This window comes from Diadema antillarum, unplaced genomic scaffold, assembly GCF_040938485.1.
Source record: "Diadema antillarum isolate AM-2024a unplaced genomic scaffold, OU_Dant_1.0 scf00000134, whole genome shotgun sequence".
Lineage (NCBI taxonomy): Eukaryota > Metazoa > Echinodermata > Echinoidea > Diadematoida > Diadematidae > Diadema > Diadema antillarum.
In genome coordinates this window covers 84,062-212,717 of record NW_027271023.1, presented here as the reverse complement: position 1 = coordinate 212,717, position 128,656 = coordinate 84,062, and the positions used below count along the sequence as shown (strand labels likewise).

Genomic DNA, 128,656 nt, shown 5'->3' with positions numbered 1-128,656 from the left:
TGAAATGGTTCCTTAGAAATATGATAATACTTGTAGAGAACTTCCATCTCAATTGATATTAGGAATAGACTAATGTATATCAAAGTCTTCAACTTAATGTTACAATTTAAGCCTTAGCTGTGTTTGGAGATGTCTTGTGCATGTCAAGTCCATTCTATATCGCTGTTAAACAATAAAAAAAAATCCTATAAACCTTTAAATTGCCTTGTGTTTCATGAAATCTTGTTGGATATTCCTTATGGATGTTGAGTCTTGATGGCATGAATGAATTTTTGCTGCAAGGCAGAATGGCATGCCTGCAACTGTTCGCTCTTCAAGTATGTGTGAATATTACTGTATATGCTGAATATTTCGCGAAGTTTTCATTTTCACGAATTTCAAGACTCGGGTGCAATTCGCAAATTTAAAGACACGCGAAAATATTGACTCTGATCCCACCATGAATGTGACATGCAGGCATACATTTCTCCATTCAGTACAGTACTCCACAATCACGAATTTATCCACTCACAAAATCGTTGGCAAGTCCCGGATTCACGAAAATTTAGACTCTCTAAATATATAGCGTATACAGTAAAAGTGTGTAATATTTGGCGAGTGTGTGACAAATGTCAAAGTGGACATTTTAACAAGAAAGGGGGACAGCAGCCTAACATACCAAACTTCTTACGACCAGTAAAATTGTAACTACATGTACATGTACATGCTCAAAGGCAAATGTAAGACATTCTGATTGCACAATAAACCAAATGCTACTGGGATTGCTTTCAGGTTACACAGACAGTATTCTCACAGTTTAAAATGTCATTTGTCTCCTGTAATTGTACAGGAAGATCTCATTATAGCAAGCTCACTGGGGCCATCAATTCTATCTCATTTAAAACCAGTACCTTATTTAATTGCACTGAAAAAGAGACCAGTTAAATACTGTAATAGAAATTGGGACTGCCAAATTCACCTCGTTAAAAGTGATCATTGAAGTGAGCTTGTGTTTTTAACAGAGTTTCCCTGTACATGTATAGCTGCATCAGTTTTCCAGTCATTCAACTTTAATGATTAACAATAAAAAATCACCACAGTCTCATGAATGGCTTTTAATATATTGTGTGTCAATTTAATATTCATATTTCATAATACTTATCTTTGCCATATTTTGTGTACAATAGTGGAATGATGGATAGAATGAGATTTCACACAATTTACAATGAAAGCCAAGTCAAAGTGCATACTCTTCATTGTTCATGATGATATTGTTTGAAAGCCACTCCATATATGATTTCAGAAAAGTGAAACAAAGAGATACATTAAACACTATTACAGTGGACTCCCATTATAACGAAGTCCTTGGGACCGGCAGCTTTCTTTCATTATATACCGAAATTTTGTTATAACTGAACAAATTTTTTTTTTTTTAAAAACAGAGCGGAGAATTTTGCGGTCCGAATTTTTACTTCGTTGTATAAACCGGAATTTTGTTATAACCTTGTTCGTTATAATGGGAGTGCACTGTATGACATTTTATGTCAACTTCTTTCATATCTTGCCAATCTTAAACATCTATGAAATACATTCTATTTGGACATTGAACTATTAAGATATATTCTCCTATCTGTAAATACTGATTATTCTTCAATTTTGTTACATGAAATAAAAGATCACCAAGGAAGGAAACATTTCAAACAAAAAACACAAAACAGTAAACCTCCCATCAGTTGACATGCATGCACAGGACCAGAGACAATCTCTCAAATTACGCTAATGTTGACTAATGCTGAAATCAATGAGCTAACAAAGAGAAAAAAAAAATCTGGATGCTTTCATTGTGTCAACTTATGGGAGGTTCACTGATGTATAGTTGTAATAGCGTGAAGCATTGAATAAAAGAACAATATGTGTCGGGTATTGAAACGATGAATCAAACTTTTAAAAAGTTTTGTCACTTAGACGACATGGCAAACAAGAGACCCGCGGGTCTAGCGCTCACCTGAGTATCGCAAGTTCACCTTTCACGCAGTCACTAATCTAAATTATTCACAGCTCTACCAAAATTTGACCAGGCATTCTCAAGTAGAAGATGAAAATGTACAATAAGGGCCCAATTAAGATTCCTTAATTTGGGGGGATTGGGGCCCCCTGGGGCCCTCTGGGTGGGGCATGGTGCCCATTTTGATAAATTGAGATCCTGACCCCCTAGGGATGCTACCTGCCAAGTTTGACAAAAATCCATCATGAGGTTTTCAGGAAGAAGATGAAAATGTACAATTCAGGCCCCCATTTGGACCCTTCCAACCACCCCCCCCCCCCCCCCCCTACCCAAGAGGGGCACCCCTGGATCTCCTATGAACAAACTTAAAACTACAGTCATTAATGTACTCACTCATAGTATTATCTCAGCTCTATATATAACTTCTGATTCTAGAGAAGATTTATAAAGATTCCTTCATTTGGGGGATTTGGGACCCCTGGGGGCCCCCTGGGTGGGGCATGGTGCCCATTTTGACAAATTGAGATCCTAACCCCCTAGGGATGCTACCTGCCAAGTTTGGTGAAAATAGGTCATGGGGTTCTCAAGAAGAAGATAAAAATGTACAATTTAGGCCCCATTAGGACCCCTCCTCACCCCCTCCCCTGGGTCCCAAGGGGGGCACCCCTGATTCTGCCATGAACAAACTTGAAACTACAGTCATCAATGTACTAACTCATAGTATTAACTTAGCTCTATCACTTCTGGTTCTAGAGAAGAAGATTTTTGCAGATATTCCTTAATTTTGGGGGGTTTGGGCCCCCTGGGGGCCCCCTGGGTGGGGCATGGTGCCCATTTTCACAAATTGATTTCCTAACCCCCTAGGGATGCTACCTACCAAGTTTGGTGAAAATGGGTCATGGGGTTCTCAAGAAGACGATGAAAATGTACAATTTAGGCCCCATTAGAACCCTTCCCCACCCCCCTCCCCTGGGTCCCAAGGGGGGCACCCCTGATTCTGCCATGAACAAACTTGAAACTACAGTCATCAATGTACTAACTCATAGTATTAACTTAGCTCTATCACTTCTGGTTCTAGAGAAGAAGATTTTTACAGATTCCTTAATTTTGGGGGGTTTGGGCCCCCCTGGGGGCCCCCTGGGTGGGGCATGGTGCCCATTTTAACAAATTGAGTTCCTAACCCCCTAGGGATGCTACCTGCTAAGTTTGATGAAAATCGGTCTTGGGGTTTTCAAGAAGAAGATGAAAATGTAAAAAGTTTACGCACGACGGACGACGGACGACGGACGACGCACGACGGACGCCGGACGAAGGGCGATCGCAATAGCTCACTTGAGCCTTTGGCTCAGGTGAGCTAAAAAACCATAGTGATCTCATAAAATACTGAGATATTGTTACATTGAACCTAAATCAGCACAGAATTTCTGAAGCAGCTACCCTCACCAACCCTGTCCCCCATTACAAAAATCATGGATTATCAGATACGTACATTCTTCATACGCAGCGCTTGCACAACATACATCACATCTGTCAACTGAAGATTCCTGCAGGCAACCATACAGTTACACCAGCGGCAAGTAGTCAGTGAAGGCTGGTCTGTGACAAAAAGCAGTAAGGTTATGAGGTGCCATTTGTAATGCACACAGGGGCTCTCTACTGCATAAATTCATCGTTGATAATTACGTTCCTTTCGATTCGTTGTAACATTCCTTTTGAGGAATTTAGTTCCAAAGCAACATTCAATTCAGTTCAGCATTGCTACTTGCAAAATGTACTCTTTTCTTTTCCATGCCAACATCAACAAAACAAAGTTACAAAAAGAAAATGAGCATTAAACATTGCATGTTCCTTTCTCATTTGAAGTATTTTCCTGACCATATTCATATATTCGTAGATTTGGCAGAGCAACACAGATGCAAATAAAAACTATCATGGTTAATCAATGGCAGTGTAAATGCCTCCAATGTAAGTCTGAACATAAGAACTTGAGAGCGCAGCCACATGCTCAAGATTTTAAAGTTGTTAGCCTTTTCCAAGGGTACAAATTGCATATATCCCCATCAGACAAATGGTATAATAACCTGTAAATTCATATTACAGGAAATCATGTAATACAATACGTGTTTCTTCCTTTTATGCAGAAGAGTATTTGGGACTTTTGGATTGTGATGGTGGATTGTCACAAATTCTATAATTCTACTTGCATCATTCTCAGTTTTGTTGGGTTGCAGAAAGTTACAAAGAACACATCTTGCACAGTGACATAATCAAGTTACATTTATAGATCTTTCCAGGTTTATATCTCTAATTACATTCAGACGGTGATCCTTAACCTCAAGTATAAGTTCTATGGGGCGCCAAGTGTCGCATGGTCAATTTTGTATTAAATGAAATTGACGTGCTACACTTGGCGCCCCATAAAAATTATCCTGGAGATTAAGGATCACTGTCTGAATGTTACTACTGTAATTTATGTTGGCAATAACTGGGGGGCGCTGAAACTAGGGAGAAAAGATGATTCAACAGGTTATGCAATGAGCAGGTGCATTGCTATGTCAGTGCTTAAATGAATAAATCCACCATTGTTAGGCATACTGAAGCCACTCAGTTATGGCTGAAATAGACATTAACACAAAAGAAAAGCAACCAAACCAAACAAGTCTGTATCCAACAAACAAGACACTCGAGAAAAAAAAAGAAATGAGTAAGTGTCAGATTCTAATGTGAAGATATGCCATGAATCCTTCCAAACTGATCAACGAATTCATCAAGATGTCAGTTACACCATTATATCCCAACACCATGTACGCAGCATATCATGCTATTAAAATGTAACTTATAAAATAAGACATCTTTGAAATGGCTTCAAGGCTTCACATAGTAACAGCTGCTGCAGGTGTATTCTTCTACATTTTTGTCATATGTTCTGATACAGTCTATCATTCTTTTAAATAAACCCTTTGTGTGCTGTGAGTGTTGATTGACACAGAAAACCCCAATAGCTTCATACACACTGTCCAAAGTCCCTGGCATACGAAGGGTTAACCTCGTTGCCTACCAGGACTGCATGAGAGAACTACAACTGTATGTCTCACAAAAATGAATGAATGAATAAATAAATAAATAAATGAAAAATGGATCACCAATCAGCAGTTCTCTTTCATCCTCTGAAGTGCAAAGTTTCTACTCTTGTTTTCAGTTTGATTTTACGGAATATAGTAAAATAAAAACCAGCCAAATAAAATAGTAGACATCTCCATTGAAATGTGACATTGATGAAGAAAGTTATGGAATTTGAAAGTTTCACATAATGTTGTTGTTGCAACTGATGCTGTAGTTGTGTGCTTGTTTGCTTGTTTGTTGTTGTTTTACTGAACAGCGATATATCAGTTGCAACCACATGATGCAAATGTTCACTAGTTTGGAAACTGTGTTCCCTTCACCCCTGTTAGTCATCAATGCCTTGTTATCTCAACACGACAATAAATGCGATGCTCACTGAGTCTGCTTCCTGTGTGATTAAATTTCTTTCAAAAAGAAATTTTGCATAAATGTGTGCAGGTAAATGGAAAATGAAATCATTGATATTACATGTATCTCATCTCTGTATGCATATGTGGTTTGTGAATACACATGAAACTCAAGAATCCCTTCATTCTTTTTCATACTATGCCCAATTTTGATCATTTTCTGCAATTCTGTTTGCTTGATATTTTACAACATTCATTACAGTCACTGTAGACATGGAGTGAAATTGCACTCATAGTGTACATCCAAGAGCTTCTCATAGACCAAGTTTATACATGTACCTCTAAAATGAAGGTAAAGGTGCAGAGAAGTTCATGTGTCCAAACAATTAATAAGCAGACAGGTAACTTGGAATAAAAGTTTGTCACTAAATTAAAAACATACCAGATAATCATTTAGATGAATGAATATCAAGTTGTAAACAAAACAAACAAGGCAATCGCCAAATTGTGTCTCGCCCATTCGCGTACAAGGAATTAATATTTTTTATAACTCCCAGAAGTTAATTGACCTGCTTATGACCTTTGACCTTGTGGTGACCTTCAATACCCTAAGGGACATTTACCATCCAAGTTTGGTCACAAACGGACAAAGGGATCAAAAGTAATGAGCCATAATCGAAACGCGCCATAAAAACTTAACATTGGGTCCTAAAAATTTGTTGACCCCTTTCTGTGACCTTTGACCTTGTGATGACCTTTAACTCCCCAGGGGACATCTACCGTCCAAGTTTGGTCACAAACGGACATAGGGATCAAAAGTTATGAGCCACAATCAAAACGCGCCCTAAAAACATAACATTGGGCCCTAAAAGTTTGTTGACCCCTGTCTGTGACCTTTGACCTGTGACGACCTTCACCTCCCCAAGGGACATGTTCCATCCAAGTTTGGGCACAAACGGACAAAGGGATCAAAAGTTATGAGCCATAAACAAATTGCACCCTAAAAACTTAACATTGGGCCCTAAAAGTTCGTTGACCCCTGTCTGTAACCTTTGACCTTGTGGTTACCTTCAACTTCCCAAGAGACATCTACCATCACCCAAGTTTGATTGCCATTGTAGCAACATGTGCTGAGTTATGTGTGATAAGAGAGTCTTGCAAGTAAACTTTAACGTATGACCTCAAATGACCTTTGACCTTATCATGTGACCTCTTACGGCACCATAACATGAAGGTACCCCCAGTGTATCTATGACCCAAGTTAGGTTGTAATCCAAGCAACTTATGTGAAGTTATTTGTCAAAAGAGAGTCTTGCAGGTAAACTTTAACATAGAAAAGAGGGTCTTGCACATACCCTTTAATATATGACCTCAAATGACCTTTGACCTCATCACATGACCTCTGACAACACCATAACATGAAGATACCCCTAGTGCTTCTATCACCCAAGTGTGGCTGCCATTGCTGTAACAGTTGCCAAGTTATGCATCATAAGAGAGTCTTGCAGGTAAACTTTAACATTTGTGACGGACGACGGACGACGGACGGACGACGGACGGACGACGGACGACGGACGACGGACGGACGACGGACGGACAACGGACGGACGCCATTTGGATCCCTTAGTCTCGCCTTCACCTCCGGTGGGCGAGACAAAAATCCATCACAAATAAAATTCATAAATTGACAAATAAATAATGTACATATATGACTTGATGAATGACTATATAAACTAGTCAGCTCTATTTAGGAAGGTGGTAGATATATAAATCTCTCAAGGTCTTTAAAAAAAAAAACATTTCCAAGCCATTCACTTGAAGGTAAGGCAAATATCAAGAAGGGAATTTTTACGTCACAAAATATTATTCATCATGCATTGCTCAAAAGTCTCTTTCTTGTTGATAAAAAAATACTAGAACTAAACTGCCTGCCTAGGGAATTTTTATGTCACAAAATATCATTCATCATGCATTGCTCAAAAGTCTCTTTCTTGTTAATAAAAAAATACTAGAACTAAATTGCCTGCCTAAATACCTATACATGTCTATTCAAATACATTTTGCACAGGTGGAGTTTGAAACATAACAAAAAGAAAATGATATCACATGCATTAGTCATGAGTCAACAACCACAACTTACTGAAGCTACCTTGTATTCTCAGAGGAAACTTGCTACACATTTCTGAAATCAATAAGTAGTATGCTATCCATAAAACAAGGTGATATCTGCCAATTCTCCCAACTTTTTCATCTCCTTCTCTTTTTTTTTCCAATGCAATAAACAAAACATATATTATGCTAATGCAGTATCAAATCAATGTAAAACAGTGTAAAAAAAGACTGGTCACAGAAAATTGCACAGAGTGCTGGCCAATTCATTGTTCTGGAACAACTTCGATAAATCACTTTGCTGAGCCATCGGCAAAGAATCTAAATATCACGACTCCACTTGTTGTAGTAACAAGTGTCAACTGGTTCCTTCATTCTCACAACATTCCCGACATCCTTTGTACATCTATGTTGTTTATGACGATAATACTGATTCAGAAGAAAAATTGCAAGAAATTCACAACACATTCACACGTCCTGATGGAAGAACCAAGAATTGTGCAAGGTACTGAGCAAAGCCATCAAAATTAGCAAAATACATACATCTAGATATTAAACAATCACTTGCAAATTGATCTTATCATTTTCTGCACATGTACACAGAACACAATAATAGCATCAGGCACTGTAAAGCAAGGACATAATTACAATTTCGATAGACTGTGTACTTACAATGAGTCATGAATTCAATGCATTCTCCACAATAAATGACATTTATAGCATGTATACACAAAACGTTTTGCAAGGTCATGTCAGTAAAATTGTGCTACATTGCAACCATCAAAGGTCTCTTGTCACAACTATGAACTGTTTTCAGTTTGTCATTTTTTTTTATACCACCGTGTATATCGGATAAAACCATTCTCTCTCTCTCTCTCTCTCTCTCTCTCTCTCCCTCTCTCTCTCTCTCTCTGCAGATAAAGCTGTCATAGATCAACTAATTCAAATCCTGAATTCTTCTCACATTTGTCTAAAGGTGTCACTGGCAACGCAACAGAAATTATCTAAATTTCACTCCTACTTGCTACGCAATCTTTGCTCTATACTCAAAAGCATGTAGCCCTCTACAAACAATTGTACATTCAAAGATAAAAATTGAGACATACACACGATTGTAGTAATTGATGTCTCCTCAAAATATAAGACGAAAAATTGTCCACATACACAGGAAATTCACCTTTGTGTTCAATCAAGATACAAAACTGTGTTAATATTGCCTTTGGCTGAATGGACGTAAAATGCAAATGTAAATATATCAATACGTAGTACAGAAGACCTCAAAATTTGACAATAAAGTGGGTTGGGCAGCCTAGAAGCTCCACACTTCAAAACAATAGGTGGGTCTTCATCAGCTCAAGCTTGAAGCATAGCCTGCTATTTCTGATCCAAAGAATTAGCCCAATCAGAAAATAGCCCGCTAATTTTGCAATGAAGACCGAAATAGCGAGCTATTCTGATTGGAAAATAAGCCAAAGAAATCTTGGACTTATTTGCAGAATAGCCAGCTAATTTGCAAAATAGCGCGCTAATCTTAACGTGTCTTCATCAGCTCGAGCTTAAACATCGACACTGCATGCGTTGCGCACCACACAGGAACGTAGGCAGTCGGGTCTGAGTGTGTTCACGCCGCAGCATTGAGCTTATAAACCAGACCGTGCCTGCCTGAAGCTCAAGCTGGTGAAGACGCGATTGCACATTTCAGCTGATCCCCTATAAGCTCGCTATTCTTCAAGCTCGAGCTGATGAAGACTAACCTCATAATACAAAACAAAAACATGGTTTAACTCATTGAAGACTAGTTCCAAGACTACTTGGGCAAGTGTCTAAGGGAAATGCGTGTTACAGCAAAATCAGCTCGTCCTCAATGGGTTTAAACAATGGATTTCTGTGTTTGACACACGCTACCTCGAAGTGGCCACAAATTTTACATCAACATGTGAAATTGGTCCCAGGTTTCGATCAGCTTCTATCTCTTGCTTGAACTACGGAAAATGCCAATTCCCTGAAAACTATGGTACATGTGACTTTTCTGTCATTCGTAGAAAAACACTGCACAACCATAATGCCAATGGTAAGAATCGCCCCAACAAGATAACTTTGCTTGAGTCTGAAGTAAAGATAAGAGTATTGGGCCATTCCAATAAGCTCAGAGGGGGCAAAGCTCCTTTGAACACCTGATTGTATAGTGCATTAATGGTTTCTCATCAAAGGTTTTTACACTGGAGAGAAAAATCCATACTGGAGTTTTGAACCTACACATGCAGTTTGCAAAGTGTCTCTTACTCAGGTAACTGAACCAACAATTGCCACTTAGAATAAACAAAGAGAGATCAAGGCAGACCATTAGTAATTTTCATTCAGAAAGAATGGCCACCTGGTCACATGACTACTCCTCATCCAGTTATGTACAGTAAAGAACCATGTCCCTATTTCATAATTATGCACAATAGCAATCAACAGATAAGAACACCTCTTCCTGATGTAATAAATCATAGCGTGCTATCGCTGGCTCTAAAAAATCTCTTTCTTTGGAAAATCACTCTTGAAGAATGGAAACATTCCTTGAGCTTCACCTTGTTTTCTTTTAACAACCTGCTGCAAGTTCTTGTTTTATCAGTCACTCTATAACAGCATCCTATTGATCCAGGGCCCTGTTGCATAAAAGTTGTGATGGAGCATAAGTCAGAAAATCAAACATAAGTCTCTGAATACTCAATTCTGATTGGCTGATACCGGACTTATGTTTGATTTTCTGATTTATGTTTGATTGCATCATTTCATGCAACATGTCTAGGGTCCAGAATGCATACATTTGACCATGAATCACAATCCCAGAGAAGCCATCTCAGGTTGAAATTCCAGTAGAACTGAAAATGAATGCCTTTTGGGTCCCACAAGGGTGACTTGAGGTTTGGTAGATTTTGCAGAAGAGTCTCCCCTCTCCTATCCAAGTTTAAAGATACGAAGTACAAGTTCTGTATACAGAGAGGTATTTCATTTTTTCTTTTTTAAGCAGTTGCTGTAGACCCATGTGTTTTACATACCAGATTTTAGTTTCCTCCATTTTCTGCTGATGAGGCAGGTCAAAGTGTGCATAAAAATCCTACACAAACTTTTCAAACATTCAGCAGCAGCAGCAGCAGGACTGATTCCTGAGGTAATCATAGATACTATGTGATTAATGAATGCATCAAGTTACAGGTTATAACCTGAGAACATCTTCATAGCAGTTACTAGGAAAATTTGAATCCCCTCTCTATACCAGCCTGCAATAAAGATTTAAGTCTGTGTGCTTCAATGGACAGTGAACTTCAAAGCCCTTTTCCTTGTTAGTAACATTTAAAGGCATAATTTACCATTTGCAGTTGAAACAAAAATCCAGCATTAGTGCTTCAAAATAGTTCTAAAATGTGAGTAAGGGATAGAAACAACCACTGTAAAAATTTGAATCCGTATAATCTATGTAAGTGTCGTTAAATACACAAAATGTGAACAATAGTTATAATAAAATTGTTTCAAGACTAAACTGAGTACAGTTACGGTTTATTGAGAAAAACACTGATATCTCCTTATATTTTAGGCTTTATTGCGAAAATTTTATATGGTAGGCTGTTTTGTGATACAGCAGACCAACACATATGCATCAAATGTGATATCTTGAACATTTTTGAAATCATTGCTCCCAAAGGTAAACTGGACCTTTAATAGTAAGGTTGACTTCTAATGACATCCATTTTGTTGGGTTAGAAACATTCAATTTTGATAAAACATTCAATTTCCATGATTCATGATTTCAAAGCCATGAATTTCCAATTTCAAAATTTGCTGGTTGCTAACCACTCTTGTCAGTAGCTATTTTATTTTTGTGGGATGCATAGTTGTATTAAAAAAAAAAATCTTACAGACTGACCATCACGCCATCATACCCACAGGAAATGACAGGAGAATGGCAGTGAATATAATCATCGCAACCGCTCAAAAGTCCACATATGCAACAGATTTCAGAATTCTCAGATGCCCATAATCATTAGCACTCACAAGAGGAATGATGAATGATGAATCAGAATGATGCCACTCTACGTGTTGCAGCCTTCACTGACAGCAGTTCTACAATCTGTGCTGCCTTCATATTTCGCACAACTTTGTAGAATACTTGCCCTCTGACAAGAGCAAGCATCAACTTTAAACGCAAACAATCTTCCGTCCGACTTCCAGTCAAATGTCCTTCATGAAATTAATCTTCCCTTCCATTTCCTCTGTCGTCTTGAAAAGCTTACAATAGGGACTTTTCGATTGCGTTGACTGCAAAACGAAAGCACTGACTGCTTTCGTTGCCGAAAGCAGTCAGTGCATGAGGTGAGAAATGTTGACGTTCAGCCGACACAAGCTGTTGACTGTAATTTTCAGTTTCACTTGTACAACCATGCAAACAGGGTGACATCAGGTACAGTCAAACCTGTCTTCACAACCAACTGTCTAAAGCGGTCACCTGCCGTATATGACTATTAAAAACAATTCCCTCCAAAAGAAAAAGCATGTTCAATAACCTGTCTATAGCGGCCACCTGTCTATAATGGCCACTTTTTTCATCTCCCTTGGGTGGCCAGTATAGAAAGATTTGACTGTAATTTGTCAAAACAAGCCTGGTATTTTAAAAGTGGATGGTGACCTGCATTTGGGTCACCAGTGAAAAGCAGGGCTAGCGTGTGCGAAAATATGATGCTCACCACTGGACGCATGAGCAATGCTTGTACGACAAGATGGTCACTGCAGGTGGCGACCAGGTGGCCGCAGAAATCGAAAAGTCCATTATTTTCCAAAACGCACATGCCTTAAGATGAGGATAACAAACCCATGAGGTAGCAGGCCACAGATTATGACCACAAATATCATCTTTTCATTGGAGAATTTGATCTCTCTCTACCCAGAATTTGATGAATCAACCTCATCATGAAACCATGCCTTCCATAAATCTCTGATTTGCATTCTTCCTTTCTTTCAAAATCTTTAAATCAGTCACATATTTTGCACAACCGTCTCATGAACAGACAAATAAACAAATTAATAAATGGCAGAAAAGCCATACCCTCAGGAGCTGATATCAAAGCATTGTTGTCGTCTTGTGTGTGTGTGTGTCTGTCTGTTTTGTTTCATACTGACATACACATATATGTGTACATAGTAACAGACAGTTTGCAATCTCTGAAACGCAGACTAGCATTTGACATAAATAGACTGTTTACTAACACGTATAGATCTTCTGGATATAGCTCTGTGTGCATAGGTTGAAAAAACAACCAGAAAACTTGCCTGTGGCATTCCTTACATGCATAGTGGGTTCCATGCATTGAAATGCATCTTGTAGGAAAAAGAGAATCAAAAAGGCAGTTGACAAAGATCCTCACAGAAAATTTTTTGATGGTTTTGAACAATCACATTCATATATCAACAAACGTGTCTACCGGTGTTCAAATGGATTTTAAACAAGTCACACATCTGATATATATAGTATGCAAACATTCAAAGAGTGCCAAGTTTACTGACATACGTATAATCTGCTCTGACTGTGCTGAAGATATACCTTACTTGATATTACGTGTCTGCACTGAGGTTGCTCATAATGAGGTTTGTGCATATGACATCGCATGTGCACAAACAGCAATGAGGTACCACATTGTTTTTCTGAGCCAAAATCACCAATAATACATACTTTGAGAGGATCAAATGGCAAGAAAAGGCAAGAATATACAGATTGTGATACCATATCCCTTTCACAGTCTTCAGCCTGTATTAAGTGCCCATCTGAACTTCCCTGTAACCTTTGAAGCTATCTTAATGGCAGTTGATTGATTTGATAAAACAAATAAACAAACAGAAGCATAGATCTATAGTTTGCTTGACTGAAGACTATCTTATGATTTATACATGTAATATCTGAAATCAACATTTGTGTACTGTCCCTTGCATACATGGTGGCTATCATGAAAGTATATTGATAGATGTGTAAAAGTGGGGCTGCATTGTAGTATGAATATATGCCATTATACTTCACTCAAATTTGTCATACTTTCCCTTGACTCCAGCAAGATTCTTACCTCCCTCTATTATTCAACACTGCATAACATGTGGATTTAACATTGATAGCAGTGGCCCGGGGCCACAGGGCCACTAAAAATTAATGTTGGGTCAACAAACAGCCATAAAGCTTACCTGTTGGTGGGTTGAACGGGGAACTAAGATTCAAAACGGATTGTTCTGTTCCCTTTCATCTAGGGCCACCATATTTCTTTTCTGGGCCATCAAAATTTCAATCTAAAGATTTTGGTGGCCCAAACGGGCAACCAGAGACAAAAGAACAGTTAGTGCGGAACCCTGCATATTGCCAATGAAATGTGTCAAAAATAGTTTTTTCTTACATGCACTCTTCAACCAATAAAATCAGGGTGCACACAATTTCCTTGGTATGGCCACCACATCAGCAAAGGGTCCATGGAGGTCGCCCTATACCAGGCAGGAAGCTTCACCATACTTTGTGCACACATTAGAGAGAGGTACAATGTACGTAATATCACAACAAATCTCCATACATTCTCAAAATGTACAATCCATACTGCCGCTGACAAGAAGAGATTCCACAGAAATCCAAAGATTAAATACAAGTAATGCCATGGCTGCATTCAGCTACCATCAGGTCAGCTCCATCTGTCCGTCTGTCCTCCCGTCCACGGAAACGCCAATTGCCGTCGAATCAAATGCAACTATCATCAACTAAACATGGGTTCAGTGTGCCAATTCACAACAGATCATCTTTCTCTTTCTCTCGCCAAGTAAACACCCTTCAAACAGTCGATCGCTACCAGCACATAAGAGAGAATAAATATAGCCACACAACTTGTATGCAGGGATCAATTGTGAGTTTCATATTTAGAAACAAAAACCGATCACAAGATATAAGTGAATAAACCTGATCTAAAAGTATCAATTTTCTTGTTGCACCCTGGCATCTCAAAGTAAAAGCAAACGATCACAAAATCTTTTGAGACACATTTAGACTTTCAGACTTTAAAACTGTCTACCTAGTGTGTAGAGACATAACTATAATAAGTGATTATTTATCTAAGACAGAATACCACTGAATGCATATTTCACTTTAACTGCACTTACAAAGCATTGATAATTCAAACTGTAGCTTTTCATTCAAAACTTGGTTAAATACATGTTTGACAATTCTGATTGCAATACCACTTTCTGTTAGTACATCGAGTGCCGTGCACCCACTCAACACACTCTCTCTGCACAAAATCACGGTTTGGTAAACTTCATAGTCGTAGGAACGGGTGTGACGTGTCAGCAAGCAAGTTGCTACACTTCATCCTTTCCAGATGAGGCAGCAGCTTTTCATAGATCTCATGCAGTGGATGATCTACAATCGCTATCGACGGCCTGTCTCCGCCACACCACCTCCCGCCAGCATCCCCTGAAGCTGAAAAATGTCCACCAGACTCCTCACCAGTCCCTTCTGAACGTGTTGCGAATCCACCAGATGTACTCGCCGTGGTGCTACTAGCTCCCAGTGGTTCAGCCAGGCTGGCGGAGGAGCCTGCAGCTTCTATTCCATTGTCACTATCCCCTCCTTCAATCTTCACTGCTGCCCCAGATCCTGGTTTACTCTCCCCTGCACAAGCAGACGAAAACAAAAGCATTTTCATCTAACCTTTATCCAGTGCGCGTAAATGAAAAGGAAATTAACAAGATTTTGTCAGCAAGCATGCCTCTCACATACTGTATATGCCGTATAATTGTGAGGTTTTTATTTTCGCGAATCTCACAAGTCGGGTGCTCTTTGCTAATTTAAAAACATGCGAAATGTTAACTCCATCCGACATGAATGTTACAATGTACATGCACACATATATTTCTCCATTCAATGCTGTGCTCCATGATCGCGAATTTATCACTCTCAAAATTGTCGGGAAGTCCCGATTTGAAAAAAATTAAACTCGTTTAATAAATGAGGGCCTTTTTTTTTTTTGCTTGTCAGCTGAAGAAACCCGGAAGTGGCACCAGAAAGTTGTGTTGAGGGCCTTTTTTTTTGCTTGTTAGCTGATGAAACCCAGTAGCAGTAGTGGCACCAGAAATATAAACTGGGCCCCCCACTTTGGCGCCATCCGCGTATCACTTCATCACTTCCTGAATGGAAAACAATTCAATCTTACATGCAAAGCTTACCTTTGCTGCCGAATCATTTACATATGTGACCCTGCATCACAAAACCAAAAAAAAAGTCGCCAGACATGGATTTTTAGTTAAGAGCTGATTCTGAAAGAGCAGACTTTAAGCTTTAAAATGATGTATAACTCAATTCAAATGGACTCTCCTAACCTATCTAAATACTGGTATTGGAAAGAAAGCACACACTCCAGAAAAGTGTGAACTGAGAAAAGAGGCTCTGAAGTACAGGGTCTATTCAAGCGCTTAATCTTTACCAAACCATGGTAGCTGTGCGATGAATAGGACAAAAAACAGGATGTAAACCACTGGAGCAACAACAATGAAGGGATTATCAGATTAAGCTAAAATTGAGCGTGCTTTATTAACACATTCTGTCCCATGATTGATGCTAACTTTCAAAGCAGTAGGATCATCCTTTCTAAAGTCATTAGAGTTGAAAGTGTGTGCACAGGGTTTTTAACTCTTAACGTGCCATGGTCGCCGAACGGCGACCTTAGTCCTGACGTGCCATGGTCGCCGATCGGCGACTAAGAAGAGCGCAAAAAACATTGGTCATTTAAGTTCTTGTGGTACCAAAATGCGTTACAACAAGAAACTGCCACTTATATGTACTGGTAGCTGATTAGCATATCCATCGTTTCCACTGAAAATATGAGTATGCTTACATTGGAAAATTTTGAGTAAATGCGTGATTTTTCAGCTAGATGTATCTTTTTTGCGTCGGGAAAATCTGTAGAGAGCGCACCCTCTGCGAGATGTGTATAGATCAAATTTCTCATCGATAAACCACGCGTGTGTGTGCTACTTAATCTGCGTGTGTTGTCTATGCGTTTCCACTCGCATTGTTTTGCTTGGGCGCTCTCCCGCGGGAGCGGCTTTCATTTTGTCCCTCAAAGAGAGTCAAGCTTTCGTTCATCGGTCAAGTCTTTCATCCTTTTGTCTTGGACAGTGAACTTCACTAATCGTCCCCACGCTAGCATATACAAAAGAAGAGCACGCTTTTGTTCTTGTCTATGCACATGTACAGTGGACACAAACTCCTCGCGGACAAAGGCCTGCCGATTTCAATAGAGTACGCCCGGCCATAGTAGAGACAAAAGAAGGATTAGTAGGTGCTTCCTTCTCAAGTGGACAAAAGACACTCTTCCAGGACTCGACCCGGGATTTACTTGAGTTTCAAATACAGGATCTGGGACTAAAGGACACATATTTGGGAATGAATTACCAAGGCAGAAAATGAAATTGAAAAGACAATTTGAACTGCCAATATCTTTGGAATTATTCAACTCTTGAAGACAAATTTGTTATCATTTGAAAGAGGAAATGTAGCTCTAAAACTTTCTCACAGGGTCAAGGGAGCGTTCTATTGAAGAAAAAGCACGACTGACTCTTTCTTTCCATAATACACAAAAATTTATAATAATTTTTTAATGATATTGATTATTTCTGCAATATTTCAGGTTCAGATAGATATTACAGCAAAGTGACTACATGACACGAAAGAACAATAATTTCTTGATATTTGTTGTGAAGAACGCAATTCAAAACAGTCAATAGTTTCAAAGATATGGCAGTTTTAAATTACATTGTCAATCCAGTTCGCAAACTTTCTGGCGTTGGGTAAAAACGTCTGGCACGTTAGGGGTTTTGGGTCTGGCACATTAAGAGTTAAGGAATGAAAAGGGGACTCTATAAGACACACGTAATCGCACTATTCTACAAAAAAGTGCTCGAGAAAAAACTGCTGAAAACACAATTTTCTACTTGTTTTATGATCCGAAACTTTAGCATTATGTAGAAGAAGACTTGCTCTTTCAGAAAATATGAAAAACTCAAGATTGGCTAGGTTGACCCATTTCACCTATTTCCGGTCCTCACACAAAATCAGTGCGTGCGACTTTTTGTTGGTTTTGAGATGCATGGTCACATATATTATGTAAAAAAAAGAAAAAAGAAAATGGAAAGAATGATATAAACACGACTTTGTGATATATCAAAACATGATGGCCTTCAAACATTCAGTATGCAAACATCGTCCAGTCCATAATGCAAGCTCCCATCAGTGACAACAAGGGGTCGATCAACAATTAATACATATCCAAGCATTACATGGCCTGTACACATTCTTATAAGAACACTGCAATCATGCAAATAAACAGGTTCTAGGATTGCATAGTATTCGCATTAAGCTGAATACTGAAAATAAATTTTGAAAGCAAAGAAAAGGGAAGGCACTCAGGAACGCAAAGTGAAACCATATAAATAGAAAAGGGAAAGATCAATGATCAATACATTTCCAATCAAAATTAGATCTATATCCCTGGATGTGCACTTCAATCATTGTATGTACAAATGAAAATATTCTAGGCAAGTTGAAAACAAATAGTTTGCGATAAACTCACCTGTAGCGATAAGACCTTTAATAATGGGTGCTTTGGATATTGATGATGTACTGGGTTGCACATTAACATTTTCATTCCTAAGGCAGAAGCAATAAATTGTGACCCGCTGCAACAAAAGGATCCGAAAGTCGGGGGAGGACAATTTTCTGAAAATCACATAACATTATTCCCTTACTCTTCCACTTTAATGTCATATATATAACATGACTCATAAAAGTACTCGGTTGCAGAGATATCGATGATTTTATTAGCCCATGTCGAGTGGTTTAAGAAATCAGCGTTTCGAGAAAACCGCCTTCAAAGTTTTCTTTCCTATGCTATCATGATCAAGGGGAAGCAAGACAGTTTTCATCGTTTGACAATAGAAGGTACGCTCCTAGCAACCTCCGCGATGTTCATTCAAGCTTAGCGCCAGTGGTCTATGCATGACCAATCAGTAACCAGGATGCCACGCACTGACCAATGAGATCACTCCCTCGTTGCTAGGGACGGAGTCTAGCTGCACCGCTAAATCCAAATATTCTGACATATTTCTGTTTCGTTGAAAGTCGGAAAATCATGGGCGAGAAAAATGCTAGTTTCTTGCCTTTCCTTTGATCATTTAGCTTCAACATTTCGGCAGATGATAGAAGATACATTAGACTACAAAATTATGTCAAAAACAGAAATCCGAACGTTTTGACGGATTTTGATGATCTGACTTCAAACTCGATTTTCTCGGCTCACTCGTCGCGACTTTAGGATCCTTTTGTTGTAGCGGGTCACAATTGCTCTGCCAACTCCATGCACTACAATGATCAGAATAGTACTCAATCTTATACCTTTATTGCGGGGGGGGGGGGGGGGGGGGGGGGAGGGAAGGGAAGGAGGGCCAACTCCAATAAATCTTGCCAGTACCAAGATCATACCCCTTCTCTAGCATCCTCATTGAGCTCATTTGATTCTACCTTGATACACTCTGTAGCTTCACATACTGGGTATTTTTTTTACATTTACACAGGAATAAACTCTCATGATTGAGTTCATTCTCAAGCCCCAAAATGATTTGCTTGGTTTATTCTACTTTCTTTGCTTGGTGCTCACCTGATAACACCCTTCATGAAGCTGATGGTGAACTTGTTGACGATGCCCTCTGAGAACCCACGATTGAATCCTCCCTGGAGGGCAGCCTCCTGGCCAGCCTCAAGGCCTGCTCGGTAGCCATCCTGGGGGGTAAAAACACAATAAAAACCTTTTACTAGGCCTCCTTTGAAATAGCAATTTACTCGCAAATCTGTGTATTCCTTGTACACTCATTCCTTGACTTTTCTCTGTCTCCGTTTTCCCAAACCCACAACTCACAAGGAAGCATCTCTAACACTCACACTGTTCATGCATCCTGGCAGAGGCACTGTACTGCCCATGTTTATCACACGAGTCAAACTTTACTGCATGACACTACTGTCACTGAGTAATTTTCCGCCTTCATCCCTCCACTCTCCTCCACACAATGACTTCTTTAGGATCATAATTTACAGATAGAATCTACCTGATAATTTTTGTCACATGGTAGGCACAGGCCCTACTTCTACAGTGAGCTGTGAGTCAGAAATGTGATTCAATATTCAGGTTTGCTGTATATAATGTTGACATTTGTGCCTGCTTTTGAGCTTTGAATCACATGTCATAACAGACAGAATTAACAGAACTGCTAAATTTACTTATTTATAAGTTATGTAATTTACATACATGACATGATTAGAATCTACCTATATGCATGAGGCTACAATAGGTGAGCAAATCGTAAAAGAAACAAAAATATGTTGTACTCGTATCATTTATGACTCTATCATTATGACTCGTATGAGCAAAATTGATGAGTAAAGGCAAAGCGCGTTGCCCATGTCCATGTCTATGATTCGTTCTTGAAACACAACGTGAAAAACTATTTATGGGACTACAACATATTCATCTTGATTAGCTCCGCCCGGTATGGTTTTTCGCCATGCCATATGTGACAATTCTTATATCATTACGAAAGAATTACTGACCGTTCTCCGAGCTCGCTCAATTTTAGCCCAGTCCTCTGGAATGACATCGTCTCCGATTCCTTCATCAAATACATCGTCATCCATTGTTATTACGTCAAACGTTATGCGTGAAGTGAAGCCTAGATCGAGGGAACTCTCATCACAAAGTACGTAATCCAGCTCCAGATCCTCCTCTTCCGCTAATAGCGATTGTGGTAATAAAACAGCCCAATAACCTTGTACAACCCACGGTCCAATGCTGCTGACGATACCACTAGGCCTGCAGACGATGGCCAAAAAGTGGCTTAAAAAAGGCTCAACTGGCAACTATCGTATAACAAGCAAATTTTAACTTTTTTGAAAAATATACATCCTGACAATATCCCACATGAAATTTACCCAAAAAAATCTAATCGGAACGTGCTCAAATGACGTCATCAAAATGGCTTCTTAAGAACTGCAATTTTGCTAGAGTAATTGTCACTTCGACATCTCTAATAATAAAAATGGAATATTTTGGAAAGGAAGTGATTCTAGCTACAGTAATGCTATTTCTCATGTACCTCAGGTCATCAGCCATCAATTATGCTCATTTTCAGTTGAGCTGGTGAGTTGTACGCATACCAAGAGCGTTTCTATAGCAACCTTACACTGACGTAGTAGAAATAAACAAAAGTTTTCATAGCAATTTTCATAATTTTCATTTAATTTGTTGAAATATAATAAGAATGTCTAAATATATGTTATTTTCAATGTGTCTTGTTGGTTTCAGCGAAGTGCCAAACCAATTTTCGTCTTAATCATGTGTTAATATGGGGGAAATATAGTCATTGCCATGGTAACGCTTTCATGAAAAAACCTTAAATAATAAAATGTAATTCTTTCTACGCAAATAGTTATAAATTAAGCTTAATAACTTTCAAATAAGTAGGTGCCCAGTAAAAGTATCCAGTCACTAGATGACTCAACTCGTTGTAAGGCTAACCATGGTCATCAAATTATTTCCACGGCAACGAGAAAGAGCTTCGGAAACAGGTTTAGGCAATGGAATGAGAGTGCAATTTCAACATATCTGTCAAGTGTCATTTTGCTTGTGTATTCTATTTATTAAAATATATTAATATAATATATGGATGTCACACTTGAGGTAAAGAACTATGTGACAATCTGTTTTGATTATATTGCATTTCTTGGAAACAAACGTGCGCTTGCTATAAGACACGACAGCATGTACGTTTGAAACATATATATTCGCGTTATAAGATAATATGTGTTTTCTATATTGCTAAGAGGATAAAGGGCATTTTGGGGGCACACGGCACCGGGTCGCCCTTCAATAAGCACCCTCTCTATCATGTAGATCTTGTAAGGTAAATCTTCTATCATTTCGATGACTTTTCATTGATGTAAGAGTGTATTTGCTGCATTGCCGGACCTACTTTTAAAACCATTCACGTTAGAACAACTGTATTTGCGTTGATAATATCCGTATTGTGTAATAAAGGCCGTGAGCGTAGGTGTAAATTTAGACACCTCCCCAAAGATTACCTTTGAATGCTCACCTTTTTGACAATATAGTTATTGTAGAGCAATGCTTCCTCTAGTAATTGGTTGCATTTTTGGATACAAAAGTGCCTTTGCTATACGGCACGATGGAATTTCGAAAACATGTACGTTTGGAACATATATATATTTGCGTTATATGATATTATAATGTTTTCTATATTGCGGAGAGGGTGGAGTATTTTTGGCACATCCCGCAGGGTTGCCGTTTAATGCGCACCCTCTTCACCGTATAGATCTTGTATAGTTAAGTCTCTTCTATCATTTCCATTACTTCCCATCGATGAAAATTGTAGTTGCTGTATTGCCGGAACTACTTTTACAACCATTCACGCTAGAACAACGGTATTTGCGTTGCTAAATGTGTTCTGTAACAGGAGGGCGTAAGCTTAGTTGTGAATTTGGACATTTCCCAAGGAATTGATTTTGAATGTTCACCCTTTTGACAATAAAGTTATTGTAGAGCAATGTCTCCTCTATTAATAAGTTGTATTTCTTGGACACAAATGTGCCTTTGTTGTACGGCACGATGGCATTTTGAAGACATTCACGTTTGGAACATATATATATTCGCATTATATGATTTTATATGTCTTATATACTGCCATGAGGGTGGAATATTTTTTGGCACATACCACAGGGTTGCCATTTAATGTGCACCCTCCTCACTGCATAGATCTTGTAAAGTTAAACCTCTTCTATCATTTCCATGACTTTTCATTGTTAAAAAGTGTATTTGCTATATTGCCGGAAGTGCTTTTAAAACCATCCACGCTAGAACAACGGTGTTTGCGTTGCTAATACATGTATCTATATTTTGTCTTAAGGGGGGTTGAGCGTAGGTGTATCTTTGGAAATTCCAATGGGGTTGTCTTTTAATGTTCACCCTCTTGACGATATGGATATTGTAGAGCAATGTCTCCTCTATTAACTACAACGTATTTTTGAAAAAAAAAAAAGTGCCCTTGATTTACGGCACGATCGAAGTTTGAAAACATGTACGTTTGGAACATATATAGTGTATTCGCGTTAATAATATTCAATGTTTTCTATATTGCCATGAGGGTGGTGTACTTTGGGGGCACATCCCACAGGATTGGCATTTAATGTGCATCCTCCCACTAAATAGATATTTTGAAGCAATGCATTTCCTATCATTTCCACGACAGTCATTGATATATAAGTGTGTAGCTGTATTGCTGCAACTACTTCGAAAACCATGCACGAAAGAACGTCGGTATTTGCGTTCATAGTATCCGTGTGATGTAATTACGGGTCTTGAGCGGCGGTGTAATTTTGGACATTTCCCAAGGGATTGCTTTTGAATGTTCACCCTTTTGACAATGTAGTTAATGTAGAGCATTTTTTTTTTTGTAATTATATTGCATTTCTTACAAACAAAAGGGCAATTGCTGTACAACCGTAACGATTGGAACAATGTGAAGGCATGGAAAATTGAAACATATTTGTGCTATAATTATGCTAGTGCATGTTTCTTATAATGCCCTGGGGTTAGATGATTTTGAACACATCCCACTTGGTTGCCGTTGAATGTGCATCCCTTTGACTATTATGATGATTGTAAAGCAGTGTCTCTACCATTTAAAAATCATGAAAGGTAAAGGGTCTTTATTTACCACTCGGCAAAACGACTTTACATGCATGTACAAGTGAGTTTGCTTTGGCATATAATGCATGTTTGGTAATCTGTTTCGGGACCACGACGGTCAGGGTAGGGGTAATCTGAGCACTTCCAAAGGACTTGACATAATAGATATTGTAAAGCAACGTCTCTTATATCACCTTAATTGCATTTTACGAAAATTAAAAGCGTATGTGCTACACAGACGGAAGAGCTTTTCAGAGGTATGTAACCATGGAACATTTTTCTCGGTTGTATACTGCATGTTTTTCATCGCCTTTAGGATGCATGGAGTTACTTCGAGCACCTCTCCCAAGGTGGTCTCTGCAAGTGAACCCTATGGACTGCATAGATATTGTAGATCAATGTTGTTATTTTATCTCTACTCCGGCAATTTTTATAGAAAAAAAGTGTCTTGATATATGGCAGGAATCCAATTCAATCCAATTCAATTTAATTCTTATTTCATTTTCAACAAGAACAGATAGACATCACTTTCTTTGTAACAGAAAATGATGTGCGTAAAACTATGTCGAATGATTATAGCACTATACGATAATTTATACATAAACATAAAACTCAAGTGATAGTCATAAAACTCAAGGAACGACTTTTTTTGAGACATGCTCTTTTGGAACGACTGTAATTGCGTTGATAATTGCGTTACAAAGGGTCATGTATAGAGGTAATTAATGTAGGTACTTCCCATATAGTACGCTCCCTTCGAATGATAACCACTTTAACTATGTCATTGTAAGTCAAAATTGCAGAGCAATATATCGTCTGTTGACTCCATTGAATTTTATTAAATAAAAGTTTCTTTGCTAGAGGACCAGAAGGACTGTTTAAAGACATGTACCCATAGAATATAATTATGTATTTGCGTTGGTACATCATGTCTTAAACTGCCTTTGGGTGGGGTAATTTTGGGCACCCTCCACGTGGTTGTCTTCGTATGTGAACCATTTTTACCCTATAGATATTGTAGAACAAAATTCTTCTATAACTTCCACTGAATGTTAATGGAAATGAAACTAAAAGGACGTTACGCACAGAGTTTTTTCGCTTCAAACAGCTGTATTCATTATGTTTTGTACCGGGCCGTGAGGGCATAGGGATGAATTCGGGTACCTCCCTACGAGTCGCTTTGACTGTGCACCACTTTTTAAAGATAATTATACACATTGTAGGAAAATGTCTCTGTCAATGTCAATTCTACATATTTGCTAGACGGCCAAACGACTTAAAAATAAAATCTCGTACGCTTAAAATAACGGAAATCGCGTTGGTTGATGCATGTTGTGTAAATGGTCGTGGGGATAATATGATCGACTGGGGTGACTTTGGGCACTACCTACAGGGTTTCCTTTGACTGTGCCATCTTCAATATCTCAAAACCCTCAAGGATGCAAGAGATGAATCATCAAGATTCAAGCAAACCACCCTCCAAATAGAGTTCATTCATTACAAAATTAGACAAATTATAGATGTTGACACTTAATTTCATACTTTGATTCTACGTAATTAATGGATAAGCTATCATTATCTGTCTGATAACAAACTCGAATTTTATGATATTGATTATTCATGCTAGTTTACTAAGGCTGGAAAGTTTGTTTTTGATGAAGAGAAACTGAAATATCATATTTGAACATTCTTGATATGCTCATATCGGGCACTTTGATGCATTAGAATATTCCGTTGGCTCGGAACCCTTTGCATATCATGCAAAAGGCCCAGATTATATACGTGAAAATGTTTGCATCGCACTAACTCACATTGCAAACATAGGTTTCAACATTTTCGGTGTTCCAATCTGAAACCTAGAAGCATTGTTTTCATGGAAACATTGTATTTTTATCATTATGGGAGTTAATTTGCATACTATGCAAATGAGGCCCAGATTATGTACATGGAAATGTTTGCATCGCACTAACTGACATCGTAAACATAGATTTCAAAACTTTCGGTGTTCCAGTCTCAATCCTAGAAGCATTGTTTTCATGGAAACACTGTATTCTTATCATTTGGTCTGTGGGAGCTAATTTGCATATTATGCAAATGAGGCCCAGACTATGTACATGGTAAATGTTTGCATCGCACTAACTAAAATTGTAAACATAGGTTTCAACACTTTCGGTGTTCCAATCTAAAACCTAGAAGTATATTTTTCAGGGAAACACTGTATTTTTATCATAATGGGAGCTAATTTGCATATTATGTAAATTTAGCCACTTTGCCCCCCTGGATTTCTTGGGACTTTGAGTAAGGTATTTAGGAGCCCATAACAAGTAGCACTGCAGTGGAAATTCCAACTGCAATTAATTAATAGTGGGTGAAACCCTACTTTGACTGGACTAATGTGATCTATGACAAAATGTATATCCAGTTTCTGTTAACAATGCTTCATTTCTTTCAGAAGTACAGTATTTGTTGTAGTAGTCCATCGAGTATAATGAGCTTGCTTTGGTATCGTACAGAAGTCCATGCAAGAACCGTTTCAGCAAAATTGATTTCTGTGAGATCAGTGTCAATTAGTGTTTTCACTTTCACTTAGCAAGTCCTCGTGACTGAAACATACCAATCAGAAAAGTGAGATAGCGAGACTGAAACCAGTGAAGTGAAACTGAAACCAATGAGAAGTTTGTTGAAACACCCTACAGGACTGCAAGAAAGGAACAACCATGAACTAACCATTTTTATTGGGAGTGGGGGCTGAGGTAGAGGAGGGTCTCATCTTATGAGAAATTGACTTAATCTATGTTCTATGCCTAATTGGCATGAACTAAATGTCAGCTTGTCTTATGATTGTGCCAAATGCAAAACGAAAAATAACAAGAAATCCAGCTACTGAGATGGAATATACATAATACACCACTAGTAATGAAAATTGTGATGTCTGGACAGCTGTGTTATATACAGACAAGTTTGAGTGTAACCATGGTAGCTATGGTCTCTCACAGGTTAGGTCTCAACTCCAGTCAACTAAATTTAAATACTTATATAGATTTAGAATGGTGTTTATCGTTGAGAGGGTGTTGCATTTTTTGTTTGAGAAAAAAAATTGTTTTCAGCATAAAGTTGCCATAGAAATGACCTAATTTGGGCTCACATTTTTTGAAAAAGAGGTCACAAATGGGCCCAATTTTGCTTGAAGAAAGGCAGGAAATAAGAAATACATACACTGGCAATTTATCTCATGACTAATGTCAGTTGTATAATGAACACTTGAGATTTCCTAAAATTCCCATTCATTTTTCTGGTTTGGGGGTGGCCATATTGATGATGTCATTTGTGCATGTTCCGACGCAGAAATTCTGGGTAAATTTTATTGGTAAGTTTGTTGAGACATATACTTTCAAAAAATTACAAAATTTGTTTGTTATACGATAGTTGCCAGTTGACCCCCAAATTCAGCCTCAATCCGCTGGCCTACACTACACGATTGCACAGGTGTAGGCGTCAATCTGCAGGCAGATTATGGGTAGATATTTTTCGCCCAAACACCTAAAAAGAAGCAGGTGTGAAGTAAGATCCCACCAAAATAGTTTTTAGGAAAAGGGGTGGGGTGTCAGCCAATCACTTTCGACCCTACACCAACATTGCAGCAGGGAGGTATGGGAGGAGACTCTCCCCATGCACCTCCCTCCTTGATTGTGACAGTCAGAATCGCTGAACCTTGTTCTGTGTCAGAAATGATTAGGCCTATTTTCGTTTTCTTTCCCTAACTATGCTGTGACAGATCACCAGTCATAATGTACTAATGAGTTAAAGGGATGGTATAGTTTTGGTTGAGATGGGGGATTCAGATTTTGATTTTTTGCGAGATTATGATTAGAAACAACTTCTAAAATATTAAGGAGCATGCAATTTTAAGAAGAAATTAAAGTTTGTTTGATGACAATAGGTTTTGAAATGGCTGAGAAATCTTAATACAAAGTGAATGAATTAAAGTGGTCTTAATTAAATGTGGTTCCCTCCACAGGACCTCTTTGTTTTTTGATATCTCTGCCATTTCAAAACCAATTTTCATCAAATAAATTTTGAATTCTTCTTAGAATTGTATGCACTTTCATATTTCATGAGAGGCTTCATCGGTGGTCTCTCATTATCACACACACACACACACACACACACACACACACACACACACACACACACACAAACGGAAACGGGGGGGGGGGCATTTAATGTAGCGTTTTGTCCGACAAAGTTGTCGGACAGATTTGTTCTCAGCCAATCAGATGCAAGGCTTTCAGTGGCTTGTAACAGTTTGTCAGAAAAATATCCGACCAAAATGCTTCATGAAATGCTCGGAGGAAGCCCCATCTCAACCAAAACTATATACATCCCTTTGATACTGGGTGCTTACTCTGTATAATATTTGAGCAATCGCGGTTCTAAATTATTCTGTAAATCGCAATTAAAGTTTGGGCATTGCAGTGCCAATCATATTATGTTACACCCAGACGTTACTTGGGCAAGAGCAGCTGAACATTCTCGCATCTGAGAATTTGTTTGTTTGTTGTTGTTTACTTGCTAGTGTTCAACAATATGAGGCAGTGATTTTTACTGTTCTTTGTGAATGGCGCCCTCTTCGAGGTGATTTTGACGCTCCCGATTATAATTACTAATTATCTTTAGGACATATTAATACATGTAATGGGTCTAGGGCATTATTACCCCCATGACAATTATCCAAGACCCTGACCCTAATTCTAGCCCTGAACCTAATCCTAACCCAAACTCTAACCCTAAACCTAAACCTATAACCCTAATCTATACTCTGAACTTATCACAAACCAGTATTTAGCCGGGGGGGGGGGGGGGGGGGGGGGGGGGGTGCGGGGGGAGGGGTAATTGTTATCCGGGGGTAATTGCCCTGATAATATATGATTGATAATACCATGGTAACCAAGGGCACGGTAATCTCTTCCGGAAACTACTAACAACAAAAATCATCTGCCTTCCTTTCGAATATGAAGTGTAGTACCAATAGTTGTATAAAGTATGGTAGCAGGAGTAGCAGCAAGAGTATAATAGGCAGAGCAGTATTGACTAAAGCAGTTGATTGTTCTATTCCTGTATTTTCAACAAAGACAACAGTATAGTGAGCGCAGGTAGAGTCTATTTTCTTTATAATAGTAATAACAATGGAATGACGTGAAAGTACATACAGCAGTAGTAAGTCAACTATAATTATGATTTATCGTTTCCAATATTATTTCTAGTGTTTAGTCTTGTAAAGTTCTATGTAGTAGCTATTTTCATCATGATGATAAAATTGATGAAATAATAATAATTTTTGTATTTCAACTCATTCCACAGCAACAATCCCCATCCACCCCCATGCCAAACATATTTGCTTAACCGATATGCAGTGGACCGGTCACATGCATGTCTTCCAGGTTAAAGTGCATTATTTCGAATGTTCTTGAATCCGAAGATGAAACAAGGTTCGTTATGTTCCGTAGGATCGTTATTCTGAAACAATAAATTCCCTACACCTAGATGATCGTTAATCCGAACATTCGTCAACTGGACGTGGTGTTACTCCGAGGGTTCATTGGTCCAAAGGTTTCCAAAAATATATATATATATATATCGTTATTCCGAAGGCTTGTTAATCTAAGAGTGGGAAAAGGGGGTTATTCATGCCAAATGTTCTTAAATTCTAAAATGAAATAAGGTTCGTTGTTCCGTAAAGAAGATGAAGAAAAATGGAGAATATACATACTAAGATGACGAACCTTTGGAATGACGAACTGTGTTAACCGTCTTTCATACTTTAACAACACAAAAAGTTAAAACTCTACAGAACATGATTTGTGCAAGCGCGATCGCGTGTATGAGACCCCAATCAATTCGATGTATGAGTGTTGCATCGAACTCTCTGCAAACATCATTCGGTAATCACATGTCGAGTAGACGCACACTATAACACGAAAATAATTATGTGTATTGTTGGGTGTGTATGATAGCCAGATTAAGATTGATTAAAAGGATTATTATATATTTAACTGGTTGGAATTTCCATCAGAAGCTGATAGCTCTAGCTGCCACAGCGATTTTCACTATAAATCAAAAATTAATCAAATCAATTCAACAATCAACAACAAAGATCGGTAAAAGATACTGAGATCATAATAGGCTCATTCTTTCTGGTATATACAAGAATTCTGAGTGTGTACCAATTGCATACTGACGAAAATATACTGTGTACCTGTATACTGTATGTCCATACACCGTTTTTACAATGAAATTACTATAATTAGAATTTAGATTAAAAGACTTTTGGTTACAGATTTCAGTCCGAATTTGATAACTCTACCACAGTGATTTTCACCATCAATCATGACTTGTTATTAATCCAAAGAGATTTTTATCCTCAATGGGGAAAATCTCTTGTATTAATCAAATCAATTAATGCAATAACCAAACGCCACACAGAAGATCGGCAGAAAATATAGGTCATGATAATCCATCAATATACCTTGATTGTCTAGTATAAGAAGTCTATTGGACGTTATCAAGGGAGAGGAGTTATTGTTTAATACCCGATCGTTCCATCCAGCCTCATCTAATCACAATTCCCCCACTTGCATCTAATTTATTCACTCCAGAGATGATTGTTTCCCCTAAAGCTAATGGATATTTTCCACAGAGCCCCCCCCCCCTCTCTCTCTCTCCCTCTCTCTCTTTGTACATGTATTAACGTCACATTGATGTCGTTGCTAGGCAATGGATGCACTAGTATCGTGATAATCTCACGATTTTTTTGTTAACATGATTATAATGAGAATGCTAATGAGCTCTATCGGTGACTGTGCGTGCATCGGAGCGTAACTGAGGAGACTAGTAATCATTAGATATTCATGACGAATATTTTCTATATACGACTTTATATACTCAAATACTGATTTGTAACATTATCAATTGAACGAATGTCATTACAAGGAATTTCTCCTTCAAAATTCTATCAGTATAATCGATGGTCAGATTTGAATTGATCACTGATTATCCAATGATAGAATTATGCTCAAGAACAGCTGAACGGTGTAATAAAAAAATAAACAAAAAGATAATTATGTAGAATTATGTTTAAGAATAGCTGAATAGTAATAGTGTAATTGGAAAAAATCAATAAAAAGATAATTATGTAGAATTATGCTCAAGAACAGCTGAATATTGTAATTTGAAGAAAAAACATTATTAAAAAGTGGCAAAATGGCATCATTGTTGATGACACAAGATGAGAAAAATATTGATATGTCATCAATCAAATTATCACAATCACCGTCATCTCGTGCTTGCACGCTTCTCCTTTGAACGGACACGATTTCCTTCCTACATCTATAGACTCGGCCCGATGGGAACGAAAGGTTGTAATGACTAATAGTAGGGATGGTAAAAACAGAGATATAATCTTATATAATATTATATCTTTGGGCCAAAAAAAAAATCATGTAAAGGAAAAGCGGAAAACCCCAAATACAATTATAAGAACAAAAATTAACGAACAAACAAACAATATAAACAGTGCATTAGTAATGGTAAACCTGATGTGGAACTGATTGGAAAAAAAAAATTGCCCTACATTGTCAATAAGCTGCAATGAAAACCTCTCGACGGAAGAATTTCATGGATTTGAAAAACCTTCTATTATGTGGTTATAAAAGGATAAAGATTGTCGAAGTAGATCAGTTAAGTTGCGAGAAAAAATATTGACGAACTGTTTGTCCCTTATCAAGCCCATCACTTATTTTGGTAGCAGCTTGGAATGATGTTGGTACTGAAGCAGCTATTCTTTAGGGATGAGTAATAGAAATGTCATTTACTGACATGTGGGAAGTTCATTTAATACATGACCACTAACCGCTCGAGATCAGAGTACAAGCCATGCGTCAATTATCATCCACAAATCTATACGACTAAAGCAAAACACAGGATATGTAGGTAACATAATTATATAATGTAGGAGATTAGGCTCCCGTGTATATAGCAGGAGAGGTAGAAGTATATTATCTTATTTACTACGAACTCGGATTTTAACAATTTCAGTTAAGGCAACGTGCAGGTGGAGCGAAATTCGTCAGCCACTGGGAAAATAACTTTAAGAGGAAAAGTACAGAAAGACAATAATAATTTAGAATGAACGGAAGTTGAATGTATCGAGATCTGTGTGTAGTTTCTATCTTTATGGTATGCGTGTATTGTAGAATGATATTTCATTGTTATTTATTCATTCAGAAATACCACAAGACAGGGATTATAAAGAAAGAATCCAATGATTTCAACTGGTTAAAAAAAAAGTAGAGGACATGCAGATGGTTACGTGAAAACTGAAGGGAACATACAAAACAAAACCACCACCACCAAAAAAAAAAAAAAAAAAAAATCATACGGGGATCCCCCATAAGAAATTACTATTTAGTCACAGACGACAACACGAATCGACACGCAATCATTTATTTACTTGTATGTGTCATCTCTTAATGTAAATAAGTTCTATCTTGCCTGTATGTATAATGTATAGCTTACATTTTTACACTTGAATCTTTCAAGTTTCAAACGCTCCCGCTTTTGTCTAGAAGCGGTTGGAACCAGGAATATGTCCCCTGAAGAGACAATTCTTTTATTCGCGGAATCGATTTTCACTCGTACACTGCACTCATCGTTGACTGGGCGTTGGTAGCTTCCAACCGGCGCGGCCTTGATTCATTCTTTTCTTTTATTTTCACATCTTCATCGGTTAGTCACGGCAACTTCATTATGTGTGTGTGAAGGAACACCACTACCATGCAACGGTGATGCGAACGTTAGGGCACGGTACAATGAACATACGGGATTCACCCAACCTGCGCGTGCACGTTATTTTAAACGGTAAATGCGATCGTCAACAGAGATAAACCACTTCGTTCCCATTCATTCATCTTCTTAGATGTTTTAGCTCTCGTCATCTCATCATAAGGTAAATTTTGCGATCCTTCATCATTTGCCATTACTTTGATGTAATCGGATATGTTCTGCCTAGCTATTCGATATTTTAGTTGTCAGTTAGCGAGAAGGGATTGGTTGGGGAAGAAAATTAGCGAGCTTGGAGTGATACGGATACGGCTGCGGTGATGGGGGTAGAGGGATGGATGCTGGAGTGCACGGTCGCGGTACCGCCTACCTGGTCCGTGGGCTCTTGGGCGAGTGAACTTCAATGGTGTTGTCTGCTTGCTAACGGCATCTGTTGCACAATGTGAACGTGTGCACCTGTTGAACTCATCTCGTATTTATATGGGAATGAATAAGTAAATTTGTTGCTACCTTTCCACTCGAGGTGATATTTGAATTTTCGACCCTGACCTATGCTGTCAAATCATGCACACACATAGGCTACCATTTGAAACTATGATTAGGCCTATCATGATGAAAAATAAAATTTTAGCATCATTAAAATTTATTTCAATGATTAGTTTGTATTTTGTTTGGTGTGAATCAGGTTTTTTTTTTGTTTTTGAGAAATATAAGTTCGTGTGTTCTGTAATCTTGGATGCATGTTTCTGTAATTTAATGTAATTTGATTATTAAGATGATTTTAATTCACAGCTGTTTTGTGGCTCAGTTAAATGTACCTGACAGTGTTGTTTACTGTATACGCTATAATTTTCGCGTACATAAATTTTCGCGAATTGCCGCTGTCACACACTTTCGCGAGTGGTTAAATTCGCGATTGGGGGACCAGAGAAAATATGAAGTGGCAAAGAAAGTGTGAATTTTCAACTTACTAGCAAATAAGAATGATACTAGTTATACACTGCATGAAAAAACTTACCAAGCTCTGCGAACTAGTAAGTTAGAATTCAACATTTTTGAAGTGGTTAAGTCCATCGCGCTAGATTTCTGACGAGTGGTCCCCTTGCGATAATGGATTGGCTCTCTACAGTATTCGTAAGTAGACGTGGACGTGCGTAAACGTAAACAAGCTGAGCCAGTATGGTCTGTTCGGTAAGCCGTGACATGGTATACTAGTACTGAAATGTTCGTATCATCAAGGCAAGGGATTCATTTTGGAAGGTAATATTTTCGCGTGTTGTTAATTTCGCGAATAGCTCCCGACTCGCGAAATTCGCGAAAATAAAACCCACGCGAAATATATAGCGTATACAGTACTCTTCTTTTAATAGCTTTCTGCCACAACTAGATCTATGAGATGACTTGCACTCAATGGATAATAGTCTATATTGAATTCATTTTTTTTTTCAACTTGATGAGAGCAGATAGTTACTGTATAATTTGTTTAATTGGTTTGCATGGAGGATACTAAGGATCTATAGCTAATCATCGAGAAATGCGTTGACACAGATAATTTAATACCCAATACCTGCATGTAGGCTTGATTGATAAACTAATGAATATCAACAGGCCTATATTTGACCATGTGTAGGGATAAATACTTGCTCGCCCAGGGATAAACACTTGCTCGGCCAGATCAATTAAGAGAAGTACATTATTTGTTTGCATCAAGTATGTAGATCAGTGTGCTTTCTCTCATGGATGGTGTCAAATATGTGCTAACATAACTGTTTCTTTAATCTAATTTTACAGCCTGCAAATTTCAGCTGAAAAGTTTGTTGACGCCATGGATGAGTGCACTGCAAAAGACACCTGTCGAAGCGATAGTTAAAAACCCAAAGGAGCTTGTCATTTCTGTGATAGCTGCTACGTCCGGTCGCTATTTCTGTCTTGACTGCGATCTGATCCAAAAGCACTACAGACGAGAGAGGAGGATTTGGAGAACACATCGCCTGGAGTCTGGAGGGAAACGCTCTGCACAGCTCAGGCCAGCGGGCGGAACAGCCCAACTACGGAGTATCTGCTTTTGACATTACCAGGAAACGTTTCTTGCATGCTGAAGTGGGCCCATCAGGGGGGCAAGGGGAGCGAGACGGAGGACATGAATCGGATGTCATTTCAAGTATCGGGAAAGTGAGTATTCCAGACACAGATTTTTCTGTCATGCATTTGCCTTGCTGCCGTCATTCCAAAAGGCCGAATGAATTTTTGCTCACAGCCACAGTCATCTAAAGAGGAACTTGACATACATGTTTCCAAAATGTTTAAGCTGCAGTAACAGGGGTGCCACCAGCTTTTTTCAAAGGGGGGGGGGATGCATTTATATACTGGTTCCACTTCTGGTTTTCATCAGCTAACAAGCAAAAAAAAAAAATTGAAGGAAAAAAAAAAAGACCTCTTACCCGCGCGCATGCGAGTAAAACTTTTTTTGAAGGGTCTGAAGGGGGTTGCATTTGCACCAACATAGACCCCTTTATTCAAAATCATCATGTGCACAGAATTAATGTATTCATTTTTTTTTTATTATTCATGTCGTACTGTTTTACTTTGTTTTACCCTGATGGTGTTATTCTCATTATTTTCACTTGATTAGAAACTGAAGCCAGAAATTTTCTGTTTTCATGGCCCCTGAACTTCTTATTACCTTCAATCAACTCTTATCTGTGATGCAGAACCACAGAACTTTCCATTGATTTCTGTCTAGAAGAACATCTCAGGGTAAAAAATTGACAGCATCATACTTAACCTTTTCCTGAACAGTGACTCATGACTCTTTCTTGTCATTTTCAATTCCCATCCACCTGTTTATGTGACATGAGAGGAGAGCAGCGTTTACATTTGTGCACAAAGACACGCCCCTTTCCATTGATCAGTTGTTTGTTGTTGCTGGCCGTGAACTTAATATGGCAGAGTCACAAGAAGAGAACAGAAAAGAAGAAGAGATTATTAGAAAACCAGATCTTGAGAGTATAAGTACATTGAGGTATCAAAGGCATCATTTAAATGCACACAGTAATCTTGCATTTATGAAAATATTAAATGTTTTTGAGCAAAATTTTATTGTGCACACAGTAAAGATATTCTAGAAAGTCCAAGAGGAATAACAAAAGATTGGAAGGCAAAACTTTGGTCCAAAAAGATTTCATCTAAATTTGAGTGACACGTATAGGTTTCTTCTAAAAAATAATATTTTTCCCTGAGCACTCCAGGTAAATAGGAAGTTCTCAGATTATGTTTGTTTGGATATATTTCTGAAGTCTTTCATCACACTTTCAACATTGGCACTTTGAATTATTCAAAATACCGATTTCACACCACATATATTTTAAATTGTTTGTAAATGCCTTGGCACAGAGACTAGATGATGTACGTACAAGTGTGCATGACAGTAATTTCTTTACATCAGATGAATATGCTCAATATCACTCTATTTGACACAGGCAGAGAGAATTGAACAAGTAAACAAATCATTTGTATTCTATTGCGTTCTCCAGAGCACAATGATAAAAGTTAGTTTTTTTCAGAGAGACTGCATAGCACAGAGCTACTGGCCCATAAACACTTTATGTAGCTAACATGAATAATTGCGTTATGTACAGTACACTCTTTAATGATCTCTTTGCCTGAGGTAAACGGGCAAAGTCTGAAAATGTAATTTGCGAGGCTGTTTTTATTCTCTCTTTTTGTTTGATTCAAAGTTCATCTCATAGAGCGAGCCTGTACACAAGTCAATTGACACATGACCTTCTGCTCATTGTATGCTGGAGTTTTCATTTGTAGCAAAGTTTGGCTAATGTGTAGGCCATCTGTGTTCGCGAGGGCGTTACCTACGGGGAATTCCAAGACCTATTCTCCCTGCTGGGACCGCTGAGGTCTGATTTTCTATCACCTCATCTTCAGCTCTCATACACCTGTGTTTCAAACATTTGTGAGGCTCAGGGAATATTTTGTGGAGTTAGATATATTATGATTTATGTATTCTGGTTTGTATTTCATACAAGCAGTTTCAGTGATCTACTGAAAATGAATCAGAATAGACGATGCGAATTGAAGACTGCGAAAGAAAGTCCCTCATGTTACAACACTATATTTCTGCATTCATGAGCAAGTTCATGGAAAATGATACACTTGTATAGTCTAATTACCTACAGGGCCGTGAGTCCGTGACAGTTTTTCACCACAACATCAGAATAAGATTTAGATGAATATTTGATTAAATCACATGACCACATCACACATTCTCCATTGATATGTTGCTTGTTCAACTGCAACCTGAAAAGACCATCAACAATAGTGCTGGTCCTAGTTTGATAAAAGATATTTAAACCAATGAGTATTGCTGGAATCAGGACAATATCTGAAAATGTATCATTCCAAGATCATTGCTAATGACTGGACTTCATAGTTGATTTTATAATGTGAGAGTGTGTTTTCTTTTCTTCTTTTTTTCTTCCACAAGAAAAGGTTTGTGTGTCATTTTGTTTTAGATGATAAGATTTTTTTTTCTTTTACTTTACTTTTATACCTTCTTGACTCTGTAGTTTCTAAAATTCTCCTATATTTTCTTGCAATTTCGGTGAAATGGGCAAGCTCAGAGACACTGGAGCAGTACTTAAAGGACAAGTTCACCTTCATAAACATAAGGATTGAGAGAATGTAGTAATATTAGTAGAATACATCATTGAAAGTTTGAGGAAAATTGGACAATCCGTTCAAAAGTTATGAATTTTTGAAGTTTTTGTGCAGTAACCGCTGGATGAGAAGACTACTGCAGTGTGTGAATAACTTAGATGTCACATGCGTACAACAATATAAGGAAAATATAAAGAGAATTTCACAAAATTTCATCTTTTGAAAAGAGTACACATTCCCCCCCGACTCGTTACCGACAAATGTTATGGGTAATATTATTCCCCCTGCCTTTAGAAAGAGGCAAGTCAAGCGCTCTTTTATTATGTGAAAAAAGTGAAAATATGTTGAATTTTCTTTACATTTTCTTTATACTGTTGTACGCATATGACTCACAAGCTGTAGTAGTCTCCTCATCCAGCGGTTCCAACACAAAAACTTTAAAAATTCATAACTTTTGCATCGATTGTCCAATTTTCCTCAAACTTTCACTGATGTGTTCTACTAATATTGTTGCATTCTCTCAATCCTTATGTTTATGAAGGTGAACTTGTCCTTTAAGCATGCATGAGTAAAAGTCAACAGTAGGCCTGTTTGTTGGCATGTTACTGTAACAGGGAGACGCAAAGGTATTGATGTAAATTGTATCTAGCAAGATGGCACAATAATGAAAGCATGAACATTTGACAAAAATATGAAAACCCTCATCTGGAGCATCAGTTCTAACCAAGTTACACAATTCTAAGATCTCTGTGTATTACCTCCCTCAATGATAGTAAGCAGTGCTTTGGTCTATGATCAATTATTGGAAGTGTGCACTAGGCATGACTCTTTCCTCTTTATTCACAGAGCTGACAATGATACCATCAATAGATTTTCAGTGTCTATATTTAATGAGAGTATGCACACCAAGACTGTATGCTGTATTCTCAAGCAGTGTAGAGTTAAGTCCATTGTTACACAAGGTCACTCAAACGTACAATGCGTGTACTGTTTACATTAATTATCTCCTCTTTGTTGACTAAAGTGAACAAGTGACTGAGCTGCCTCAATGAGATGATAGTTAAATTCCCATGCTGATCAAGCAGGAAATTTTCTGCATTTTCACAGTTTCTTTTCAATTGTTTTTAATTCATTTTCCTTCTATCATTTTAAAGGGACTTGTTTGCCATTTGTTCTTGTTCTCGCTTCATTTTTAAAACGAAAAGGATGAGATATGTAATAATTTCTCAGAATACATTGTACTCTGAAAGATATTCTTTAATATTGTTCCCTGAAGTGACACCATGTCGCTGTAGTCAAATGCAACTTTTTGGGCTCATTTTTTTTTTGATCTTCATACATTATCATTGTTTCATCATCACTACCATCATTCTCATCATCATCATTATCATCAAATTGTTATCAATTCATCATTATCAGCATTATGATCACTATCACTATGATCATAAGCAGCATTATATCCTCATCAAAGAGAGACTCTCACAACAATACATGAATGTACTATGTTTGATATGCAGAGGAATTTGCATTCCATTACATGTTTGTGGTTTTCATCTGTACCTGATACTGTAAAACATGATATATTCGCAGCATGAATTTTTCGTGAATTGGAGCCGACGGCTTTTTTTGCAGCATGAAATTTTCACGAAATGCCACTAGCATTCAATGCATATAGTGTAGACAAGAATATTAGTGTGCATTTTAATTTCGCGAATCTTGGCGCTTGCGAAATTCGTGAAATTAAAATGCACAAGAACATTCCTCGTTTTACAGTATTCTGGAGTTGGTTATGTATCCAGAAGGATGCCACGCTTTATGTTCAATGTTATTTTTACTTAAAATGATGATAAACATCACTAGTCACTGACATCAACATCAATATCACACAGAAACAATGGTATGCTTATCTTGTACTCATATTTCAAGGGAACCATGACATATAAATGCTATGCATCCACAAATCATGTTCTCAGTGTTCTTCTAAACCAGAAGGGATAATTTACCAGTTTTTGTTGATTACTATGCTTTGTTTACTGCTTGGCATGCAAGCTAGAGTTCTTTATTTTGCCAATTAACTCAGATGTCTGGTAACAAGCTGACAATGAATGAAGCTTACCTAATCTCCCTAATCCCTATTATGACAACATGGTCTTCCTTTTGGACCGAAGCACAGTACAATGCTACACATGAGTGGGCTTGCTAATCTGCGAGTAATCTAAGTTTGAATGGATTATTGAGTTCCAAAGCTTGTAAAGTTAAGCAGGTTTTCCTAGGCACATGAAGAAGTTACAATGGGTATCCTAGGCTATGAGAAGATATCATGAAAATCCAGAGAGCTGAAGTTAAGAGTCAATATCAGTTGTCATTTATTTTTGTCTTGTTTATTCAAATTCCTACAAAATCAAGTAATTAAAGTGATGATTTCCCGACATAATTTTTAAATTTGTATACAGCTGCCTAAAATGAAGCTGTAGAGGTACAAAAAAGAGATGAAATTTCAACTGAATAAGCCAAACAAATATTGTGTGAAAGTCAAAACAACACCAAAAACAGGTGTTCAGTTCCAATAATTGTTACAATCTTCCCTTTGTGTATAGTTACCGCATTATTCTGGAACAGATGATCAAATCATAAAAGGCGTTTATTTCTGTTATGACTTCCCCTTTCATGTGATGCATTGTAAATATACAGCCCCAACATGAGTCATCTTCACTGTGTCTGTATTTCCACTCACTGAAAATAGAGCAAAGTTAGGTTGGTGCTCTAAATATTGGGCAAGTTATTTTATATGAATACTAGCAACCATCATGTTCCGGTAGATAATAGTATTAATGCAGCTATAGCTAAAGATAAAGGACAAAAAGGAAGAAAAAAAGACACTCAATCTTTATTTTAATGAAACAACTGTAGGAGCAGACTAGTATCAGAGCCATAGCAACCACCAGGTAACCGTCTCCAAGCACCACCACAGTACTATCAGGGGATTTTGGTGCCCTGATGCTCTATTTTGTCCAGAAGGCTGCAGGTGTCGAGAAGATCTGCATTTATGATTTTCAAAGTGTACATGATACAATGGAACAGCACACACACATGCATTAATAATATGTTGCGAGATATTTGCCATTATTTTTTTCGTAGTGCTACTGCATACACTGCATAGTGTTTGCCAGAGCAGTGTTAGGAGATATGAGCCTAGATATATTATACCATTGAAGTCCATGATCAGGAGTCACGTCTGTAGATTCCCACAACATTGCTGGCATTTAATTCATTTTTTTAATGCCTTGTTTAGGTTTCATTTTTGCCTAGGAGGACTCTCAGTATACACTCTTGTCGAAGATAGTGTTTAATAACACAATGCAAGAAATTCAATCGATTAAACATTTGAATAGGAATATAGATTACTGGAAATGCATGCCTTGAAATGTCGTAACTGTATAATATTTTTTTTTTTAATAGAGTGAGTAATCAATCATAATGGTTTCAGTTATTACCATAATTGCTCTATATGTGAATGCCTGGATGTCAGGGAATTAGTAATTGATGTACACTGATGGATTTCCTGTCTTGAGAGCCATTAATCTTGCATAATTATCGCAAGCTCATGTAAGGTTCAGTGTAGCGTGTTGCGACACAGTATTTTAGATGGAATAAACCTTCAATGAAGGGAACATACACTGTAGTAAAGCAGTTGACTGCCTACATGTAACTCTATAACCCTAGCATTACCAGTCACTGCAATACTGTGTGCATCGTTGATGGGAACTATCGGTTGCCGGGCCTGAGAGGCTTAAGTGGGATAGTGATTGGCAGGCAGGATGTTGCCATACTCTCAGACTTACAAACTCTTTAAGATGACTCTTTTTTTTTTATTCAATCCGATTCAATTCAGATCAAATTCTATTTCCAACATCACAAATTCTTTCAGATACAACAATAAACAACATATCAATGTAATGCAAAATATGAAACATAAAGTGGAAAAAAAACCCAGAATAATACATTGTATGAAAATGTTTGTTCAAAATCATTATGTTATTTGGAAAGAGAGGCCCACATAAAAGACAAATCTTGTAGAGAATGAATTAGAGTGACAAAAGAAAAAAAAAGGAGTGGAAGCAAGTATGCTTAAAATGTTCATCACGGCTATTGACAACTTTGATTTATCAGTGGATCACTTTGATTACTTCTTTTCAAAATCAAAGTTAATGAGATGACCCCTCCCCCCCCCAAAAAAAAAAGAAAGTGCCAAGTACACATTCATATGCCAAAAAGAGTATATGATTTTGTATGATTTTTCTATTGCATGCTTTGCAGTTTGTTTAGAACTGTTATGTTGCATATGATTATGATGTGAAAGTTTTTGTGATGCAGCTGTAGTGCTAAAAAAAAGAAGATAGTTTTTGAGGTTTGGATTATTGTATCACTCAAACTTGGTAGTGGTAATAGTCTTTCAATATAGTACGATCATGTCACCCCCCCCCCCCCCCCCCCCCCCCCATGTAATATTATGAGAGCCTCTTACAGAAATAGTTTTGATGTGAAAGGGTTTACAAGGATGTGTTATCCATTTTCATTGATATTTAGTTTCAATACATGTACATCTACATGTATCTAAAATGCTCTCAAGCAGATGTGCTGACCACAAAAGAAGGCATAAAAACTATAGCTAGGTTGATAAACAGAAGGATAAAACATATGTTCAGTGCCACTGTGTTGGAGAAATTATTATATTTCAAGTATGTACTCATCCATGTATCTTCAGAATGTTTCTCCTTGTATCAAGAATGGAAATACTCCTCAAAAACAGTCGTTGAATCACCAATGGTGTGTTCATACTTTCAGTTTCTGATTAAAACTTCCAATTGAACATTTCCTTCATATAACATTCAGAAAAAAAAAACTATAACAACTACACAAAGCAGTGTTTATCACTGTTCTTCATGTACACTTGTACATGGTGGTTAAGTGTTTTATTGTTGGTATCAGTTCTTCAGTATTCATAAAGAATATCTTGTACCTATTGAGAAAAGAGAACAGAAGGTGAAACCAAGATGCTTGCTTGTAGTGACCTGGATTGTAGTTTGGACAAAAAAACAAGTCACAATGGGGCGTACGTGCATAACAATGGCACAAAGTGGGCGGAGGGTCCTACCCAAACACAGGAGTCTCTTTGTAGAGACATGGACAGGTCCTTGTCTAGCGATAGAATTTACATCTCTTTGCCCAGACTCTATAGACCACATTGAGTCTTTCTCTCTCTCTTTCCTTTTTCTTCCTAGTAGACAAAAAAAAAAATCATGTAATACCAGTAGTAATTGACCACTTTTTAGCATCCTGACATACTTCATGCAGTACTACATGCCTTTATCATCTAAGTTGTTTTTGTCAGCATGAAAGTGTAGTCAAGGCTTGTCTGACTTAGCAACACTAACAACCTGTAGCTATCACTGAGTGCAACTTTTTAAAGATAATTTAAGGGGAGAGAAAGAGGGTAAAGTTCACCACCTCTGGACTAAAATCATTGACGCAAGAATGGAATCGAAAGTGTTGATGGGTGTTAACTCTTTGTGCCATATTCGCACGTCTGACTCGGTCAACGGCGCGCCAACTTCGCATATTCTGCTCAAACGCACAAAATGGCTCAAATCTTGGTCACCAGGCAAAAGTTACACCGATGAAAATATGTTTAGTGTACACTCATATTGCTTTGCAGTATTAGTAGACTGATATGGAGTGGCTATGATAGCTGTTCACAATACCTCACTAACTGTGCCAAAGGGCCACCGTAAAAGTGGACATTTTCGCGGTGGGGAAATTTTTGTGCATTTCTCGCGACCAGGAATCAGTGCAAAAATAAAAACAATCCGCAAATATTTGTGCGTGCATGCCATATGTTCCACTAATAAATAAATGTCTTGATTCCGTGAAATTAAAAGCAAACAAAATTTAATCTCACCCTGCCGAGCGCAAAAAATTACTTATGCGAAAATAGCCACTTTTACAGTATCCTGTGTTATAAATCGTTGTTTTTGGTTTGAAAATCAGCCTCAGTGTGTTGCAAATATTGTACCTTTCATCACAATCAGTTGTGGTAAATATTACTGCCATATAATAAACTTCAAACTCCAGCTCAAGCCATACCATATCTCAACACAGACAGAAATCGAACGAGTTTCTTCTACTTGGCCAGTTGCCATGTAAACCAGTGTACTCCACTGAGACCAATTAACCCCCACTATGATCAAGAGGAAGACATAATTCAAAGTCTATCTCCTGTGTGTGTTTGTGTGAGTATGTGAGCAGGGAGATGGGAACCTCCCTGATGTGGGAACCTCCCTGATGTGAGCATGTAACCATAAAACATGATGTACCAGAGATAAAGATCTCATGGTTTTTTATTATTATTATTATTTTTTTTTAGTGTGCTTTCTGTGTCTAGCATCCTTGAGCAAGAGTGAGAAAACCCAAACCTCTCGTTACTGTGGCTTTTTTGATGATATATCCATATATGTGGAATTCATAGAAATGCGCTCTTATAGTATTTGAGTAAATATTTGACTGGAGTGCAACAGGCTGGCATGAAGGCCTGTTTGGTAACATTCTTCCTGGAAAATTGGTGTGTGCGGAAAGTCCATGTATGGAGAGCAAACCTTTTTCATATGCACACTGTACGTGTACAGCAGAATTCTCTGTTGGCTTAAATTATTGCTCAGGAGTGGGGTAAATTGCATGTGATGTGTCAGGGCAAGATGTTGCCATGGATAAATAATACTCTTCTTCGTGCTGAAAAGAGAAAGTCGATGCGTCTTCAGCGAGGGAGGGAGCGATGCTATTCTGCCGCAATTGGATGACTCATCGCGCGAGGGGAAAAAATAATATTAGGGCCTCCAAAGTCAATGGCACTGGGAGGGGTGGTATTCATTTTATTATGGTTACAGCCTTCGGGGCTTTGTGTTAGCGGCAGACATCCTCTTGTGTCAATTGGTTCGCCATGGAACAGGTGGGCGTGGACAAAAGACTGAACAGGATATAATAAAAAGGCACACAGCTCTGATTTTATTTGATATAAGTGCTGGTCACTGTGCAGTGTGAGGCTGAAGTGTCATGCATAGTAAACAGCTGTAATACAATGTAAATGGAAGGGTGATTTATAACTATACAAGAAGACTAGGCATATATATACACATAAGTGTGTGTTTACGTGCATGTTATGTTTAGTAATTATACAAATACAAAGGGAGAGAGAAAGAGAGAGAGATATATATAGAGAGAAAGTCAGGTTGATGAATGAATATGATATCAAAATTAGAACAAGTTAGTATTAAAAACCATGTTGGAAGTCCTACATGTGTACAATTTGTATGTTACATGTCTTTGATTAAAAAATGGTATTACAGTTTCAATATACTCTAACATTTTTCAATTCTGAGTGGAATAATTAGGTGATAACCTTTACAGAATGAAGGTGTAGCCATGCCCATGGAATACATTGTTTTAAATCCAATTTTGCACATGTTTTTTTTTGTGTGTGTGTATGTGTGTATGTATGTTTTTGATATGTTCTTCTTGTGCTATACATATGTGTGATTTCAGTCAAAGTAATTTTTTTCTTTTTTCTTTGAAATATTTCCTCTTAGCCATCATAAAGCATGTAAATTTAAGACTTATCTTTTGAAATAACAATTACATGGATGTAAACAGTATTATGTTTATGAATTCAATCAATTTCATATATTGCATTGTATGCCTGGCAATCAAGCACCTACCAATGTACAATGCAAAAGATGCCATGATATGTGATATACATGTGAAGAATTTTCCTGTGGTTGACTTGTATATATACGTATGCATATCAGGTATACACAGTACATATTCTGGTAGGCCGTACATTCTTTAAACCACTTTGGAGTAACTTCCAAGAAAATTACAACTTTTTCCAGAACCATCAGGCATGTGTGGTATGGCAAATATCAAATGTATAAAGACCTGTCTGTCCCATTAAACCATGAAGTTGCACCCATATGCATTTTTTCCCCAGAACATGTAAACACATATACACGTAATAAACACACACCTACTTGTCCTACACACACACAGGCACACAATCTTACAAACACACGATATAAAACAGAAACAAACACACCACATTTTGTGTGTGTGTGTGTGTGTATACAAATCACTGCTTACCTAGCAAATCACAAACTGTCACTGTACCAGCCTTTTGGTAGGAAATGAAATAAAGATGTTTATGATCATGCTGACCTTATTTTTATTGCTTTTATCACTCTCATGAAACCCTGCAGACTCCAAATTCAGTAATCATGAAATCTGAGAGAAGAGGCAATATGACCTCTACCAGAGCTCATAGATAATATTTCTTTATCTTATTTAATTGCATTTTTTTATAAAGGCCACTTCCCACTCTACAAACACATTAGTTTCTCCAGAGAGTAAGTCATAATAAGCCCTTTGTACTTTGCACAATCAAGTGACATTACCAATTGTTGTATGAGTGTATTGGCATACTAATAGAGTGTAATACTATGAACACTAGAGGGCCTACTACCAGAAATTCCTGTTTCACCATGCAAGGCATGGGTGCCATTACAAAAAGGTCTAAAGCGTGAGCAGACGACAAGGCATCTGCATTTGGTGGAGATTTTTCATACAATCACTTATCATACCCTGCTGTACCTCGGTGGAAAAAGAAAATGCTGACCCTGGGCATCTGAGAATGTGCGGACCTACATTGTATTGTTGGAAGTTGCATAATGGGATTCAAAAAAAATAATGGGTTTGTCACATGCCATTCACACACATCCCTCAGGGCAAATGAATTATTGCGTGAGAGTTTTAAACAAAATGAACAAAGCAGGATAGATTATTTCATAACGATGTGTGTCACGAGAGATAATTGTTTTTGAGTGTCTGTAAGAATTAATGGTTTTCACATTGCATTGCTAAAATCGATTTCCAAAAACAGTTAATTGTGTGTGTGTGTGTGTGTGTGTGTGTGTGTTTACTGAAAAATGAAAGCCTGTGTGAATGCATCTGAAATATTTCATACAGGTTTCATAGTTTTAGACAGAAAGTGTAAGTGCAAGTGCACTTTCCCATCATTTGTGATATGTACCATACTGTTGTACATATAATTTATTCTTTCATGGTAATTGGTATTGACCATAAATATAATATGATAATTTCATGATTCTGCCCTCAATCAGCATTGCGAACCTGCCAATTGATACCCTGTCATGGAAACCGCTTGAAAACCACCAGCTGAAATTGGTAGCAGCTCCGCCGTGGGCGTGTTGCAGGGATCATGTTTGCTATATATTTGAATGATCATGTGACTAATAGAGTGTATTTGTACACAAAATGTGTACATGTACCTGACACAATCTATCAATTGTGGTATTGTGCCATGGTATCAAGCAGTATTAAGATCTCAATCTATTGATGCATGGATTTGGTATTCAAGCTGGACCACTTTACACAAATATTACTCCTAGACCAATTGAGACCAAGCACAGTAGTTCCATACTGTTGGGATAGTGGAAAAGCTTACCTCCGCCAAGGGAGGAGGTTATGTTTTCGTTACCGTTGGTTTGTTAGTTAGTTAGTTTGTCCGTGTGCAAAATAACTCAAAAAGTAGTGAACGGATTGGGATGAAACTTGCAGGAAAGGTTGGGAATGACACAAGTACCAAATGATTAACTTTTGGTAGTGATCCAAGAATTTTGGGGGAATTTATCAAGGATTTTTGATATTTTGGCAGGTAGGGTCAATGAACTTGGGAGTTCAGGCTGCGCGTATTTGAGGTTTGTCTGCGCGCATTTGAGGTTTGCCTGCGCGCACTAAAGTGCGTACTTAAGCTTCTGCTGGGGTGAGGCGCGCCGTGCAGCTGAGTGTTTATGACGTAACAAAGGCTTCTATATTGGGAAATCTGGCAACTTTCAGCACACAATGCTATAAGTACGTATGGGTGGAAATCACTGATATCTCTATGGAAGAACAAGATCAGTGGTGGAAATGAGCTGCATGCTTGGCGGAGGTCTGCGCTCTCAGAGTGCTTTTCTAGTTTGGTATGTGAAGCAGCCAGTGTAATCCTATTCATGCTCCGTCACACACATTTGCATTCACACTGCATTGTATACATCGTTTTGTACACTTTAGGTTGTAATTGACAGTCTGTGTATACATGATACAAGTGCTCTCTTTGTGTAGTGGGCTCACAGAGGGGCCTAATGTCGCGGTACAGCTGTACGAGCGAAAGGCGGTGTTAACTGTTAATGCAATATGCGGCCACTGGAATAGGAAGTATTAAAATTATATCAAACTGCTACTAACTGTTGTCAGTGGTCCTTTTTTGTTTGGCTTTGTTTTTGGTCTTACACTTGACACTATTGTGAGTCTATGCACATGGTTATAAATGTATGAAATTACCTGTCCCTCTGAGTTGAGAGCAGATTACTGCTCAAAATTAGTCATCTCAAGTTTGCTCGACTTAGAGAAAGAAGTGCATTTTGTTCCCTTTTGCTTCAAAACGGGTAAAAGTTGTTTGTGAAATAGGACTGATGCAAAGAAAGAGGGCAATGGTTGGTTTCAATTTCTTTGATAAAGTGGACACTTTTACAAGATCATACATTCTTCTATGTAATTTTAATCAGTTGAAGATGGTCTGAATTTGCTATCTGAGCACACTTTTCCCATAGACACCTGCCCGAGTATACTCGGACTTGTCCTCAACAGGTTAATGTGTGGCAACATGATTGTTTTTCATGTCGATGAGTTTGCCTCTTTCTCTGAAAGAAAAAAAAAGAAGAAGTTATAATCACAATGTTGGCCAACTGTAAATACATAACTGTGTCTACATTACTTGTCCTTGCCCAAATAGGATTTCCAATTGCCCTGATCTATTTCGTGTGGAAAGCCTTGCAGATAAGCACTGGTATAATATGTTTCACTTCTATCCAAAACCTCCTATTCTTAATGTTCTAATTCCCAATGCATTATGTCAGGCTTCAATGCTAAGTCTAAGTCCTGGTTCTGTATTCTTACCGTGATTGATGAATATCAATCTCACTATCCTGGTCGGTGAATTATGACAAAGTCCCTTTAATGGGTACAACAACTTTGAACAAGATTTGTCAACAACATATAAAATCATTTAGAGCGGAAGTCCTTAGATTACGCTGGATGGGTGCTGATTGACGCCCCTCTGCTGGAGAGAGAGCTACCAGTTAATTGAGCTGAAATCACCGTCTGTGTACTTTACCGTCACCCTCTACTGACCAGCGGAGTACAGGGAGGTATGTCAGATATGCCCGAACACACCGCAACAAACTTTGCATTCAACAGCAAAAAACCGATGTATTCCTATTGTTCCTCATCCCCTTGTCCTTTTTATCCCAGTGGAAGTGAATTACGGGGGCGCTTTGCTATGCAGCACCAATCAAGAAAAAAAAAAGGGAGAAGAGAAATAGAGGGCAAAAAAAGAATGACTGCTTATATGCACACCACGTCAAATCACTTAAAAGGCTTGAGCTTTTGTATTGATGTGGGGTGCGTTGAGCTACCTGAAAGCCCCACCTATAGCGAAGTGATGGTGGCAGTAGAACAGTAGAGTAAACTCTGCAGCATTTTTCTTTATACGAAGGCACTTTTCAAACTGACGTGAGAGCTGAGAGTATACACACATGTTTATTTTTTTTAGTCGCAAAAAGTGTCCATCCTGATGAGCATTTTCTACCAAAAAGTTGACTGTGAGAGGAACAATTGGACCAATTGGAATGCTTGGATATAACTTTGGAGAGTTACCCGTCTACTGCCCGGCTCAAAGATGTTTATAGGATGCTGCAGGTAAAGTGTGTTCTTCTTCGGGTTTCAGCACTCACTGGTAGTATGCCGTGAATGGACAAAAGAGTGTGCTCCCATTGTTGGGTGGGTCCCAAAGGGGGAGGGGGAGGGGGTACCAGAGAGGCTGATGGGTTAATGAGGCGGGCAGGAAATCAATGATATTCATTTTTTGTTTCGTAATGAGCAATTTCAGCGCACTTCAGTATATCTAAGTGACTGCGGGTATGATGTCAAAGAAGGTAAGCCTTCAAAATATTCAAAACAAATTTGTGGGTGCTGTTTAACATTGTCGTTTGATATGTTTTTGACATCTGTCACTCACAGCTATCATTCCCAGTGCTTCATTATTTGCATAGTAGAAGTTGTGGTGTTTTGCATTATGCATTGTCTTTGAAATCGTTTTATTGAAAGTATGTTGTATTTTTCTAATTATCTGTGACAGTAGCACATATTGGATCATCTAGGTGTTATTAGACAATGCACATAGGCCTACTTGGTGTGATTGTTTCTACTTTAATAGTGGATCGAAGGATGATAAATGTTATGTGACCTGCTGTCACTACTGTTTCCTTGGCATGTCGTGTGAATATGTTAAATATCCAGCATCAAATGCAACACAAGGGACTGAGTGCACTCTGGTCAGTAAGGCTTATATTTTATGCTCAATGTTTGGACAGTACTGGGTTGTTGGTCCTGAATAGATCACTGTGAGAGTTGCATTAATAGTAATGTATTAAGTCTTAGTCTTCAGTTCCACTGTTTCACCAACATTGCTCAAGACATTTTTAGACATTGGCTCATACTGAGTTCCAAAGCTTTTGATCATCTTTGGATCAATAGCTTTATAGTTGAGCAAACCAACAACTGTGAAACTCGTGAAACTTATATTTATGCATGTTCTACCTGACAGTGATTCTCTTGGGGATTTTAGGGTCAAAGTTCATGGGTCAAAGGCCAGGTTAGAATGCTAACATTTTACTATTTAATACTGAAATTTCACTTTCTCTCTCAATATCTTTGAAATTACTCAATGCATAGACTCATAAAAGGGTCAAAATCCAGTAAAAATCCTCAAATCCCCAATACCTGCTCTCTTTAAAAACAATAGGCTGTATAGCCATTCATCCAGTGATCCCTAGTTCAAGGAAAGTGAACATTCGACATATACTAGTAATAGTATGTGACAAGCATGTCAATTTAATATTTTGCCAAGTATATGAAACTGTCATCACACTGCATAGACCTATTGGGAGAACCATGTATTATGGCTGAGGCATACCAGTTGCCATGTGTCTTTTTGATACACATCATTGACCTGAAGATGTAGGAAATTAAGCAAAATGGTACCTTATACTAGCCATTACTAGTTGTTATTGTTAGCCTCAACGAGGTTCCACTGCATGTCATAACCATAGTCATGAAATACAGTGTTTGTATGCATACTGGCATTCACATACTTTGTGGGGGAAACCATACTGATGTTGGAAAATACTATATTTTAATTTTTATTTTTCAGGCAATAAAAATAGTATAACCATTGATGACAAAACATAGTGCTACCACTGGAACCAATGGGAAGAGACTCCAAGTTGTATTATCTCCAATGGGCATAGAATAAGAAATTGCCAAATTTCATTAATTTTCCTCGATATTATGGATATCACATGTCCATATGTGACTGCCAGGAGGCTGTAAAACTTTTACAGGAGGCTCTAAAAAAAAATCCCTACAATGTTACATTGTATACTTCTGGTTTCTGTAGTGGACTTTTTTTGTGTCATGGAATAGCAAGTGGTCAGTGCCTGTATCCATCCATTTATTAGCTGAGGTCAGTGGCAAAGGGACTACTACCCTACTGCACTGGTTACTCTTGGGACTCATTAACATTCTCTCAGTTGAGGGACACTTGATCCTGCAGTAGAGAGAAGATTAACTGATTATTTCTGTTGAGTGTCGTCTATCTAGCCTCAGTGCTTCCCTTGTCTACGGTACAAACACACACACACACACACACACACACACACACACACACACACACACACACACACACACACACACACACACACACACTCAAACAGTTTTATACCCCATTCATACTGGGAGATATCTCGCTTCAGGTCCGCTCCCAAAGAGAGCTAACTCTCAATATGAAAGGTCAAGAAAAATACAATAGCCCAAGCTGAAGTATAAACCTGCTCTCAGAGGTAGTTCAAGTCCGCTTGAGCCCTTGAGGCCCAAGTTAACATCAGTATTAAATAGTATCTTGATTATTAGCTAGTGCTAAAGTCATTGACTCCTGAACTGAAAGTATCATGTAGGCCCTATTCTGCTTGCGGGTTAAAAAATGGCAGTATAAAACTCGTATATCCCAAGCTAAATTATCTCGCATCAGGAGCAAGAGTCATGCACAGTATAAAAGGGGGTATTAGAGCCCTTTCAGATTGGCAAAAGAAATTGTTTTCAAACTTGTCTAGAAACATGAATCATAAATTAAATGCAAACATGAATCATGTTTCTCCAAGAATGCCTTTTTAAATTATGTTTGGTCTGTCACAGTTTGAGGTATCCTCCAATCATTTTTTTTTTGTTTTTTTTTTGTGCTACCAGTACTTCTAGATGGCCTGATTCAGACCAGTTTTGACATCTATCAAATTACCACTCAATTGAGGTGGTTAAACTTAACTTGTCCAGTAATCACTTTTTGCATGATGTTTGCGAATGTTGTATGAAAAAACTGTTATTTTTTCAAACATATATTTTTGTGAATGAGTAGGTCACAGACATTTTTGAGAGATGTTGTTTTCGTGATTTCACACTGAGACTACTGTATATACTAAGTGCACAATTAATGCCTGTCCATTCCTCCACTAAGTGCCTCAGGTGGCAATATTTTTGTGTGTTGCTAAATTTTCAGCCCAGCAAAAATTTACGAATTTCATGAAAATTAAACCCTTGTAAAATAAGGTTGAAGAGTAAGAGAGTAGTCTTGTGTGCAAACACATTAGAAGTTGTGTGTTTTATTTCGGCAAGCTGTGGAGGTTGTGATGCAGCTGTCGTATGTGGAATGTTTGCCAGTATGATAGCAGACGGTGAGAAGATTCATTTCAATGTTCACAAATGGATTTCAAATATGAGATATTAACGAGTATGTGCAAGCGTGAAACTCTCCTCTCCCCCCCCCCCTCATTTCTTCTCCTGACAGACACACACAGACACGCAAACACACACACACACACACAAACATACACACAAAGTGGCCAGCAAACCAAAGCTATCTAGTGTTGTGCATGGCCCTAGGCAAGTAAAAAAATCCTGTGTAAAGTGAGAAGCATTTGTAAATGCAAAGAGATTTTATCAGCTGGAAGTGGGTTGACATGATATAGATTTTGAATCTATTTTTTTCCCTTTTTTCATGGAGGCCAAAGGAAGCTGGGAAAGGCTAGATAGAAGCTTAAAAATCAACAGCATGATAATGGTATTCAGATTTTCTCCTCATATTACAATGTGATAATATCTTCTAGTATGCATGAAACAGTCAACAAACTTGATATTAAGGCAAACCATGCGTATACAATTGAAGAGTTTGTTCGCAAAAACCGATAAGTCCATTTTTGAAGATTTTGAAGTAAGGTCTCTGTCATAAAGTACAAAATAATACCTTTTAAATGATATATTGGTCACTACCTATAAAGGTACATCTTTGAAGTTATGGTCAAAAGAAGCAAAAATTTTCTTATTATTGTCTTTATTTTGCCTGACCTTTAATCACAAATATCTCCATTTGGCAAATATGGACTTATCGGTTTTTGCGAACAAAATCTTCAATTGTATTGCATTTGTTTTTGTCAGAAGTTTATTTGATCATTCAATCTTTTCTGTAATCTGTTGCTAGGACATCTGCATGATTTTGTGGGAAGTATGCAGTATGTCACTCTGAACAGTAGCCATGTGTTTTGAGAAACTGTACAATGTGACTCTTTGATAAACATCGTAGGCCTATACCCCTTTTATACCAGTTTATAACCTGTTCCGTAAGACATGAAACTCTCATTCATTTCTACTTCAGTGTGAATTTTCCATCTTCGTCCTGGACGGAAAAGGTGACGAAGGCTGATGACTTTCACAGGCATAAAGATACATGTATGACCAACCAAACATCAGCAAGCATGGATAGTGAAGAATAAGATTGCATATCAGTCCCATTCACACACAAAAGTTAATTCATTTATTTAATTTTGAATCGCAATACAGAAATCAGTTTTATTTGCCACCGTTCACACCCCCCCCCCCCCCCGAAAAAAAGATAATTTTGATAAAAGCATGGATCTGGAGTGGGACCCCAAGCACCATAATGTGAAGTATGGACTTCGCAAATTTGGACTCTTTTGATATATTTATGTTCCCGTTGCTAATAAACCTGTTTGCATCAAGTCAAGTGATGATATAATCCTGAGAAGTGGAGAAAAAAAATTCCAGACCAATAGCTCTCAGCTGATGCTGAGGTCAAAAGTTCACACACTTATAATTCATGCGTAAACTTCCTGAAAATTCTTACGGAAAGTCATCAACTGATAGAATCGGTCGGGACTCTCTTTTTTTTTCCTCCAGTTCGCGAGATTGCGCCATCACTTGACTTGACGTGTATAGGTTCAGCAGCTCCAATAGAGATACAGAAAAAGTCCAGAATCTAGACTACCTATTGCGCACTATTGTGCAGACCCAATGGGGCACGTTGCACCGTGACATTGATAAATGTGTTTGTATTTTGTGCATGTGTGTTATGTGCATGCACCATGTGAAGCAAAATCTCATGAGATTTTGAGAGAAAGAATGGTGTGGGTTGATATTTGCGTTACCACGCAGATTGCAATAGTTTATGACTTGTTCTGTTTCCACACTCAAGAGTTAATGGTTGCAAAAATAAATGTTTTGAAAACCTTCAATATCTGTTGTGTGTGAATTGGACTACCAGTAGACATTTTCAGGCTGGAGTCTCATGATAAACCACCAGTTTGTAAGATTATGGAGTTACTCATGGGATAACTGGGACAACATTTTTGCATTGTAAAGGTTGATTAGTGTTTCTCCCATTCTGTGTTTCAGTACGATTTGACTGGAAAGCCTTTCTAACATGTAGAAATCCAACAACCCACATAGACCTTTTTAGCATTTCCCAGTGGTACAGGCAACTCCCGTTAAAACGGAGTCCTCAAGAACTGCAGTTTTGCTTCATTATATATCAAAGGTTAATTACCGTTGAGCTATAGAATTACACAAAGATTATTACATAGACAATAATTTTTGGTGCTGGATTTTACTTTGTTGTAGCAAAAGTTTTCAACTGTATTTGTTGTAACAGGAGTGCACTGTACAGGGGTTGTAGAAGTCACCATGCCATAAAATGAAGCAACAGGGATGATAAGGAGACGTTTCTTGGAAGCTGATCAAAGTTCTTATGTCATCAGCAATGTATCTACGTGATTAGCGACAACACTCGTTATGCCAGTGATGGACATCTTTTATGGCTTGTCCTAGCCTGATATGCAAATATAGGTCTACATTAACATTTTGTCCCACTACAGGATCGGGCTATACGAATGTGAGGCCTTGACAAATGTTTGCTCATTTTTAGGTTGAATTCTGACCTAAATGAATTATTTCAGTCTTACTCGTGTGGATGGTTATCAGTCTGTTTTTAAAAGTTCTGTGATATGACATGGTTAAACTCACCCCAGAGAATATTATAAGTAATGGCATCATAAAAATAGTATAAATCAGGTGTTCAAGCAGGAATCTGTTTTCTGAGACAAATGCAGTCAAATATGCCTTTCTGCAAGCCACATGACAATTCATCAGTAAATGGAATGCTTACGGAAAGGTCATTTCATTTCTAAAGGTAGTAGGCACCTAATCCTCAATTGTAAAGCTTCATAGAGGTCACTCTTTGTTTGTTTGTTTGTTTGTTTGTTTGAGAATGAAAATAAAATCCTGACGCTGTACTTTTTTCCAAGCTCTTTGTTTAATAAAAGGAGATTAGAAACTGAGTAACAGCTATATATTCTGGTCTAAACTAATCTCAGAAGAAAGTATGGCAAAGTGACAGAGGGATATATTCCATCTGGTAATTTGCTGTGACAAACATTTTCGGAAACAATCACTTTTTAAACTTAGAGTATCATAGGTGTTTATTAAATAGAGAGATGACTTCAATTTCTCTCTGTTCAATCATTAAACTCCTCTTCCATTTCTCTCCCAAAGTAACATGTTTTGCACAACAGATATTTTGAAAGAGGTAGCACAGTGTTCAGAAGTATCTTGGTCAATTCCATGGAAAGGTTGCATTTTATGAAAATCAAACTATTGAGTATAGATGATTAATGAAGCTTAATTAGATGATCTGGTATTGTTTACTCAAAGCAGCCTTTCACAACGGATATTTTGATACCTCATTTGTGAACGTCGGTGAACGTGGAGTGGAGTTATGTCCGAAAAACCTTCATTTTTCATGAAAATTGCCAATTTTTGCAGAATTTATGTATCATTTCTGATACACTATTATGACCATAATACAGCTTGTGTAATTCTAAGATGGCTTATTTTCTGAATGTTCTTTGGTCATAGATTGGTTTTATGATGTTCTAGAACTTGTTCCGCCATCAGTAAATATTATTCTCTCAATCTCAAAATGTGGTAGTTGATAGCGTCCCATAAGTCACGTTTTTGTGTCCCATCAGTCACACTGGTTTTCCCTATCCTGCTACTGTACCAATGAGTAGATATTCATATCACTTGGCTCAGGGTAAGCACCAACCTTTTGCTACATTCAGGAAAGAAAATATCTTTCCAGAGACTCTGTGTGTAAGAATATTTCAGAACTTACTTTCCCATGTGAAAAACGGTGGTCCTCAAATGTCCCATAAGTCACGACAGCAATTTTTCGTTGCTGTACGTAAAGCAATGATACTTTTCAAACTAAGTATGGTGTTTTCATAAACTGTGATATGATGGATCTAACCATGAACTGAGAAAAATGCATTTGATGCAACTATTTTCTCAAAATACTGGTTTGAAATTGCCGACAATTGTCACTTTGTCCCATAAGTCACAATGGAATTGACCTCTTTCATTTTGTTTGTGCAAAGCTATGTTAGTGAGAGGAAATGAATGTTCCTGATTCTTGTACTCCCAAACAAGCAATCTTTTTACCGGCTTTTAAGGAGACTGTTGTGTGGGTGCAAGCTGGGAATTCACCAAAATTATCAAATGTGTAGGGGATGAAATTTAAAAGGTCAAGCACACTCTGTAACTGGCACAAAGTTGAAGATACAATTTATAATCATATTTCCCTTGTTATTTTTTTTATATACCTGAGTTGATGGCCTCTTTTTTTCTAACTATTCAGAAAGAAAAAAAAAATAACTAAAAAGGGGAAGGGGCATTTATTCCCTGGTAGCATTTCCTAGGTAATAGTATAGGCCTATCCAATATTTGCTTAGCAGTTAGCAATCCGATCTAGGGTAATGCTCGGCCAATACAGAAGTAAATAATGGTTTTAAAAAAAAAGATAAAAAGATCTGACCAGCTTGCAGTGACCACTATGTTTGTGATGCCACTGGCTAGCTGTCAGTCTCAACATGCTATCAGCCCAAAGAATCTATGCAATGTCACACTCACATGGACATGCACATGTTTTTATACAATGTTTGCTTTTCAGCCAAGTGTTTACATGTCAGCAGTGGTCAATTGACCCTCTGTCACTGTTGGACTTTATTGATTGCCAGATTATTCCCCTGTTCATTGAGAGAAGCATGCTGTAAAAACCTTTAATGGTTACATTTTATTGTAGCTCAGTCAAACATTAAATGTAAGCAAGCAGAATATTTTGATAATGCTGTAAAGGTAGGTAGGCCTACTCATGAAATTCCCTTTCTAATTATTCATGAACTTTAACTGTGATGAAGCAAATTTTAATCTCTAATTCAAAGACCTCTAATGACGTACTAAAGTGCTTGTCAAACTAGCGTACTCAAGCATTAATGTCCAGTTTTAATTACTCAGAATTAGCAAATGAACACTTGATTTACTTTATATGAACGACACTACAGTGTATGTTTTATCAATTTACTAACAGTAACATGCAGCCTCTTACTAAAAGATACTGTCACAAAATCACTCATTTGTTGTAGGCTGCTGAAAAATTTGGAACTTCTAAATGATTAGGAAGAAATAATCATATGTGAGTATTCAAAAATGAAAAGGAAGCAACAGTGGGAACACACTGAGATATTTGTAACTTTTGTTGACACAAGCGCTAGTAGGCTGGATACCTGTATTGTACTCATCCATGTCAAAGTCACATCAACCAAACAAACTTCATTATTAAAGAGCTCTTGTTGGATGGTCCCACTTCTTTGGAGGCAGAAAATATTGTCATTATGCTAGCTAAAAATGCATTCATTAACAAGTAATAATGGTGATGATGATAGGAAAAATCATTCACAACTTAAAACAGCAATTACAACAACAGATACATTTCAGTTGATTATATTTGCTGCTCTGCAGGACATAATCAAATGAAGTATGAATGGGATACATCACAAGGAAGTCGACATTGTTATTCAAAGAAATTGCCTGATTTGCCACAAAACAGCTTAGCCATGAACTCAGTCATGACAGGCTGGTAATGACTATCAGGGAAAAAATGCATTGCCATTAAGATATTTTGTGTCATATCATTAAAACTTGAACGTAGCTGGTATTTCTGTAAATTTTTCTCAAAGAACAAAGTTAGTCAACCGGAGGGTGCAATTGTATAATACCTCTAAAAAGTATAAACAAACAATGGTTGAACCTCACAAAGTTCATCATGCAGTGGTCCACATGGGTCGCAATATGAGACATTCGCAAATATGGCAATCACCGACTCTTTTTCAGTCATTTTTGATAACAAATTCTTCAAATTCCCCCAGATTGCTCATCTGTAAGGGAAGTTACACTTCCAACACAATAGTTTTTATCTTTAAAAAAAAAAAAAGATGCTATGAATTCCTCAAATAGGAAGATGCTATGAATTGCATAGAAATAAAAATGGTGAAAAAATATGCAGATGAATGTTGTGGAAAAATTCATCCACATGCCTTGAATGTACTCAGAAGCACTTTTCCCATTGTCAAGGGGTCTCTGTAAGGGGAAGGTGGAAGAAGGGGTTGGATTTGATCCAGGAAATGTTCTTAACATGACAAGGATAGCTACAACTTTTGCATATATATTTTGCTTACTGTGATGTACAATAAAGTGGAGCAGAGTGCATTGACATCAGGTACATTATCAGGGATTGACATTAGCAGTGGCCTGATATGGCCCAGGCCAGTAAATACAGGTGTCAGTCCACCAAATTTCCAAAAAGATCATCTGTTGAAGGCTCAATCAGGCAGCTATGATTCAAAAGGGACTGTTATGTTTCCTTTTATTTCAGGCAAATACGTTTCTTTTATCAGGCCATCAAAATTTCAGATTTTAAAGATTTTAGCACTGGGCCTTGATTCTTGTAAATGATTAGAAGATGATTGTGTTCATGACATAGTATTTTCTTTGATTTCACATTGGACAAGTTCCACACTACTGTACACCTATAGCATGTATTCCTCATTAATCATTGTTTTCACAATTTGAATATTTGTCATACAGTGTCTGTCATTGGCAGCTAATATTTAATGAGTGTAAATTAAAAGTGAATTCAATCAGAATGTGTAATATTGATATCATTAATGAAATGATTTTCACCCATCCATGACAGATGTTCAGTGTGAAACAATCTGTGGTATCCTGTGCTCATATTAAAAGCTTATAAATTTCTAATGCTGTGAACATGGAAATTTTCATGCTGGTAATATATTTGCTCTTGGCTGGATGAGATGAATTTTGCATGTTTCAAATTATGTGGACAGCTACAACAATTGAGCAAGTACTTCAAACAGTTCACCCCTGCCACTGTGGCTAAGGGTTTGGCAGTGCATGATGGTAGAAGAACAGTAAGTTCACTGGCGCCATAGGACTAGCAAACTTGAAGAAAAGTACAAGTTACTCCTGCAACATACCTACCTTCCCTAACAAAAAAGTCCTGTGGTACTCCCTGTGGTACTTGTCGGTACCACACAATGTACCACACACTTGTAATGTTACCACAGGAACTGTGTGGTACTGAACCACAGGCTTGTAGGGTACTCCCTGTAGTACTTGTCAGTACCACACAATGTACCACATAAATGAATGTTACCACAGGAACTGTGTGGTACTGTTTTACATGCTCATGTGGTACTCCCTGTGGTACTGGTTGGTACCACACAATGTACCACACAAATATATGTTAACACAGGAACTGTGTGGTACTCTGGGATGTACCACAGGGCAGTACCACAGGACATTACCACAGGAAAGTTCCACAGGACAGTACCACAAGACATTATACACACAAATTGTCCTGTGGTATTTTGGGATGTATACCACACAACAGTGCCACAGGACAGTACCACATGAATTGTCCTGTGGTATTGTGGGACGTACCACAGGAGAGTACAACAGGAAAGTACCACAGGATAGTACCACAGGACAGTACCACACGACTTGTTCTGTGGTATTTTAGGACGTACCACAGGACAGTACCACAGGGCAGTTCCACAGGACAGTACCACAGGAAAGTACCACAGGATAGTACCACAGGACAGTACCACAGGAATTGTCCTGTGGTATTTTGGGACGTACCACAGGACAGTACCACAGGATAGTACCACAGGACAGTACCTCACGACTTGCCCTGTGGTATTTTGGGACGTACCACAGGACAGTACCACAGGGCAGTACCACAGGACAGTACCACAGGACAGTACCACAGGAAAGTACCACAGGATAGTACCACAGGACAGTACCACACGACTTGTCCTGTGGTATTTTGGGACGTACCACAGGGCAGTACCACAGGACAGTACCACAGGATAGTACCACAGGACAGTACCACACGACTCGTCCTGTGGTATTTTGGGACGTACCACAGGACAGTACCACAGGGCAGTACCACAGGAAAGTACCACAGGGCAGTACCACACGACTTGTCCTGTGGTATTTTGGGACATACCACAGGACAGTACCACAGGAATTGTCCTGTGGTATTTTGGGACATACCACAGGACAGTACCACAGGACAGTACCACAGGATATTACCACAGGACAGTACCTCACGACTTGTCCTGTGGTATTTTGGGACGTACCACAGGACAGTACCACAGGGCAGTACCACAGGGCAATACCACAGGGCAGTACCACAGGAAAGTACCACAGGATAGTACCACAGGACAGTACCACACGACTTGTCCTGTGGTATTTTGGGACGTACCACACAATGTACCACAGGACAGTACCACAGGATAGTACCACAGGACAGTACCACACGACTTGTCCTGTGGTATTTTGGGACGTACCACAGGACAGTACCACAGGGCAGTACCACAGAGCAGTACCACAGGACAATACCACAGGAAAGTACCACAGAATAGTACCACAGGACAGTACCACATGACTTGTCCTGTGGTATTTTGGGACGTACCACAGGACAGTACCACACGAATTGTCCTGTGGAATTTTGGGACGTACCACAGGACAGTACAACAGGAATTCCTGTGGTAATTTTCGATGTATACCACAGGAGAGTACCACAGGAACTGTCCAAAATCCCACAGGAAAATCATAATATGGTGCTATTCCACACAGAAGTACCAAACAGCAAATTAAATTCGTAAGTACCACAGAAAAATGCTACAGGATATTCTTTTTTTTTTCTTAACATTTTATACCAGAGGACTATCACATCAGGAGAATATCAAACAGCAGTACCACACAGGAGTACCACACAGGAAAATTGTAAGGCAGAATCAACTGAAATTTATAACAAAAATACAAACAAAAAAGCACATATTAATATTCCTCAATTAATTGATAGATGAGTTATGCTATGAATTATAACAATTGATTTGCCATTACTTATCCTGTCCTATACTCCTACAGTATTACCTATTTAGTGAAAGTGCTGATGTAAAGCATGAGAAATTTCATAAGGACTTCTGTGGTACTCCTGTGGTACTCCAGACCTGTGGTACTCCTGTGGTACAAATTTTTACATAGCTCATGAATATTCATAAAAAGCGCTCTAGATTTTAGAAAATACATATATGACTTAAAAAGTCAAAGTATTAATGATGGAACTTACTTTGAACTTTATGAAAGATTGTCTAATTATGTTATGTTATTCCCAATATCATAGATATTGTTATGAAAGTGTAATTTCATATCTTGATAATAAAGTATAATCGAGTTAGTAACCATGCCTTAATGCTTTACGGATAGACGGCCATATATATATGTACTGAGAGGGTCGATGGCTACCAGCACCTAGGAATAGAATATGACTATATAGATCTATTATAGGACTAGATTGGCACTTGGCCATTAGACTCTCGTTTGAGGTTATATGTTAGGAGTAGGACAGGTTATTAAGTAGGGCCATGTTTATCCTAAAATCCATCACTCACCTATCAGAAATATTCCTTGAAATGTGGCTAAAAGGCTCCCAGATTTTTTTTTTTCGATCTATCCTGTGTGGTACTCTCCTGTGGTACCATGGAAATGCTGTGTGGTACTGTCCTGTGGTACTGTCCCAAAATACCACAGGACAGTTCCTGTGGTACTGTTCTGTGGTACTAGTCCTGTGGTACTGCCCTGTGGTACGTCCCAAAATACCACAGGAATTCCTGTGGTACTGCCCTGTGGTACGTCCCAAAATACCACAGGAATTCCTGTGGTACTGTCCTGTGGTACTGTTCTGTGGTACCGGTCCTGTGGTACTTTCCTGTGGTACTGCCCTGTGGTACGTCCCAAAATACCACAGGAATTCCTGTGGTACTGTCCTGTGGTATGTCCCAAAATACCACAGGACAATTCCTGTGGTACTGTCCTGTGGTACTGTCCTGTGGTACTTTCCTGTGGTACTGTCCTGTGGTACCGTCCTGTGGTAATTACCACAGGAGTACCACAGGACTTTTTCGTAAGGGGAAATCAAATATGAAACAATATAACATATATCAAGCAAAAAATTAATGAGTTTTGATTTTTATCCTAGCTTCACATTGTGCAAAATGCGTTAAAATGTCAAACCTGTGAAAAAGTTCCACTCTAAGAGTACAGTATATGGATCATGAAATACAGCGTAGCATCACCAAGTCATATTTTGTGGTGCTGAACTTATGCCTGAATGGTAATGCAATCTGCAGTTAGGGGGAGGGGTTCTTTGCCATCCAGTCCCTGGGTTTATTCAAATTGCAGATCAAACGGGCCTCGGATGCCGAATGTCAACATGTGTAAGACAACTTAAATCCTGGAGGGAAAAATAGTCATGGTATAAAGGATGACACCCTCTCATTTTGCACAGGGTTCTATGCCTGTAGTCACATTCACACACCTGAAGTTAATGTTTTTGAAAACCTATTTTTGCAAAATGATGCGAAAACCATTAATTCTTTTGTTTGGACACACAAAAAAAGCTTGGAATATGCATCGTTATGTGAAAATTGGTTAAATACTTTTTTGTTTTTCGAAGCTTTGATCACAATAGTTTTCACTGCGCACCCTGTGTGAAAGGCATGTGAAAAAAACAACTCTTTTTTTCTTTCTTTCTTTTTTTGAAATTCCACATAACTTTACAAAGTGTTCTCAGCAGGCATCAACAATTGTGTAGGTCAACATGACAGTTTGTAATAGCAATGATATAGTTTCAAGAAGGTTTCATAACACACGATTCAACTGACTGTTAAAGATTTCTCCCTGTAAAAAATGTAACCTTTATATGCATACTAGTATTACTACCTCTGGTATCATAACTAGCCAATTTGGTGTCCTCATTTTTTTTTTCTTTTCCAAGTAAAGAATGGCTAGGGTATGGCAACCTTATCACACCACACTACACATATTTACAGTTGTCAGTTTTTCAGGAGCGTTTCCCAAAGGTGATTTTGCCAACATACTGGTACTTCAAGTGTATTTATTGCTACTGTACCAGCAGTTTCACTACTTAACTCGTTGAAGACTAGTCCCGAGTATACTTGGACAGGTGTCTATGGGAAATGCGCGTTGTAGCAAAGTCTGCCTGTCCTCAATGGGTTTAAGTTGCTCATGGGTACAATTGGGTGCAAGACACCTGTCGTTTTGTGGTGTCAGTGCACAAATTGTTGTATATTGTTTGCCCACCCGATGATATTTCGTTTACTATGGAAACAAGTGTCGGCAACATTGCTTCCTGTACCTCAGCAAATCATCAGCAAATATCTTCCACAAGATGCTTTACAAAGTTGGGTACAGACTTGAGTAATTTTGCAGTGTTTTCTGAGGTTTATACTGTATGAAGAGTGTGATCACAAAACGGGTTAAAGGGTGTGTACAGTTCTGGTTGAGGTGAGGATTTATCATTTAGCATTTTGCAAGATATTCAGAAACCACGCTAAGAGATGTCAAAGAGCATGCAATTCTAAGGGGTATCAAAAGTTTATTTGATTAAAATCGGTTTTAAAATGGCTGAGATATCTGAAAACAAGGTGAAACAAAGAGATCCTAATAAAAGGCGTGGCCTGTCGCCTTTCATTATTATCACTATTTTGGATATCTCAGCCATTTGAAAACCAATTTTCATCAAATAAACATTGAATCCTTCTTAAAATGACATCTTCTTTATATTTCATAAGAGTTATCTCAATATCTCTCTTGGGAATATTCAAAACATGAATCCCCACCTCAACCAGTACTATAATACAGTCCCTAGAAAGTGCCACTTTTAAAGATTTTAAAGTAATTCCATCATCATATTGAGCAAAGTATTTCAACCTTTCCAATGATACCTCACTTGTTGCATGATGAGGAATGTTCTTGTGAAGTTATGGTTAATAATGTCCCATATCTTCTTATTGTTTTCTTTGTTTTAGCAGCTTTAATCACAAGTATGTCAAATTAACAAGAATGGAGTTAACTCATTTTGCGACTAAACTCTCAACTCTGTATTGCATTTGATATAAGGATTTTCACAGGCATATACAACTTTTGTATTTGTGTGTTTGTTTGTTCATTATCCTTTTCTATGGGGAAAGGGGTAGTTTGTTTCCTGTTGGGCCAGTGATAACTATTGACGACTTTGAACATGAGACAGGCACAAAAAATGCATGTTTGCGAAGTCAGTTTCCTTGTACAGCATGTCATTTTTGCAAGTCAATTATCATTATGAAATCATCAACAGCAGCAGTTCCTGTAAGCAGCCATTGTCATGCTCGCGGATCCATTATCTGCTCTCACGATCTAAAGGGGAGGTTCACATTGACGTCAAGCTCACTTGAAAAGAGTTGAAATATGCCAATAATTTATCGTGAATGGGAGTCTGTGGTGTGTGCTCAGCAGGCATGTTTGTTTCCCTTCCACCGGTGGAGAGGGAGGTATTAGGGGTGGTTGCCTACCCCCTTTTCATGCAAAATCACCTCTTCGGATTTACCAGGGAGGAGTGATGTTGGGTGTCATAAGCTCATAATGTAATCATGGTTTGTTAACATGATTGAGGGCTCAGATACCAGTTGAAGATGAGTCTTGAGAATACTTTGGCAGCTGTCTATGGAAAACATGTGTTGTAGCAAAATCAGTCCATCCTCAATGGGTATGAGAACACCATCATTGCCTTCTAACAAGGAGACATTCACTACTCACAGATAAAATGTTGAAATTTCTTGCATTATATATTAAACTCACTTATCACGCAATTATCGTGATCATTATTGTCATTGTCATTGTCATATATTGTTAGGCAAAGAAATCTGTAGTATATTTTGTTGCTAATATGATTGTGATTGTTATGATGATTGTTATCATCAATTCTGATATGTATATTATGTGATGATTAGCAGTAATAAGTATTCAAATTACGCAGATGTTACTTGTGCTTTCTCTTTTGTATGGGTTTTGCTTTCTCAAATATTGGGTACCCTTTTCTTGTGGAAGCATATATACTGTCACTTAAAGAATATTTCCTCTGTGTTATATCCCGTTTTAAAAGATGAAATACGATATGCCCTAATACTGTGTGTGTCCCGATAAACAGGTAATCACAAGTATTCCAAAGTGCATTGATCTTGAGTGTCATAATACTATAGATAGCCAGGTAATCGCATTCAGTGCTCTAGTCCAAAAGACATTAAGCTTTCATTTAAATAGTATCCCCTTGATAGTCGTTCACTGTATACATCCTTGTCTATCCAGCTTATTATGTAACAATTTGGAGAGTATCAGCTTGCAGAATAGTTATCCTCGCCAGTGAGTGAGACATTTTATAGAAGAAAAAAATAACAACCAGCTTCGATCATTAGACTGTTTGATTTCGCACTGTTTCTTTTTTTTTCTTTGCCTGTCAGTGTCAATGTCATTGACTTGGCTCTAAATGCATCAAGTTTGTTTTTTTTTTTAGTCCAGTTTTGTGTTTATTGAACTTCAGTCTTTTTCAATGGATTACCATTAACAACAATAGACTTTGCACCCTCTGAAAAGTTATATCTGATTTCTTCCCCACCCCTTTTGATTCTGTTTACTCTTCTTACTATAACTGCCTGAACTGCCAGACACAGCCCTCCGTTGGGTTCCAGATTTTTTTTCCCTCGTCTCTCTCTCTCTCTCCAATTACACTTACTCAGTCACGAAGTATTTAGTACCTCTTTTTTTTTCTTGTTCACGCTTGAACAATTTCTGAAGAGATCGCACATCAAGGCTACTAGAACAATAGGTAGTGAACAAGAGACCAGGAGATGTATACATACCTCGTTTTTATTGCATCGCCTCAGACTGTATGCCCGCAGTTTTTCCGTGCTTGCCCTGTTCCTCAGACCCTCACCGTGTTCTAAGGCCACCGCTGCTTTGGAATGCATGCCGACACATTGGGGTGTAGCTCCCAGGCTGGTAGCGGGTAGGGTACAGCTTTGGGCTGCGGTGGTGATACAATAATAGTAAATTCCAGCTCCGTTCTGGCCCCAAAGATGAAGTTGAGCAATTACGTGAGAGCATACGTCCTCGCATGCATGTGCTGAAGTTTGCCACTTTGCTTTCGTTCTACACAATACAAACTGAATAACCAAAGGATGCTGCTGAAGGACTTTGCAATGGAATATCTGTGAAAGACGTTGCGGAACTCTGCTCCAATTTGGATTTTCAAGCAAATTAGGTTTGGAAGTGACTAATATTCCACAACTGAATCTCGGATTGCTATAATACTGCCAGTTCCCACATTATCATGTGGTCCAGGTTAGTGTACTTATTGCATATAAATGAATATAGCCATACTATTTTCATTCTGATCATATAGCATTCACACAATATTGTCAGTAGCTTTACATCATTTTGAAATTCATTTTTTCAACTGACAATAGTGTTCCCTAATGTTCATGTGACAGTAGGAGCCACTGAAACACTTCAGTCAGCATTTCTGTATTGTTTCTTCAAATGTTGCTTAAAGGCTCCCAAGTGTAATATATTAAATGACTTGAAAATTTGAAAATACATTGTTGTAACTCTTGTATCATTTTCAAGTATTCTTTTGCAAAGTTACACAAATCCACTTTAGTTGAAATTGGTTGGCTTCTGTGTGTAGTATAAAGGAAATCCAATTGATTGTTCAAAGAGGAAATATACCATTTGAGTGTTTCATGGTTTGGGGTGTCTAGTTTGATATATGCAGCTTTAATACCAACTGTAGTGCTGTGAATACAGCTCTTTTAACCCATGAATACCTATCGGCTCTTACAATGCCAAGTCCTTATCATCAATGGAAGCAGTGCATTTCACGCTATAATCAAAAGTTGACTGATTGGTCATTATAGCACACCCATCATTTCGATGTGCACACGAACTAGGACAAACATTCACACCCACAATGCACACAATAGCAGATCTAGAGGGAGTTCATGAATTTTTGAGAATGTCAGATGCTAAAATTGTTATGATATGGCGGAATCATAATCCAACCACATTAAAGTATTATATCAGAAATGGGATACCTTTTGAAATGGGTTGGGATGGGGGTAGATGGTGGGATATAGCAACATATATTGCTGAAAGAGATATTAGCAGTGGAAAAGCTCAAATTCACCAAAATATAGATTCTTGGGCAACAGTATTATATCTTATATAGTGAGAAAAAGATGATCAGAGGACTTCAAAATGATGGGGAAATGTGTAGAGGATAGCATTGTGAAAGTAGGCCTATCTAAATTCATCATTCTGGAAAAAGGTAGATTTTTGTCTTTTTCTCAAAATAGCCTTAAATGAGCTTAGTTAATGGCTCTTGTGTCTACACAGCAAGAGGTCTATGTACTCATCCCAAGATTTATTGTCAATAAAAAGCTTTTGAACCAGAATAGTTTCTTAGTTTGACAAAGTTTTAAACTTTAGACTTTGATTTTGTACTGTAATCAGTCAGCAATTTACATTTTTGTTACCTTTTTAACAGCAGAGTATGATATAACATAAGTGGGACTAGGCAAAGTAACAACCCTTAATTTTCTCACCATCATGGGCTATTTTTTCTCCTTGTTTCAGTTATATTTTCCAAATATATATTTAAAAAATCACATACAAGTCATATTGAAAAAACAAAAATACTTGGTACAAACAAGGTAGTTGGTGTTCTCTGCTTCCTAATTGTTATATACATGTACATATCTGAAACAAAAAATTCTACAAGTTCTCCACATCATAGTGTTCAACATGAAACAACTAAGGGTGCGTTTATGCTTCCATTTTGGGGGCCAAAATGAGGCTTTTGAAACGTGATTAGTGCAAAACGCTGTTGCGTTCATGCTCATCTCGATAGAAAGGCTGATTCAAAATGGAGATCCAAAACGCACAAAAAGGTGCATTTACGATCGGCGTTTCTGACTAATCATGTTTGACGGGGAAGCATAAACGCAACAGCGTTTCTATACGCATTTAGAGTGACGTCATCTAAACGCCTTTCCGGTTCATGTAAAAAAGCGCGCGCCCCGCCAGCCAGCTACCCTGGCCTGTGCAATTTTCCCATGTACTGTGCATACACATGTCTTTCCCAGCTGCTCTCCCAGGCCAGGCCACCGATCACGACACAAAGTAACAGTCGTCACAAATGACTGATTTTCAATACAGTTTGTAACAAAAGCAGAAATAAACAGAATTAAGGTACGTTATGTGTGAGTTTTATTATAGAAAAAATATTCTTACTGCAGTATCACAACGTAGGAGATAAATGAAATTAATGATAGTTGATACGCGAGACTGTTAACTACACATTCCGATTTTGTCAACAATTTGTCGATGAAATAAATAGTCATATTTCCCATCATTGTCTACAGTTCATGTACGTGTGTATTAGTAACGCAATCGAAATTATATTAGACATGCCTAGGAACATGAACAATGCACACGCTCAGGCCAGAACTTCCAAAAAGCGCACGCCCCTATTGACCTGCCTCTGCTGAGGTCAGCGAAGCGATGGCGAACGCTCTTTCCAAGGCTCGAGGAAAGTGAGCATAAACAGTGCTCCCGTGAACGGCGTTTTGAATCAGCATTTTGAATCGGCTTTTCAAAACGCTGATTCTGCCTTCGCAAATTGAGCATAAACACACCTTAAATGTCAATGAATCATTTCCTATGCAGCTATTGTAGCTAGATAAGGTATACCGTGGGTTATTTGAAAAGGCAGTATCACCCTCCAATGACTTATTTCCCCAAAGATCATGACTTTGAGTGTTGCATATACATGTCATTTCCATCATGGCTAATAATGATAATAGTAATAATGATAATAATGATAATGATAACAATAATAATAATGATAATAATACTAATACTAATAATAATAATAATAATAATAATAAACAAATGTATAAATGAATAAACAGTTAAATAAATGAAAAGTAAGAACAACAGCAATTGAATAGGAAACAAACAGACAAAAACTAGTATTCACTTGAAAAAACAATCAAAACATATTTTGAAGGCAGAAGCAAATATGTTGACCAAGAATTGAGAAATTGAAATTGCCAAGCATTCTAAGCTGCATTTGGAGAAAAACTTATTGTATTTTTTCGCAAAGCATATCTTCTTATTTTTGAAGAGTAGAATGCATTAAACTTCATAAAAATATACACATTTGCTGCATTATATGTTCAGTTTAAGAAGTTTGAGGTCTATTTCATTTCTGTGTCTGTGCAAGTGTAGTTGTAGCATTTACACTGGAAGAACAGAATGATAAGACAGCACATTATAATATGGGTCTAACACTCAGTGATAGAATATGAAACTGTGATAGGAAAAGGAAGAAATATAGAATTTGAAAGTATGTACCGTATATAAGTTTCATATTGACTTTCCTTTTTTATCTGAATAGCACAGGTCTCTCAAATCATTTTGAGACTGAGAAAGCAAAATCACCTGTGTAGAAAGAAGTTGAAGGAAGAAGAAATAATGTACCTGGTACTAGAGTCTTATTCCTGGCGGCCTGATAATGATACAGATACTGAATAATTATGACTAATAATAATGGATAACTAGATATTTTCATGTACATGAAACTTTTGGAAATTTCACAAGGAGCCAAGACTTGCAAATTGAAAGGTGCAATGCATGCAAATGTGTGTATGTACACAGTTGTATTGAATGCCATTGGTGTTTTGCAAAAGTTTCATGATGTGTGAAGGCCAATGGCTCCAATTCGTGAAAGTTTCATGCTGTGAATGTTTCTGGTTGAGCTTTCGATCCTAGCAGAATCTTCGTCAGAGGCAAATTTTGCCTCTGACGAAGATTCTGCTAGGATCATAAGCTCAGGCCCCTTTTGACTCCATTAATACTCCATTGGCTCGCCACCATTGGATAAGCAGTTTTCAATTCTGGTTTACAGTAGTCTATAAAGAAAGAAGTAAGAAATCTCTGACAGAGAATGGATGCCAGTGAAATACAACATTACCAAGCCATCTGTTTTTATATTGTACTTCTACTGTGACAAAAGCATGAACACTCTAAAGATAAATGACAATTTTTTTTTTTTTTTTGGGGGGGGGGGTGGGGGTTAAACGAGGCTCTGGGGCACTATTTGCACTTCTGGTAGTGATGCAGAAATTTACCTACACTTTTCTCTCACACACCATTTGCTTGCCATGGGACTTGTCTTTGCTCGGTAAATAGTTAGTCGCTCATCAAACAGTCCAGATTTGCCTCTGGTGAAGGGGCGTGGACAAGAAGGCAAATCGTGGAGGTCACCCGACCTGGGTATTGTTTAGCAATCATTGTTGTTGGCATTGAATCTTGTTGGAGAAAAAAAAAATGCTCTGAGATTAGAAAGAAAAAGGGGAAGAGATTATTTGGTAGAAGCTGACTTTGAGCCAAAGAGGATCCAAACAACGGAGTCTATACTTCGGTCCTGCTGTATTCCGTTGATCCCCCTTGACCAGTTTCATACACCAGTGGGTCAATGGCTGTTTCCCATTCATATCCCGTGAATCACCACCGCCCCCTCCATATAGTCCCCTTTCACCCCTCCCCATTGGTCCTTTTTGTGGCAAACAAGACTACGAGCTGTCCTTTCAATTCCCAACAGTGTGCCAATTGTCCCTGCAGAGTCTCTCTTCGAGTATTATTGTTGTGGGTCTATTCTTGTGCTATGAAGTACAGACCCCCCCCCCCCCCCCCACCTTCTCTTCAGTTAGGGTGTACACTGTGGACCAGGGTACGGCAGGTATGTAGTAGCTATTACTGCTGCGGAGGGAGAATGCGGCACACGGACCACTGGAATGTGTGGTGAAGTGAAGATTAGAGAGTGGGGCTTCACTGAGCTGTTTACAATGCACATTACAGTATACAGTACACCCTAGCGTGGTGGGGTCGCTTTGTAGTAGCAAGTGATCTGGCACCCGCCTACCAGTAGGGCACGGAATGTCTCCGAGATTCAGGTGTCATGTTGCTCTGCGTCGAATGAGAAGAGAGAAGCTACAGAGGAGAGAGGGGGTATAGAAACTCTGGCACTCTGCGGTGGCCAAAACACGTAGCAGGGAAACTTTAGAAGAGCACTCTGTCCGTACGAGTCAAGTTGTCAGTGAATGTTTGTGACCGGCTCTGAGGAATATTCGGACATCCGATGTGATTATCATCATTGCTCCAACTGGAAAGAATCCTAGAGGATAGTTTAGATCACTTTTTTATTCCCTATCTCTCTCCCTTTCTCTCTCATTGCTCTGAGTCATCGTCCATGCCAGAGACGGAAAGTTTACATCTTCGTGAAAGATTTGTTTTTTTTCTTTCCCCAGTCTCGATCTTGCTACTGTGCCCCTGGTGGAAACTTGTAATATATATGTCATGCAGTGATATGTTTTATGATACCAGTGCTCCATGCTTGAGACAGGCGTAGTGATTTCATCTGGAATGTCTGAAGGAAAACGTGCAAGAGTCGGTTGAATTGGAATCATGTCCTGTTGTGCATGCTGCTTTTCAACTTCAAGGTCGGTATATATATAATGCACCCATGGTAGGAATCTCTCTGTTCTTGTGACCTTTAATTCCTCCCCTCCCCACCCCCAAGCGGTTAAATCTTCTGGACCAAGCTGGATGATTGTTTTGTGTCCAGTGGGTCATTGGAGATTGGGGGAGGGTGTGATGAGGGAATGTGTCTTTTCTGCTTTCAGTAGAAACTCTACATACCTTTGTCAGTAGAATGGTGGGACAAACAATGATATTGCATTGAATGCCATAGCTGACGCGGCATAGTGTACATGAATTGTTTGGGAACCACAAACTTCTGTAGAACTATATGGGCTGAGCTGAGAGATCCTAGAATGCTCTTGTGGTGACTGTACCTACAACTGCAGTCAATCTTATGCCTTTATTAGTCAAATCTATTTGGACTGAAGAAATAGTTTGACTTAGAGAATATTCGACTTATGAGGAATTAAAATCAAAAGAATATGAATAGAAGAGGACTTGAAAAGACCTTCGACTTTGGTGATTATTCGACTTGTGCAAGGTTGACTTAAGCAAGGTCGACTGTAGTTGTATACTGTCTAGAACAGTGTATCATAATGATTTTCAAAATCACTCGTGATGCTACATGTGAGGTAATGATTGATATCCGCTGCTAGAAGGTTCGCAGATGATATCTAACTCTGTGAAATATATGGCATAGACAATTGTATATATACATAATGTACATGTATGCCATATACTTCGCAGGGTTTTTATTTTCACGAATTTTGCAAGTCAGGTGCTCTTTGCAAATTTAACAACATGCAGAAATATTAACTTTGATCAGGCAGACATAAAAGTGCAATGTGCTTGCATGTACATTTTCTGTTCATGACTGCACTCCGTGATTGCAAATTTAACCACGTATGAAATTGTAGGACGATCAGTCTCAGTGGTGTGGTGTAGGCCTATACAGAAGCCCGGTCAAGACCACAAATCGAGCTGAGTAATATTGTTCATATAACTTTTCGTAGTGATATGTATTGCTTTGTCTGGTTCTTCAGAGTACTTCCATGATGTTCAAGTGTTTTTGCTTTTGTTTATCAGTTTTTTTTTTTGTTTGTTTTTTTTGGCTTGGGGGAACCAAAAGCCGGCCTGCATGTGTGTTTTCAGGGATTTTTTTTTTTAATTTATACTAATCCATTTATTGTTTTACTCTGCAATATCAATAACCATAGATAAAAAAACCAAAACAACTGTAGGCCATATTTAATTGCATGACTTAATACTGGAAAGTGAAAAACAGATTGATTACAATACAATATGAGCAAAATTATGGGATATATTAATGCCCAAAAATGTATGATCATCATGGGATTACATTCCCGTTGATACTTCTGAACTGTGGATTCAGATAGTGTGACTGTGATGTTATGTTTTTCTAATAAGTCTTAAACGGTCTGGGCAGCCTATCACTTTCCTTCCATAAGTATCTTGCTGTCATTCAAAGTAATTATTAGATGACAATATTTATATGTAGCTTGTTGTGTGCATCATACAAGTGATCATTGGTATACTGTAGTCATCCATTTGCTTGCTTTTGTTTTTCTTCTGCAAAGTGTGTCATAATATAATTTATTTCTGTATTTATCTGTCTGTATAGGCCTATTTAACAGTATTTTTTTTTTTACCAAGGTTAGCCCCATCTGTGGTTTTATATACACTTTTATTCTTGGGGGCCCTGCAACAGAATAACAATGTACGACAATTATTTCAAAATACACAGAGTGACAAATTACATGGAAAAGCATTTATAATTGATTTCCTTCATAACTTTTCATGAGAATGTTCAAGGCTGGGATGAATATTTGTGCTTCCAAGAAAAAAAAAAATCCTATCGATTCAAGAAAATTATACTGTAGTCTCTTCATATCATGTCCTCGCAAGCAGCAATAACAGTAAATGTAATGGAGATACTTACAGTGTTTCTGCTCCCTATAAAATGTGAACTTTAAGTCACCTTAAAACCAGCATTAAAACTGGTGTAACTGTTGTCATGCTAGCTCAAAGTCATTGAAGCCACATTCATGATTTTGCCCTTCCTTTTTTTTTATAATTTCTTCCGAATTCATGAATTCTGTTGGATGCAGTCTGTTGACACTCCAACTATACTACACTGTCATTTTACGAGTATACATGGGCTGCAAATTAAATGATGATGTGTAATGATTACTAAGTTACGGAAGGAAACACGTGTTATTGTACAGAGTGTTTTTGTGGGGTGGGGATTGGTATTGACAGATAGACAGAATTAGATCTGAACATTTTACATGAATGTGAAAGTGCTCTTCAGACAAAGATGACAAACATGCATCCAAGAAGATTTTATGAGACTGTCCTTGTTGCTGTATGAGGCCATAAAAGATAAATTCATGATTATTTTTTTCGATATCAAATGAGTAACCTTGCATGAGATGTTGACTTGTTTGAGACGCTGACTTGGAAATAGTTACTCAAGGTACCACGAGACATGATTAATGTTATCTGCCTTTCCGCATGTGCATTTCCTGCCAAAAAAAAGAAAAAAAAAGAAAAGAAAAGAAAAACAACCCCCAAACAGAAAGTTTCTGTTTTTATCTTGCAGTGTAAATGGTACATTGAAAAAGAGAAAAACTCTGGTAAGAACTGAAAACCAAGGTTTTTTTTTTTTAATTGGGCCACAACCAATTCTTTGAACAGTGCCTTTAAGTGAATATTGTAGGTGTACATAACATGTAGCACTTGTTCATGACAAGCCAGGTTGTGTGTTATTGCTGGTGTATTTGATAGTACACCTGTATGGAAAGTGTGGGTATGGACTGAGAACAGGCAAATGAGAGCTCTTGCTCTTGTGCCACGACACCATGAAACTGGTTTATCTCAGAAATTTAAGGTTTGCACAGATTATCGATTGTAAAGTGAAGTGTGTAGCTTTGCCATTCACTTGCTAGCACCAGGTTCAAAGGTCATTGTATTACACCTCTGAGATCCCCTGAGGTTTGTTACAAGGGACCTAGTAAATGAACAACTCTGTTCATTTTTTTTTTCACTTTTTTGACAGTACGTATGCAAACTGAATATAGCTAGGGCAGGAGTGAATATACCTGTGCCTTGGTGCCAGGGAATTATAAACTTCGGTGTCAGGTTTGGCGACAATGTTATTTTTTTTTTCTTCTTTAGTGTCATTGAGATCAGTTGATCATTCATGTGCAATTTAACACAATGTATGCCTTACATCTAGATTGTAAAATGTATATAAAAATAAGTCAATGTATGTATTCTGTCTAGATTGTAATGTCTGTGCAGTAGTTTTAGCATGGTACACAGTACACTAAGTAGTACAGACCAAATATATTTGTTATTACCAGGTGCTTGCAGTGACGGAAAGACAGAACGCAGATGCAGCATAGAAATTTCAATGTCACAGGCCTTGCATTGCTTTTGTTTGAATCAGAAAAATGTTGATCACTACTGTAGATTTAAATTATCATCTAAAGTTCTGGCTTTCTTTCTCTCCAATCATGTTGGCTGCAGTGCACATCTGTTCAGTTCAAAAAATGGTGAATTTTAGGTGCCTGAATATATTCTCATTCAATTCACCCCTCCCTCTTCATGTCCCCTATTTTTATTTTTTGTTTTTTATTTCCATCTCTCTTACTTAATTTAAGAACTGGTTGATGTATTATTGTTAATGCACACTTCATGTCGTCGGCGGTCATTCAAACCATTACATGCAAATTTCACGTAAGAGTTATATTTTGAGGTAATCGCATTTGAAGTTCCCCATATTTCAATTACGATTTCCAAACTTACATATCAGGCATTTCCAATTATTTTTGTAATACCTAAGACTTTGATTCTTGTTATGTTTTCTCATCATTCTCTGCAGGACCAAGAAGTCTTTCAAGACCACCCCGCCCCCGCCTAATGCCACCAAGCCCCCTCCTGCTCCGGGCCCCACCCCGGCGCAGTCCAGCAATGGCTCCACCAAGTCCAATGGTGCCCCGCCCTCACCGGCCATCAGCCACACCTCGACGGGAAGTGGGGAAATCCCCAGGGGTCCAGGGCAGCGATCCCTAGAAATCACGTTGCCCAGTGGCAACACCGTCACAGCAACAGTTGATGACAAGTGAGTGACAGACTGCAATGAATTCTTTGATTTTGATTTGAAGTCATTTCATAAACTCAAGTTTGATGGTCAGCTTATTATGATGCATACATAAATTGTAATGCACCATATTGGTTGTAAGAAAAGTGAAGATGAAAATATATCATGTAAATGAAGCATACCTAATCAAAACCACAACAAAGTGAAATGATGTGCAGTCATGATAGGCCAAGTGTTGGTGACATAATTGTTGGATTTTTTTTATTTGTTTGTTTGTTCGTTTGTTTGTTTACCTACAAACAGTGTTTTGATCCTGTTAGAATATTTATTCTGGGATTTTTGTCATATGTAGTAGGATGTCAGTAATACTAATAGCAATAAATTGGGATATTGATATGATATGATAATGATGATACAATTTAAACATTTGTAATGACATTCTAACTCATTCCCTTCATGATTTTCAAGTTCGTGTGAACTTTGTGAACAACTTTTGAGGTCAAGTAAACAATGGGTGTAAGTGGCCAAACCTACAAATAATCATTTAAAAAGCTGTGATGAAATGGGATGTTCACTGTATTACAGTTTTTAATGACATTGAATATGTAATAGTTATCTTTCATGATTACCTTTTGTGAATAATTGTTGATTGTTCTGTGCAGATTTGTTTGTAAAAAAAAAGAAAAAAAAAGTTTGGAGTGTGTTAGAACATCAAAAGCCACAATATTTCCATTCTGCGGATTAGTTGTCTTTTCATTTAGTTCAAAGTGCAGGTAACTTTTGAATGTTGCAGTAAGATCTTTGCTTCTGAACAAATCCATAGCTGGACACAGCCCTTAAATCACAAACACTCTGTTAAACTAGGAGTAGAGGCCAAAAAGTTGCACCATGTCTTTACCCTCATGCACTCTGACCCTTGCAGTGATCTCTGCTCAGATGGTGGCATTAAGCTCCATCGGTTTGATTGATAAGTCTGAAAGACCAGTGATGAGTTTGCCCATTTTCTGTTAGGTTCATGTTCTTACCGTTATATGCACGAAGATTGTAACCTGCATGAACTGAGCACTGTGAACTCATTTTCTTAATACTATATTTCACGCTTTTTGAAACCCTTTATCCCACTGGCGCTGTGGTGCTCAATATTGAACAGGTCTCTAGACCTGAAACCTTGTATAGGCCTAAGGAGTGAATTGGAAATTGTGCACACCAGTGATTTCTGCAAAACAACATTCAATTGTTTTTTTAGCGTCCTTAAAATAATGTGACCTCGGTTGGAGAATGGGCCCCAGAAGTAATTTTACTCCCTGACATGAAGGATTTTTATACTCTAATCCCTCTCAATCTGTAATGGCAGCTATGTGTTTTGTTTTGTTTTGTTTTTTGTTTGTTTTATTTTTTTTTTGAGGGGAATTGATTTAAAAACACAAAAGAATTAAGTGATGCTGTAAGACATGAATAGTGTCTTATGATAGAAAGAAAGGTATAACTGTTTCAGCCAGCTGTGAGTAAAATAAATTGAACTATTCATTTCATTTTTGGTGTGTGCAGTTCTTTTCCCCGAAAAAAAAACCAAACAACCAAAGGAAATACATACATTGTACGAAAATATGAGGAAACTAGTGGATCTTTTGGTTTCATGATACATTAACTGTTACTGATACCAACTTATCACAAAGTAAAGAGCATCATAAATTGTATTTTCCTTTATGGAATGTTAGGTGGTTTTGCATGGATTGATACAAAGAACGCAGCTAGCTGTAAAGCGTGATGACCCTGGAAAAATCTCTTATTTATTTATGTTCCTGATACCAAAGGTGCCGGTGTATAATATACCTGAGGGTCTTGGGACAGAATGGGGGGGGGGGGGGGGGGGGGATGTTTGACCCATACAATTTTTTTTTTCAAAATCTGCAAGTTAGGGTTAGGAATATATCAAAGGTAGTAATGCAATTTTTCAAAAGATCAGGTACCTGGGTAATGAAACACTCAAACATGAAAGATGATAGTCTCATATGATTGGATGTTACTGGCTTTCTTGCATTCTTTATTTTGGCTGATTTTAACCCGAGTAGCTTGATTTGATGTCATTTCCCTGCATCACCCATTTCACCTCCTAATATGTGCACGGTTTTCCCCATATTTTTTAATTGATTTTTCTTGACCAGATTACAAATGATGGACCTTGTGGTCATGATTGCAGCCAAGAACAAATTGAACCCCACGGGTCATGTGATCATTCCCAGCAGTGCCAGCAGGACCGACATCTCACAGGTAACTGACTGAGTGACCTTTGAACCCTTCCCCACCACACCCCCCCCCCCCCCCAAAAAAAAAAAAAATATATATATATATATATATATAATATATATATATAATATTATATATATATATATATATATATATATATATATATTCCTACCCCATCTCTCACTTCTTGAGGTATTTCTGAAATGCTGCCCCTGGCTACAAAAACCCACATACTGGTTGCCATGGCTTATCAGTTTTCATCTCTCTCTCCCTCTCTCTCTATCTCTCTCAGTTGTTCTCCTCCATTTCTCTACTTTTTTTCGTGAATGTCTTTGTATAATCCATCCCCAGTGACTGTAAATCAGTGGCTATTTTACCCAGAAAATGATGATCTTGTTTATAATAGTTCTTTTTTTTTGCCACAATGCCTTCCACAGTGGAATGATTTACGGTAATACAATTTATGATACGCTTAGAATTGGGAGAGTAAAGAAGTGGCTACTGTTAAAGGGAAGGTAAACCCAAAGAGCAATGTGGATTGAGTAAAACCAGCAACATAAGTAGAAAATATCAGTGAAAGTTTGAGAAAAATCGGACAATCGATGCAAAAGTTATGAATTTTTAAAGTTTTGGTGTTGGAACCGCTGGATGAGGAGACTACTAGAGGTTATGACGTATGAGAGGACAACAATACAAAGAGAATATAAAGGAAATTCAACAAAAATTCATTTTTCTAGCATTATGAAAGATCACTTGACTAACCGCTTTCAGGAAGCAGGGGGAATCATTGCTACCCTTAATATATGTCAGTATCAAGTTGACAGAATTTGTAATTTTCATGAAAAATGGATTGTTGTAGAATTTTCTTTATATTTCCTTTGTATTGTTGTCCACTCATACGTCATAACTACTCGTAGTCTCCTCTTCCAGCGGTTCCAACACCAAAACTTTAAAAATTCATAACTTCTGCATCAATTGTCTGATTTTCTTCAAACTTTCACTGATATGTTCTACTAATGTAGCTGCTTTTACTCAATCCACATTGTTCTTAGGGTTTATCTTCCCTTTAAAACTGAAATGTTTGCATGCATTTTAATTTCACAAATTTGGCAAGAGTTAAGATTTGCAAAATTAAGTGCACACGAAAGTTCTTGTGTATTGACCGATTCTGTGACGCGCTTTGTGTATTATCGGCATGGGCAGCGCCATTACTGCGGTGTCCCAGCCGACCCCCCCTCCCACTTCCCCACCCCTCTCCCTACATTAGCACGCGCACGGAATGAAAAACTGATGCATGGTTGCTTTAGCCAATAGGCGTCTCGTACTGAGTGCGCGAATGCTTGCTTAGTGTGCGAACCTTTGTTACAAGTGCGCAATAAATATGTTGCCCGGGGGGTGGGGGAGAGGGGGGGGGGGTCGGCTGGGACACCGCAATTTGAGGTAATGACTGCGCCCAGTGCCACAAATTGTCTGCTGCCCTCAACGAACCCGAATCGGTCAATACTGTCTGCCTTGAATGCCAGTGGCAACTCACGAAAATTTCATGCCGCGAAAAAGATTATCACCTCAAATTTGCGAAAATTTCATGCCACATAAACATCTTGCTTTACAGTACTTTGAAGAAGAGTTTCTTGATTCTGTGCCAGCTTCTAGAACCATATTACACCCCTTTTCATGATATATATTATGACATGCGAGAGGGACAAGACAGCTGGGGGGTGTTTCATAAAGCTGTTTGTAAAGTTACGAACGACTTACGAGCGACTGGTGATCAGTTCTGATGTGCTATACTTATCAGAATTTCCATAATTCAGCATAAGAACTGATCACCAGTTACTCGTAAGTCATTCGTAACTTTACGAACAGCTTTATGAAACACCCCCCAGGACACTTTTGGAGAAGAGGAGCATTGTTCTAAAAATGTTAATGAGTGTGCCATAGAAACGTGATTACCAACGAGTTCTGTTTGTCAGTCTAAAAGCCCTTTTGGTTTACCTACCTTGGTTTTGTGTTTGCCTTTCACCTGATACAAGTTCAACACAAGCTTAGCAGGGGAAATCCAGTTTAATGAATGCTATTCTACTGTATGTATATTATCTGTGATATAATATATATCTGTGATAGCAGTCACTAGACCAATATTTGCTCAATACCCAATAAGACCAAAAAACAAAACAAAGGGGCAGTGTGGATTTTAGAGTACGCAGTGAATACAAATATTGATGAAAATTATGGAGAGAATTGTGAGGTTTCCACTTGTGAAAGCCCTGATGAAAAGAGAGCTGTCATTTACCAGAGCATTACATTTTTAAAGGTTATTTTAATCTTGCATTTCTGTATTTTTATAAAGTTCAGTGATATAGGCATGTATATTAATGCTGAAGTAATAGCCAATGAATGAAAGTTCATGTGAATGCAGGGGGGGAAATATTTTAAACTCCTGGGGTTCAGCTTGTCTGGCCTGCCCTCACAGAAAATTATTAACCCGTTCTATACGGGAACCTTGTGGCCTGTGTATTAGGTCTATGGGGATTTCAGAATTCAGCATGGAACGGGTTAAATGAGAGCATTGTCTTCCTTTGAAGCTCGTTGGTTTATCATTATGTGCTATTTCTTTTTATGTTCATTATATTCTTATTCTTTTCCTTTCTACATTGACATTTCAGTTCAAAGCCAGTCAGAGGATAGGTGAGCTGGACACCACAAAGCTTCAGATCGTTCCCAAGTTGAGCCGAGGGGAGATCCAGTCCCTCAAGGGATCAGAGAAGAGAAAAGCTACTCAGTTTGAGGTGAGTCTGGGGACCTCTTCCTCCAAGTGCTTTTTTGTCCCTTTGTGGTGTTTGGGGTTTTGTCCTTCTTTCCTTCCTTTTCTGCAGTCACCATCATCTTTTGTCTCCTTTCTGTATTTTTTTATCTTCATCTTTTTTTTTAACTTTTCCACACTCTTCCTCTTCATTTCTTCATTCTTTGTTTTTCATTCTTTTCGTCTTCCTCTTCCTCCTTATCATCATCATCATCATCATCACCATTGTCATCATCATCATCACCATCATCATCATCATCATCATCATCACCATCACCATCATCATTATCATCATCACCATCATCATTTTCATTGCCACCGCCATCATCATCATCATCACCATCACCATCATCATCACCGCCATCGCCATCATCGCCATCACCATCATCATCATCATCATCATCATTATCATCACCATCATAATCATCATCACCATCCTCCTCCTCCTCCTCCTCCTCCTCCTCATCATCATCATCATCATCATCATCATCATTATCGTCATCATCACCATCACCATCATCATCAATATTTCCATCTTCTCTCTTTTTTCCTCCCTATTCTTGTTCCTTTTCTCCTTTGTATTGCTCTTTTTCGTCTACATTTACACATAGATAGTAGCTTGTATTTTGTCTGTTTTTTAGTAGGCTTTTTTTTTTAGCTTTGTTCCCATAATGAGGGCTAATACTATTGCAGTCATTATCAATTTTCCATTTCTGTGGCTCTAGTTTCTCTGTGTAATTTCTTTGTGTGTGTGTGTGTGTGTGTGTGTGTGTGTGTGCGCTTTATTGTTTGCATTGACTTTGTTTGTGTGGTTGGCTGTTTATTTTTGTCATAAGCATGCTTTGTGTAGTAAAGTCAGTTAGAGTACACTATAAAGTTACTGTAATGGTCAAAGGGTACTCTACAGCCAGCTAGAACTGTTTGTTTTTTTAACGATGATGCGGTTGAATGATATGGGCTATTATCAGAAAAACTGCTGTGGTGGTTCTACACCAGTGTGACCTATGTGAAGGTCTTCTGCATTTCAATGCATCTCATTCGACAGGCTGTTAAAAGAAAATGGATGATAACCTTGAAAAGCTTATCCCAGAGAATGCTAAAGATATCTTTCCAGTTTAATTCTTATTTGTTTTTCTGTTGCGGAATTTCATAAGATAGGCAGATATTTGATAATCTCTATTTATCATGCATTTTTTCCTGTTAAATGCAGTTATTAGTCAATCATCAAGAGTTAACTGGTTTTATATGTATTTCTCCTGGGGCAAGAAACCTGAAGCAGTAAATAACTAGAATATTCATGCATGATGTAGCACGTTCCAAAAATGAAAAACAATCAGACTGTCATGTTTTTTTAGTACAATATCCCATGCCTTTTCTTCCGTAATGATGTTTGCAAATAATAAAGTGACCTCAGACAAACTTTCATTTCCAAATACAATGTAAGTAAAAAAAAAAACCCACACACAAAATTTGCTTCTTTTGCATTAATTACTGAGATCGTACATCATCTATTTCTGACTTGAACTTTTTGTTGTCAGAGAGATTTTTCATTTTGCCCACCATGTCCAGAATTAATCACATGAAGCATGCAATGCAGGCATACAGTGTTGTAGGCCTACATGTAGTATGCAACCTGCTTGCAATTTTTTTAAGCGAGTTTTCATGTGCAGAGTTTTTGAGATGTTAAACAGAAGAAAGTTGTCCCCGTTTATCCTTCAAGTCTTGTGTCTTGATTAGTGTTCTAAAGAGAGAGAGAGAGAGAGAAAAAGAAACCACTAGACTTGTTTTACTATCTTGATGAAATGATACTGAATTGTGTTCCAGATCTCCAAAACTTTCACAAACTTTCAGGGGAAGTCTTGTCTTTATTGTGACTTATTTCATTTAAAGTATATTTGGCTCTCTGGAAAAAAAAAGATCCCTTTAGCTCTTTTTGCGCCAGGGACTTTGGACAGTGCGCACAATGCTATGGGGTTTTCTGTGTCAATCAACACTCAAAGGACACAAAGGGTTTAATACATCTGCTAAATGATCACATTTGGCATTCCAGGAAATCATAATCATATTCAGTCAAAATTGATTGATGATTTCAATCATCATGGAAGACACTGAAAGGGTAGTGTTAAAATTCAAAAAGAATGAGGAAAAATTTGTGTGAAAAGTCTTGTGCTGAACAGCTTAGACATGCTTATGAGCAATACAGTCTGCAATGATTATGTATGTAGAGTCATGTAAGAAGAGATAGCATCATTATGCATCACAAGAGATTTGGATTTTTTTATTTTGTCTCATAAGAATGATAATCTATAGAGCTCCCTTTAAGTCTGCTAGAACTCACAAAACACTTGTCCTTTTTATAGACCCTGGTAATCCCTCATGGGATTAAGGGATTCTTTGGGAGGAGGTCTGAATTTGAGCTGCGGCTTGCGCGAAGTCGCGGGTATCAGCAAGATGCCCTGATTACACCAACATTTGATACGCCAGTGATTAATGGAAAACGTTTTCCCTCGAAACGTTTTGCGGCTTTTCTCACCGCGGTCATCGAGAAGAGAACCTAAATTTTTTTGGGAGTGCATACTGAAGTGATCTTGACATGTGCCGTGTACCATTACCACCTTGTAATCGATTTGTATGTACTTGAGGATACCATAGAGAGGATACCGTGCGTACATGTATATACAGATTCATCAGTGAACAATGGATCATCTTTGCTCTTGTAGCAACTTAATCACGCGGGGCCTCGTTCACTTGCCACACCGGGTAAAGCATTTCCAGGTTTTCATTTGTTATTATAAAGTGCTGTATTACACCTAGTGCATTTCCGATGATTAGCTGCCAGGTTTTTCGTGCAATTGCTTAAATAGTGATCTTTGATTCTTAGAACGAAGTGTTGACCAGGAGGATTTAGAGCAATTTGTGGAGTTTTTTTTAAATCAAAAATTAATACCCTGCACAACAACTTGCCTGATAAGCCTTAATGAATAATGACATGCTAAGAATACCCCCCTAAAAAAAAGGAGACCCACATTTGATCCAACTTCTGTAAACAAATGCATGAAAGGAATTATAACTCATATTCTCCTGATGTAGTAGGATGCATAAATCAGGTTTATCTCAGGTGTAGTTATTATTGTTGAATGAGCTGAAATAACCTTTCCTTGAGAATGTTTGTTCAACTCTTGTTGTGAAGAACTCACTGTCAACTTTACTGATCATGAATTTGTGAGAGGTTTAACCAAATAGCAAATCACTTCCCAAATCCTCATCACATTTGATTTGTTGATTTGTGACAATTGAGAGTTGTCTTTTTGTGTTGTAGATGTGATCATGGTCATATGTAAGATAGGCTGAGTGATTACTGTTTAATAAAGACATTACCCATTCTTGGTACCAGAAAAATAAAAGTTGAGATATTGCATGCTAAACTTTCTTTAATACAGTGGTTTAAAGGCGCATAGTCTCGGTAGTGTAGAGGGCACTGTTGATGATACTGCCAATCACCGTTAGCATTGATACGAAGATTGCGGAAGTTGAGCTGTCATCAAGAGTAAAGCGCGTAGGTGTTGCTATTAGTAACGTTGCCTTCATTGTCTTCTCTGCGCATCACGCTGTCTGTAGTAATGCCAGGGTGCGTGCATATATGCTTCTTATTATGACATCACAAAAGAAGTTTGTTAAAGCTGTCATCCCCCTCAGCTGCATCATGAGCCGAACTGTGATCGGATCACTGACTACAGTGGATCGGACTTCTTCGGGCTCGGGGGAAATGGGCCAAAGCGTTAGCACTATCCAGGTAAAAGAGGAGTCGATAGCGTAGGGGTCTATAGGAAACTTGCGCTGTGCGCCCGCGTACGCATTTTGACTAAACCACCGGGACCATGTGCCTTTAAAGATAATAAAAAGTTTTGGTACCTCAAAAGTTTCCCTGAATTTCTGTGTTTCAGGTTAAAGTACTTTTCATATAACTAACACTGTGAGACTTACTCGCCCCAAAATGCTGTCATTTCTTAGTAATCATGCAGTTAACTGCAACCAGCAGCCCCATACGCATAGCGTTATGGGGCTTCGCATTGTAGCATTCAGGATCATGACAGATTTAGTATCGCGGGTAGATATCAACTTAATATCCAAAAAATTCTTCAATTTGAAGACTTACCAATTAAGTTGAAGTATTGAAAACAGGCTTCGGGCAACGTTTGGTTCTGCCGATAGTCCCTTTCTGTTCGAATTGATGACTGAATGTGACTCGGTCGAGAGGACCTCGGGAGAGCTACATGCACTGATTACTACGGTCAGCGCATGCGCACACATCACATGCGAACAAATTTCAAATACATGAACGGATAAGATGTTTGTGTGCGCATGCGCTGGCCGTCAATTCAGTGTAGCTCTCCCAAGTTCCCAAGTCCCAAGTGTCATATTTTACCTTGAAACATACTGTATGTCATACATGTTGTGCATTGACACTTGTACATTGTATGTCATGTGATGACAGAAAGGGTTTACGTCCAATAGAGGAGGAATACCGGTATGTCTCCTCTATTTGACGTTAACCCTTTCTGTACCGAGGACTGTAGACATGAGTGTATTCAATGTTATGATATTTTTTATTCAAAGTGCACTCAAAGCACAAAGATTTTATATACATATCAGTATCAATTTGAGATGTATTTCAGGACAACTGTGGCATGTATGTAATTGATTGCAATTTGTAAAGAAAGAAGAGTGTATCATAATGAATTTCGATCATCGTTCTCCCGATTTGTTCGCAGCAAACCATCCGACTGACGGTGCTGTCCGGTAAAAACCACAAGGCCCTGCTCCGAGTCAACCCAGAGAAGCCCATCCAGGAATTCCTGCCCCAGGTCTACGAGGAGCTGGCCGTCGTCGGGGCCAACGACCCAAGGCTGCGCCTCGTCAAGAAGCCCGACGAGGACATCGACTACTCCAAGAGCCTCAACTACTACGAGGTCAATGAACTCCTTCTGGTTGACCTGAATCGTAAGTGACCATTAAGTTTGTGTGGTTTTTTTTTTAGTTGTTGTTTTCCCTGCTCTTTTTATACATGTATGTTGCAGACATTACAAAGTCATGTATGGATGGTTATTCAATGAATTCGCATCGTAAAATATTTGTTCTTATATAGAAACCCAAGCAATTTCTGGTAATGAGAAGAATATTGGCCGGGAATTGTTTTCCATGAGTTTTGTTTTGTTTTGTTTTTTTGTGAAACTGACCTTAAAAGTAGAGGGCAGAGGATACATGTGTTTGTAGGTGCATGGGCAATTATTACATCCTGAAATTAACTTTACTGTGAAATACAGTGAAGTTTTAGCCAAAGAAACCATGTAGGAAGATGCATCACATGGTGAATATCAGCAACATTTTGAACCAATTGTTGCAGACAATGAAAATGTAAACATTCTTTGAAAAATCTCCCAACCTTTCTTACCCCTCTCCTACTCACTCTTAAGAAATAGTGTAGGGTATGGACAGTAATGTATTTGACTTTAATAATCAATGTTTCATTTCATCACTCCCCTGTTCTTATTCATGTCTCAGTAAAAAAAAAAATACAGTGCATGCACTTAAAACATGTACAAGCATAAAACAAGTGTTTTCACTTGAGCTGCAGCCACACAGCAGGGGAAAAATTTGTATATTCTCACATACGGTGTAAACAAGAACAAGATCAATCTGCCCTTGAACCAGTTGTGCTTTGTGACACTGACACATGCTGGATTATCTTCTTCAAACATCATACCCTTGACACAGCGCCTTCAAATACACCGAGAAAGAATGATAGTGTGATAGAGCCGTATCTGGGCTGCCAACAACTGCGCATCAAAATCAAGGAAGTTCCAAAGGGCAATCAAGGGAGAGATACCTGTTTGTTGTATAATGCATTTCAATGGGCCCATGTTATTCAGAAATCAGGGAGACGTTTCTGTTCTGTGGTTGGGACATGACATGATACATTGTAGGCAGTGTTTATCAACTTTCCTTTCCATACCAGCTAGCTAAATGCATTTGCAAATGCCTTGCGGATGTCATTTCTCAAGTTGTTGGGTTTGTCAACTCTCACGTCATGCGTCGATGGGGAGGCCTTGTCACAGCCCAGCTCCATTGCGCAGTTTGACCCGAGGAGTGGAGATGTGTAGTTGGCAGTGATTGGCGTGGGCAGGTCTGAGCTATGAATACATTTCAAAACAACTTTGCATTTATGCAATCACACTTTTGTTCATCATTTCAGAAATGTGTTTCTAACTCTATCTAATCAAAACAGTTTTGCATTTATCAACTGCTAAAAACTCCCTAAAAGTTGTTTGGAAACCTTAAATTCTGTGCCAGAAGTGAGTTGATAAAATGCATCCATAGTTTGGCAGAGGAACCTCCTGTGCAGAATCTGCAAAACTACGAAGCAGTTTTGCTTCATATGCTTTGGGTCATATGAAACAAAAACAACGACAAATTCTGCAATGAATTTTTGCCTGTTTTGCTTTGTATACTTTGGGTCATTTCCATGCAATGCCCAGGGTGCATTATTCCTTTGCTGGCATGTCTGCTCTATTTTAAATCAAAGGCAGCTCCGAGGAGTTTGTGTGTGTGTGCCCAGATTTGCCCCCACGCATATTTCATCCCCCCGGGAGGCAATCACATCGCCATGGCAATCTGACATCGCAGCATCGGGGGTGTTGTCAACCCCGGCAGATGCACCTGCCGACTATTTCTCCACGGAATTCCTCTCTTTCTCTTCATCTTGTCTCTTTCTTGTCACTTTCGTGTAATCGTAGAGCTGCATCTAGACAAAGTTTGTAAAAGGGCGTCGGCTCTGGTGTTAAAAAAGGCTAGGCGTCTCTGTCTCATGCCTTCTTGTGGAGTTAAAGGGATGACTCATGCAGAGAACTGGCTATTCTTGAGTGAAAGCAGTGAAATATAGATGATGGAGTATTTATGTCATTCAAGCTGCTGTTCATTGGCATGACAGTAATTCACTGAAACTTAGCAGATTTTCTGAGTTTAATAGTGTTGGTACACATGCAGTGATGTGGTATTGCTGCAAAATTTATCTCTTCTTGTTTGAATGCAAGTTAAATTATGGGGTTTTTTGTAATGTTTTAATAGGGAAAAAACATATCCTTTGATTTGAAGTTACTGAAGAAATCCAGAGCAGAAGTTTGTGAGGTCTTAGGACTTCAGGAAGTAAGCATTTTGTTTGATTTTTTTTTTTTTATCAGTAGGCATCCCTTTGTTGCAGCATAATTGTAAAATTCCTTGATCGCTGCACTTCCCTCATAATTTATATGTACAAATGGTGCAATAGGTAGAACACCACGTCATGTTCTGCTGGCTGTAATCATTAGAGTCATGCAACAGACTATTGAGGAATGAAGGAAGTATAATTGATGAGGAATTTATTTTGCGAGTCTATGGTTCCGGCAAGATAGAAACAAACAAGTGCATGACAAACAAAACAAACACAATTTTATTAGTATGTATTTGTTTGCCAGGTATTGAGAAACTCTAGGTTTGTTATTACCCATCCTTTGCTGGATTGCATTTGAAGAAATGTTTTGTACTAGATCAGTTTTTAGACCAGTGTTCACTCTGGCATGAAAAATGGAAATGCCTTGCATTCATTTGTGAGAAGGGGGCCCCTCAGGCAATTTTGAACTCGTATTTGTATGCAAATTGCCATCTACAAGGGGAAATATCTCTGGAATGTGGTCATTCTTTAACTGATGATCCTTCCCTTTGTCAAGTTCAGGAGGAATCATATGATTCGCTGCCCATGGGCAGATTTTCTAATATGCTAACTCCCCTCAATAATGCTGAAAATTGCACTTCACGCATGGCCTCGTTCCTTAGTCCCAGCCCTGGCTAGAGTTTGCTGGGCAGGCTTATAGTTTACACTGCTGATGGGACTTGAAAGTCTTGAAGCGGATGAAGGCAAGATAAAAGGACAAACAATCCCTATCCTTAGACAAGTTTACAGGCAAGTATTAAGATTTGATATGTAGGTTCATTACACTTGGATCAAATGCTTTTGTAAGCTTGCATAATGATGGGAGGGGGGAGGGGGTAGAGGGGAGTCAGTGCATTGAGAACCAAAATGTAAAAAGGCGTTGGTTTTCCACAGACGGGGTTGTATCCGTGTCAGCTTTGCAATTTAGGAGAGTAGAGTCGCCATCTCTTTTTGCATGACAATCAGTGATGCTTGAATTTGTCTAGTCCTTTTGAGTTGGTGTATTCAAATGGTGGTATTTAATCATTTCAACCCAATCTGGGGAATAATCATCGTTGGCATTCTGTACTTCCTGCTCTTTTTATGTGCTATGCTATTTTTCGTGGAAAAAAATGACATTAGCCCCGATTGTATTTGTGCAAGATATAGAAATGCTATTCATCATACATGATGTCAGCATTTATTTTCCAGAGTAATTTCTGCAGTGAGTTGTGTTATGAACATTTTGTTCAATGACAAACTGATGCTATACCTCTGTGGGAGATTCAGGATCTGTCATCAAAAATATATTTGCATTGAAATGATTTTAAATTAGTTTGATTGCAAAATGGGGTAACTCCATTCTTGTTAATTTGAGGTATTTGCAAATAAACCTGCTAAAGAAAAAGAGAGAGAACAACAAAGTTTGGGATTTTTTTTAGTCATAACTTCAAGAATGTTTCTTGTTAAATAGGTATCATTGGAAAGGTTTTATTTTGCTCTATCTGATGATGGACTTTAGATTAAAATGTTTGAAATTGGTACTTATCCTATTTTTGGGATCAAACTCTCCATTTCTTCCTGCTAAATTACCATAGGACTTGATGAATATAAGCAATGCTGACTCAGTACTGTCTCCTCCCTGCTCTCTGGCTTTGTATTAACCCATTGAAGATGAGTCCCGAGAATACTCAGGCAGGTGTCTATGGGATGTGCGTGTTGTAGCAAAATCATTCGGTCCTCAACGGGTTAATAGTTTAGACCGGCAGGTGAAAGCTCTTGCGCTGATAGTGAGAAAGATTAGTCACCGATCAAATATTTACGATGCTCTAGTGTACCTTACACTTTGAACAGATCTACTCCCACCAACGCCCAGGGGGTTTCCAATTTCCTCTTGCTTTTTTTGTTGTTGCTGTTTTGTTCTGTTGATGTCACTTTTACAAGTGGTTGTCTCAACTTTCCTACAATAAACTGCAGGGTATAAGAATCCTGGTGGGTGTATATATACAGCATATCATGTTTAAAGGAAGATTTCAGTCTGTGTTTATGCTGGCTTTCGTAAAGTTGAATGAGGAGACAGAAATGGGACAGTCAAGGTTTCATGTGAATAACATTAATTAGGCCAAGCAGAAAAAGATATGGAAATTTGAAGTTAATAATTTTTGTTCAAAACATGGTAATATTTGTCATGATCACCCAAGCTAATAATGTTGTCTCCTTATGACTCCCAATTTGCTGTGATATAATCATGTCATGAAGTCCCTTTTTTTGGGGGGGGGGGAGGTTGTGTCAATGATAAAACAATGAACCTGTTCAACTTTACGAATTAATCATCCCTAAATTGTCAAAAAAATCAATGGTTATGATATCAGTTAACTAAACATGAAGCAAATTTTCCCTTCTGCCAAAAGCATGGAGACACACATTTATATGAAATTCAAATATATGTTAACTGGAAAAAGAGAGTTACTGCTATGAAGACAATCTAAATGACTAATAAGATCAGTCTTGTCAGTATAACCATTTATGTTTTGCCCTCTTCTCTTTTGGAAGAGGTTTTTATTGATGAGTTTGTATTGATGAATTCTTCAGAACACAATTAAGCTAGTCTTCAGTGGGTTAATAAGACCATGATTGTTTATACTTCAGCAGGTTGCTGTTTTTATCCCGACACAGCCTGGAGACTTGTGTCTACACCCGCACTGTCACAGACATTGGCTATTAATATTACCTTTTCCCTCATATGATTTTAGTTTATCTCAGCTAAAACTTTATGATACCTCAGTGGATATATGTTTGTCAGATCAGGTGCAGGAACAAACTGAATTCAGTTTAGCATCTTATTAAGCTTATTATTTCAAGTAGAATTTTGCATGAACAAATACTGTATACGCCATATATTTAGCGAGTCTAAATTTTCACAAATCGGAACTTCCCGATGATTTCGCGAGTGGTTTAATTCACGATCGTGGAGTCCTGTACCATTATTTCAAGTAGAATTCTTCATGAACAAATACTGTATACGCCATATATTTAGCGAGTCTAAATTTTCACAAATCTGAACTTCCCGATGATTTCGCGAGTGGTTTAATTCGCGATCATGGAGTCCTGTACCAAACGGAAAAATGTATACATGTACCTCACATTCATAGCATGATCAGAGTCAATATTTCCGCGTGTCTTTAATTTCACAAATAGCACCTGACTCACAAAATTTGCGAAAATAAAAACGTTGCTTTCCCTACCTGTTTGTCATTTTGCCTCTGACGAAGATTCTGCTAGGATCGAACGCTCAGGCCCCTTTTGACTCCAAAATAAAAACCTTGCGAAATGTTCGGCGTATACAGTATTGAACCATGTATTTTTTTTTATGTTGTCATCTTTACCATTTTTTTATTTGTGTCCCTTGTTACCATGACAGCTCCTCCACCTCCACAAGAGCCAGAACCTGCTCCCATAGAGAAGAAAAAGAAGAGCATGTTTGGCAGGAAGAGCAAGAAAAAGGTAATTATGCAAAATGGGAGGGACTTCTAGGGGTTTCATACTTGTGAAAACACTCATTTTTAGTGTGTTTAGAAACATATTTCATGCTAATTCATCAATGTAGGTTTTTTTTCCCCATGAAAGTCTGAGAGGAAACTTGAATTAGATTTCTTACAATTTTCTTCCTTAGTCGTGTCAACTTAGTTTTGATTTGAAAGTGTTTCTAGTCAAGTTTGGCTCATTTCGTGTTGTGTGATCGCAATATGAGCAATTTGACCTCCAAAACACAGCTGAGAAAAAAGTTTCAGTAACCTGATTACCAACAAGTTCTTTTGTAAGTCTGAAAACCATCTACAATGTGCCCAGTTTCAGTTTTTACAAGATTTCCCTTCAACTTCAAGGACTGACATTTAACATTAATGAGGAAACAAGCATTTCATTGATGAAAGCATCCTTTCTGAGCCTTTCCAAATGCCTGTGAAGTCCATGTGTTGATGAATCTCACTTTAAAGGGATGGTATAGTTTTAGTTGAGATGTGGTTTCAGGTTTCCAACATTTTTTAATGATGATTTTGGAGATGATTAGAAGCCTCTTGTGAAGGAGCATACAATTCTGCAAGAGGAATTCAAAGTTTATTAGATGAAAATTGGCTTTGAAATGGCTGACATATCCAAATCAAAGCAATCATAATAAAAGGTGGGACCAACGATCTTGAAAAAAAAAAGATCCTCACCTCAACCAATTCCCTTACCATCCCTTTATAATAAGGCAGAGAAAAGAGGAACATGGTCTCATTTTTTTGTTAAGATATTGTACTTGCAAGTTTTGTTCTTTTATTGTTTTATTGACTTTGTTTTAGTATGAAGAGGTATCTTTGTGTATCTTTTTGATTTTTGTATTTCCAAACCAATGGTAAATAAGTTGAAATTGAGTTGAAAAAAGTCACAATGATTGTTGTTGCCATAGCTTGAAAACTCACAGATAATAAGTTCTCTCTTTGCTGCTGATAAAGTGACCGTGATTATTACAATTTGAGTTACTGTGTATTTCAAACCTTTTATGCAACTGGCTTCAGAAGAGCGTGTAATGCGAGATCATTAGAGGGCATTAGAGTCACCCTGACAATTTGATGACTCACTGCATGTGGCACAATACTAGTGGTTTGCAAGATTTCTTGCGATAAATCCCCCCAAACTGAGATATAAATCTGAAGATAGGACTGTTAGTAGCAAAGGTTGCAGACTGTGCGGTTTATTTGCATGTTAGATTTCCCTGTAAGATTTCTTTGTGTAACTGTCTGAGCAAGGAGGTTTAAGAGTTGGAGTTCCAACTGGCTGTAATTATTCAAACAGTTGTCAGATTTCTATTGATGTACAAAAGAATTTCGCAGGTGCATTTGTGCCTTTGATGATTGATGTTCGAAGCCGCCATCTTGCTGAGCAATCTGAAGATTCATTTTGAACGTTAACATAATATTGGCCATATTTTGCTTATTTATTTATTAGATGAAATGAAATTTCACTTAATGATAAAGCATGTAAAACAAAAGTCAATCCCGTGCAGAAATTTGTGCGAAAGTGTAAATCAGAGCTGTATCATGTGAAAATGTTTAAAACTGTACCATCCTGGTAAAGCAGGTTTTATCACTTTTCCACTGAATTCCGACATATAAAACTAACATGGAATAAACTTTAAGTATAATTCTTTATTGGTAGATTTATCAGATTAGTGCCCGGGTATGCCCAGTCAAGTAATTTTCATCTTTATTTCAGCATTTTTTGCGAAATTTCAATTCGCACATCCTCGTGTCTGTACCACCTATCTCTTATAAGAAGGGATAGCGAAAAGTAATTACCATCACAAAGAAATATCTTCCTTAGAAAGTGGCTGATGATTATGCAATGAGACACGAGTCAATTGTCTTACTATCTGCGTGGCAGATCCTGTTTGGCACATGCTTCAAATATTTTTGAGCAGCGGCATCAAACATCTAGTAAAGGAAATAAGATGGTTGTGACTCCATTCTCTTGAACCTCTTTGGTCTGAGGCTAGTGTGTTTTGATGTGTGAAAGCAACTCTTTTTCTGGAAGAGGAAAAGAAAAAAATATCTTGAGTTCTTATGCAAATGAATTCTGCTAGAGTGGATGATAATGTAATGCGTTTAGAGAACGAGGAAGAGACATTTATAACTAGTGTGTATGTGCACTCCACATGTTTCATAAATTAGGACTCATAAGACAATTTGTCATTAAATCCATGCCTAAAAATTATGGCAACAGAATGAGAATTGAGTATTTTGAAGAAAAGCAAAATTAGCAATTTCTCACGTTGGAGATTTAGATAGATTGCATTGTTGTCACAGGAGGAAATCTTTTTGGTTGTCTTAATATTTTCATAGATCATATCAGAGAACTTACCTAAATTGCAAAAAAAAGAGAAGATACCACCCCCAAAACCATTGCATTATATACATTATATTTTTATGATAGTTGTTTGTAACATAAAGCTACTCATTCAGTACTTTGTTCTCACGGGCAAGTGGATGTAGGGGTTACATGAATAATTAATGCATCACAGATGTGTATCTCAGTGAGTTTAAAAACCAACATGACTGTTTAGTACAAATGACCTTTTTCTGGTCTTGTGCAAAATGGAAAGACAAACTGGAATATGGATGGTGTCATTATTTGATCCCCTGACAGGGTGAAGTTACCCTTGAGCCAACAGCTGAGGTGGCAACCAAACCTGCAGCAGCAGCACCACAGAAGGATATGGTGGTGGAATCTGCCCAAGCAGTCACCGCCCATGCACCTGCAGTGAAGCAAGCATCGGTCGAGAGCAATGACAGCGTCCCAGGTGAGAACACCCTAAAGAAGCGGCGACCGGCGCCCCCACCACCGTCTGCCGCCAAAAAGGAAACCTCGTCCCAAGGGGGCCAGTCGCCAAAGACAACTCTCGAACGGGCGTCGCATGCCGTATCCAAGAAGAGGCGAGCGCCCGCACCGCCACCAGCGGGCGGTGCTCCTCTGCCCCCAGCCGTGCCCCTTCCCTTAGCGGCGGCACCGGATGTCACCGTCAATGGTAACGGCGACGCCTCCCCGGCCATGTCTGACCAGGAGAGGCGGATAACCTTTGGGAATGCGGAGGTGATGGAATCTGGATCAGAATCGGCGTCTTCCGTTACTCCGTCGCCGGCGGAGACCCCATCATCGACGCTTGAGCGGAGGAAGGATGGTGGGGACGCCACTGAGATCCAGCCACAGGAGGTGGACGTGAACTTCGCCGAACTGGATGCAGGTATACAAATCACGCTTGCTGGAAACCTTGCTTGATATTTATTGGGCATAGCGGATGATTATCAAGCATCTATTATGAATGGAGTGTATGCAATTTAACATGTCTATTTATCGCTGAATATATCAGATGTAGATAGTGTAACAAATCAATGTATTTTCACTCAGATAGTGCGTACATCCAGTATGAATAACCTTGAAAATGTTGACCCAGTACATTGTGTGAAGTAATTAGAACTGTTCAGAAGAGTTGGTAAGAGCCTTTTGATTTTTCGGCTTTTGGATATTTTTGCTATGCATTGCTATTGCATGTCCTTTTGCTGCTTAATGCCTATATAGTCTCAATTCCAGGCTGTTGGCTGTTAACCTTCCCTGCTGCTACTCCATTCCACCCATACCCTGCCCAAAACTATTGGTGAATCTTTTTTTGAGAGTCGAGACTATTCCCTCTCATGCATATTTATCTTGTCAAGACACACTTCCAAAAAGCCCGAGTGCAAGTTTTGAAAACCACTGGAAAATACAAAAACTGAAAAAACAAAGACATAGAATATAATTATGTGCTTCAAACTTTGCCTCTGTGTTACAGTTATCAGATGATAGATGTAAAGAGAAAGAGTGGACAAGAAACTTCCACAAGAAGAAATATGACAAGAATCTGTGCCGATGTGAATGTTGCAAAAACTATTCACTTATTCCTCCATTTTTTTTTTTCATCAGTCACTCGTCGGAAGCAAAGTCAGTTGCTGCCGGCCACCCACCTAAGTGTATCAGCTCGTAGTCTGATGAATCCAATGTGTACTGGTCAACTATTGGGTCAGTGTCAGACGATCTTGCCTCATTGGATAATGCCTGGGATATCTGACACTGACCCGATGACGGCCAGCACAAGTTGGATTTATCAGACAGCCATCCGATACATTTCGATGGGTGGCCTGAAGCAACAAACTTTGCTTCCGACAAGTGACCAGTGAGAAAAAAAACATCTTTGTGGAATGGGGGTATAAATGTCTTACAACGTACAAGTGCCGGCACACGTAGTACATGTATGAGTCAGGAGAATAATGCAGACATTGATTGCAGCAAATTATGGTGTTACTGAAATTGCAACTCTTGAGGCATTATAAATTCAGAGTCTACCTTGGAGTATTAGCGTTCATGCATGCACACTACATACTCAAAATTGATATTCCTGCAAGTGTACTCTGGAATAAATATGGATGTGAGGGGGGAAACAACAGCCAACAGCCTTGGAATCAGGCCACTTTATGCTTTGCAGGTACTTTGCCTTGAGTTTGGCACAGTTACATACATGTACCTAGCATGGTCCCAACAAGTCCACACATTGCATAGGATGTGGTTAGGGAATGCACCCACGGGGGGCTTCTTTCAGAATAGAACATATACTGGAGATCATCCACTTAAAAAAATCATTCTTGTGTCAGACACAAAGAACAAGCTCCAGAATACGAAACTGTTTGATTTTCTCGCTCTTTTCTTTCAACAATATTAGTTGGCCCAGTCATAGTGAAGAAAGAAAAGATATTATTAAGTGAAGAAAAAAAGAAGATCTTCTTGTGGCTGATATTTGGTTATTTTTTATTATTATTCCTTTTTTTTTTTTTTGAGTGGATGGTCTTTCATTTGCCTTGGTGGTGGTCTAAATTGCTGGTTCACATTCAGGAATAGTAAATAGCACCTTTGTAATAAACTGTAGTGTGTCTTATAGCTTCCTCACTGAGGGTCATCTACTTTTTCTTTTCCATCGGGCAACATGCAGGTTAGCTCACACATTTATATAGTCCATATGTGCTGCACAAAGTTCACATAGCGTCCTCTAGACAATATTGGGGATAGATATTGATTACTGGTGTAAGCTTAGTAGCTTGGTGTGTTTGTCCAAGTATAGCACATGTGGTGCATGTATTAATTTCAGTCTGCACAAAACTGCATTTATCCAAACACTTGAATATGATTTGTGTGCACTTCCATTAAAGACAAATTGTGTATACAGGGAAAATGTACGTGATGTAAACTTGTAACTGTTGCACACAGGTAAATGTATCTAGTTTCTTTAGATATTAGTATTCCACCATGACAGACACATAGATGTCTGTTTTGCTGGTTGCTGTCACCTTGAAATAAGACAGCAGACATCGCATTTACATTGGACAGCTTCAAATTATGAATTTAACCACATTTTAGTGTTCACAAAAGTGGAATATAATCTCTTGCCATTTCATCAGACTAAAGAACAGTGAATGGCATTACAGTAGTTTGCCATAATAAAAGTCCACAATTCATATACCAGGACAAAGTTTGGCAAGATGGTAGAAAACAACAGCAACAACATGACATTGTGTTTTTGTAGCCAAGTCCAGATCCTCTTAAACACTCAATGTCAAAGTTGATTTGATCCGCAGTTAGTTTTAAACTTCCCTTTATACCCTTACAAGGTAGCTTGCTGCATAGTCAAAGGGCTTTTAACAGAGATAAATAGGTTCCAGATTTAAACAGTTATACCATATTTCAACTTGAATAACATCGAAAGTGTCTAGATTGTCTTTATTGTGTAAGTGTCGAGGTGCAATTTTTGTTTATTCAGATCTTGTTTTGATCCATGTTGTTATGTCACACCCATCTGAATGTTACTTGGGATGTAGAGCTAATGAATTTGGACACTGTGCATGTGCATGTCTATACTCTTCATCAGTACTTGATGACAGCAACCTACCCTCAGACCCTTCATCCGTGGCCCCCGACCCCCCGAAACATGATGCCACGGATGGTGGCCCAGCCCAGGGTGCGGTCCCGGTACCCCTCACCCCGCCGCCGGTGTTCGTGCCCCCTCCGCCCCCAAATGAGCCCCCCTCACCGGGCGAGCCGCAAGAGGACGTGGGCAAGTTGATTGAGGAGGGTATCCTCCTGCTGGCCCGTGGGGGTGGGGAGGGGCCCGACACCATCAGTGAATGCTCCTCAGGTGAGATGGGTGTATCCTCACAGCTCCGCCCTTCATTATCCTCCTCTCCTCATCCCTGTCATCCAAGCCTACGTGTATTTTATCCACTTCCTCCTCCTCCCCAGTATTTCTCTCCCCACCCTCTGCATGCCTGGTTGCTATGAGAGATGGCACCTGACAACACACACACCCCTCTCCCGCACCCCTCTCCCAGGGTGATGTTTACTGTTTACCTTGGTAGAAGGGAACAGCTGCCATAAAAGCGAAAAGCCCAGCTGTTGAAAACCAATTAGATCACAGTATACTGAAACCTGTTTGCCGATTGTTCTTAGGTAATAACAGAGTAGTGTGCTTATTAGACCATGAAGCACTCGATGTAGGTTATTAAATATACCAAATCATATGTGATGAGGATGACTGCAAGTAATTGAGGATAATGAACTTTTGGAAACGTTAAATACCATTCATATTTCTCCCTACATCAATCAATCATATGATTCTATCGTTAAGGTTCCAGTTTCATATAAAGTCTTTGTGTCGGGAGAGAGAGAAACTTTACAGCATCTGTCTTTTGGTCAAAGGTCACACTTTGCAAGCCCAAAGTCGATTGAATTTTAGTGCCACTTTTCACAGAATTGCCAAAGGCAAAGTCTAGTCCTTAGTGCAGGGGCTAGTGCAATCATATGGCATTATGCAGAGGGTTATGGTCTTTTTTCAGTCCTTTCCTTTTTCATCACCAACATTCCATCTTCTCTTCTTATCCCAAGGCGGCGAGAAGTCCACAATTCTGTCATGTGAAATAGTCAGCCGTATTGCATTCCCAGCAAATATTGCCTCTTGCACCATCATTTACAGCTTGATATATGATGATGGGGATAGTAATATTATCTGCATGCAGAATCCTGCAGTTTCATGTGTTTAACAATGCTTTCTAGCTAGCTCTGCAATGGATCTTGCACCCTCTTGTCTCTCAAAGTCATGCAGCTTTCTTTTATTCATTTGGATTTTGCATAACAACCCCACAATTAATGTTCATCATCGTTTAACCAGCTGATCATCTCATCGAATATGACATCCTCGTTTTTTTAACCTTGCTATACTAACTAAAAACAGTTTTATGTCTAATGCGTTTTAATGTGTAAGCTTCACATGTCAATTGAATAGATGAATAACTCCTTGGAGAAAAGTTGTTGTTTTTTTCCTCTTTCAATAAGCATCAGACTGAAATGAATCAATTTTTTACTACAATTTGATTGATTGTTTTTCTTGCCAATGTTGTGGAGGTAGATTGAAGTCTTATCAAGAAATTTTTGTTCAGCTGAGCTTGAATATATATTAGTATTTAAATATGTTTATGTTTTACCTGGTAATTTGTGAAGTTCTAACTATAGATGGAGACGGAAGATTGTTTGCCTTGAAACTACAGCGTAGACTGTGATATTCGTAAAGAATAGATAAACATTATATATACAGTTTCTAATATCCTTGTCTTATTAAAACTTGTCAATGATAATGTGTGCTGCATGGCCTAGCTTGCTGCAGTTCTTATACAGGTTAATGCAATTCATTCAATGGTCCTTGACATTCTTTTGTTTTTTAACTGGAATATATTTCTTTCTCTGCCCTCTTTACCTCCATTTTGTTTGCCAATTTCTTCACTTGTTTGTGTGGTATTGTTTCGCTCCACTCGGCAATGTACGTCTCCATGTCATACTATCTTGACGTCAAACGGCATACCTAACACTGCAATGCCATGCGTATAATCCTAACTTCTCCATAATGTATGAATGTTGAAAATATTAATCTCAAAATTCTTCTGCAAATTATAATTTCCCATCAATACAAACCCTCCTCCCAACTTACAAACATGAACGCACACACTGTGACTCAATTTTGTCAATATTTGATATTGGCCGTGGCCAATTTTGAAACGATCCCTCATGCTACAATCAACTGTTTCAATAAACAAATATGCCTCTACTACCTCAAAAATAATATTTGCAATTTACATGTATCTACTGCCTATTTTTGCAATATTCACACTGGCAACAATTATTATCACTGCATTCGGTTGACAATCCATTTCCCCCTCTTAAATTGACAATGCAAATTGATATTGATTCTATGTGATGAAATCATGCGGATGGAAACTACTATTACCGTAACCCCTATCACCATCATCACCTTTGTAACTGGTATCACTACCGAATCCTTCCATGTCATTGGTGTGCCAAACATGATTCATCTCATCTCATTTTCATCACACGCTTTCTGGAATAAAACCCCAAAATTTACTCAAACAACAACAACAACAACAATCTACATCCATTCCTCATCAACTCATCAATACCACTACCACCATCACCACAACCAACATCCCTGTGACCGTCCCGTCCTGTGCTGTATTTGGTGTCTGTGGTACCCGTCCCCATTCTCATCCCATCACATCCCATTGACCACAACCACCACCACCACCACTACCACCACCTGTACCCCCATTCCGCCCCACCTGCCCCGGCCACACCCATAACTTCTAGCAGACCCTGAGCCCAGCCTGAACGCCTCGGCCACATCCAGCCTCATTCAGAGCATGGAGGCCGCCTTTGAGGAGGCCATAGCTGTAGGGACAGAATGTAAGTCACCCGGTGTCAGAGTGCTCCTGCTGTGTCTACCATGCCCCCTCCCCTTTCCAGATCACCCATCACCCCTTTTTGATATTTCTGTCTTCTGCAATGCACCCTGATCTAAATAAAGAAGGCTTATCTCATACCTTGGCTTGAAGACTCTCAATGTATTGTTTCAATTTAATTTGCTTGGCAGCAAAGATAAAAAAAAGCTGAAAGTCACATATTGCCAATCTTGTACAAATGTGAAGAAAAGATTGTTGAGGGTCATTTCTTCTGTACACAAAAACGATTGAGTAGAAAGATGCTTTGATAGATTCTGGAGACAGATAGGCCTACAATGCACACCATGGATGAATTGTACATGTGCCATGTTTTCCGCTTGCAAGATGCATGATATAAAGATACTGCATAATTTACATGCAGGCACCATCTCTCAGTAATGATGAGATGAGTTAGACTCCATCACTCCATAACTTTCATTCACTCCAGGGTATAGATAGACCATTGTAAAAAGCATAGGGCCCCACCACGTTTGCTGTGAACTTGCACCCACAAATCATAGATTCTGCATGCCACACTTCACCTGTGGTTGATGTTGCACTTGCTTTGACTTTTGTTGTTACAGTGTATCGGCCATTCTTTTTTCTTTGATTGCTGTCTGTTCATTAGATCATGGCCAAGGTCCACAATTTTTTTACGCTACATTTTGGAATGGTTATAGTTGTAGAGCTGATATAAAGTGAAAACCACATTTCAAGCAAGGGGGAGTTTCTTGTGTGTTGCAGTTGAGTGGATATTAGCAGTCATGCAAATAACTAAAAGGGCAAGGGTGCCATTTTTTCCCCCTTGTCACATTGGGTGTCAGGAATAGCAGACAGTGCTTTCTTTATGATGTGTCAACAAAAAGAAAAAAAGCAAGCAAACGGGTGGTCAAATATTCGCACAATAGTGGACTTTGCCTCTGTAAAGCTTCTTAGAGACACCTACATCGTAACAGCAGTGTCCGATGCATTCAGTACATGGCTCTCCAACAATAACCTCTTTGTGTGTGCAAAACTCATTCAATAGGATTCTAGCTGTGTAATGCTAAATACCCGCCTACTTCTGCTCTATGAATTTGTAAAACACACCAAAAAAAAAAAAAAAAAAAAAAAAAAAAAAAAAAAAAAAAAAAAAAACTGCTCCTGTATTTAAAGGGCAATAGTGTATTTTCAAGACTTTAAAATTAACAACATTGATTATTAGAAAAGGAACAAAATAGACTTTTGTTGGTCTTTAGTGATTTATCTCATGCATTTATTTTTTATTTTTTTATTTATTTTTTGCAAATTGAGTATTCTTTATTTCAGGAGAAGAAAAACAAAGTTGTGTGCCATTTCTGCCACATACAATGTATATTTATTCTTCTGGATCTTAGGATAGCTTGTGCGTACACTAGTGTCAATGCTGTTTTTGTGCAGATATACAGTTGTAATCACATCCATAGTCTGTAGTCTAGATCGTTTCCTACACACGTTTGGAGTATAGCATGCTGTTTGCCACATATTCCACCTCCGTTTGTGTGAAAACTTTCTCACGTCATGTTTGTTCCCATCACCAAATCATTTACTGTTTCTTCCATGTGATGAAGACTCTACCTCCACAAACAAACAGAAAAGAATTGTTTGGAATAACCATGAATGTTTAATTCAAACTCAAATTTTCATTCAAAATGTATAAAAGGATGTTGGCCCAGGTTTTTCTTACGATTGTAAATTTGTTTTTAAAACATAAATGTCATGATGGTGGTTATATCGGTTGAAACAACTTGACGCAAAGTTCTAAGAAATGATAAGTTAGTTGTGCAACTCATAGTTGCCTTGAATGGCATTGATTGCACAGTGCCATGTAGAAAGGAAAAAAAGCAAATCAAAACATTGGCAGGCAAGGTAAACAGCAGAACAAGAACAATATTAAAGCAAGCAAGCAGTCTCACAAGTGATGGTCAAGTATTAGTAAAGTCTTGCTGTTTTTTTGTTTTTTTTTGTAATGTTAATGGGGGGGGGGGGGGACTTGAAAGAATGGCTGTCTTAGATGACAAATGACTGTCTAGTCTACTTACAGTAACTGATAAGTGTAGTGTATTAACAACCTCCCAGTTGATCACCAGAGGGTGCCGGGATACCTTGCACATGGTAAACATGTGACCCTTGCAGAAAGGGTGCTTTTAATTACGTAACAGATCTTGATCTTTTGTGCCTACTGCACCTTGATGCCAAAGTTACTGATGATTGATAATAGTATACCATCACAAAATTTCAGAGAAACATTTACATCTGTACATCTCATGCCATCTGGGTGTATTCGATTTCACATCCTGGTATTCCTTGTCAGCATTTCTTCACCTGTTGCCCATATTTCATCAAGTCCCTTATGAAATGATAAAGATAATGATACTGTAAAAGTGGATATTTTCGCGCGACTAACTTTTCACGCTTGGCCGGGTTAGAAGGGTTTCGCGTGTTTTTTATTCCACAGAGTCAAGACATCAACGAGTGTGTACTGGAACATATGGCAAGCAAAAATATCTGCGTGCTTTTATTTTCATGCTAGTTTCTGGTTGCGCGAAATGTGCAAAAATTGCAACACAGCAAAAATTTCCACTTTTACAGTATATCTGTAATATGCCAGATGTGTCTCTGTGACAGTTTGGGTGCAGCAGAGTCCAAATTACAGTCTTTATTACTTTATACCAAATGAATGGATTGGAATGCTCTTCATATGCATCAGTCAAAATCAGGACCCCCATTTAAACATCCATTTGCAACAGTCAAATTACAATTCATATCGTGTGTGTTTGTGTTTGTGTGTGTGCCTGTGGCAACATTTTTGTAATAATTAATCAGCATAGAGTAGTTTCTTTATGGAATAGTTACATCATCATTGTTGCCATTAGTGCAACTAACTGTGTGTAAATGCAAGTAGCTACCAGATATACAGATCTAGATGAAAGTTGTAAGTTTCTTGATCTTTCTATACATGAAACCCTTTAGTTCCTGATGAGGAGTTAGTGGCTTGAAGCCTTGCCTGACATAGCACCTGTGTGTTTTTGTTGTTTTTTTTGGTTTTTTTGACAGTGTGTGTGCAGTACACAATTTAAAGTGATATGCTGACACACTATGACAATAAACCAATGATGACGTATATACATATGTATATGACACTTTCAACAATACTTGGAAGTGTGAATGCACTGCATAAATGATATAAGCACCCAACACAAGCTACTGTAAAATAAGAAACATTCGCAACATGAAACTTTTGCAAATTAGTGAATGGCATTCAATGCATTTCTTGTGCATTTTACTTTCACCAATCTTGGCTTCTCGCAAAATTTTCGAAAGTTTCATGCATACAGAAATTTGGGGTTCTACATTATCTTTTTTTTTCCCCCACACAGACCAGAACCCACGACTCCCAGGCCCATACTTTTCCATCTCTAATCCACAGTTTATATGATGTTTAACAAATACGAGCCTCTTTACAATCAACCATCGTGTAGATAGAGAGCCTTTAATAACCATTGTGTGTAGCAGAGTAATTCTGCTCTTGTGTCGTTTTAATTAATTAGTCTGTGTCCACAGTCTGTCTGCCAAGTTTTGTATGTCTTTATTCACTTCACTGTAGATTGTACTCAGAATAATACAATGTGAATGTTGAATGCATTTTTTCCTCTCATATGAGTATCTAGTAATTTCACGTGTGAAAAAAAATAATATATATTTTTAATTGTTGCATACACAAGTGTTCTTGCAGTGTTCATGTCGTGATTTATGCTGTACCTTCAGTCTAACATGCTGCATACGCTTCGAGTTTCCTTGCCCCTTGTCATCATACTGTGTACTTACAGATTGCAACTCCGCTAACATACACCTCATTTCTCCTGATTCATAACAGTGTGATGCCTCCATGATTTGGCTTTAGCTATCATTTGGTTGTTTTTTTTTTGTGTGTGCCATATTCTCATTGTATTTGTGTCAAGAAAGTTTTCTTATACAGTAGATGAAGATGCAGTTAGTGTTGTCGTTTTGATAACAGTACTCCTACTCTCATTGCAGTGTGAAGTTCAGAATTTTGTGTATCTATTTGTTTGTTTGCTTGTTGCTTTATAGAGTTGGTCTTGTATAAAGACTCATTGATAGATTGTTTGTTAAAATATATGACCTGCCTGATATCGTCAGATTTAATGTACACATTGTAGGGATGCTTCTTTCATCTCACGTCATATTCTAGTGGAAAAATCAGTCCCCAAATTGGATGTTGATAGCTGAGTCGATAGTGATGATGCATGAATGCACCAGATCAGTGAAAATCTAAGGGAGGTTGCACAAATGATGGGAAAGATGAAAATCTTTAAATGATGCTGCGCGTCATCAAAGACAGCGCCCACTGGGTTAATCAAAACAACCGTCCAGGCTGTGTGACTGCAACATTACCCTTTTTGGTTGCTTTTTCCTCACAAATGACAGCAAATATTACTTTATTTGTACGTTTGTATTTAAGAAATGGTCTCCAAGGATGAAAGACATTATGCATCAGGGGCAGCAAGGGCTGTTGCCTCCTTGCCCATTTTCCTAAATGAAAAAAAAAAATCAAAATGGCCTCCGGAAAGAAATGCAAGAATTCAATGCCCTAGCTGACTTGTGAGCAGGGCTGTAGAGAAAACTGATCCTTTGAAAAAGAAAAAGGTGAAATTAATAGTATTTCAAAAGTAAGAAATAAATGATTCCAGGGGTTCTACAGAAGCACATCTCTGTCACATAAGTACATGGGCTATTTCTTGATTCCTATGGAATAACATGCTAGTTGACATACTCTTTTTCAAGATGGTCACAGTATGATAACCATGTACATTTCCACTGCTGTTCCATTTTTTTTTTTTTCTGTTGGGTCAGGTCTCTTGTCATTTGTATTTGCATATGAATCAATTCTGTAGTAACAAGTTGATTTGCCTAGATGGGTGAACATGTTTGAGAATATTTTGCAGCAGTGCCAAAGTGATATCCAACACTGATTTTCTACTTTTTTATACTTGAGCATGCAAAGAAATATTTTTTAGCAAATACCTGTAGTGCTCATCATAGTCGGCTTTTGATAGCCCTTTCGAAAGCCCTTTCCATAGCCCTTTCGAGAGCCCTTTCCAAAGCCCTGACTGCCTGTACTATTAATGTGCTGCTTGTTTTCTAAGAAGGGATGGTGAAAAGCAATTACCATCATAAAGACATATCTTCCTTTGAGAGTGACGAGTCATGATGCAATGCCACATGAATCAATTGTCTTCCTATCTGTGAGGCACCCTCAGTAATACAACAATATCTGGACTCAAATTTCTTAGAGAATAGTCTAAGTTCCCAGATTAGTGATTGTTAGATGTTGCAACCTAGGATATGCATGATTTTTCTTTTGGTTTTGATCAGGAATTGCTTGAATATGGGAAGATTTCTCATTGGATACTTTGGAGAGCAAAAACAGCTTGTTAACAGTCAAGAGAACACACGGTCTTTCAAAGTGAATAAAAATATCTTTCCAATACATTGCTTCTTTAACAATGTCTGAATGAGTTGCCACTGGCACCACGAAATCTCAAATAGAGAACTGCACAGTGACATAGTGAGAGAGGAATAATGTGCATTAATTTTAGTGGGTGTCTCTGCCGTCTCCTGAGAAGTGAATGGTGCAGAGCATAATTATGTCAATACTCACTTGTGTGTTCATCTCAAACGTTTCTTGCCGCAGCCCTGACAGAGGACCTGGGCGGAGAGGAAGCAATCAGCGTGTCGGAGGTCAGCGTGGGCGGCAACGACCAATCACAAGTCCCCGCCGCCGAGGACCCAGAGTCTGGAGAGAAGATCAAAGTGGACGCGACGCTGACCGTCGGGGAGAGTGCAGAGGAGGAGGTTGGGGAGGAGGAGAAGGAGGTCGGAGACGACCAGGAAGTGGTAGAAGCCGAGGATACAGTGGTCGTCCAATCAGAACGCCCGACAGAGGAGGACGTGGAAGGTAAGTTGTAACTTGAATTTGCGGAAACAAAATGGCTGCCCACAACACTCAACCTATTGCATTGTAGCCTGTTCATTTTTTTGTGGGGGGAGGGGGAGGTTGTGGTGCATTTTTGTTCAATTTGGTTTATCTATGTTTTGATAAGTGCTCAAGATTTTGCTTTTTGGGGGGTATATGCCATTGCTTGTGTTAACTTTTGACAGTTGTGACTAATACTAATGATGGTGCCATGTCCACTGTGAAGTGACATAGATTTGTTTGCATTGTGCAGCTAACAAAAGTGTGCCATTTGTGTGTAATATGTGTTCATTTTTAGAGAAGCTTGATGTTTTAATCTTTCTAACAGTGCTTTGTTGTCGATCTTAGCTATTTATTGTTTGCAAGTTCTGTTTGATTTGACCCATTTGGCTTTGAAAATAAAACCAATGCACTAACTGACATGCCGTTTCTTTCTAGCAAGATGTCTTTAGCCATCTGTGTGATGTGGTAATTGCTGAACAATATAAAGCACAAATAATTAACACATGTTCTTTACTTTTCTGCTTGTCTAATTTCATTGATTTCCCCCAAGAATGACATGTTTCTTTAAAAAAAAATACCCATCATGCAGTATCTCTGCAAATAATTTGAAACTGCAGTTTTTCTGAATAGAACTTCATCTACAAACTTGCTTGTTATTCACTTTTATTCAATGTTCATTATTCGATGTTATTTTCATTTGTGTTTTCTTCATTTTATTTCATTTTATTTTTTATATTGCCCGCACAGTTGATATACAGTACCTTATCTAACCCTGTCAATGCATGTTTGGGAACACAATGTACATTTTGCTATTAGAATGCACAAATTAGCACACTTTATCTCTCTATACCATCAGTGCATGTGTCATAAAGTGCCCTGCGAGATCAGATAAAACTCTTAAATGTCAGATACTTCACGACCACTATTTCTAGGGAGGTATTAACACAAGCATATCAAGTGACTGCAATCGATTGACTTGCATATTGACTTGCTTCCATATTGTCTCAGATTGTATGGTCAGATATATTTCACAGGGAGACGATTGAATTGAGAGAGTGCTATACACGTCAATGAGAAAATTAAAATTATTGTAATTATTTCACGCCTACAGCTACATTTTCTTGAAAACGCATCCCTCAAAGAAATACATGCATGCATTATTGAGATTGTTAAGATTCTTTGGACAGCATTACCTTGATAGATTTTTACATCTGGAAATTGAAAGTAATCATATGTTAACACATGCATAAGTGCATTTCATATCATATAAAATTTGTACTCATCATTGAACTTATCATTTCAGGAATTTAAATTGCAACACTAGGCAAAATTGACTGCTGATAGCTTTCCATAAAGATGCACAATTTTTTTTTCTCTCATCGCACTCTCTTCAGATGTAATATAACAAGAATGAAGTAAGATACAAAGATGAAATAGACCTATATTCATATATAAATTAGAATCCTGATTCAAGCTTTTTCCATTAAAAACAAAAATAACTGCAAATCAAAATGTTATAAACAAATGGTTGAAAAATTTGTTTTTGCAACATTGATGAATCAAGACATGTGGAGAGGATTGTAGTTCCCAAGAGACATGGCAATTAAGAGATAGTGTAAGGTTGAGCTGAAACAGTTACTGGGTACATGAGCATGCCAAAATCCTACAAATGCTTGACCAAAGAAAATTTGATGACCCAGGATTATGCAGACTCAGACACTGCCTGCTGATTGCAATCTTCCGTCATCCTAGTCCAGCCGCACTGAAGGACACTAGATTTATTCTTGATCACTTTCCTTTCAATATGTATTGCACAGCTGTCGACTTTCTCTCTCCTTTACACGCTTTTCTCTGACTGTCACTATCTTCACTCTCTGAGCATGATGCAAGCTATTGATGTTCTGTGTTTTATCTCTGTCCCACTCTCTGCCTTGCCAATCTCCCGCACACCGCACTCTCCCTGCCTTGCCCTTAAAATGTGCCAACCCTCCAGTACTGTGTCAGACTCAGCAACTAACTGCACCTACTAACACCATGCCCAGTAGTGAACACGACATCGCAGACACTAACAAACCAGATTCGCTGACCGGCACAAATGTGTCCATAGTAGCTGCTGTCGTAGAGCCTCTGAGGCCCGTTGCAAAACCGAGGAACTTTTCACAGATTTCGGCGGAGGGAAAGCAGCAAAATGATGGTGGTGGGTTGGACATGGTTAGTGATGCAAACTGTCAACCCGGAGGACATCATGTCTATTCTGGGGACGTGCCACAAGATTCAAACGCTGGCAAACCCCCCGTGCCACGACCGAGGATGGCGCGCATTTCATCCGAGCCCGAGCTAGGCGTGGGAGGCTCGGGTGGCAAAGTTGCGAAGCTCACCAAACAGCTGTCTGCCGATCAGCAGCCTGGATTGTACCGGAAGAGAAAGGCACCGAAGAGGCCCCCGCCGATTCAGGACAATGCGGCCCTGAGTGCCCTGCAGTCGGCATTCCTGCAAGCGCTCAGTCAGCAGAGCAAGAATGCTTCGGCCAACAAGGTTTCCACAGCTCCTGCGATGAAGCTGAGACCCAGTCGGCCCCCTCCCCTCCCTCCATCCTTCAGAAAGGAGAGGAGTTCATCGACTACCGAGAGCCGTTTGAAACAGGCACCGCCCAAGCACCTCGCACCTCGAAGCGCATCCGAATCAGAGTTGAAGCTTGCAACAGCAGGATCCATTGCTCCCACACAGCAACCAGGCAAAGGTCATGGAGGTGTGGGTAAGGACACCAGGCCAGCAGTGCCACCCAGGAGAAAGAAGAAGTCCTCTTCAGACATGGATGGAAAGGGACACCTTCAGGACGTCAAAAGTGATGCGTCAAAGAATAAGCTCCCTTCTTCAGAGACCCTCAAGGACTCACAAGCTGCTGGGAGGAGTGCTGTACCCCCAGTCCCTGCAGCCAGAATGAGGAAGCAAAAGAGTGCGGATGCAAAAATAGATGCAGTGCGTCCTGTACCAAAGAAATCCAACCAAATTCAAGTCAGAGCCGAGATTGTTGCTCCCCCTACTCGATTACAAGGAGAACAAGACACTTTGCCACCAGTTGATGGAAACATGGCAGCCCAAAATTCTTCGGGATCAATAATTCCCATGCAGAAGACTTCCTCCGTTGCGAGAGAAGCATCCACCAAGTCAGGGTCTGTACCGAGCGACACAAACCCATCGAGCGAGAACCTTGAAGATGTGCTCAGGAGACGACTCCGAGGTTTGCATCGTTCGGTGCGACTGGAGGAGAGCTTTGATGCTTCCACGAGCAATGATGATGTCTTCCTCGACGATTCTTTCGGAGATGCTTCATCAGGGCCGAACGCCCGCAGCTCCGATCATCTCAGCTCCACGCACGACTCGACCGACGTTCAACCGCTGGCTGCATCTGGCCAGCCTCCACAAGAAGCCGTTGAGGGAGCAACGGCAAAGAGAGTGCCATCAGGATTACAGGGCGGGGAACCAGAACCGGTGGTGGTAGTGGATAGTGTGACATCACCCACCTCTGTCTCTCCTGTCCTTCCTGAAAAGGTCAAAGGTCAGCCCACTCTCATCATTGTCACTTTACTTTTCACTCCACAAAATTCACTTTCACCGCTGTGCCGTCCCGATCCCCCCCAAAAAGACACATCTAGGCCACTTCACACTTTTTTTCCGTACAAGACAGTCAGTCACATCGTAGAGAGGCAAACATCTTGCATGAATCCCAATGCTTTCATTTCAAATGATGAAGTAAAAAATATGAGCATGAATAGTGTAGCATGCAGTGGTATGAGATGTGTGTTGTGTATGCAATTTATCTACACGTATCCATCTACGGGATGAGGGTATTGATGTGCTAATATTGTAAAGACAAAATGTCTAATATTTTCGTAAAGCATGCTCTTTTTAAAAGCTACAAATACATTGTACGTATCAGTGACCCAACAAATTTATGTGCATGCTAACTGCTGTCATAAAGGAAACATAGTATTCAGATTCATTTAGAGGTGTAAACAAGTGCCTTTTCCCAGCAAACTTTTATACTTCTGCTTTATCTCAAATAGAGCTTGTGGTTTGCAGTATTCATAGGCCTATAATTGTAGATGCTTCTAACTTTCCAAAGCTGCATGACCTATCAAATCTTTGCTTTACTGCAAACTATGTAGTGTATTTATCCCATATCATTTCTTGCTCCCATCCATTCTATGTATGACATCACATTATCATTAGAATAGCTATACTGAAGCTCTTTCATCTATGTGTGGGAAGTTCGGGTTCTTCTAATTTCGTGCATAACATCCATTCACTTTTTTTTAAATGTTCAAATTTGCAACTTTATAGTGCATTTTTTTTTTCTGATTCAATGTCATTTTTATGATTTCGATGAGTTGAATTTCTTTCATGTGCTGTCTAGTTCAAGTCACACAGTCGTCAATGCTAAAAGTTTAATCCTAGGAATTTTGAGTTTTAATGTAATAAGACTTGGCGCGCAAATTTCAGTTGTATTTGAGGCTTCTTTTTCAACATTCTGTGTATGGGAATGTAGTATGCAGCATTATTTTGCTTTTCTTAAAAACTGTCTTTTCCTATTTTTCTATGTAGCATGCAGTTACTTTTTCACGGAATCAATGTGCCTTTTGTTCTTGCAGAGTAGTTTCTGTCTGAATAGAAGATGTACTTCTGATATTTTTTCCCTAACTCAATCATCGTGATCAAACATGATGAGATAATGTAGCTCAAAGCATTAAGTGCCGAGTGAAGCATATAGCCCTAACCCTCAGCCCTGTTCGATTCTTGCTTTATTGCAGAAACCTCAGATATTTTAGACAAGCGAGCCGCTCTAACACGCATGATGAAACTGAGCCTGGATGACGATAGCAATGAGACGACGAGTTACTCCCCCACCCCTCAGGGAGAGGAGTCAGACAGCGTCCTGGAGGAGAAATCCCTGACAGCCCTTGCTGCTCCCGTGAGTAGACAGTCGCTGGACGATGCAGCGTCCGAGAGCAAAGCAGAGGACGTCGTCCAGGATACTGCAGAAGAGACGGAGGAGAAGGTGGAAGAACTGGCAGAAGATGGGGCGGAGCAGACAAGAGAGCAAGTGGCGGAAGAAGTTGATGATAAAGATGTTGAGATGAGCAAAGATAGCAAAGATGAAGAGCAGGTTGTCACAGAAAAAGAACAGCAAGTGGAAGAAAAGCCAGATGATGCCGAGAGAAAGGTTGGAGATGGAGAGAAAGAGGAAGGACAGAAACAGGAGAAGGAAGATGTCTCGGTTGACAAGGAGCAGGAGACTGCCAGTGAGACTGTGAAGGTAGAGCCCGGGCAACCCAGCATGCAGCAACTTACCGAACAATACAAGCAACTCCAGCAACAGATGGCCATGTTGCAGCAACAGCTGATGGCGAATCCCTCAGCGGCGCACATGGCGGCAAACCCGGGCATGTCCTACCAGATGCAGCAGATGCAGCAGCAGCAGATGCAACAGCAGATCATGCTGCAGCAGCAGCTGTTGTTGCAACAGCAGCAGCAGCAGCAAGTCCTGATGCCATCCCAGGCACCGTACATGATGATGCAGCAACCGGGTGGAGGCGTCCTCATGTCCCCACCCCAGATGGTCTATACCCCAATGGGCATGCAGCCTATGCCTGTCTATGGCCAGATGACCCCCCCACAAGCAATCAGCACCCCTGTGGAGCAAGCACCGGCACCACCAGCTGTGGCGCCTGAAAAATCTGCCGAGGATTCAGGGAAGTTGGGCGGTGATGAGGCCGATGCCCCGCTGAAAGAAGACTCCCCAAAAGTTGATCAGATGGTGGAAGCAATCCCAGAAGACACTCCCACTAAGCCACAAGTATCTGCCCAAGCATCTGCGAGTGGCAGACGGAATGTCTTTGCTGACATTCTTAAGAAGAAGAACAACCCAAAAGCCTCGTATGTCCTCTCTGCTCAACGAGAGGCCCAGCGGCAACGCAGTGACTCAAACTCCTCCCTCAACTCATCATCATCTTCTTCGAAAGATGACAGCGTCAGTGGTAGCATGTCAATGAGCCTGAGCACCTCAAAGACTGACTCAAGAACTGAAACCACTGCTCCCCCGCCAGAAGCCAGAAGGCAGGAAAGTATTGAACTTGTCACCAATGGTCTTTCACCAACATTACCCACCCCACCTGAAACTCCCGAAGCATCACCAATCCGGGATGATGCTACACCCACCGCCCCGCCCAAACCAGACTCTCCCGTTTCCCCATCCTCACCCAACAACTCATCCCATGACGAAAGCAATAACAATACCTCCAAGTCCGTGACGGTTGACGCCGATGTGCAGCCAAAGGTCCCAGTGCAAAACCCTAAACATGACCCTGTCCTCCCCCTCCCAACTGACAATAATGCAAAGAAAGCCCCGCCCCCTATCAGACCCAAACCTCAGGTGGGACCACGGCCATATCGACCTGCCTCCATGTACGCAAGGATTGGCGAAGGTGCCTCTGATTCGCAGGTGGAGACATCCAAATTCTCAGCCCACGCCCGGAAAGTTGCTGATTTGAGATCCGTAAGTACTTCTGAGATCCATATCTTGTTTTAAACTTTGCTCGAAATATTGGTGAACAGTATCATATATTACGCAAGGCAAAGTAAATTTGGCAGTGTCCTACATTATATAGTTTAGAAAAGAGGCTACAAGAGAGATCAGAAATGCAAGCACAGATCTTGTAAAGCTGACACAGTTTCAATGCCTAGCCTGATTAAATCTTGTAAGATTGTACATGATTCATGCGAGCAATGGAGCAGAAAGACTAGTGCTGCTGGTTGGCATCAATATATAGGTATCATAAAGGATGCCCAGCAAAAGTATCTAACAATTTTTGGAGTGAAGCAGCTGCTAATAAAAGTTTCCTTCAGTCATTTGGTAAATGCCTATGTATATGACATTCTCACTGGCAGCAAACCGTAAAAACCAATCTTACACGCATCTCAGTCTCTGCCCCAGCGTAGCAATTTAGACCAGCATTTAATGGCAATAACAGTGTGTTTATGGTACTTGGATCCACTGTTTATATATATTATACTCTTGGATTGGTGTGCTTGTGTTTATCCAAAGCCTGAAGTGGGAACAGTATTCAGTGAGCCACCATGTATCACAGTTAACATTTTCTGTGATTGATGATCTTGTCTGTCTGGCACTCTAATGTCCTATGACTTTCAGATGTGCCTGATGATGCTAGCTTTAAAAACCCTCTGAAAATTGTCACAAATCTTATTCTAAAGAGAAGTCATTGCACATTCCAATCTCCATTATTCTGTGGCTTTATAGAAAAGTGTTTGTTCTTCCTTGAGAAAAAGTAAAAATATGTCAAGGTTTTTTGATAATGAAAATTTGTAGACAAATGAGCTGTTGAGCTAGGGGGAAAATTGTCTGTCACTTTTTCTGTCACTTTTTTTTTACTTTGTCTGATACATGTCTGTTGACCCCATAATATCAAAAGGGTGAAATTGAGGTCCATTTTATGAGTTGTAGTGAATATCCCTACAGATTGTTTGAGAAGGAACTCAATACATTTGATGTATTGACATGGTGTGCTGAGTTTGTTTCTCTGACTACTGATCCCACTTCAGATTCCCATGTTTGATACTTTTTAATCACCAGCCCCTCCCCATATGTCCTCTCACCTAAAGGGAGTCTGTATTTCTGTATTTCTGTTTTCTGTATGGCTATAGCATATATTCCACTATTCAAGTATTTGTATATTCAGTTCCTTCTTCCCCTTTCAATTGACTGTAGAATTCATTTTTGGCTCAATAGTGCTGAATACACAGTCCATTCTTTTTTATTCCCGTGAGAAATATACTGTGCAAAGAAACCAAAGAAATGGATCACTTTCATGCGTGCAACAAATTATTATTTTCTCAGGAATATTGTACATTCCACAAAGTCATTTTCTCAAACTTATAGAAGTAATTTGATAGCTTGCAAATTTCCTGTGAAGTGTTCTTCCACAGAAGTAAATGGATTCATGTGATGCTTGTACGATTATTTCCCCGCACAGCAATCAAAATGCTTTAAAGTCGTTTTCAGGAATATGATCAGATGTAACAAAATATTTTTTCATACTGACTCTTTATATTTTCAGTGATTTACTAGTTGTTGTCGGGAAGAAATGTTCATAAAATTTTACACGGGACCTATACAACGATCATGCCCATGATTTTACCATTGTTCTGATCGTGTTTTTGCAGTACATGTGCCAGCATGATTCCAAATGCAGCACATAACAAGTTTTATATTCATCTATTGTAGAAGTAGAGTGCTGACTGCCATGACTACCAAAGAAGCAAAGTTTGCATTTATTATCTCTTACAAAACTTGCCCAGCTCTCCCCCTTCCCTCCCACCTTCCACCTCCCCATCTGCCGTCCCCTGCCCCCTCCCCCCCCCCAAAAAAAAAGAGGTTATTGTCTGAAAGTATAAATGTGAATTGAAGAAGTTATTTCACATTACATTTTCCCTGGAATATCCCCTCTATATTCCTCTTTTTTTCACAAAGCTGTTTCACAAGAAAATGTTTAACAAGGTATAATAAGTGTAGATACTACAGGAATGTGCATTTACATAAATTCAAGAAAAGTCCCACCTGAGAAATCTATTAATACCCAGTCACTCTCAAATATTGTTGGTTATCTGCAAAAGTTTCGAGCAGATTTCCTTCTTGTTTGAAGAAGCTTTCTTTTCCAATCCTTGGTGCAGGCATTTGAGTAAGAAAAATATGGCAGAAGTCGTCGATAACAGAGGGTAGGTAGCGGACAAACGTGACAGTGTGTGGTCTGCACTGGTTTGTTTCATTATAGATTCATATCATTTTTCTCTTTTTTATTTTTCTTCTGTCTGTCTCTGCCTGTACTTGAAGACTCTTTTTATAACTCAAGCTTTCGTTTTTGTTTCCATAGGAGTTATCCAAACCTTCAAACCATTTCTGCTTTCATGAAGAAATCATTGATGTGCACAATCTCTCGCTCCCCCCCCCCCCCCCACTTTGCACACTGCCCATGCCAGCCTATATAGTATCAATTTGATTTATGTGTTTTGAAAGACTTCAACGAGTTGGTGGAGTATTCACTTGCAAATGTTCATGCATTGATGTGTGCCGGGAGTTGTGTGACTGCAGTAATGTGCAATTAGTAAAACTGCGATGATGGATTAGACTCCATCTGCATTTACACTTGGATAGATGGTTGTGATTATCTTCTTTAATTTTTCTGCACAGACAGTGTCATGGAAAACGTAGATTACATTTAAAAAAAATGTGTAATTGGTCAGTGTGGTCTTTGATGGTGTTGCTTTCATCCTAGGTTTCCAGCTTTATTCCCCATGCCCTGGTTGATCAAATTGTGCAAAGTATCTTTGCTTCTCCCTATTCAATTTGTCAAGTCGTGTTTCTGGCAAAGTCTCTTTCTATATATCTTTTTTTTCCAGCATTTTCATGAATATAGATTGCCACTGTTTAAAAAGTCAGATGTGAATATTGAGGACATGATTAGGTATGACAATTGAGTATAAGTGTTCAGATACAATGGAATGACAGATGTATGTATAGAAAATTACTTCAATTCCTTATGTATGTTTGTGTGTGTGTGCATGTGTGTTAACCACTGTTGTATGAAGATGGAAGAATGTATGTGATGTTTGTGGCATCATCTATTCATTGTGATTCCAGTGGTCATTTGGTAAAATGCTTCAAATTACAGTATCCACATAATCTGGTACCATATGGTACAATATCTGATATTGGTATGGTTTTACTTGTATATGTCACTTTTTTTTTCTTTAAAGTTTAAAAGTTTAGTGACTATTGATGAACAGGTTTTAGCTCAGATTCAATAGTGAACAGAAACATTCTGTACGCAGTCTGAAATGTCAAACACATTTTCTTTCTTTTCCACTTGATGGGTTGGCAAGATGTCAGTATTCAAATTTCAAATCATTTCAACTACAGCATTCAAAATGCTAAGGGGTGATGAAATGGTCATATATGTAAGCAGAGAATGAACATGGACGACCTTAACCACCAAGCGCTTTCAAATGTAAACTGCATGAATTAAGTAGTTTGGAGGACTTTCAAATCTCTGTCAACATTATATTCTTTTTAGTCTTCACAGTGTGAATCTTTTGTCAGACTCATATGTCTGCAGATAATTTGAAAAGGGAGTAACATCACTTAGTCCAGTTGCAAATATGTTCTTTTTTTTTTACGTTCACCTGCAGACTTTCAGTTCTTTCAAGTAAATCAGGTAATTGATGAACTCAGACCTTGTTTTACTAATACATAGTCCTCAGGAAAAAACAAAGCCACAAATGGTGGTAGGATGGGTTTTTTCCTCATCAGTAGAATGGGTGAGGGGCTTTAACCAATTTATTCGTTGTTAGTCAGTAGTTAAAAGGGTGCAAGGATACTGTCGGTTATTGATTCATTTCCTTTCCTCCATTTTGTTTTATCAACTTGCATTTTGAGACTCAAGTCAGCTTTTTACCTATGATAGAGTCATATAACTCTCTGCTTTGCTGATGACAAAAAAAACAACAACAACAAACCAACCAGTTCTTCAGTTGATGAGTTCATACTGATCTGCTTGAAAATAGAAAATGGCCTTAACTAACTACTTTTCCTGCTTTGCTCTTAACCTGAGATGACATGAGATACTTCAAGATTTTATTAGTTGACATTTACACAGATTGTGACTTCAATTTTTGACTAACTCAATCCATATACTGTATACGCTGTTATTTTCGCGTACAGATATTTTCGCGAATGAGGAGGTCATTTTTGCGAGATGTTGTTTTCGCGAATTGACACAGAGGCCTACATAAGCGCCCTACTACCTTAGCGTATGGTGACATTTTCGCGTGTTGTTGAATTCGCGGTCCAACTGAGATTGACAAAATTTGCGAAAATTAAACCCTCGCGAAAATAACGGCTTATACAGTATTTTTTTTTTTTTGGTAGCCAGATGTTTACTTACCTGTACCATTTCTTTTAATTGTATGCCTTAGAGCAATACCTTGACTTCATGGAGAATTTTAGTGATGAGATGATTAACCATTTTCAGATTTGTAGTTTTTTTGGTGATTAGGCTGAACTCAACTAGGGCTCTTATTCTGAAATTAATTCAATTACTTTCCATAACCTTTCTGTGGCCTTCTTACACACAAGTGCTTTTAGTGTATGGTGAAAGCAAGGAGGATTGTACTAGTACCTCCTTGGTCCCGCCTAGTATCCTTGGTGAAAGTATTCTGAGAGTAATTACTTGAGTAAATATAGATAGTTTCTTATCCTTGGATGAAAGGGATTTTTCTATCAGAAATAAAGCAAAAAAGTTTACATCAATATTATATCATCACTTTATGTGGTTATTTGTTTATCAATTTAGTCAATATATTTATGTACCTATTACAATAAGTAGTTACACAATGATATTCACCTTCACATGAAATTGATAGCAAATTTTCCTGCATGTTATATTGTTTGTATTATTATGTACTCTTTGGGGTTTGGGTTGTTTATATACACAAGAACAGCATATGAAATAAATTTACAGGTATGGAAGGGTAGAAGTATATAACACCTTTTCCCTTATCACTATACTTTGGATGAGAGCTTTCTGTGACTACAGTTGACATCTTTGCCTAGTAGGTTAAGAAATATTATGGTGGGTGATGAACTATATATCTATATATATGTTATATACACACACATGTATATGCACACACACACACACCAAAATTGATACTGATCTTTTGATATAAAATCATAAGATGCATATGATGATACAACAATACAATAGTGTGATGTGTTTCATTATCTCTTAAAGACTTGAATTATTCAATGCAAATAGTTGATGAAATATTAGTACCAGCCTGTATCTAATTTTAGGCCAGAAAATATCATAGATATTTACAATCAGTGACAATGTAGTGCTTCTCCAACTGTAGTTGGCGACAGTATTTCTTCTTCTTCCTCTTTTTCTCATTTTCTTTTTTTGCTGAAACTCTAAGATAGAGCCATATCATGACTCATAATTTCGCAAAAGCTGAAGGAATTTGCATCATGCACTGTTCACGCGCCACGACACAGCCAGCCAATTTAACCCTTTGAGGACGGACTGATTTTGCTACAAGTCTAACACACATTTCCCATAGACACTTGCCGAATATACTCGGGACTCGTCCTCAATGGGTTAAAAAGCATGCCAATCATCATTGCAATGCCAGAGCTTCGCTATTTTCACCTTTTTTTAAATCTGTTTTTCCCCCTTGAATGTCGGCCAATATCAATCCTGTGAAATGAAATCGTGTCCTGTAGAAGAAAATTTTGGATTGAACGCCACTGTTGCTTTCCTCTTTTTGCCTTCAGTCCTTCTCATAAAGAAGCGTGTGTTGGTGTGTGCTTGGGGATGACATCTATGTTTCCCTCTTTTTTCTTCTTTTTTTCTTTTTGATGGTTATGTTCTATCTTGCTTGAGCATAGTTTTCAGTTAATGCCGTCTGTAGTTGTGGAATTCTGTGGGGCTGTTTTCTAGGAAATCGCCTCCTTAAACAGTATAAGTCTCCCCATCCTTTGCCTTATAACAAAAAGCTTGTAAAAGTTAGAAAGAAAAATGCTGTTTAAATGTGGAATTCCTGATCACTGCATATCGAGGTCTCCAGTTATGTAATCATAGTAAGGCTGACTACTGATCAGCTTGGAATGTCAGGAATATATTCTTTGAATTTTGAGTATATCTTCCCATATCTTAAATGATGAATGTATAATAATATAATGATGAAATTATATGTTAAGTACATTAACATATATGTACACTGTAAAAACAATAATCATAGAAATGCTTACACTGTGTAGTTATATGCAACAATACTAGCATTGAAAACTTTGATAGACATGGCTGTCATGAGCTGAGATCTTTACTTGTTGACTTGGTCTTATTGATAATTTAGACTTTCCCAAATTAGAGAGCATCAAACACAATTGCTGGTGTTCCCCACCTTTTCATGCAGTGTGCTGTTCGCATAGCATGTACCACAACTGTGTCTTCCTCAAGCATGTGTATGTGTATGTGTATGTGTATGTGTATGTGTATGTGTATGTGTGTGTGTGTATGTGTCTGTGTGCGTCAGAAAAGTGAAATTGAACATGCCATTGCTGTGTTGAGCCGCCCTTCTGTATCTGCCACAAATCGGTAACTGGTAGAAAAGCATTCAACAGTTCCGCACATGCACTGTCATTTCAGTGAGAAGACATTACATTCCGGCACATGTCATTCTACAATTAATCGTCTCTTTTTTTTTACACTTTTTTCAATCAAGTGATCATGCCCTACCACTACGAGTTTTGTGTGATCATTAAATAGGTCATAGTTCTCAAGCTGCACCGTGGTAAATATTTAGAGTGTGTGTATGTGTGTTTGTGTTTTTGTGTATATAGATAAAATTTATAGACTACAATGTACTTGCTTCAGTGCTTTACTGATCAACTTATTCAGTATAAACATTTATCAATATACGATCCCTATCGTGAGAATCTTAGGCATACAGAAAACTTGAAAGCTTCTGTTGTGCCTTCTTACTACCTCAAACAGTAAATTACTGATAAATATCAGAGCCAATAATTATTTTGTTGTAGCAGTTTTTGTTGTTTACATGCAAACAAAATTGGTGAGAAATGTGACTTCAAAGCTTTAAATGCAAAGCTGGTTGGTCCTGTACAAAGTCCTTAGAGATTTCAGAATTTTGTCAGAGAGAGGGTAATGTGTGTCTGTGTGTGTGTGTCTGTCTGTCTGTCTGTGCGTGGCATCAAGCTCGTACCCTTCTTGCAACAAACTTAAACTTTCCAAACTTTTATTCAGTTTCTTCAAATTTTCACTGTTCTGCTGGACGAGTGAAATTTCACTCTTTGTTCTCGAACCATTCAAGTTTTAAACTGGTCCCGAAAATTCCTTTGAATTGTGCAGAGGTTTGATTATCGCCCTGTTTCCTGCATGAATTTTGCATGATTTTTTAGGAAATTCGCTGTCTAGAAAGGTTGTGCATGCTTTATAATCAACATGCATTTTATATTTCACGTTAGTCAGCATGCATTCCCTTTGGTAAGTAGAGGAGAGTGAAGCAGCCGTGGAGTTCACTAGCATGCCTCATAAAAAATGTTGTTTGCTGTGTCAGATAACGTTGTTTGGATTGCAGTGCAAAAGTTTAGTGCATTTCTCATTTTACCTTGTGTGGAAATTTGCCTTGAGTCTGTAAAATGAGGGCAAACAAAGGTGAGGTAGTTTGATGGATGTGATATATTTATGGAGTATTACCCACTTTCAATGTTGAAAATATAAATATATATTTTCTTTTTTTTTATTTGTCGGTAATTCATATTTTATGTGTTTTAAAGTCCACATTGAAGAATTTACACTGGCCCTTCGAACCCCGATGGAATGTGGATTAAATCAAAGTGGGAATACACTGTAATACTGTGATTCAGTGGCTAATACAGTTCAATGTTCAAGGGTGTCATAAAGTTTTTATGATGGCTCTTGATCTTCTCAGTGAAAGGATTATTGATGAATATTCTGAAAGATTGGTCTCATATGTAAAATATGTGTCATAAGTGATATTTCCTATTAGTGAAAAAATGAGCAAAGAAAATGGGATTCCATCGGGATATTTCTGATAGTTTGGTACTGTTCAAGGAGCTGCCCTATTCTCCTTTAGTTTCATATTTAGAGTATCATATGCAAGATCAAACAACTTGATTTTTTGACCAGAATGAAATATCTAGTAGACTGATATTCTTTCTTTTTTTTTGCGAGGTTTTCACACTTTCGTTCTTTTTGTTACCTTTATGTAGATGTTTATGCTGGGGAAGTGAAGGTCCGGGATTCAATATTTCCTCTCAGATGCGAGAAGACGGAGACGACGCGCTTCTGACGGGGGAACCGCAAGGGATTGTTGACCTAGGACGGAAGGAAAGGAATGCACGTAGGATATCACGCAGGTTTCAAACTGCATCCGGTGCCACCACTGTCGCAGCAACTAGACATGGAATCAAACAAGGAATGTTCTTATTCTTGTTTCTTCGGATTGAATCTGACCAATCAGGAAGACTCTCGAGAGCTCTGTGTATCTCACTCATGCCACCTCTTAGACGGATCACTCTTTTTGTTTTGTTTTGTTTTTTGTATTCTCATTCCTACGTTGACATGTGTCATTGAGGAAGGATGAGACTTATTAGAAGCAGAAGGACTTTAAAGGACCTCACATTTTCGTTGCGGACGTCGTTCCTAGATTCAGTGATGCCACAGGTAGACAGCACACCCATCTCCTGTTTTGTTTTGTTTTTGTGTTGTTTTTGTTGCTGGTTTTTTTTTTTACTATGCTGTGGGATGAAAACAAACACTGGAGCAACAAACAAAATGATGGATAACCCAGTTGCCTGCTGTTTGGGATCCTCTACAAACTTTAAAGGTGGACATGACTCTCAGAAATGCTCAAGTGACTGCGCTTTTTTTTTCTCTCTGCTACCCTGCACATGGCCATGTTACGCTGGCAAGATATGCACACATTGTACTTACTTACACACTCACCTTATCCTCTTTGCTGACTGATGCTCGAGTGTATATCAACTTTCCCTCCAATGGAACACTATGTGGTGCCACAATTCCTTTGACATGCAGTCTGCAAAATAGCATGAATTTGAAACAGACTCTTGTATACTCTGTGTATTTTGCAAGTCTGATTTCTTGCTAATCGGGACTTCCCAACAATTTTGCGAATGGTTAAATTCGCAGTAGTGGAGTACAGCAATGGATAGAGAAATGTGTGTATGCGCGTCACATTCATGTCAGAATCAGAGTAAATATCATTGCGTGTTGATAAATAAAGTTTAAGGAGTATCAACGGACTTGTAAAATTCATGAATATAACCAAAAAAAAGAGAAAAATATATAGCATATACCACACTTGATGTATGCATTGAGTATCCAAAGATTGAGTGTCATCATAAAAATGAAGAGGCTTTTAACAAAGGATATCACTGCATCAGGGAGATTGAATTATTTTAGTCACTATAATTTATGATACATACAAATATTTTAAACAGAATCATGTGTTGGAGTGGCTGTGATAAATTTACTCTGGTTTAGAAGTGGAGTTGTTTTATTGGATGATTTACAGAATATATCACTAGTAATATCCTTTATTTTGTTTTTCTGTTTTCAGGTTTTGCGTATCCAATATACAGCTTGTTTTGTCGAAAAATATGTGGTGATTTGTGTTTATGTATCTATTTCTTCATGATAATTTACATTATTATATTCACAAAAGGTGCCGCAGCAGAACTTATCTATTCGCTGCATACAATAAGACAGGTTGGGCTTCTTGATAAGTCTCTTGTAAGGACATACTAGACGGCAATGTACTTGAGATAGTTCAGACCAATGGGAATTTTGATGTCATTTTTATTCAGTTGTATCCAAAAATAAGTCGAAGAGGGTTAGACATTTTACAGTATATATCCTTGTTTGTTTTTTTTGGTAACTGATGATCATTGATTAGCCCACATATTTATCATACATATGAGATAGGTGAAACAATTAAGGTGTACAATTTTAAATATTTGTCCTGTCTGCGATTATAGTAAGTGAAACCAATTTCTTGGGAATTTGAATTTGAACTTGGAGGATGTGAAGCATGCACTTCTCAAAGTGTAAAGTCGAGTGTGAAGAGTATTGATTAATGAACTTGATGGGATGGCAGGTGTTTATGTTATTGTAGTTTTATCATACACCAAAGATACTCTCAGCCAAATTGATGTCATATCTTCCACCTTCTTACATTTTGATATGGTTTCATCCTTTCTGTTTTGATTTGGAAGCACTAAATTATGTCAGACAGAAAGAGCTGGTGAAAAAAAATGTAGTATGCTCACCGATCGTCCTCGTTTTGTATAATCGGCGACCACGGGAACCTGGTTGATCTTGTAAAAATTCGATTGGGAGATTTTTTTTTGAACTGGCAGGGAACAGGCTCAGTATGGTGAAGAGAACTGGGATTTTTAAGAGTGTGCATGATTTCCTAGTTTCTGTTCCCCACTCTTCTTTCTAATTCAATTTGTGAATAAAGAAAGTCACTTTCTCCATTGTATATTTTCATTGTCTTCTCCCTTCGTCTTCTCCTCCATCCCCTCCTCTTCCTCCTCTTCTTCTTTTGACTTCTGATAGAAAGAAGAGTCTTCGTTCTCTTTTCTTCCTGCTTGATATTACGCAGACAAAATATGCAAATACTAGTAGAGAGAGTCAGGAAGTTGTTCCGACTTTTAGATATTATTGCTTGAAGTGACGCAAGAATCTCATTCAAATAAAAGATTCTTGCATCAATTTGTTATCATTGCAACTGATTGACAAATTGCCCTGTATTGACATAAATAAGCATCTGCTGTTCAGAGTTTAGGATAATAGCCATGATGTTAAAAAAATGATGATAATTGACATATGCACCAGAGTATGTATGCCCATGATTTTACCTCCGCCAAGGAAGGAGGTTAAGTGATCATCGGCGTTGGTTTGTCTGTTTGCAAAATAACTCAAAAAGTTGTGTACGGATTGAAATGAATTTGCCGGAAAAGTCGATATTGACACAAGGAACACCTCATTAAATTTTAGTAGTGATCTTTGAATTTTTAAGGATTTTTGAAGGATTTTTCATCTTTTGACATATAAGATCAACGAACTTGGGGCTCAAGCTGCGTGTACTGGAGGTTTAGATACGCGCACTAAAGCATGCGCTCTGCTTGGGCAATGCGCTGTGCAATGAGGTAAACAAAAGGCTTTTATTTGGGGAAATTGCATGCGTGTAAGGGTGGAAATGAGTTGCTGGCTTGGCGTAGGTCTGTGCTGTCCGAGTGCTTTTCTGGTTTTTATTTTTTTTAATCATGGCTATACCAAACACTGAATAATTAGTGCTCATTTACATAGATGAAGGACAAATTGACAATCAGTTGCAAGAGTATCATTGTTGTCAATAGTTGCTATGGTGATGGCAAAAGTGAACTAAGAACAGAGGCACATGTTTCCCTGTATCCAATCTTTTTCTGTCTGTTCACTTCCCCTTTGTTGCACATGGTACAACTTAAGTTCTCATGATGACAGTGGCTAGTCTCCTTCTCAGTCACTAGCAAAAAAAAAAACTGTGTAAGTATTTGAAATGCACTTCAGTGATGATTACTGTGTTTTGATGTTGATTGTTGAATGTGTTGTGTTTAATCCATTTGGTGCTGAAGTTTTATTTGTATTCACAAAGACTCATTTATGTCATATTTATGTACATGTAAGCAAGATATTGGAAGAATGTGGCCATCCAGAGAGTAGAACTGCTATGATAAATTTTCTAGGTGGTACAGAAAGATGAATTATCTTTATTATTATATTTTGCATCCTCAGTTGATAGAAAGACTGAAAGCACTCAGTATTCTTATGGATCATTTACGTAGCCCTTGGTAACATATTTTGTCCAATAAAGTACCTTCAACCATGTGTGGTTGTTGTTATTGACATTGTGCATTTTATTTGCGGTGTATTGCATTACCGCATCACCAGTTGAACAGTACTTTCTGATAACTTCTGCTTGTATTTTAATCATAATTCTTCTATATTTAGTTTATCGATGCAGATGGCATGTATTATGTAGACACGAGCCTTTTTTTCTATCATCACTCAGACGTCACATAACTTTATAATGAAGTCTTGGGTATAAAAGTAAGACGTGGCTGTGCTGATGTGTATCGACAGTGATTGCTTCTTTTTATGTGTATGATTTTTCCTTCTTTTTCCTGCATATCTATATATGCTGCATATGGTGTATTTTCGTGACGTCCTAGAGACTGAAAAATAAGTATGTCTTGCGTGTCTCTAAAATGGAGATTGAAATGTTGCAAAATACATTAGGTAACCAAACTAATATGAGAGTACTTGGGGGGGGGGGGGGCAAAAATGCTCTATGTGATCAGCACACTGAACTGTTTGAGTCCTTGACATACACCTCTCATGCTCCTACATTTGTTTTCCTCCATGTAAGAGCCACATGCAAATCCAATTAATGATTACAGTGGAATAATGTGTTTGTACCAATTCCTTTAAACCTTTTCCTCTTAACCATTTTAGTAGATTCTGTTTCATGTGAGAATTCTTTGCACTACTCTGTTCACAATATAAAGAACATGCAGTGTACATGTACTTTTTTTGTCCTTATGACTAGATATATTTGGCCTATTTATTTCCTTTTGGTAGACATGACCCATCATGCAAGGATGATGACTACATGCCAAATGACAAATAATTTGCCGGTCTGGAGCTCTTCCAACGAGGCAAAGATGAAACCTTCCAAGGCATGATTGATGGAGGAAATTGATTATGTCAAAAGAGTCTTACAGGTTTTGAAACTCACATGTTGCCCGAATAACATAGTGATACCTGTCACGGAGAAAGATTCTTCGAAACGAACATGTACAATGTGATTATGTGGGGGATATAAGTGTGAGAAATTATGGCTCTGAAGCCCTTGATGAGAAAGTCAACCATCTCTTCAGCGACAGAGTTATAGCGTCAGGTGTGAGCACGCTTTAATCATTTTTAAAACATTGCAATATATATCGTGCCGAGCATGTAAGATGGTTGGATCAGGAAGGTGTTTGTAAATGTTCCTGTTTCCATGGTAACATGTATTTACTGAAGTGCACTTGTTTTTTGAGAGATTCATTAGTGTTTATGTTGTTTTGTTTTTGATGCAGGAAATGCACACAGGTTGTGTATGAGAGCTGGAGGTCTCTACTGTTCTTTTCTTTATGTCTCTGTTTGTTTGTTTGTTTGTGGTTTTTTTTTCAAGACCAAGTGTAGTCTGTCTCACTGTTCATGGAGTACTTCTTCAACATCTTCCCCCTCTATATAATCGCACTATGTTCTGTTGTTTACTGCATAACAAGTTTTTTACGAGTGATAAACTGATGCTAATATTCCAATTGAATTCTGTCTTGCATTCTGGCTGTATTGAATTCCAACCAAAGTCTCAACACTGTACAATGAGTGAGAGGGTCATACCTTTCTCATTTTGAGAATTGTTATGAATTCATATGTTGAGGTAATTTATAAACAATTGTGTTTTGAAATCTGATTTCTAGCTCTTTGTATAAAAAACACAAAGATATATTTATCGTCTACTTTTCCATGCTATTCTGTTTATTCCGTATTTCATTTTAGATTCATTGTTTTATATTATATGTATAATTGCCACAGCATAGTTGGTCGGGAAAAAGAACGGTGTATGTCTATGAAAACAATTGTGTATTCAAATGGCCATCCATGTACCCTGTATTATATATGACGTACTCATGAAATAAAACTATTAATTGATGTATAACTGAATTTCACTCTTGTGTGCAGTGTTTTGAGAAAGTTGCTGTACTTATAGATAATTATATTAATCCATAACGGTAGCTACATGATAATATCGGGATTAATGAATGCATGTGCATGGAATCCTGACAAAGTAAGAAATACATGTAGAAGCCAAACGTTGTACTGTATTGGTCAAAATACAATGACATGGCCATGCAGAGCTACCCTTTGCTCATGTTTTTGCACAGCAAAGTGATTTTTTACGTCATATGTAGCATCTTGCCAAAGTTTAGCAGCTACAACGGTACTTTTATTTATTGTGACTGTTGTGTGTTTGGTTGTATAGTTAACTTCTTATTTGGGGGGGGGGGGAGGGGGTGCGTGTATATAGTGAGGAATATATTAGTCAACCTGTGTGTGTGTGTGTGTGTGTGTGTGTGTGTGTGTGTGTGTGTGTGTGTGTGTGTGTATGTATTTATATGTTAGTGCCAGTTCAAGGTATCCGTAATAATCTCATCAAGTCAAAAAAAAAAAAAAAAATCCCGAGCGTCATACACAATTGCATGCAAAAGACAAGAACATGTAGTTTGTCATGTTACAACATGAGTCGATGTTTCGGACGTTTGATGTTCGTTATTCCGAAGGTTCTTTAACCCGAAAATGAAATAAGGATCGTTATACCCAACTGTACGCTCTTCCAAAACACACCGATTCCTATAATACGCCTACGTGTGCGTAATCCTGAAATAAAATACATGTAGGGTTCTTCATCATCAGAACAATATTGTGCCGTTATATTCCGAAGGTTTCCTAGAGTGAAAATGAATTAAGGTTCGTCATTCCGGAGGTTCTATGATAATCCGAACATGAAACAAGGTTTTGTTATTCTGAAAGTTCGGAATTCCGTAAGTGAAATGAAAGGTGTGTGCTGACGAAGCTTCAAAATTACAAATCTTACTTCGTTTTCGGATTACCGAACCTTCGGAATAAGGAACTGTAACCGGTTCGGACAGCCTGATCATCCGAGTGACCTTCTGCTAGAAACTATACTCTAGATCAAAACAAAGCCATCCTTATAGGGAGAAACATATCATACATGACTATCTAACATCATCAATTCATTCTCCCACTTAATCAAATTAGGCCTACTATGAAACCTTTTTTTTTTTTTCAAAACAAAACGAAACCAAACAACGAACATGAAATGTGGGGTACGTGTGACTGAATAACTCTAAAATACCCAGCACATTCTTGCTGATAAAAACGGCGTGTGTTTGGAATTGCTTGCTGCCAAGAGATAGGACAATTCTGACGAAACTCTACACCATGGTAAGTGATGTCTATATAAGACTGATCTCTTAAACCCATTTGATAGAAAGTGAACCGCTCGAAACCGCCCGTCGGTTTCTTTTTTTTTTATAATTTTGTGCTTTGCTATTAATTTTCGTCATTTAGAATATAATTAAAATTAAAATTAAAATTAAAATTTTAAAATATATATATTTTAAAAAGCAATTAAAAGAGGTCAAAGGTCAACGAAAGTATGTCAGAATTATTTATGTGATACACAAGTCTCTTGATAAAGTCTTAATGGGCTTTCAAATAAACATAACTTACAGACAAAACCCATTAGTAACTGAACTGCCCGAAACAGCCCGTCAGATTACTTCCTAAACAGCCTGAAACCGCCCGTCAGATTACTTCCTTAACAGCCTGAAACCGCCCGTCCGTTTTTTCAAAGTTTTATGCTTTACTATGTGGTCATATAGAATATATGATTACGTAAAGTGAAAGAGGTCAAAGGTCAGCAAAAGTATGTCAGAATTATCTATGTGACACACAAGTTTCTTGATAAAGTCGTAATAGGCTTTCAAATAAAGACAACTTTATTATCCAAAAATAAACATGCAGTGATCTACAGCTGTATTTTGCATAATTTAGAAAGTTGTCGAAATGAGAGTAATATCAATTGCTGTATCTTCCACGGAACAATAGACCATCATGTACGGAATCTTCAGTTGCTAAATAAGGGTTAATCATTTTGACACAATCGCCCTCTTGCGCAGTTCTAACGTTACAGAGAGTGAC

The 128,656-nt window shown here is 38.4% G+C and overlaps 1 protein-coding gene across 1 annotated transcript; it reads left to right on the top strand.

Moving 5' to 3' along the window:
- The first annotated feature begins 32,203 nt into the window (after window positions 1-32,203).
- LOC139720813 (uncharacterized) lies at window positions 32,204-121,686 on the top strand. The gene is made up of 15 exons (XM_071632149.1): window positions 32,204-32,382; window positions 34,008-34,388; window positions 75,226-75,465; window positions 77,610-77,715; window positions 80,358-80,480; window positions 85,267-85,495; window positions 91,141-91,223; window positions 93,906-94,500; window positions 97,081-97,476; window positions 97,749-97,754; window positions 99,996-100,088; window positions 105,858-106,121; window positions 108,136-109,767; window positions 110,927-112,698; window positions 121,030-121,686. The coding sequence occupies exons 2-15, from the start codon at window positions 34,309-34,311 to the stop codon at window positions 121,048-121,050; spliced, it is 5,640 nt and encodes a 1,879-aa protein (XP_071488250.1). The 5' UTR covers window positions 32,204-32,382; window positions 34,008-34,308; the 3' UTR covers window positions 121,051-121,686.
- The last annotated feature ends 6,970 nt before the right edge of the window (window positions 121,687-128,656 follow it).

Bases quoted from the DNA above. Each gene is read 5' to 3' on its own strand.
- LOC139720813 (XM_071632149.1), top strand. From the start codon at position 34,309: ATGCTGAAGTGGGCCCATCAGGGGGGCAAGGGGAGCGAGACGGAGGAC. The intron at 85,496-91,140 runs GTAAGTGACCAT...TTACCATGACAG, and splicing joins CCTTCTGGTTGACCTGAATC to CTCCTCCACCTCCACAAGAG. The intron at 100,089-105,857 runs GTAAGTCACCCG...TTCTTGCCGCAG, and splicing joins CATAGCTGTAGGGACAGAAT to CCCTGACAGAGGACCTGGGC.